The 144,179-nt window shown below is 40.9% G+C and overlaps 1 protein-coding gene across 4 annotated transcripts; it reads right to left on the bottom strand.

Moving 5' to 3' along the window:
* Window positions 1-58,627: 58,627 nt before the first annotated feature.
* On the bottom strand, window positions 58,628-143,416 carry CDK5RAP2 (CDK5 regulatory subunit associated protein 2). Of its 4 annotated transcripts, XM_072882776.1 has the most exons (38): window positions 143,258-143,416; window positions 143,002-143,069; window positions 142,254-142,321; window positions 137,529-137,639; window positions 136,033-136,109; window positions 134,556-134,679; window positions 132,021-132,172; window positions 129,792-129,954; window positions 128,359-128,412; window positions 127,816-127,935; window positions 127,107-127,199; window positions 125,162-125,380; window positions 119,464-119,634; window positions 117,907-118,080; window positions 111,254-111,351; window positions 108,160-108,290; window positions 106,438-106,553; window positions 104,814-104,942; window positions 100,013-100,108; window positions 99,279-99,326; window positions 98,453-98,640; window positions 95,774-96,239; window positions 92,286-92,553; window positions 90,739-90,855; window positions 87,936-88,536; window positions 85,699-85,931; window positions 82,930-82,978; window positions 81,968-82,152; window positions 80,698-80,823; window positions 76,286-76,402; window positions 74,254-74,443; window positions 73,917-74,038; window positions 72,251-72,499; window positions 70,118-70,377; window positions 67,651-67,797; window positions 65,481-65,619; window positions 62,008-62,054; window positions 60,058-61,126 (listed from the first exon to the last, which is right to left on the bottom strand). In XM_072882776.1, exons 1-38 carry the CDS (start codon window positions 143,308-143,310, stop codon window positions 61,067-61,069), a joined length of 5,829 nt encoding a protein of 1,942 aa, XP_072738877.1. In that variant the 5' UTR covers window positions 143,311-143,416; the 3' UTR covers window positions 60,058-61,066. The 4 variants fall into 4 exon arrangements, with proteins under 4 accessions (XP_072738879.1, XP_072738877.1, XP_072738881.1 ...); XM_072882778.1 differs by lacking the exon at window positions 76,286-76,402 and having other exon boundaries at window positions 58,628-61,126; XM_072882780.1 differs by lacking the exon at window positions 143,002-143,069 and having other exon boundaries at window positions 60,060-61,126; window positions 143,258-143,297.
* Between the last annotated feature and the right edge of the window lie 763 nt (window positions 143,417-144,179).

Raw genomic sequence — 144,179 nt, 5'->3', positions numbered from 1 at the left:
CACAGAAGAAATGGCCTCACCTTGCCCAGCAGAGCTGGCCTTGCTCAGGGTAACCCTCATCCCCAAATGCACGTAGGTGCAGAGAGCCCAAACCAGCCAGCCCAGCTGCAGTGATGGAGCTGCATCCCCATGCACAGCCCTTGAGAAGGAAGCCCTGCTCCTTTTTTGCTCATGGCATAAAATCCAGAGAAAGCATGGTGAGACTGGAAGTGCAGGAGGCCTTTAAAGCCCTAAAAAATTGCCCAAAGTAAGCAAAGCTGCTTTTCTGACTGCCTCTGCACAGGGCTGCTGCACTTAGTCGTTTCTACTGTTTTTGCCATGGGGAAGACAATCATGATCCAAAGAGGGTCCTTCAAGGCCATGTCTCCCAAGAGAAATTAGCCACGGGCATTTAAGCCCATCCATTAAATCCTGTGGGGCTGATTAAGAGTTTATATCCATTTTATTTCACTACTTTGACTTCTGTTCTTTTTCAGTTTATAAATAGTTATGACATTTACTGCTTTTAGTTTGGGAGGAAAAAAGCAGAATAGGTTTGAACCAAGCAAAGCATCAGTCTTTGCGATGCAGAGTCAAGCCAGGAGAGGAAATTTGAATGCGGTAAATTAAGAGAATGTTCCTCAGATGAAACTGTCTCCCAATCATAAGTCATGTGACGATAAATTTCAGTTGAGTGACAACAATATTAACAAACTGAAAAAAAGATTGATGTGCATCACAGGTCCATGAATGCAAAATAAAAGGGAAAGGCTTGCTAGCCTGTGATAGGCAAAGTATAAATATGTATCACTTGGTTCTAAAGTGAGTTATGATTACATTTTCCTACTTGTACCTGAAATCTGTAGAGGTTATTCATCTTATCCCTATATCAGCCATGACAGTTATAGCCATGCGGTGCATACGGTATAGATACCTGTTCAGCAGATAAATCAGCAGGCATGAAGGGACCTGTTGTTATCAATTTGATCTTCAGAATAAATATACAAATATGTGTACAGCATTGTTGTCACCGAGAACAATTTCCCTTCTTCTTACCGATACATTTTTAAGAGGTTGTTCCAAGAGCCACTTTCCGACAATGCCAGAGGGAGATGGAGGGAAGCAATGATCAGGCAGGAGAACTAGATTTATGGACTGTTGTCTATTTTCTTTAAAAAAAAAAAAAAAATCTTCCTTCTAGCATCACTTGTCCTCAGAGTACAATGCTGGCTGGATGCAGCGAGTGAGGGTAGGGAAGAGAGGCGACGGGGACAGTTACGGTCAGTGAACATTTGTAAAAGGAAACCATTCCTGATGAGGCTGAGCGCGGTATTGCCTCTCAACTGGTGCTAAAGAGCTAAAGGTTTTATGGTGCAGCAGAGACTGTAGTTTAATCCTGATTTACCACGGCAGTTCAGCAAGGAGGAGAGACTCACACAGGACTCAGCCAGGCAACTCGAATGCCGCCAGGACCTGCTCGCTCTACGCAGAGCAGAGAAGCTGGGGAGGGGAAGCCAGGGGAGATTTCTTCTCCTTCACTTGCAAGTCAGATCACAGCGACAGGCACAAGGATGTGGAAATGCCGGGACCATGCCACTGCATCACACCGAGCAGCACCTGAGCAGGGGGGACATCAGGTCACGTTCGGATCTGAGTGCAGGAATTAGAGGAACGCTTCCCTGGAGGAGTCCTCCCTCACCAGGCACCATTTTGGCCGGGCCACTCATCTCAATCGTTCCAGGTGCCAGTCCTGAGGATGGGGCGGGAGGCAGCGCTTCACAGCCCCAGCTGCTGTCAGCTGGAACATCCTTGCAGAGGTACCGAGTGAGGCAGTATGGTAGCAGAGACAGCAGCTTCTCCCAGCATGGAGGTACTGGAAGATCCCAGCAAAATGGGAAGGCAGTGAGAGTGACTCCAGTGCTATAAAGGCATCTGCATGTGTGCATTGAACTGACTCCTATGGCCCAGGCTATAAAGGCTCGCCCAGCTAGAAATACTGATGGGTACTAAAATTAAGATGTAGAATTCACTCTCTGCCTCCCTTGTGATGATCTCTGTGTGCATCACTCCAGTTTTACAGATGAGGAAATGGAGGCTCTCCATGTTCACCTCCTCAAAAGCTCAGCAAGATGCAAGCAGCAGCAGCCACACAGCCAGTCCCTTGCCCTCGTTTCGTACATGGTACCAAATATCCATGAAGATGATGACAATATTAAATAGTTACCATCCTTGACAGCTACATTCTGCTCTCTTATTTTTTGTAAGTCTGGAGGGAAAGGAGAGTTACTCTCTATAGTTACAATTTCCAGGTAAGGCTGGAATGCAATCTCCTGGTGACGTATGCCTTGGTAGCCCGGGGAAAAGGCTTATGTCTGAACTGTTTTGTTTTTTAAATGCTGTCTCTTCTGGGGAGGCTTTTGTTACTTAATTAGTACCATTCATTTAGCTCGCATCACAACTGTGCTCAAGGTCCCCAGCAAGGATAGAGTCCCAGATTTGCCAAGAGGTAAAAAATATTGTTTCCAAATAAAGTATTACTTGGATAGGTCTTTGATAGTTACAAATCATAACCTTCAGGCTCCATCCTATCTTACAGAACTTATCACCTCGACTTCCCTGTCAGGCAGCCTTGTATTATAAGACTTGTATTATAAGACACTCATAGCTAGACACCAGGCTGTTACCTCAGATACACTGTGGCTTGGTACGCACCCAGGTTATAAAGTTTTCTGACCCTCTCTCCTTGAGCTACAAAACCAAGATTGCACCTTCATTTTTACCAGCTGCAAATATTTCTTCAAGTATCACAAGGCTTTGATATTTATTTCCTCAAGGAAAACTCAGGATTTACTCAGGAAAGTCAGAGGTTAATAAAAATGTGTTTGATTTGGAAATGAGAAGGCAACATGGAAGTGCTGGGGTGCCAGGAGTCTGAGAGATGAAGGAAGCAGCAAACTCGACTCTGAAGACGGCTGAGGACGTCACCTGCGAGGCATCCGAGATGCTGCATGCTGAGTGTGTTTAACGACACGTAGGGAGAGTAGATGAATTGGGTTGTTTTTCTAAACTATGATACTTTAATGAAAAACAACTTCTGTCCTTCAGCCGTAAGAGCTATTCCTATTCTTGAACTGTGAAGGAGGAGGAGTGAGCAGGAAAATGCCATATGAAATTAAGCTAAATTCAGAGACGGTACATTCTGGCCAACAAGGAAGATGTAACCATATATCACAGCATTCTGTTAATGAGGATTCATTTTTAGCCCAACTTGTCTGTAATGAAAAACCCTAACATTTAATTTCCATAAAGCTAGAATTAAAGCTGACTTTAACCTCGGTGTTCTCTACACATTAGCCTTTTGCTATGGTGTAAATCTCTCTGCTCATATAGCAATATAGAAGCCACCCCCCTACCATAATAAGTGGGTAATGCTGACTCATAACTCATTATACTGCGTAATTCCAGACCGCAAATGTGCAGCTTCCATTGTTGGGAATACTGTCGTTAAAAAGGTACCGTTGCTTTAGTAAAAGATCTGTGAAAAGCGACAATTTGTCACAAATCAAGACTTCTACATTTGTAGTAAAGTGCTGATAAAAAGGATGTAGGTAGATACACTTGTTTTGTATCCATAAAAATTGGAAAAATTCTATTTTCCCTTGAATTTATTTCCAACTATATTAGAGACTTACATTGCCATGGCAATTTAGGCACCTATTTTGTGTTCTCCAGTACCAAAATACCTTTGAAAATTTGGACCTTGGACACTACAGTGATCGTTTTGCAGATAAAGCTAAAGCAATCCACTACCAAGTGAGATACAAAGGACAAATCTTGAGTCCCTGCGACACTCAAGCATACTCTAAATCGCCACTTTCACTCACCTACAGAGTCCTTTTGCATCAGTGTAAAAACAGGACTCAAAACGATTGCAAATGAAAAGGGCAGAAGCTGACATGCACATTGATATAAATGAGTGAAAGCTGCAGAACAACACGTTATTAGATGTGTCTCCATTTCATCCCCTGCCAAATGAAGTCACTGTCTCCTTCAAAGGAGGGCTGTGGGGTTTACCTCCTGAACGTCTGGGAAGTGCTCAGAGGGTCCTGGACAGAAAATGCAGAGGAATCATAAAGTATGATTGCACTAGGGATGCCTGGAGAAATTAGGAATCCTAATGTTAATTAGAGCTGTGTGAATAATTCATAACAGATCGTTTATTAAAAGAATGCTGCTACTTTTTTCTGTTTGCAAATTGTCCATAAGCAGATGGTGATTTTTCTGGATTGCGTTCATTATTCAAACCTATTTGCTAAATTATTTGGGGGAGTAAGCTCTGCTATGTGTCTCGTCCAGGAGGAGTTAGCTGGGCGTATTTAATGGTCAGAATTCACCATGATAGTGTTAGTTTTCATTGGACATATTGATCACCCGGTGTGTTTCTGTTCCTGACTGGATGTATGAACATTTAGAAGAGGGACTCCAGCACGAATACTTATACACTGTATTACGGCTCCTTGCGCTCCCCCATCTGTATGCCACATCAACCCGCTGTCTCTCTGTTCAGAACTTGCCTTTGCATAGAATTATTCAGAAATGTTTAAATCAGAATAATTATTCCTGAATAGCTCTCTCTGTGAGCACTTATTCTATAATAAGAGTGCTGTGTACCAGTTTAGTTTAATCTGCTTGAAAGTGAGCTAAAGTAAACGGGGATAAGGCATGCCAACTGCAAAAGAAGAGGTGCCACAGAATTTAAATTCACAGCCTATCTATCTCTTGCTTTTAAACACAAAATACCTTTTCTGGGTCAAAGAGGCCCCTGAGCAGCGAAGCTGTAGAAGCTGGAGGGTTGCAGCAGGGGAGGGAGTGCTCTGTAAATACCCTGTGCAATGCACCCACTGTTAGAGAGGAGATGCTCAAAGGGACCTTGAGTCTGATGGCAAACAGTTGGTCTTTGGTTATTCAAATTAATTCCCGTGTGTATACAAACACTTTGGCTCAAGTGCTCTCTGTTTTGGGGGTGTGCAGCTCCTGGTACAACAGTGCCCGGTCCCTGATGCGCGGTGGGGTTAATGAGTCAGCTAGCATCACTAGCAAGGGCAGAATTAGGATTAGACACCAGCATCCCACGACCACCTCCAAACCTCCATTTCTAACCTCTGAATAATATTAGCCCTCAGTGGAAGCAAACAGAAAGAAACAGAAAGACTACCAAAACATTGGTGGACAAATATTCCTTCTGCACTACAAACTGTTGCTTACAGCTAGTATTTTTTGGGTAGTGATCTGCTTTTAGATTTTCTCTGAGATGTATATTCCATCTCTTTGACACTATCTCGGCCTTATCTCTGCTCATTTTTTTTCCGTTCCTTAAATCTCTTTCTTTACCTTTAAAATGCTCTTTCCCCAAGCAGTTACAGACACATCATTGCCGTTGTGCTCTTAGCATGCAGCTGAACAACCTGGGAAGCAGAGGGAGGCTGCTCACAGCGCACTCCGCACCCTGGATGCAGCTGAAAAAGGGGCTGCAGCTGAGCCTCTACCTTAAGGACCACTAAGTGCGGTGGCACCGCATCCACCCACAGTGGAGGCAGAATTAGAACAGAAACTAGCAGCAGGGCGCTACTTTTTTAAAGGAGCTTAAAAATAATAATAATAAATTTTAAGAAAGAGGAAACTTATCCAAAAAGGTCTTTAACGTCAAAAGTATGGATTTAATTTTCTCAGACTCGGGAGGAAGGCTCCCTGTGCAATCCCAGATGAGATTTTCACAAGTGCTTAAAGCAGTTGCATTTCAGTAAGAGCCAGGCATCTGACTGCCACAGTGATATTGGGTGGGGTATTTCTTGCCAAACTTTAGCTGCTTAAGTTTGGGACCTAGCTTTACCTGGTGAGCCAAGGTTTGTTTACAGCCAAAGGAAGGAGAGAGGCATTACCAGGTGGACACCTCAGCTACAAGAGATTCGTTGCCCTCTGCTGCAACAACAAATCTGCATTAGATTCCCCAGTGAGGCTAAGAGGAAAGATGTGATGAAAACCAGAAAGGCTGCCTGGAAATGTGTAGAAAAAGTGCTGGATATACACGTACATAACAGGAGACTAATTTAGTGCATTAAGAGCAGTCCATCCCTTCTGAGCTTCCCACGGGCTGCAAGGCGGGGGAGCAATTAAGAAGAGTATGGAAAGCACAGAGTAACTCACCAATGCTTCTGTATCAGTCTTTACTGGAGACAAAATTGTGTAGATACTGGAGGGCTTTGCAGGAGGTGTAAAATAAAAGATGATCTTAGAGATAAGACGTCATAAGTGATGTTTGAACTAACAAACTTGAGAGCAACAAATTGCCAAGATACTAGGGGGACACTGGCAATGGGAGAACGTGCATTTTAATGTGTGACAGGGCAGAGATATTAAGTGCAAAACAAGCCATGCTGCTCTCACTGACAGCTCGGTCAAGGGCTGCACTCCACCGCTGGCATCTGACCCTTTCCCATCCCATCGCTGGCATATTCTTCCCTTACTCCACACCATCCTTCTTCATCCTTTAGTCATGCCTCTGCACAGGCTTGGCATAACTTCCCCTAGCACCCGTTGGTTGCGTTAGTCCTTCTGACAGCTTTGCAGTCTAGCAAAGTCTTAACAAGAGTTTAATTCAAAGTCTTTGATGTGTCCCAGTGCCCTGATCCTCTTGCCTCAGTTTCCCTGGAGAGACGCTGTGCCAGGCTGGGCTTCTGCTTTGGGGCAGGAGACAGGAGCATGGTCCTCGCTCAGTGAAGAATGAGGCAGCAAGGATCCTTGGTTTGGATATACCCTCAGCATCCTGTTCCCCCCATTCCTCCAAGGTGCTCACCCTGTCCCTTTCTGTGCAGTGGGTGACTGACGCCAACACGCCCCGTGAAGGTGTCGGTGTAAAGCATCATCGTGATGGAAAGCTTCGTGCCGACTCTCCAGACAGAGAGGAAATATTCCACCCAGAGGCACTGCGCACAGTTGAGAAAACGCCTCCCCAGAGACAACTTCAAGCCGAGCAGAGCCATGGCTCTCCCCGTCCGCGTATTTTCATCAAGATGTTTCCAGACTGCAACAGGGAGTTAAAAATGAAGTTGTGCAGGTCACTTGCCAACCTTCCCACAACCAAGTCTATAAAGAATAGCAGCTAATGTTTCTTCTGTGCTTGTGTTTCCCAGGAAGGGTATGTTAATATAGCCTGTCTTTATTATCCTATCTGAAAAGATATTTCATTTTACCAGTTTTTACTACACAATCTCAATAACTGGAACTTGTTTAAAGGCTCACTGCTCCAGGAAAATGCATTACATCTTGGCTTTTAAATCCGCCAGCTCCCATTTATTGGTATTAATAATGCATTGGGAAAGCTGTTCTTTTTATTTTATTTTGGTCCTCTGAATATTTTTTTTGGGGGGTAGCTCTAAAAATATTTAAAAAAGAAAATGTTTTCAAACAGCATTTCTGTATCCTAGAGGTAACCACACTCTACATGCCATTAAGGAGTCATTTGCAGTGCTTAGGAAGGGGGAAAGGCGAAGGAAATTAAAAAAAAAAAAAAAAAAAAAAAAGAGAAAGTAGCAAAACTGTTTCATAATCATTTATGAGCCCAAAGTGTCCAGGGAAAAAATTTTTAATAATAAACAAAATACCTAAATTAGTTTCCATTTAAAGTTTAGGCGTCTTTAATTTATAAACGCTATTTAAGCAGAGAAATGTTGATGAGGGCTAGAGTAATTATTCGCATAAGTGGAAATGCAAAACTTTGGTGCTTCTACACAGTTCATTCTACTTCTGCTAACTCCACTGAGCTTTTTTTAAGCTCGGCTCACCCGGGGAATTGCTGCCTGCATGTTTATGTATTTACTGTAGAAGATACTTTTTTTTTTTTTTTTTTTTGCCAAGCTAGCATAGGCTTTTTAATCTTTCAGTCGTTTCAGCATTACTATTGTGAAGCAGGATATTAATGGTCAGGCACTTCTCTCAGGAACACTGGTGTAAAATCAGAGTAAATGGGCTGAAGTCAGTGGAATTTCTCCACTTCTTAAGCATAGCCACACCCGAATACAACCCCCAGTGCTCGAAGGATCTGGTAACCTAGGATCACCTCGTGTTTACCTTCATCGCTCTCCTACTGTGCTAATCAAAATGGGAGAGAGGAAGTTTGGCCAATAACATTTTTTTTTCCTATGCTGTGTGCTGTATAAATGCAATCCATGCATTATTATATTGAAACTGGGAACCTCTAAGCAATTACTTCCCAGCACATTAGTGTCCATGTACTAAATGCTAAAGTGTTTATTCAGTGCATTGCAGGATCAGGTTATTGCTGAGTCTGTCCATCATGCCAAGAAATTATTGCTATAAGTGCTTTAAGAGCATGGCCAGTACAATGGAGATATAACCAAGCTGAAGGACTGTGGTACTCCTGCTTGATGTAGGGAGGTCAGGCATGTCTTTATTTAGAGGGGGGGAAAAAAAAAAAAAGCCTGCAAAAGTGTTCAGATGCACAAAATCTCATCACCAAACACATTGCTGTAGGAACCAAAAAAAAAAAAAAAGACACAAACAACTTTATACTGAAATTGAGTGGAAATTGGAATAGTGAAGGAAATGTGCTTTCTTTTTCAATTCCAGATGCTCATGCAGTCTTTTGCCTGGGATTAAGAGGTCACTTATTGCAGCCTTAAAGGATAAGGACTGGGCTAGATAGGAGAATCAGCAGCTGTTTATTCTGTAAATGTTTGAATATGAATCAGGTCTTCCTTTTCAGAGCTTCACTTATTACTTTTATTTACCAGGATAATATCAGAAATCTAATTAATTCTTCCCACCTCTTTCAATGCTCAGTGTCTCAGTGCTTCAGCAAAGCTGGAACCCTTTAGAGCTTTCTATCTATTGAATGAAATATCCTTGTTTATAAGGATGGCTATGTCTTTATCTTTTCAGCTGAGATTGCCTTAAAACGTACTGGTGCAGAGCACACAGATAATGCTGGGGGAATAAACATCTCTCTTTTTTTGCATTTGGTTATCAACTGGTGGTTTATTTCTGTAATCGTCTTTATCAGAGTCCTTGCTACATAGTGGTTAATATTCAGGAATGATTCTTCTTTCTTTCAAAAGTTAGAAATATCAGCCTCAGTGAGACAAACTGAGGTCCAGGGCTATTAAGGGACTTCTCCAAAATCACACAGGGAAGATTTTTAAGGCTGGGATTCAACAGACCTAAATGTGATGTTCAAAAACCGGTGTCTAGTCCTCAAGTACTTCTGCAGACAGTTTCTGGGGTGAATTGCCACTCTGGAGGTATTTCTGGAGACAACTCTTAGACTAAATGCAGCCCTAAAAGGACTAAACTTGGGCGTAATAAGTCCCAGTCTACATATCTGGGCTTCTGCTGCAGTGACTAAGCCAGAGGACTTGATCTGGGCTAAAACACAGGCCTGCACTAACAGGCCTTCGTAATTGCCTTATTTTGCCCTGTTTCAGCCCGTTTCCAATCACCACCTTCCAGAGACAAGATGGGAGGAGGGCAGTTTCCTAGGGCAAAGATGACAACCAGCATTTCACCAAGCCTGCAGCAGACACCGGTGACTCCTGTGCCACATTGGGATGGTGCCAAGGGTCACCCTGGGGCTCTGCGCATCCCCAGAGGAGGAGGACGGTGCGGTTGGTGCTCATGGTGATGCACCCCGCTTTCCCGGATCAGGTACTGGGTGCCACCGTAACCTTGAGCTTCCGGTGCTGAGATGACAGCCCCTCCTCTAAAGCCTTGTCTGTTTTGACTGTAAGCTCTTTAAGTTGGGTCTCTCTTGTAATACTCGCACATCCCATCCTAGAAAGCTGCCACAGGAACAGCCCTTATCTTGATGAAGGACTCAGTGTGCTGCTCTAGTGCATTGTAATAATAATATCATTAGAAAAGTTCCTTCATATCATCCAGCCCAAGGACAAATGAGATCTCCCTCTGTGCCAATTCAACAAGGATTTTGTTTATTCTTGATTATTTCTGTTGGTGATGCTTGTATTACTGGAGTTTGTTCTGTTTGCTCACAGCACTCTCTCTGCTGCTAAAGCCTTTCTTTTTGCATTTCACCTAAATGTTTCCAGTTTTTAAAATGTTTAGGTAATTCCTAGTGACTCCTCTTAGCTTTTAAGCAAAGCTTCTTCCTTGTTATGTCCCTGGTACTCCCAAAATAGTTGTTCAGTAAAAATAGCTTGTAACAACATGCGGCCATTGCGGCATGAGGGGACCAGCCATTTCCTAAACATATCACAAGAAGTTATGTGTTGATTATGCATTTGTTATTGATAATTATTAATTATATGCTGGTTATTACAGCACTCTCTTGTTTTATTGGCGTGCTATGCATTTTACAGAGGCAAAAGCCATTCTAAGAGAAATGGGTGACATTAGCTCAGCACAATGATTAATAACTTTATGATAATGATGTATATCTACTTATCATTGAGCTCTGAAACACACAAGAAAGTCCTGTGCAAGCTCGTTCACACCCTGCTTGGTACATGAAGGGGTGACTTTGTCACTGAGATTGGGCCACTTTTAGAGCCAAAAGAGGGAGATGATAATTAGTCCCTGTTAATTAGTGGAGGCTGGCTGGGCTTGGGCCTCTTGGAGTTTTGCAACATGATTTTACACTTGGATTTCTGAGGGACTTTAAAGACAAGCCTAAGCATACACAGCCAACTGGGCTTCCTTGAGCAGGCTTGATGTCCAAGAGACACAAAGTAGGGTAAGTCATGTCCCTTCCTTGGTGTCTAAAGGTTGACAACTGAACAGGAGTCACCTCTGAAATCTGCTGCTCCCATGTTCCTTTGAGCACTTCCGTGCTGGAAACTATGTGGGAGCACAGCCTCAGCCATCGGGGTCGTCTCACTTTCGTACAGCTTCTTCTCCATCCATCCATCCAGAGTACTGAGGGCATGGGGGTGATCCAGATGCGCTTGGGTGAACTTAGTCACTCAGGATTTACACCAGCATCCAAACCTTCCTCCTCATGTTTCTTTAACTTTGGCTCTGCTGAGCCGGTATCTGTTTTGATTTGCAACCTTGGTGTTATTTGAATGTATAGTAAGTAGCCTGTTGCTGGCAAATATGAGATGCTGATAGCTTCTGAAATCTATTTTCCATCCTTGAGATAACAAGACAACAAATTTTTTACATCTTGGGGGAAAAAAGTGACAGGCTGCTAGGGGAGGAGATCAAGATCTGTGCAAGCATGTGTCCCTGTCCCTCAACTCAGGATTCAATCGTTTCCCCAAGCAGGATGACATAACCGGGGTGATGGAAATGTCCCATTTCCCAGAGAGGGGACAGGAGGGAGGGGGGACCTCAGCATTGGGACTGGATTGATTTCCCTCTGCTAGAGCAATTACACTTCCAAAGTGGCAAAAAAATAAATAATAATAAATGAGTAATAAACACCCCATTTGAATCTTTAAATGAATATCGGATTTTAATTATAAAGGTTTAATTTTCAGAATGGAAAAGCTACTTTTGCACAATTACTGCGTGCAACTTTTAATTAACTTTCAAGAACTTTCTCTTACTTAAAAAAAAAAATCTAATTAATAATACTTAGGGAACTATTAGCATAAAATAAGTCATGGAAAGGGGGAGAGAAATATAAAACATATATTGTACAAAATTACTTAGGAGAAAGAGAATTGCTAATTCTGAAAACAAAGCCAAAGCTTCCAGCTTTCCTAATTCTGGCCTATAAGGAGCTTTTTGCTGAATGAAAGCATGAGAAAGACATGGGAATCATAGGATTTAGAACAGAAAATACTGTTATGGTAATCAGCTGTTGCAGAGACCTGTAAGACTAGGAGAGAAGATTTGTTTCACTCGCCAAAAGTTCCTTTATTTTGGGGAAATATGACACCGGTAGGTAAGACTGTTCCAGGGAGACAGTGAATGAAGGGGTAAAGAATGGGATGGGAACCCACATGATTGCTCCCCAAAGAACCCTAAACCCAGCCGCAAAGAGAGGAGAGCGAGCTGAGCCTCATCGGCTGGGCAGGAAAACACGGGCGACGAGGCAGCATGCTTGTTTTTGTAACCCGCTGGGAGCTGGGAGGATGGGGATGGAGGGGAGCTGCAAAATCATGAGCAAGAGTGGAGGAAAGGAAACCTTTCTGAGGCATTGCGCAGCCCTCCAGAAGGAAGGCTGGAGGGACTACAAGGGTCTGTATACGCAAAATGGCCCAAGCAGGGCAGGCTCGGAGCAGGAGAGGGAACACTGATATGATGCTCTGGAGCAGGAGTATATTACTGCAGGAACTAAGAGAGAAATTAAGTCGGGGTACAAGGACACAAGGAGGGCAGCCTGTGGTAAAACTTGTTGCTTCAGTAATGGAACAACAGTGAATGAGAGTCACTTCACAATAATATTTTGCCCAGGCCTTGTTCCAGCTGTGTTTAAATTAACCAGTAGATACAGCTGTCAGCATTTCTTTTATGAGATTGCTCCAACACAAGAAATCCTCCACGGTCTAAACAGCATGTTTTGAAATATCTGCGTTTGAGGGTATAAAGGAGGTTGAGTCTGTCTAATCTAGAGCTCTGCCAACGTGCCTTTGACTCAGCTAAATGTACCCTGTATGAAACTGAAACCTAAAAATCCTGGCCATAGTGTCCTTTATGTCCAGTCCAGCCAGAGCAAGCTTCCACCTCCATTCCCCTTCAGGGAGGGGAAGAAGGATGTAAAACCTAAGATTTGAAGCATTCCTTTTAACGGAGGGTGGGGGGAAACCTGATGTTTGCAGCCCCTTCTCGTAATGAGCTCTGTGGCCAATATAACAGAAAAATAAATCAGTGAGCAGGAAAAAAGTACCCACCCTCTGTGTCCACAATACACGGCTTCAGATTCATCTTGCTGACCCTTGGAAGAGCCCTGCCGTGGCTCTGTGCACAGCTCTCCAATGGCAGTGGACAGCATTCAGCTAAACCTGAAAAAGAAACAATAAACTTTGGATTGGGGACCTGCCTGAAGACCCCAAGGGCAGAAACATCCTGCTTTTTGCATGCTGCTTTTGCAGCAAGCCCATGGATTGTGCCTAGGCTGTTCCCAGACAGCATCTGGGAGCAGAGCATGGGCTGATGAATCCTCCAGCCTTCCTCTTCCTCTTTGCCTGGCCAGCAGGCAGACAGCCTCTGGGCAGACCAGTGATATGCCTGAGCAAGCCTATTGCTATCATACCAAGCTCCAGTAGACCAGGTCCTGTATCACCTAGTTGGTGGTGTCTGGGTTTTTCTGAAGGAGGACTGGCACATCTGCTGGCTGGACTAGATCATGTCGGTCACTGGGTTATATTGTTGGGACTCCATAGTCTTTGGCTGAGTTTTCTTTACTGTGATGATGTCCACTCAATGTTGCCACCCTCGCTCCCGTAATGCATCCCCCATGCATCAAGCATTTAGACGAAACATTTGTTGTAGCGTCCGGGACGCAGATTTCCCTTCTTTGTTCTTCTCTGCTCTTGTATTTTAGAGGATCTGGCTTTGATGTCCAGTAGGAGAACAGGGCTGTAGGCTCGAGGATCTGTTGTGCTACAGCCACATGGGGAGACAGGGATCCACAACGTGCCTGACACCCTGTGCTCACACCAGAGGAGCAGCATGTTCCCCAGAAAGCTAAACATGCAGCAAGCCCTAAGGCCTCACCCGCAGCCCCAATAGCTTGTCTGAACTAACTTTAAACCACTCACCTTGGGTTTTCTTGGCAGGTTTTTGGATTGTTTCACCACCTGTATTGAGGGCCATAACCCAAAGAGGATAATTTGGAGCCCCCTCAGGTATATTTGCCCCTTTCCACGCAAGCCGCAGTCAAGAGAAGTGAATGCAACATGTGGAACTAGAAAGGGGAGAAAGATAAGGGAGGCAAAGAGAGGAAAGCATCGACTTGAGCAAGTTCACATTTACATCAGTATAAAAAAATGGTGTGGTCCAGAGCCCCTGAGTACATGGGGCATGTGCTGGACCACTGTTATCTCTGCTCCTCTAGTGGACTAGGAACTAGAAGATGTGCTTTTCTCTGGAGCTATGAAAACACGTCACAAAATCTGCTACTTTTGTATGCCAAGTAATTTTACTTTGCAAGAAAAAACCACCCTGAGCTCTTGAAAAACAACCGCCACAACAACAACAACAAGAAAAGAAAAGAAAAAAAAAAAAGAATAACACCCAAACGAGTTTAGATTCTCACATCCCTGCTAGGATGTTCCAAATATAACCACAAAACACAGTTCTTAAGCCCATATTTATTACTATACAAATCTAGTTTAAAAACAGCTCTACAGGGGTTTGTGTTTAGCTGTAGCTCTAGATCAGAGTAAAAAGGACATCTTGTTCCAGGCAGAACTGTAGTGCTGCACTGACCTCCAGTGGAATTTGAAGAAATACTCCAGTTGCGGAGGCTTCTTTGCAGCCCTCTGGAGCCAAAACTTGCCTTGTTTTGGAGCTTCATGGGGGCATCACATTCATAGGGGGGTCAGGGAATTTATTGCAGATTACTGTATACTTAGGATAAATATGTTAAAATACTATAAGGGGATTTGTTCGGAATAACGTTTCCAGTCTAAGTCTAGCCTCATCAAATTTGAAATTAAATATGCAAGTATTAAATAAAGCTTTCAAAAATCAATCAGCTTGAGGGGTTTTTAATTGATGGAGGTGCAATTTTCCATTGCAGAGAATTTTTAAAGATGATAAATTTCAGTTTTCCCATCAGAAAACCTCTTCTTTTGGTTTGGTCACCTAACCAAGAAATTCTAATGATAGTCACTACATGGTATTTCCTCTCAGCACTTAGTGGGAGATTTTCAAGGTCAGAAAAAGGTGATCAAACAACAGAGTGACACTTCTCAATCTGTATGTGAATGATTGATTGCCCTAATCAGATGTTAGAGCAGCACCGCTTGACATTGTCTCCTTTGATGTCCTGATCAAAGAAAAAGTACGTAGTACACCCACGATAGTCTCCAGAGTACCCACCCTAATTCAACAATCCCGAGGCCACCTGAAGGAAAATGTGGCATCTTTTTTTCTGGCAATCTCTAGCCGCGGTGGCTCCACATCTGTTGTGCTAGGAGCTGTACGTACGCAGAATAAAAAGGCTGTCGCTTTCTCAAATAGCTCATAGTCTGAATATTAGAAAAACAGTTCAGCTTCAGTTTTAAAGACAACCTTTTCTGAAGAAAGTCCCTTTCCCCCGAAACAGCTAGAGGGCCCTTCCAGGTTGTTCACGAGTTTTCTCTGAAGAGCAATTAGAGAACTATTGTTCAAAGTGTGCTCAACAAGGAGGCAATGAGGACTTCAAAGAAAAGAGGCAGAGATTGATAAAGCCACTCTAGAAACAAGCAGGAGGGAGTCAAACAGGCAAGGGGACCTGAAAGGAGAAGGAGAACAAGAGAAAGGAAGGCAGTGCTCTGGGGTTTTTTTTGTTGTTGCTTTTTTTTAAAAAAGATAAAAATATTTCCACCCAAAATATTCAAATTAATTGAAATTAAATGTTTTGGCTTTGGGTTGTTTAACCTTATTTAACCTTTTTCTAAGTCCTTCGCTCCAACCATCCTTTAATCTTAGGACAAGTTTTAAATTAAAATTGCAGTTGGACAAGTTGAAGAGTTTTATTTCCTTAATAGCCTCCCAGGTCCTTCACGGTATTTGCTCTGCACCCGTCTACGTACCCTATGCGTAATGAGAAGTAAGAAGCAGGCATGGAAGGGGCAGGAAGACAGTGTATCAGTCACTGTCTTACACCCTACCATACCAGGAAGATCTTGTTTTGACTCAGAACCATGTAACTTAGCACTTGTGCTCCCAGGACACAAGTATTTTTAAAAACCCCACTCATTTCGCATGCCCTGCTTAGACTATAATTCACCTGAAGCAAGTACTGCTGTGGTAGGTGTTTATATGCTGCCTGTTACAGTGGGATCCTGCTCCATGGCTTGGGCCCTTGGTTACTGCTCTACCATTACCATACAGATCCTCAGGGTGTACGTACACATGATCACACGAGTCCACACACACAAGGAAAACCCAAAATTTCCTTGCTGTGGTGGCAGAAGCAGACGTATAGTTCCTTGGTTTAGATTTTGGAAGTGTATTTTCTGATATTTTAAAGCAAAGCAATTGGATACAAACCTGTCTCAGGAAGACTGACAGCAAGGAAAATTTCAGCCCAAATTTTGCCAAAGTTTGGTAAAATTATAATAAATCGACAACAGTGTTTTTATAATGAGAGGTTTCAGGCAATTTCAATAAGTAGAAATGCCACTCCCCCGTATAACATATTGTGAATACAATTTAAGATGTGTGCCAAACTATTTAAATACATAGTGACTTTGGTTTTGCTGAAGACTCTGATCCACCTATAACAGAGTCTACAAGGGATTTTCTTTTCCGCCCCCACTGGTATTACACAAGCAATAAAAAATTTCACATGAGATTTCTTGATATTAGTAATATCACAGAGCAAAAGCGTAATGCACAGCAGGTGGAGAGATGCTGCGTATGTAATATACTGCATGCTTACTGGGATTTTTTTGTTCAACGGGCAGTTTTTGTTATTGCAATAGGGTCAGTCCAGCTGTGACTTTTCACAGAAATCATCCCCGTATGGCTAGAGCAGTCTAAAACACCTTTTCTTTCACTGTGGACATAAAACCAGCTGCACTAGAAAGGCCCCATCGCTGGGTGAAGTTCCACTGAATGTTGTAAAAGGGAGGTACTTGTGAATGTCTTTGGAAGCTGCCAAGTTTTAATGCCTGTGGTGTATTATTTCCTTAGGAATGCATGAAAAATGTCAGTTAGTGAAGCAAAGAAACAGGATCTTTAAAAAAGAAAAGATTTAAAAACGGAAGAAAAAGACTTAGTTTCCCTTCTAATGATGATTCTCTGTGAAGATGCAGGGATCCACAATTTCTAATTGAAGGTAGAAATGCATAAACAGCGTCATTAGGGGTAAAATTTACCTCTGCTTAGAGCTGTGGTGTAAGGTAGAGGCAATCTTTCTGTTTTGAGCACCGGCATGGGTTTCAGGAGACCCAAGTGCCGAGTGCGGTGGGTCCCTCGCGTGACTTTGTTCAGGGCGCTGCTTCTCCCACCTGCTGCACGTACAGCCCCTGACACGCCAGGGCTGCTAGTCTTGGGAGGGAGCTCGATTCAAAGACATCGCCTCGACTTCTACTCGCTTCTCAGAAAGGAAAATGTTTCTGTGTTTAATCTGTTGCCACTCTTTTAGCTTCTACTTGCATACTAATTGTAATGCAGTAAGGGTAGCAGGTTTATATAATCTATCATATCTTAATTAAAAGGGCTGCAGCTTTCGCTTGGACTTTATTTATTTTGGTTTAGCATTACCAAACTGAAGTGATTGGACATTATTGAAAAAACATGTCTTGATGGCACTGAACCAAGACTCCTGACAAAAACGTTGGCAGAAAACTTCACAAGTGTGACTGTTCATCATGCTTTGCAATAGTTATTTATTTCAAAATGTCAGAATTTTCCACAGACCAGAAATTCCCATTCCTGTCTGTCTCTATTACAAAGTACCTCAGCCTACACTCCCCTACACCCAAACACTCAGGCGCTGAGTCTGTAGGAATGCATAGATCAGCAAGATGTGCCAAGAGCTACTGAAAGGATAAACAAAGTTACTCAAATTATTCTTACAAAGCAGAAAAATATGGATGTAATTTTGTAAAATTATTTGCTGAGTGTTGAACAATGAGACGAGCCCTCCAGCCCAAGTATATAACATCTCAATTATGCAAACCCTGGATTCATTATTCCCACTTTGATGTCATACTGCATACAAGTATATTGCTGTAATTCCTCCTATCACACGGCATTACTTTTTAGTTCATTATGGAAAACAGTATTTTTGGAGTAGAAATTTAACCTGTCAATTAGTAGGACGTGTATGTTGCGAAAATGTGGTGGAAGACTAAGTTGAGGAAATATTTTCTCCCTCTCAAAAGGTATGTGAATTTTTTATTTAAATATTTCTTCATCTGCTTTACTACTTTAAAATCCAAACTACGTTTATTTCCAGGGCCCCAGTTACCACTATCAGATTGGGTAATAGAATACAATGTGTTCTCCACCAGTTCTTCAAATCCAAGGGTGGACTTTTTTTAAGAAACCTCTTGTTAAAGTGTTGGCGTTGATGCAGAGCTAGCTGCGTGGTATTGCGATGGTCTACGTTACGTGGTCAGACTGGACTATCAAGACAGCCCTTTGCAGTTTTAAGAGCAGTTCTGGGAACTGGCAGGAGTGTTCACAGCTGCAGTGACCTATAGGCAAACAGCAAAGACTATTTGTAGGAAACAAATTTCACTTGCATTCACATCAGAAATCTAATTCAAAGGATTAGATCACCCCGTCAGAGAGCTAAAACAATATCCTGCCATGTATGTCCAATCAAGAGCAATCAACACAGCTCTGAATTTTGTGACTGCTTATAACAAACTGCCCATAAACAACCTGCAGACCCAGGCAGGAACGTCAGATAACAAATGAATTTGAGCAAATCTCAGCAACAGCTCCTGGACAACTTGTGAACAGAGAGGAAACTAAATTAATCAGATAAATGATTTGCTCAGCTCTGGTAGAAAATGTCAAACACTTCAAAACTAACCTTTTGGCAGCAGGATTGCTCTTCCCGTATCTATTTAAGATTTCTGCCTTTTGCATTTGTCAACAGAGCTAGGAAGCAAGTGTATTTCATAAGGGTAATGTGCCATTCTTAACACGTAGGCACAGACCCTCTGACTACCTGCAGCAAGCATGCAAACTCCACCGCACAGACGGCACTGGCTAGAAAGCCAAATGCTGTTTCCTGGGCTAAGGGGAAACACTTCTGAGCAGCTTGTAGCTAAGCCTGAGCAGAATATTTCTATCAGAACTGATTTTTCTCCAAAAAGCTTTGACTGCTGTTTTTCTAAGGGATATTTCAATGAGATTTATCTGTTCTATGGAAATATTAATTTTGTATTTAGAAATTAGGCACAAAATTAATTTTTCTTGCTGGAAGTTAGAGTATTTTTATTCTGAAAGATTGTTGCAGTGCCAAGAAGAGCGATAACCCAGCTGGCTTGTATTACCTTTTCCTTTGGTAGCAGGGCTCCCCAGCTAAGCCGTGGCTTCCACGCTGGTGCGTGCTGGACCCCCAGTGCCCTGTAGGGCTGGTTGCCCATCCAGAAAGTTTTTCTCTTGGTGGTTGCTATTTTCTTCCAGAGCCCAAACCACACTTGCTGTAAAGCAGCCTAGCAACATTTTCACCTGGAATGATTGTGGCTTCATGTGGCTTCAAAAAAAAACCACCACCCAAAAAATCCCACCAGAAAACCTTTCAGTATTGACACAGACACTATGAAAAAAAAAAAGTTTTACAAAAGAGAAGCATTTATTAGTACGGCATAGTTGCACATCTTGCTTCATTTCAAACCTAATCGCCAGGAGCAATACTCCCCTTCTTGCAAAGGATCAGAATAAGGTCCCTGGAGCAGCCAAATCCCCTTCCTCCCCTGTGCCCGGGGTGAGCAAAGGACGGGAGTGCATGCTGTATTTTACGCGCGTGCTTAAGTTGCATTGAAGCGAGCGCTTTGCTGAATCGGAGCATCGATTCTCGCCCACGTGGTACGTAGCCTTGTACTGCTCTAGGTGGATTCCCCACGACCACAGGTGAGGAGACCTTGTAATACACCGCGCACTGCCAGGTCTGCGGCGTATTGATTAGTCGTGGGTGCGTTCGGAGTGGAGTTGTCTCTTTACTAGTTGAAGTACAGGGTGTTCAATGTTTATTGTGTTCTTAACAAAGTCTGTTATCAGCAAGTTTGAAGTTTGTTGCTATCTTCTAGCGTCTTAGACTAATCACAGTAATGAAGGCATTGAACAGAGCCCTTCTCAGGTGGCATTTACCATTGTTTGCTGCAGATAACATAAAGCTTTCTGATTACAGTCAGCTTTTATCACTTCAGAGCAAATCTACTCCACTGAAATGTGCTAATAAAACCCACGGAAGCAACAAACTGGAAAGAAGTGGTACAGCAATAAAGGAACATGAGGGAAAATGTACAGCTTTTGCCGCTGTTATCATTTTCAATTTATTAAGATCTAACCATTTTTGTAATATGGAGCTATTGCTGGGGGTTAATTTAATCTTCTCTAATACCAGGCTCAGGTCAGTTTTCAGTGTCAATTTAGATGTAATGCATATTTCTGTGTTAGAATCAGAGAAACACCCTCCGTGGCCCCATGACCATATGCTCTCAACAATCCAAGTGTAAACGTCCAGCACTTTACACGTCCATTTTATGAGATTAGCTCCAGCCTTTAAACACGCAAATCCCAATAAAAACGTTTGGCGTCGTGGCTCCAAGGACAGAGTGGGCTACTGGCTGCAATAGAGAAGCACTGAGTTATGACCTGCAGCAACCCATCCACCTGCCACCTGTGCTCCACTCAGCCAACCCGTATTCATCTACTGCCTTTCACTGTAAAGGGTCCCAGAAGCAGATTAGAAAACTGCTGGGCTAAATCCTGAGGTCTTCATTCAATCTTTGCTGAAGACAGCCGTTGTTTAGTGTGTGTAAGGGTAATGTAAAATCCAGTAAAGAATTTATGCTGCCACTGGGGAGGCTAAAGACAGCAGCCAGGGCAGCAACCTGCATAAAACATAGAGAGGGGAAAACTGGATCCAAGTATTTGGGCCAACGCAGGAGAAGGACAATCAATGTCCTCCATATCTGCACGTAGGAGACGGGATATTAACTATTAAGACCTCAACTCTATAATTGCTTAAAATAAATAGCATCAAACTTTGTTCCTGCTTTGTATGAGATAGACACACTAAACTGGCTAAGATTTCAATACGTGTCTTTGTGTTCAAATTATCTCTTGTAAATCAAGGATATCAAACCTCTTCCATATCCCACCTCCCCAATGGATGCCTGGTTCAATTTCAGTCCTGCTGTCCTATGATCTCTTTTGTTGTTGTCTTTTCTGAAAGTTTCAGCTCCTGCGTTTTCTCTTTTGATATGCTGCCGTGCAGTTAATGTATTCATCTCACAATAGGAGCTGGAGTGGAAAGGCAAGTTACTAGAATGCCCTTCCCTTCTTTGGAGTCTTTTAGGCCTCTAGATTTCATTGAACACTGTTCAGCCTCTGTGGATAGAGACTGCACGTGCTTGGACCCGTTAACATCTACATGCCCATCGTGGGGGACGTGTTTCACAACCTACATCCTGATTCATTATAGCCTCCCGGCTGTTTTTCCAGCCTTCGTTTTGTTCCCTTAGAGGGGAGGCTTTTAAGTAGGGAGAAGGAATGGGGATTAAAGAGGAGGCAACAGATCTCATACAGGTATGGGACCATCTGAGAGACCAAGTCTCTTGAGACATACAGGAGGCTTACAAAGAGGGCTGAGCAAGAAATGCCATGTAGAAGACAACACCAAGCCCAGAGAATTGATCTGTCGCAGTGCTGCCCCGCATGCCTGCAGATGTTCAAAGGACAGAGTGGTCACACTGTTCCAGTCCTTATTCGACCCCCACCCTGCCTGTGTCCAAGTAACTCATAAGCTCTGGTACGCTCAGCCTGACATAACTGGTTCCCTCTCCTCTCATGGAGCAGATGGAGAAACTGAATCTTCAAAGGATCTAGTGACTTAACAAGGTTACGTAAGACAGAAGGGGCAGAGATTGAATTTAAGTCTAAAGAACTCACGTTCTTCTCGTCCTCTTTCTGGACTCTAATGAGAGCCCCAAATGTGGAGCCAGGGATGACGGAGTTACTAAACGGAAAGGCAACGTATATGCAATATTTTGTTAAAACTCTTGCACAGACTTCATATATCGTTCCAGTACCTCTGAGAGAGGCCATGCAAGATCTAGCAGGCAATTAATGAGACTTTCAAGTCAGTGGGTAAATTAGGTGCCAGCAGGGAGGCTTCAAGCTTCATAGAGGACTTGGGGTGAATGGGAAGGGTGGATGCAGAATTGCAACACAGCAGGGAGGGATGAAAGGTATGCTACCCCCTCTCTGACCACCACAGCTCCTGGTACAAGCATCTATGTCTCGGTGCTATTTAATCCCAGGAAATGCTGCAAAATGCTGTTTGTGTGGCTGGTGTGATAACGAACGATGCACTGTGCGGGGCTGAACTGAGTTACATTGGATTGTATTACACTGAAGTAGAGTGAGGAAAATACCAATCATCTATGAATCTCAATGATTGAGGCTGGGAGAGAGCGTGGAATGGCAGAGCCTTTGAATGCTCTGCCTGTGAGGTTGTGTGTCTTGTTTAGAGCATGCTAAAAGGCATTGCTTGTTGCTGAATCAAGATTTCCTCTTAAACTCACTCCAGTAGCTTTCCTGTGTTTGCCTCAAGCCACCAGGCAGAGATCAGGGGTTGTTCCTGACAGAACAACGTCATCCTCCCTGTTGCAAGTGCCTCAGTACTGAGGATGAGACTGTGTGGGGTGGGAAGGGCTGCCTGGGGGGCTGAAAATGGTCGAGCAGTCCCACAAGAGGAACCCCAGGTACAGACCAAGTGCAGGCAAAAAGCCAGAGATGGACTTAATTAACTCATCCTCCACTCTGTGTTACGAAACACAAAGCCCAGGAAGGTGCGTGAGGAGCGGGCACAGAGGGCAGAGCAGGTAGGACAGACGTGTCCCTTCGCTTCTGCACCCTCCCAGTTCGCCAGCAAGCAGCAGTTCAGGAGTTGCATTGTGAGCAACTAATGAGATTAATGCAAATGCGTATACTGGGTTATACAACATATAGATGCCCTTCACACAATGACGGACACCTTCTGCTACAGTTTATTTTTCTAGCAATCATCAGTAGCACTAATAATAATTAAATCTCAGAGGCTGTAATGAATAATACATAGCAGCATTCTGTTAGCAAAACAAAAACACTTTTAAAGATTTTCTCCTAAGCTAACATCAGTGCTTATTTCTTGCAATGTTTTTTTTTTTTTAATGTGTTAAGCACCTTTAAAGTTTGCAGTATTGAAACATAGATAGTATTGAGTCACTGATGCACAAAAAAAATCCTGGAAACAATTTAAAGAAAAGCAGATGCCACTAAGCTGATCATTCTTATTTGTGTGGAACTGGCAGAGACGAGCAGCAGCCACAGCTCAAGCTGGAGCAACGGACAGGAATGTAGGGGGCTGGGGGGAGACCGAGGTAGCAGGGTTTGAATCCTTCTGTCTGACCTTGGACACATTGATTAGGGATGAAATTCATCTCTTCCCGAAGTTAGGCATCCAGCTGAGGCTAATCAGTGAGCCTTCTCAAAGCCAAGGAGAGGACAGCACCGCAGAGAGCAGCCCCTTCCAGGAGAGTTTCAGTGGCTTTTGGTGGCAGAGGTTAGATGAAGTGATTTGGGCCAGTGTTATCTGTGTAGGTATCCAAAGGCATCAGTCAGGCACAAACATCTGCTGCTCGGCATGAACCCTGCTGTAGCTGGAGTCCCACAAGCGAATAAAAGTCCTTTTGCCAAGAGAGCATCGCCTGTTCCTGGAACTGCAAATGGCAGCGTGTTCCCTCTTACTGCTGCGTTTGCAGGGCTGGAGGAGAAAAACGACCATGTCGAATGCCCCTACTTATAGCAGCTTGTAATGATTTGATCACTCTCAGAGAGGCCTCCAAAGGATCATCACTTACAAAGCGGGCCTGTAACACAGTCATTACTCAAGGAGTAGAGTGTCTGAAGGTTGAAAATATGGTAGATCTGGCCCTGAAGGGGTAAGAACATCTGCCCCCAGCTGCATTGGACACTCAGGCACTGCAAAATTGCATTACAATGTGCATGTTACTGCTGGCCTCACTCAGATTTAAATATCTCATCTCTAATATGCAATATAAGTAGGCAATATGGGATGTAAGACACCTGGTAAATGAAGGGGTGAAAAGTTCTGGCCATATTTTCTTTTCAAGTACTGAAGGGGCATCGCATACCTCAGTTGCATGTGGATGTCCTGCTACTTTGTAAGTTGAAATTATTCAACTTACAAAGTAGCAACTAAGTGACCATTGGATTCAAGTCCTACAAGGGCAACAAGTCTGGTTCTGTGCAGTGCACTGTACCAGTCACCAAAAGGCTGACCAGCAAGATCCAGGAGTGGCTGGTTTACCCATTGGACTTTATCAAAGGAGTAAACCAACTGCAGAAGACAGCAACGCCATTCAGATCAAGAGGGATGGATTTGGAGCTGTCAGCAAATGAATTGCAAAAATAGATGACCTTATATAGTATATTCAGAAATTTCTGAGAAGAGAACGGCTTGCAGAAGTCCTGATGCCAAAGAACAGCAGAATGAAGGCAAATCTGATGCAGGACTCAAGAAAATGATCAGAGTTCTTTGTCCAGATATCAGTGAGACCGAGCTCATAACGTCCATCACGCTGCTATAGAAATGCCAGTTCGGAGATGGAGCTGGTACAAGAGAGGGCAGCCTCGGCAGCGCTAACACATCTTCACTGCTTGTGCACCCACTTAGGGACTCTACATCCAAGTTCTCTGGTGGAGTTACACTGCCAGGAGGTTTCACAGAGAGTCAACCAAAAGAAAACATTAATGTGAACCTGATCTGAAGAGCAGAGAAGGGACGATTTTCCTCTCTGATACTAGATCAGACAATGGAATAGCCTACCAAAAGGAGCAACGTGTTTAATCAGTATAATCAGATATCACAGGGATAAGCACAAGATAAATAACCCAATACCACAGCCACGAGCACGGCATGAATAACACAATACCCTAGCAATGAGCTCAACATAAATAACCCAATACCACAGCAGTGAGCTCAGTATAAATAATCCAATACCATGGTGATTAGCTTAGCATGAACACTGCGATACCACAGCAATTAGCCTGGCATAAATAACCCAAAATCCCAGCAATCAGCATGGCATGAATAATCGTGTCCCATACCAACAACCACAGCACAACTAAGGCAGAAAGGAGACAGGTAGAAGAGCACTGATATGTGTTCACTAATACAGTTAGAGGTTTATACAGCAGTATCAGCTTTGGAGCACTCCCGGTTCTTTGCCATGCAGCCAGCAAAGTTAACCCCTGCAGCCACCCACAAAATCAGATTTGTGGGTTGTGCACACAGTATTTCTGGAGGGGACAAAACCAGTGGAGGAAATGAGGTGGGTTTGGGGTATTTTTAAGCAGGTGGGATGAACCCAGGCCTGCAGACAGTATTCTCAAAAGCACTCACTATTTCTCTAATTCTGCTCCCAACAAAGGCAGTGCAACTGAAAAACTCCTGAGAGAGCAACTGCGCCAGAGCCGAGCATCCTCCGGATATCCCCAGCAGCCCACGACCACCAGCGCTGCTCCCTGAAGTGCGGAGGACACGGCGGCCAGCAGCCCGTGTGCAGGATGCAGGCGGAGGGGAAGGATGGGTGCAGTGGGCCGAAGCTCAGGTTTTCCTTCTGGGGGTCCCTACTGCTGTACTGCCACGAATCCTGCTCCCCGGCCCTGCCCGCTCTCCCAAGTCCTCCTCCGATTATGAATTTTGCAGTGATACCACCTGGAGTCCACTTAACGTATGAACACTGAATTTATATGTGAGTCACAAATACATCTTTTTATGCACTCTTAAAAACCCGAAGCATAATTACTAAGGTCAATATATAATGTTTATTTCCTTTATAATAGACATTATAATTTCACTTTAGGGAAAAGAAACTGTATGCATAAAAATAATGACAAATATTAAAGTCACCAAAATAATGGAACCAGATCACTCTACTAATCCTAAATTTAAATGCATTAACGATCCCTGTAACATTAAAGGTCTGATAAGCCAAATTAGGTTTCTTGTAAGCATAATTAATCTTCTTTTTCAATGAAGATATTACAAGGGAGTTAATTTGAATCCCAAAGGCATTTCTAAAATTGAATTATATAGATAAAGCAAATATTTGACCTTTTACTGATAATTACTATAAAAAATCAACATGCAAATGAAGCTTATGAAAACCTCTCCTGAAAATGGTATTATTGGGGTAATAAAATCCTCTATAACCAAAATGCAATAATTTTATTACTTAAAAGACAGGTAGCCCCTACCTTCATCTATAATTTGGGAGTATTAAATTACAATAGTGGGGTCTGCATTTATTAACAAATAATTGAATAGAATAAAACATGCATGATTTTGTCAAATGCACAGATTATCTGGTTTCATTCGTAGGTCATTAAATTTAAAAGACTGCTAGTTTTGGTTCACCTTCTCTTCTGAAATGATTTTTTTAGTGTCATTAAATGATGGTAATATTTATTGATCTAAATTGCCCTCTGATTGGAAGGTGCTTTTTCATGGCACTGAATCAGGATATTTTTTAAGAAAATTTCCATTCAATTCAATGGAAACAGCATTCACTCCTTTATCACAAACTGAAGCTCCTAAAATCTTACACAGGTGGAGACTCCTTGCTGGATGAGTTTAAGAAGGATTCGGGCTCTGCCAAGGTGCCAGAAGGTCTCTGATGGTGAGCATGGTACCCACAGGCTGGTGGGATTTGCAGAGTAAGACAGACTGGTGAGGATCTGCAGGATTAAACCACAAGTCATCAAACAAGTAACAAGATCACCCAGGGAAAGCCTTTTTTGCCAAGGTTTTGAGTTAAAATGGAGGTTGCTAATGACCGGGACAACGTTTCCATGTGTTTGCACAGCACCTTGCACAGGGGGACTGGCTGCCAGGTGTTGCTTGTAATCACACATGCCTGCATGGACTCTGTAGTGCGATAGGATAAATCTGGGGCAGTTTCTTTGAAATCTCTGATATTGTCTAAAATCTCATCCATCGTCTAAATTCTTGTCCCTTTTTTTTCATCATCTTGGATGGTTTTTACCATCCTCTAAATTCTTGTCCCTTTTTTTCAATTTTAGAGTCTAGCTGCTACTTGCCAAAAGGAGCGTTTTCACGCAAGGACCAAGTTCTCATCGCGTGAGCCATCTAAACACTTCAACTTGACTGTCATCATACAGGCATGATGGCTTCACCCTTTCGTCCTTGCAGTTGCCTGGGCGAGATAGTCTTCCCTGTTGAGGTTCCCCAGCCTTAGTGCTTGGTGAGCAAGCAGCTGTGAGCAAGGCTACACCAAGAGAAGCAGTAAGAGCGCTTTGTTTTGTAGGAGCAGAGGAAAAGCACTGAACTTCTCACATCTGGGTCACTATTGTTGGCCAGGGGTTTTATTAGCTGGAAAAAGAAAGTACAAGAATAGATCCTTGTCACTAAAGCCTCAGCTGATATAACAACTAGGTTGAAATCAAACCTCAGTGTCACCCATAAAAACAGCAAGCTTCCTATTAGCCAACCTTTTGGCATGTGGATAGGCCAAGAAGTAAAGGAAAAATTTTCTCATACTTAGTGTTGCTCCATTCAGCCCAAATTTGAGGCCCAACAAAACACTAGAACAGAACTAAAGCTCATATTGTAACCATTCTGCCCCTGCTTTCCTGCTCAATTAAGGACTTCAGTCTCCTGATCTGTCAATCAAGAATCTCTCACCAGCAGAAAATTCACTTTAAAAATGTATAAAGAAAAAGAAATGCTCTGCTGACCCTGGCTGCACACCAGCTCAAGACAATGCATATTGTTATGAGTGTGGAAGTATTTCCAGTCGACGCCGAGGTGTATTGTGATGAGACTGCTCTGAAGCGATGCCGGCCCATTGGGGCTGAATGTGCAGTGAGTAAATGAGCTGCTGTTTCCGAGGCCAGCGAAAGGAATTTTACAGCTCTGACAGTAAGCGGTGTCACATCAAGGGAAGAGTGGTTGTACAGCCATGACTCCTAGAGTTTATTTCCAGCTGTGCCACTGATTCATCAGCCAACTCTGAGTCACTTAAATGTTGAGTTTCTCTAACATGATCTTGTAATTTGGCCCCTCCTTGATTTTTATTGTTGTTGAGTCAAGCACAAGTACCCCATGAGACACTCCAACAGCTCTCAACATAGATGCTGCTCTGCTGACATGGTGCTTGGTGAGAATTTCTTTCTAGGCGAGCTAGACCAAACAGGTTGCTTTTGTGAAATTTTACCTCCAGATATATCCTCCTTATGCTTGTGTGGCTCCAAGGGCCCTGATCCCTGCTTAGAAACTCCAGGCATTACTGTAATACCAACAGTAACATTTCCAAAAAGCTCAGTATGCTTTGAATGTCCATCTTCAAACTTATTGAACTGCTCAGTGTTAGGACTGAGTTACCAAGAAAGTCAAAGGAGCAAGTGAAGCTTATGTAGATAGACCTAAGCTCATTTTAAACCAGCTAGCTCAGGTGTCTGCAGCAGTCTAGCAGCACAGCTTGGGTCTCAGTTCAAAGTACAAAAGCTGCCGATGATACAGCAAGCCAAGAGGTGGTGCAGTCACTCTGGGGCTGCTGGTCGGCCGTGCTGTCAAGCACTTCAGAGCCTGGGAGCCAACGAGGCTCCTCAGTCCTTTAGGCTCTCTTGAAATATCTACCTAGGAACACATAATAACCTGCTTTTGTTCAGATCTGGTTTTGACTTAAATAGTGCTGATGGAAGACGCTCTCCACTACCAATTTTAATCTGTTCAAGGTCATCGGAAGCCTGCAGAGAAGCATCGTTCCTTTATCAAGAGACTTTTCCGAGACAACATTAGCCAGTCTATTCTATCTCAAGCCCCTAGCCTTTAGATATAATTGCTTTATTAAATGTCACAAATGCTCATTTGACTTAGATGGTGTCTCTCTCTCTCTCTCAAAAAGAGAGAATGTTAATTTAGACACAGAAAATGGCCCATTTGCTGTTGAATTCAAAGCAAATACCCTGTCTCTGACTCTAAACACAGCCTCTTCTGTTGTAGTGTTTGCAGTAAGGGACATTTAAATGGCCTGAAACAAAGTCATTTTCTTTGTCATTATTACACTGGAGTTTTCTATCTCTCTGATTAGATTAGAATTGAATCTGGTTGAAAGAAATTGAATTTGTACATTTCCCTAATCATACAATCTTCAAACACTGAACTTTCTAGTACCAATTAGTCTGTCCTGATCGGAACGAACCTTCAGAGATGTCCCTATTGATGGGAACAAGGAATGAAAAGCTGTTGATGAAAGTGATGATTGATTGATAAACTGCCACCTGCATAAACACTCTCATGCTCTTTTCAGGTGATTGCATTCATGGCTTCTTCAGAGCTTTTCTGAAGGTGGTGACTACTGGAAAACATGCTGTTCTGCTCTGTATTTGTAGAAAATTCACATCCTTCATTCTCGTGGTCATGATCAGGGTGGACCTTCTGTGTCATGATATCCCTGACTTGCACTTGGTTGAGTTCTGGTATTTTCACCTGGCCGGGCTGGGCAGTAGGAAGCTGGTTTAGCATGCTGGGTCTTGTAAATCCCTTCTGCAAGCAGCTAACTGTCCTTGTGCCTTGTGTGCCTCTATAAACTTCATCCAGGATTCTCTTGGACACTCATATTTAAGCACTGCAATACACATTTGTTGCAACACTTTATTTTCTGGACGTAGAACGGTTTCCAAACTGAAAAAAACAACATTTTGTACCCCCATGCATGCCAATTGCCTGTCTTTTTGCAATAGGGACCATCTCTAACTTCAGACTTAAACAACCCAGCTAAAGATGGCAAAGGGCAACTCAGTGATAGATCCTCCAGCAAGAAGCAGTGGTTAGGTATGCGTGCACGGGTGAGCATGTCAGCAGCACACACGATAAAAAATTACCTTGAAAGATCAGTGCCACTTCTCAGTCTGTAGCCCCTGTCAGCTGTGACCCCACTATGGTGGGCATCACTGAGAGCAGGAGAAGGGACCGGGGAGGGCTGATGAAAGGAGCAGAGGGAAAAAGCGCAGGATTGTTACAGATTAGAGAGTTATCAATGGGAAGTTAATGGCAAGTATTCAAGGCAAAGGAGATGGTTTCTGACAGCCAACCAGAGTTAAGTGATTGCTGAAGTGACATTAAATTAAGCTGGTTTTGACACAGATGTATTTACCTCTATGTAAGCAGAGAATCACCTCGCTGGGGCTGGGGTTTTTCTTCAAGTGAAGAGTGGAGACATTAAGACAGTTACAGTGACTGCTCAAATGGAATGTGTTTTTATATTGAGAAGGGTTGTTTCATGGAAACCTCTATCAAAAGGGAAAAAAAGATTTTGGCAAGCAGAAGCACTGTTAGATCAGAACCCAAGAGATGAAGTGCAGGATCATTGTTAGTGGAAGAGTGAAAATAAAATAGGAGAACTCCAACTTTGAAACATTTGGCTTCATTACTCTTCATTTCTCAAACAATCAGAAGTGCCTCAGGTCATCTTCGCACAGGTTTTTTTCCCCGTTTTGAGCATTATTCCACAGGGGCACTCTCTGCACTAACTCACGTTTGTGCTGACTTGTAAACGGACATACTGTGGGAAAGGCTCTCCTTTCCCCAGAGATGAGATGAGCCCTGTCTGGCCTGGCTCTTTGGCAATGTATAGTACAGCAGTAGTATTTAAAAAAAAAAAAAAAAAGATTTAACTGTCCTACATAAAATGAGCAGCTAGGCTCCATCTATAATCAACAGAGAGAGGGAAAGGTATTTCAAGGGGGTGACTCACCATGAGTTATGTCTTAGATAAGAGTGCTCAACTGACTTGTCCTCATCTCCACAGACTACAGAGGAGCGTAGATGAGTGGCATAGTGGTAGATGGCAATAATCAGATAAAATTAATCCATTCAAAGTGGCTAATCCTTTCCAGATGGCTTGAGGGATGAACAGAAGTCCACAAAATTGGAGTTTGAGCAAGAAATCAGTGAGACTGCTGAACACCCTTTAGCTTTACAGATCACGGAGGAACAGGGGCACTTCTAGCAAAGCAATGTGATGTGGTCTTTGCAATGCCTCAGAGGGCAGGACACATCTCTGACCCTCCGGGAAGCCCAAGCACAGACTGTGACAGCTCAGGTCTCACAGGAGACTGCTAAAGCAAGCAGCACCAGAGCATCTAGTGGCAAAGCTCCTAGTTTCCATTTGTATATTCAGGCTTGCCACCGCCCCAACAGTTCATCCCATGGACTCTGCACAGAGGATCAAAGTTTGGAGCCTATGCTCTGCCTGATGCAGCAACCCAATTTTCTGCAGGCACCAAGAGCAAATTCTGCTCGGCTTTCTGCATGGTGGCTTCTAGCACTCCTTCTCCATCTGGTCCCTCTTGGAGGGACTGCAACAGTGCCCTTCAGAGGGAAGTCAAGGACAGCTTGTCCCACATCGTACCTCAGCGACATGGATCAACTGATCTTCGTGAACAATGACTCCCTCTCATGAGAGGATTACAGTGACACTCATTTTTAGCATAACAGTGGCTTTGCAGAGGGTCCAGCTCAGAAGCTAATGAATGGTTGCTCAAGGAAATTTTTTTTTGCCAGCTGTTGGCAGTAGTTATTTTGCCTTTAATTGTGCGTTCACATGCCTGGGTCTGATAACAGTGGCTGCTGTGGAAAAATGTAGTTTCATGAATAATAAACAGTCCCTTAAAAAAACCCCACTCTGTTTTAGATACCAGGAACCCCCTGATCCACTGTTGTCAGCTTTGCAAAGTCTGGTATTCACCAACACATTCAGCATCCTCCTGAATAATGATAATTCATCTGTGTTCACTTCACTAAACTATCATATTTTATGTAAGAAGTTAATTAAATGGTGATTTGCACTTCCGCTGAACATTAAACATTTAATGCAGATGCTCCAGTCATTGCCTGAGCTCTAAAGTGGGAAATGGCTTCAAAACTTCATATTTCCTTAAGAGGTTTAATGATGCTAGATCAGGCTATTTGCATACATACATATACGGGCATATTTTATACCAGCATTTATTGCAAACAAACCCAGCTTTCTTCTTACCATGTTCTCAAGAATATGAGGTGGGATATACAGATTGCAACTGAAGGGTTCTCTCTGGATGATTTGCCCCTGCCACCATTAAATTAATGGGCTCATTAATGAAAGATTTTCTAGGAAGGCATTAGAAAGGAACAGTTATCTACAGCAGGTCGCCTCTCCTATAATTTAGAAGAAATTAATTGGTAATAAATTAAGAATTCTAAAAATTAATTCTTGTACAGCAGGAGTGGAGCTTATACACATTGCCTTCAGCTGAAGTGTCACAGTAAATCCTTTGCAAAGTAAATAATTGTTGGGATGGGAGAGGAAGAAGAAATTAATATTAATGTGCGTTGGAGGGGATGACACAGAGGTGAAATGTAAGGCAGCCTTTGGATGGTGTGCAATGAGTGTTCTTGCTTTCTGAAATATGAATCTTCGTAGGAGGTAGTAACATAAAACACGAGATACTGCTGGGTGTCTTCCATCCTTCATGCTCTGGGTGGCCCTGATAAATTACACCACTCTTGCCCAAATGGTCCTGTCTGCGTAGCAGGTCACATTGACGGTCAGGCTTTCACTTGCTAAGCAAATGGATGGCTTTCAAACCTTACCTGGGTCTGTTTTTGCAGGACTGCAATGATTGTTTTTGTGTGGAAGGGGTGTAGAAGTGGGCTCTCACTTTTACAAAACTTAGCATTTTTTTCCCTATTATCCTTAAAAAAAAAATGGAAATGCTTCATTTTTGGAATGCAACGCGTAAAAGTGGAATAATTTCTTTGGTTTTTTTTTAAGTCGCATGCTTTCAAGTGAGGGAGAGATGGGGAGAGAGTGGAGATGTTTCAATATATCTTCAAAAGCAAAGAATTTTCATTCTCTCCACCCCCAGTAACCATGTAAAAAACAAAAAGTCAAACTTTTTCTTTAAGTTGTTCCATTAATAACACTGCATCTTCTAGTGACAAATTGCTTGGGCCTTTCCCTCCTCCCAAATTTGCACAACCTCAGTTTGAAATACAAGAAGCTCTGATTTGTCGTTCTACCCGAGGATTTTCAGATCTAAACTTCTTTTAGCTGTTACACAATAATCTCTTTTTCAAAAAAAGGGCTTAAAGCAGTTATTGTTGCACATAACAAATGCACTTAGAGCACCAGTTATGCTTTAATGTACATTAATTTTAGATTTGCTGGCCCTTTTCCAGCTAAGCCTGTGCCTAGAATTTTTTTTAGACTATGAAAAATTATTCACAGATATGCCATGCATTAAGTTAGTAAATGAATATAGGTTTGAATTAAATTTGTTTTAGCAAACTACTGTTATAAAGAGTCTAGTGTAGCGTGAATTATTATCCAGATTTATGCTTAGCATCTGACAAAATGTTAAGCTAGTTTTTCAAGTATCCACTAATTCTAAATAAAGGCGGAACCATGCCATTCCTGCGTGGCGGTTCCCAATGCCAGCTTCATGCTCCATCACATTTTTAACTTGATGCTGTTCCTGCCATTGATATCTTCCATTTCCAGGTGCTTCAGCACAGGATTTATTCAGAGCCTGATCCATGCTGGCTAGCCCATTTGGACAGAGGTATGTAAATTTTCAGTATCAAATCAACGCAGAAGTGTGTTTTCCCCTGCTCCTCCCATGTCCTACACGCGCTTCAGGCAAAGGGCCTGATCCTGGGTGATTCTGGGCACACAAACATAACTCTAAAGGCTCAGTATTTCTCAGCATAAAAAGCTCTGCAGCATTTTTGGTTGGGGGAGTAGAGCAGTTCCCGCTGTGTGATAGCCCACAGTGATCGTATCAGACTGGACCAAGAGCCATTTCCCCTAAAAGACACAGGGAGAAGCAAAGGAACAAATGGGTACTCCTAGGCATGTAGGGAAGGAAGGTGAGGGGGATACAACAGCTACCTCCCCTTCAGGGACGTTATCCAGTGTAAGAAGTGTTGTGCCTTACCAGAGCCTTCCTCCTCAGCAGGCAACAAAAGGAAAATGTGGGAAGACAGTCCCTTCTCAGCAACGGAGGATGCTTCTGCCTCCTAGCCTCAGTCTGGTATCAGTCTAAATCCAGGGGGGGTTAGGTGAGCTTTGCTTTGAAAGTAGATTTTTTTACCCCAACACACGGTGTGTCTGCACTATCTCTTTCCACACTATCGATGAATGTGAACTTTAAGCTTGCCAAAATTGGGATGGGATGTGATGTGTCAGATGCAGGGCTAGGGGATGGGGACAGAGTTGCTGTCCATCACAGGCTTGGGAGGAGTGACAAGACTCTAACACTTCATTGGTACATGAAGAGAAGGCAGCTGACGGAAGGTGTCCAAAGGACTTTAAAAAATGACGGCTAAGGTCTATACCCTCTTCCAGAGGTCGTTATATGAGCAAAGCTGGCTTACTTTCCTACCAGTCATGGCAGCTCAGGCGGCAGAAGACAGTCCTCATGGTTAGCAGCTTCAGTCCCTGCCTGAGACCTATAAGGAGGAAAATGGTGGATTTACAATAGAGTTGTACTCAGGGCCTATGCACAGGGCCGTATCTTCATCTCCAGAAGGGAGCCAGGCTGCAGCTAACACAACCCACGCACCATTCACAGCATTAAACTGCTCTTATAGTGGGCCTGAACATCTGATTAAACATTCACCAGGCTGAGCTCCAGCCTCACCCTGGAAAGAAGCCACCCGCACATCACACCAGCATTGCAAGATTTACAAGGAGCAGATGAAGTCGAGTCCTACAATAGTTCATTATAATTAACAAAGCTGGAATTGCACTGGGCTTTGAGCTGTATATCAATGCTAAATATCTCATTACCAGCGTAAAATATTTATGTCTCATGGTCTTTATCACAAATGCAGGCTCGCAGTTAGTGCATCCTGGTCCAGAAGATGAATTCCAAGGAGAAAATGAACTGCTTGGATTAAAAGGCTGGCAGCCCCACAGGATAAAATTCCTTACTGCACATGACCCCAGTGATGGAGGGAGAAAAGACGGCAATGAATGCACAGCCTGGGGCTGCAGAATTATGGTCCATGTAAGCTAACACTCTCCACTTTTCCCCCTCGCTGTCTCCGTAGGGCCAGATCAATCCCTGGACTGTCACAGCTGACGGCAGTTTGTGCTTTTACTTCATCAAAGGCTGACAGGCGCTTCTGGGTCCAGCTTGAGCAGCGGTGGCAATTGCTGGTGCACACGTGTCCACAAGTCTGAAGACTTTCTCCGTAGCACAGCCTGCTCTCCCTCCACCCTGAGTGTCTTGGGGGATTTCCAAGCATTGAGGGGGGAAATAGGACTGATTTCCTTTTTTCCTTGATCAGAGTGCACCCCAGAGGGGTCAGGGGCTGCTGCACCCGGGAGCTTTGGTGAGCTCCCTTTGGGTCTCCTTTTCTCTCTCCACTGGGAAGGATGCACCTCTGCGAGCACAGCCTTCCTCTGGTCACATCAGCACCCCGCGCGCTCATCCCCAGCTAGGGCAAGTCCTCAGAGCCACTGCGGCCACATGTAAAGGAGAAGTAAAAGTTAATCTTTTTTACTCTTTTTAATCTTTTCTCTGGAGAACAAGGGTCAAGTCCTGGGCAAAGGCTGTAACTCGTTTTTGTTGGCTCAGCAGTGCTTCACTGAGGACTTGAATAATTTGGAGGTGTGAATACTGTGCTGGGACTTGGAAGAGCTGCTTCCCTCCCTCCCACAGGCTATCTGCACATCTAGGCAAGTCTCGTCGGCTTGACTCCCTTCCTCTTCTGCAAATGGAGGCAAATGAACGTCCTCATTCCTTGCCTTTGCCTGGCCTGTTGGTGTGGGGCTGAGCAGGTACTGCCTTGTACTCTGCACATGTTCAGCGGCAGGAGCAGGCAAGCCCTCATCTCCACTGGGACCTCTGGGCTCCACTCTGGTATGAATAAACTATTTTCCCCTCTACTGCCTGTTACTCTAAATTTGTAAATAATTCCTAGACTCACTACGAAGCTCAGGCATGAAGGCTGAGCCACCCCAGAGACCCAGCAGAAATGCAGCATGCTGGCAAGGGTCTTAATACAGGCAATGAGCAGAGGAGCCCTTGTGCCTCCAGTTGCCCATCCACCCAGCAGGGAGAGATGTTCCAGGCTGGTGTCCCACTGTCTCCAGTCCCCTCCAGCCTGCAGGTCCCCCTGCACCTTGCACAGTTAATGGCTAAACCCATGGCCTTGCAGGGAACTGTGCTGGCTGGCAGAGGGTGCATGCCGGGAGTCGGCCAAGGAGGGAAGAAAGAGGATTGTCAGTGGTTTGTAGCCATATTGACTCCCATTAGTGGGAGTAGCGGTGCTAGGGTTCCCGACCAGGCTGGAGGAGGATTGCTTTGCACCCGCCAGCTTTCACAAGTGAGGTGCTAAACTGTTCACTTCAGCAACATTTAGTTTCCAAAAGCTGGTATAGCTGTTGCCAACATACCCCAAAAAATGGAGCAATTTTTTAAATTCCAATTAACTGGTGAACAGTTTTTGACAGAGGGAAGCTGGGAGCATGGAGGCACATTTTGTATGCTTAGGACATTTATTTGGGAGATTAGCACCTCCTAGTAAATAGGTATTAACTAAAATCTGTCTGAATTATGCTTCTAATTACTATTTCATTTGCAGTGGTGTTGTATTTATTACAATAAGCTTCTTGTGTATTTATTGTATTATGTATTGGAGTGAGACTCTGGATGCTGAATGTATGTGCTAAATGCGAGGGCTAATAAGCATTACAGTCCGTATAACTGCAAAACCCTTGATAGGAGCCAAATCATTTTATTCTAACCTTGGAACCTTTCTCTTGCATTAAATGCAAGAAATATTCCAGGTCCTCACCTTCATTCCCAACTTTACATGGTATTGCTCAGTCATCTTTGTTTATTATTTCTCTCTAATTTTTTAGTATATTGCCCAAAATACCAATCCTAACTTTTTCCCAATAATCTCTCTCTCTGTTGGAGGTACCGTTAGTAGTTAGATCACCCTGTGCTTTTGCTGGAAGTCCTGGAGGTATTGCTTTGCTGCTGTTTTTTGAGGTGGACATTCCCCTCCATTTTTGGCAGGCTCAGCTAGGCTGCATCAATCCACGTTTCTGGGCTTGGTTGCTGTTTTTTGCGGTGATGGCAACCTCCAAAGTGACCTAAGAAACAGCTGTGGATGGAGATCTCGCTCTAAGGAGCCCATTCCAGATTTCATCCTATAATATATTGAGTCTTTACGCAAACTCCACAGAGCCAGGTCGGCTATAAATTGTAGTTAGACAATTGTGCATTTAATGTTTCTCATAAACGTATAAAGTTTGTCTCCAGAAAGCTATAATGAAGGAAAGCAGATTGAAGCCAGGAAGTGTCTCGTTAGCATGTGATGGAAATGTTAATCAGGAGTCTTTAAGGAGGATGTAATTAATTCCCCACACACTGCTGTGTGAGGTTCTTGGGGCCAATCAGGAAGCAAAGGGCAAATCAGTTGGAGGGGGAGGTGGGGAAAAGTTATTCTGCTGTGGGAGAGGGGCTGCTTGGGCTTGCTCTGGGTGCTGTTCCCCATTTTATGGGTGTTGTGGTTGGCCTGGAGCAAGGACCTACCTGAAACTTGGCCTCAGTTCAGGTAAGTCATGTCATTGCTTTCTGCTTCATCAGAGAGGTGAAGGTATTCATATGCACTCAGCAAAACTGTGTGACAGATACTGATAAAACAAGTAAATCATTTGAAAGCTCTTACTAAGCCAGGTTCTGCTGAATACCTGGTCCTCCCTCTTCTCTTTTCTTCTCTGTTCGTCTCCCTACTGCTCTTACACCTGTATTTTGTTTTGCTTGTGTGTTCTGCCCTATCTTGACTAGAGTCTCTCTGCATCAGACAGAGTCTCTGACCTTGTTTCCGAAATGCAAACTAAACTTGTGGTGCTATAGAAATGTCTTATAATAATAATAATTCTCTGTGGCGTTGACTCCTGTTCTTACGGTGCATTCTCTAAGCTCTGATCACAACGAACGCCAAGCTCCCTGTGCTACAGGCAGTGTGGTGCCTCTGGTGCGTAACAGTGGCCAAGTGCTGTGCGTGCCTGTGCCTCTGCAGCGATACCCATACCTGCCTCGGGAAAGCAGCTCCGCTACCCGCACAGAAAGCGGAATGAGGATTTTGTTCCTCCCTGGGAACGGGCAGAGTAGCACTGCCTGGTGTCAGCGTGATCCTGGAGGAAAGCTGCAAGTGCAAGCAGCTGCTCCAGAGTCTCTCAGCTAGAGCTTGTCTTGGTCTGAGCAGCCTCTTTCAGAGTCTGAGTTAAAAGGTTGCTGTGTTTTTTCTCCAAATGAGCTTCATTTGTTTCTATTTCTACTCCAATCAAAGCAGAGCTTCAACTTTTATGCTGAAAATACAGCCGCTGTGTTCCTCTGTATGGAACCTCTTGCATTTTTCCAGTGCAAAGGGCTTTCCGTCTGAATGGAATTAAAAGTTTGAGTTTATTCCCGTGGACTTAAGCACTTCTGTTAGTTATCACTTCTGGTTTGGATCCAAATTTCATCCTTGTTATTGCACTCTTCACACTCTGCCCGAGGCCTCAGCATTATAATAGAACAAAAATTCCCAGTCCCTGGGGATTTCTATTGACTACAACTCTTCCAGCATCTGGGACTCTCCCACTCCAACAGATTTGCAAGTACAGAGAGACTTTATTTTACTGGCTAATATTGCAGAAAAGAATAAAATGTGCAAACCAGTGAGACTGTAAACCAAACCCATTAAACCTGATTATTGTCAATTTGTGCCTAGTACCTGCAGCTTGTAGAAAGTTCTTGCCTGTGGTTAACTAGCAGTTGTTGTTTATGTATTTATTAGCTTGTACCCAACATATGCTTAATGGCTCTTCAGCTCATTTTTTTAGCTGTGGTTTTTAATCTCTGTTTTTGTAAGGCATTGTGGCCACAGCAGTTGCAAACTGTCTCTTCGCTGCAAGGTCTACTGACCTTTTTGTAAGAGGTCCCTTTTGTGACAGGCTTTGAACTTTTGTTCTCCCCTATAGCACTGCTTTTGGCTGATGAACTGCAAGGAAGAATACAACAGTGAGGAAAATGGCTATGACAAGAAGTCCTGACTCAGGGCCGGCCAAGGTGGGATCAAGGCCAGACCCATTAGAGAGGGCTGCTAGATCCAAGCATGATCTGGGCAACAGGGGAAAATATTCCAGCTACTCGAGAGCGAGCTGAGAGGTTACTGCTCTCCCCATGGGAGAAGACAAATTTGGGTTTGTTTTTAAACTGTATCTTCTAGCACCTGAAATGATTTGTATGATGACTCTGGATGTAGGACCCCACACAGGAAGACATGCCCTTCAAGGATGATGTGGGAGGACTTCAGATACCGTTTCCTCAAGGTGATTGCCTGAAACCCCTTGGTTTGGGGCGCTGGTGTTTCCAGAGATCTCTTTCAGTAGAGAAATACTTCTGTGCTTACTCTTTCTCTACACCCAATTATACCCAGAAACTAAGGCTTTATTTAAGTCTCTGAGGAGGCTGGCATTTTTGTTGCATGCATAATGAGACTGGGAAAAATTGGTATTCCCACAAAATGCTGTCTCTGTAGTCAGAGGAAAAGTCAGATCACAGTATGGCTCTCCTGGGAGAATCGGTGTCCTAGTACAAGGAAGGAGTCCAGGATTCCTCGTGCAAAGAGACCAAAGGACCTGGTGGCGTATGAACCAGACCTGGGCACTCAGGCCTAAGGGTTTGCCAGTAGCTGTCTGATTTCTGACAACTCTGATATTGGGAATACCCTAATTTCAGCACATGGGCTGTCTCTCAACCCTGCTCTTCAGTCAGGGATCAGTGGTCCTCTCCTGGCCTGCTCAGCCAAACCTGGGAGATCCTAAACCTCTCCTGTAGCAAGCCTTTCGTGGCAATTGCAATAGCTGCTCTCTTCTTAACTAGAAAACAAGTGTTTCTGCTCATGTTTTAAACTGAGTCAGTAAGAAATGCAAACTATTACTTCAGTGCCTGCGTTTCTCTAACTGTGCTGGAGGAGTGCTACCTTTGCTTAGCTGGTAGAATAGATATATTCCGTAACTTTTCAGGGAATTAATATTCATGTTATTAACTTTAATATATTGCTCTCAGTTCCACATCTTTTTGGTTTAACAAGCAATTGCAGACTCAAAATGATGAGCTTGGTTGAAAATGCTGCACCTCTCTTTGGGGTCTGGGGACTGAGTTTTACCAATTAAAGTGGAAATATGTTTGAACTGCACAGTGGAAAAATCAACATTAAAATTAGTAGCATGTAAGATTAAAATACTACAGTAGGAGGACCTCACCGGAGACCAGGGTAACCCCCCACCTCAACGAGGCTGTCTGGGGGAGCTGGTTTTGCTCCCTTTGCATAACGTTTGGCCTTGGGGAAGCTCATGGCGCTGACGGGGCCAGAGCATCATCCCTGGTCAGTGCTGCAGCCAGTGTAAGTCTGGAGGAGAAACCCTTCTATGGGCTCAGTGCCGTGGGACCACAGTGGGTTCTCTGCAGAGGGTCGGGTACAGCATCTCTTGCCAATATCTGCAGCCAACCCTCACTTTAGGGGTTTGGTTGATATTTTTTTTCCAAGCAAGAATGTCTTGGGAGAGAGGTCCCACAGATGTGAGTCCCATGGCTCTGGGAGGCCTAAAGGTCCAGCTCCTCACTTTGCTATGGGGTAGCTGAAGGTTTCTGCCAAAGGCATTCCCAAAAAACCCACTTCTGGGCTTTCTTTCTAGCCTTCCAATTTAATAGGTGTCTTCATGCCTCCTATCCACTGTGGAAATACAATGTGTGACATGCTGGGAATAGTCTTTAAACCAATGAAGCGGTGATTAGAAAAATCTCTCCCGCACTTATGTTGGAAGATACCACAATTCAGGTGCTCCTTTACTGCCAGTTCAACTCCTCCTCCCTCCCCAGGAATGATTGCCTCTTTGGAAGGCTGTTCTACCCAGCAGGATAGAAAAATATACCTCTATCACCTTCCTTCTCTGAGGTTATTTTCTAATGTGTTTACATTTTTCAGCCCTCTGTCCCTGTACAGAGTTCTTTTCATGAATGCAGTACAAAGGTAAGCTCATCAGCGAAAGCTGCAGCAACATCAGGTTATTTATTAGAATGGGCAGCAATAATCAATAATAGATTATTTGGAAGAAGTTTAAGGCTTTTTAATGAGCAGCTGATCAGGAACCTGCTTCTGGAACATATTTGTTGGGATTTTTTGACCTTAAACCCAAGCAGTGGCTGATTTTTTTTTTTTCTAATCTCTAGAAAGTACTCAGATTGATTTGAATGTGGTATGAACACCGGAGAGACTTTTTTATTTCAATTTAAAAAAAGAAAACTGAACATTTGAATGAAGCACCCTGTTAGCCTTTGTAGTAAAGGTGGGTTTGCTTTGCCTTGTGTTACTGTGTGGCGCTGAATTTCACAGCTAAAGTCCACGTTGCATTTCTAAACTGCTCTCCCATCTGTGAGTATGGAGTTGTTACTCCTTCAGTGTCTGGGTGTCAGTGCTGCTGTGAGCTCTTCTGTCCTGCTTTTGCTAACCTTGAACGACTTTCACTTCTGAAGCTCTGATACTCGGTCTCTTCCATCTCACCACCCATATGTATGCAACTGCATAAAAAAAGAAATAATAAACATCCACACCATTAAATTCAGGGAACTGATGCATTTCAAATGCAGAAAACAGAAGCAACTGAAAGTCTTGCTAATTTTTACACTAATTTACACCAGAGGGAATAAGAAGTCTCTTAAATCAGATGCTAATTTTGTTTACTTAACTTCCGAGTCAGCACAATGACCTTTCATCCACGAGTGGGAACAAATTAGTGCAGAAGTTCTTTGTGGGAGACAGGCGAACTTGCCTCAACCTGATACTGAATAATACCCAATTAAATGTACTTCTAAACAACTCTGCCTTCCCTCCTAGAAGGAAGTTTCAGATAAAAGAACAAAATGATACGCCTTTTATTTGCCACTTTACAAAATCTCTTCATGTAATGCAAACAACCCTAACCCTAGTGTGTCTGATACAGGATTTGCAACGCTCACGGTTATTGGTAAGAGGATAAGAAGCTTATTTACTGTTTATTTGGGGGAGGATAAAAGATCCCCTGCTCCCCTTGCTAGGAGGGGAATGGATTTCCATGTTTATCAACAATCGGGGAAGGATGGGTAGGAGGGAGATATTTGGGTAACAAAGCTGTAAACACACACACAAAAAAAATCTTTCCGGTAGGTGGGAGAATGGGAGTTCTTCATATTTGGTAATGGGATAAGAGACATTGAGCACACTCTTTGGTGAGATAAGGAGCTTACACTGAAGTGGAAATGCTTTTTGGTATCAATACAGTGATCCAGAGGCCTCCTGATGATTAGGAGGCAACTAAGCGGCTACCTGGGGATTTGCGAAGGGAACAGAGCGACTCTTGATGTGGCAACAGCTCTGGAGTGTGTGCGGCCACGGTGGAGAGTGACCGGCCACCTGCAGCTCTTTGTGCTTGGACAGCTGTTTCCCCACAGGTTGTGGATGGGGAACGAGCCCGTGAGTCACGGCTATAGGAAAGCAAATGAGATGGCAGATGCCAGTCGTGCCTTGGGTCACCACGGATGTGACAGTGCTGGACGGGGACGGCGCCTTCGATCTCAGGGCATACAGGGCTTGAAAAATATTTGAGATGGAGGCATCTCTAGCATCATCCCTTCTGCCACCTCATGCTCTGTCCAGACCACAAGGTCTCTCCTCCGAGGAAAATTAAGCTGATTGTGCTCAGCCTGGGAGATGGCAATGAGGCAGGAGGAAAAGCAGAAATCCAGACCTGCACCATGCATTCAAAGGGATGCCTGTCCCTTCCTCACTCTGGAGGCAATGTTTCATTTCCCTTGCCATGCTCTCGTTGTCGGGTTGATGTAAATTTAATATCCTTGAGTTATAATGACAGAAAACCAAACAATTTCCAGGCATTTGTCACACAGTAAATGAAAGAGACAGTGCAGTAGTGGGCAGAACGCTTGATTCACTGAGCTGTAAAGGCAGCTGCCCGCAACACCACGTTCAAGCGCTCGTGGGGAAGGAAATTGTGCGAAGCAGCTGGTGGGAGGAGGCGAGTGCCACGGTGGGCCCTGACACTGCTCGGTGCATCAGGTGCTGAGACGCCGCAGGGGCTGGGCAGGCATCAGAGGAGGTTAAAAGTCAAACATATCTAAATGTTAAATCTGTGGCACCAGTCTTGTCTAAAATGGGCTCCTACAGCTGGAGGCTGGCAGTGTATTTTAGATATAAATGGCTTTCTGCTGCAGCTGGAGTGGCGGAGGGGTGACCTCTAAGTCAGCACCTGTGCTGTGTTGGTGGCATGCAATGTCTTGAACGTCTCTGGTACCGGCTCTCCTGCTGCAGCCGCTGTTTCCCACGCAAGTTGTGACATGCGCCCGGTTCCCAAGGAGCCGTGAAAGGGCGACAGGGCACCTGCGAGCAAGCCTGCCTGCTGCACTGGGGTCAGCAGGAAGAATTTGGTTTTTCTTCCCCAAATGCAGACTGGGACACGTTGCTCAGGCTGGGCTAAGTGTGGGATCAGCAGGGTCTGCTCTGCTTGGCTGTGGCCCGTGTTTCTGTGTTGAGGCACAGCTGGAGCAGAACCCTGTCAAACCGCTCTTCCCTCCTGTCTTGCATGTAGCAGTGAAATAGGAACTGCTGGCACTGGCTAGAAGAAATAATTTCTAGATATTTTTTTTCTTTCAAAGAAACTGAGGATATTAGCTACACAGTCCTAGGGTGTCCTGGTTTCAGCTGAGATAATTTTCTTTGTGGTGGCTGGTATGGGGCTATGTTTTGGATTTGTGCTGAGAACAGTGTTGATACTACAGAGATGTTTTAGTTGTTGCTGCACCAGTCAAGGACTTTCCAGCTCCCCATGCTCTGCCGGGTGCACAAGAAGCTGGGAGGGGGCACAGCCAGGACAGTTGATCCAAACTGACCAAAGGGCTATTCCGTACCATATGGCGTCATACTCGGCGTATAAAGCTGGGGGAGAAGGAGGAAGGGGGGACATTCGGAGTGATGGCGTTTGTCTTCCCAAGTCACCGTTACCCGTGATGGAGCCCTGCTGTCCTGGAGATGGCTGAACCCCTGCCTGCCCATGGGAAGGAGTGAATGAATTCCTTGCTTTGCTTGCATGCGGGGTTTTTGCTTTCCCTATTAAACTGTCTTTATCTCAGCCCACGAGTTTTCTCACTTTTACTCTTCCCATTCTCTCCCCCATCCCATCAGGGGGGAGTGAGCGAGCGGCTGGGGGGGGGCTCAGTTGCTGGCTGGAGTTAAACCATTACATAGGGACATTTAACGAGAGCAGAGACCTAATTCCTTTCTTTCCTCTTTTGTAAATCTCCACCAAGGAGTCACAGCTGCTGTTACATCTGTCTCTGACAAGTGAAGCATCTCCGGTGGGTCTCCTCTCCTCCCAGGAGCCATGAGGGGACCAAGGTCGCAGCAGCAGCCTGGGCTTGTGAGGACCCCACGCACCCACCCAATGGTCAGGACAGCTCCTACCTTCCCTTCAGAGTGACTTCATCCATAGCATGGGTATCATTATAGCAGTATAATTCCTGTGTATCGTTATACAGGAATTCCAGCTATAGCCACAGTACAGTTCCTGTAGCTGTGGTTTTCTAAAGACAGAAATGGGAAAAGTCTTGTGAGGAAGTGGTTTTTTAACCTGCTAATGCCACTGAGGGAAAGGAAAAGAAGCTATCCAGCATACAAAACTTTGTTCAAACATGTAGTGCTATGCAGACGAGACTGTGCCACCTACCCCCAAAACTTCCCGGTCTTAGTGCTTTGTATCAGTCTTGCACTCTCACCAGTCTGTGCCAATGTGTCTGCCTCCAGCTAAAACATCCCAGGAAAATTCAGAGAAAAACAGTGAGAGAAGAGAGATCCTTTCTTTACTTTGTTTTTTAATCAGCTGTTTAACCTATTAACTCTAATATTTCTTTTTTTTTGGTTTGAGCAAGGACTTTCAAGGTAGCAATGGCTCTCTGTGAAAGGGAAAAAAAGAAAAATAGCCAGACTGCCATAAATTTTTTTTTAAAAGTCAGTTTTCATATGCTTGTTCATTTTTGGCAGCTTCACAGTCTGTCACTTAAATTAATTTTTCAGAGGTAGCCACTAATTGTCTTTATTTTCTGGAGACCCTGGGTGCAGTGCTCAGAGCTGAGCACTCTGCAGCTGGAAGGAACTCGCATTTTCCAACAAAGTAGGTTTAGACTGACTTGTGACTTAAGAAAAAGGAACCACAGACATAAGTGCAGCATGGGGGTCGGTTTCAGCTTTTGGGTAGTCCCGTCAGTTCCTGCAAAACAAAAGGGGACTTAAATGCACCATGTTGAGGAGGGGTGAACTCGCCCTTAAGCTTGTGGCAGAGAAGTGTGAGCAAAACGTGGGATCTTGTACCAAGCATATTTTACTATAGGTGTCATGCTGCGCAGCCCCTTTTTGGTCCCAGACGTGAAGTCCCATTGCCAGGTGATCCGTTGTCCTCTCCAGAAGCTGCTTCTCCCATTAGGACCTGGGGACCCTGAGTTAAGATACAGAGGGGGATTATTTTGCAACCAGCGCTAGCTAATCCTATTGTATTTCTGTCTCCTTCCTCTGGTGTCTGGATGAAGAGCTTGAGAGCCGTCACTGCACTGCACAGGTCACTAGGCTTCTTCCCTGGAGAAATGTCCACTTAATCCTTTCTATTGCAGTAGGGCCAAGAAGCCAGCCCAGCCCAGGACCGTGGCTGCCATGTGGTGTGTGGCAGTCCTCGGCCCAAAGGGTTCAGACTGGAGAGTTAAATCCATATTCATGGCTCGCTCTCCCACCACGCTGCAGATCCGGGACTTGGGCTGCCTCCCTTGCAGATGGGAAGGCCAGCAGGATGCTCCTCGGATCCAGAGCTCAGGTCTTTTCAGATAAGGATTTAGGCTTGGGCTTCTCTCCAGTTGGGTACAGGCAACGGATTCATGCCTTGCTTATCCTCCCCTTGACAAAACCTCCAGCTCAGAGAATAAGCTCCAAGCCTAACTAGTTATCAAAGGGATCCAGATGCCAGCTAGCCGAGTGTGCTTTCTGGCAAGGACCGGCGTTGCGCTTTGGCCTCTCCAAAGGATTGCAGAGTGGAGTGGCAGTTGTGAAACTGCTCCGGGGGGGCTGGCAGCAGACCAGGCTGCCAGTGCATTTATTTCTCGGCGGTGGAAACTCATGCACTAAGTCTATTGGGGTGCACAAGTTATTTTCTTCATGGATATTGCTCTGTGAATTGGGTGGGGTTGTTTATTTTTTAGAGCTGCGAAATCTGTCTGTTGGCTTTAGGTAGGAGCAGAGAAAGAGGATGGAAATGCGTCCCCTCTAAGCTCAGTTCCCTGCATGCCAAAGTTTTATGGTAAAACTCCCCCCGATCTCTAGGTTTTTGGCCTCCGCGCTAGAGCCTGAGGACCTGTGGCGGGATGTGTGCTGGTCTGGCAGGAGCTCAGTGAAGGGTGAAACAAGATGGGGAGACCTGCTGCCCCAACCAAGAGTGGGAGAGGGGAAGCACGTTGTATTGCTTTTCACAAGAAATAAGAGCGATGTTTTGTGTGTTATTTATTTTCCCCACCCACAAATCCCTGCAAGGGCCATGGTTCAGCCTCGTCTCTGTGCTTGCAGCCTCTTCACCACCCACTCGGGAGCATGACCAGCTGCAGGTCCAAGCCCTGCTCACCCAGGGCACCCAGGCACACGTTGCCCACCCAAAAATAAATCACTGAGAACCCCTTAGGCAGCTGCTGTCCCGACCACACGCCCTGCGGCTGCTGGCGTGGCTCTCCCTGCCCTTGTGCCCGCGGACGGCAGGGGAGTTCTCGAATCCCCTTTCCAGATGAATCTTTCTCTCTGGAGCTTAACTCCAGCAAAGGAATGATTTGCTCTTACAGCCTGTTAATGAATTTTTGAAATAAGGAATTAATTACCGTCTGTCTAAATTAGAGTTGTCCTATCCTTTGAGATCCATCTTTTTGATTCTAATTAATTTTAAAAATTACTTTTAGAGTCTTCAGTAGAGATTCTAATTTATTTTAGTCTAATATTATTTCTCTGATAAGCAATTTAATTTTTAGATCGGAATCCACCTAATCTCAAATTTGTCACACAAATTCTGCTCTCTAAGATACTGTTTACAGCTTTTTGGAGATGATAGATCATGATGCACAAATCGTTCTTTCTTCTTTTTCCTTTTTAAACACCTGAATGTGTGTGTTCAAAGGAGATTAATCGAAACCCTTCACTGTGCTATGTTTAGGAAAGATTCTTAATACTTTAGAACCAAAAACAAATATTAGTTATAAAGCTTTTCTAATTGCACTTTTTCATGGAGAAAAATGCGTGTCTAATTTGCTTTTTTAAAAGAACATTTGCTTTATGGGTATTTGCTAGAGTTTGACAGTTATTTAACTGGCTGTTTTTATTAACTCGTGTTCTCAGCATCAAGTGCAATGGCAGCTGGGGAAAATTCAAATATCAATTTTATGTTCTTATCAAAGCTGCCATCCCGCAGGCTGCAATAAGCCGCGTAGCAAACTTCATTCTGACTCCTGAATTTGTCCTGCTTGAGTTTTGGACTTCAGATCATTATTTTTATTTATTGTGGGGATTGCAACACCTCAGCCGAGACTGCAGCTCCCAACGTACCAAGTGCTTCCTCCCCCGACTCCTCAGGCCAACTAGGAAAGGCTGTGAAGGGCGAGCGCTCAGCCAGACGGTGCTGCTTGTCCTCTGCTGGTGGCAGGGCTGGCACGGGGCCATGGCGAGGACAAGGCTGTCCTCTGTATTTGTGAGGCTTGGAGACCAGCGAAGGGCAGCTGGTTTAAAAGTCTGGGTCTCCATCACGACGGGTGGTGTGTAGGCACGCAGCCCTCTCCTCAGCAGAGCAAAGGATGAACCGGAGCAAAGGGTTGAGCAGACACTGCAGCCTTTCCTTCACTACGGGCATTTCTTTTGTTTCTCTTTTGCTTTTTCTGTTTTTATTTTTCTGTCAAACATGCTTGAAATTTGGTAGAAGGTTTAAAAATACAATAGCAAGGGAGAGAGACATAACCTGAAGTCTTACATTGTCTACCAAAATTATAGCAAGCAAATCCCTAGAGAGCCCTGGAAGGCCTTCTGGTGACCTCAGGGGAACTTGGATTCTCTTGGTATGTCTCATTTGTGGAGACCACCACTGCCGCTGAGTACCCTGCTTGGCTGCTGCTCCGCAGTCCCTCCATGCCCCACCTTGGGCTATGCTACAGACCATTTTTTGGCCTTGGGATGCGTTGAAGAGCACTAGTGCATGAAGTGGATGCAGTTGCTTGGCTGTGCATCTGCTCGGTGTGTAGGGCGTCCTGTAAGAACCCAACTTCCTACATTTGTATGCAAGCTAGGAAAGAAACTCCTTAGTCATTTTGGACAATTTTATATTATAGTTTGTTTGGGTTCTTAAGCTCCTTCTATTTGTATTTTTTAATTCCCACCTGTGTGTGGTATGGATCTTGGATTCTAAGAATCCCAGATGCTTAGCAGATGGTTAGCTTGAAAAAATAATCAAAGAGGCAGCAAAATTCTGTGTTCATGAGCTCCTATTTATTTCAATCTGGTGTTTTGCCTCACAACAAGACTAATAAGCAATTACTCTAGCATCTCAAATGCTTATGCAGTGTAAATGCATCTGTCAACCAGATTCAACATCATCAATAAAGCTGCCAAAGCTGTTCATAACTCAATGATATATGCTTTGAGCATCTTTTTTGAATATAATTTAAAGATTGCAGTCCTATGATTCCGACATTATTTTCTAGGTGTTTAAAATACCTCCAGCTGGAAAGATCCACGTATGCATCACATAATCACCTCTGCCGGTGTGGACCACTAGAAACTGTGCCATTTGGCTTGCGTGCCGGTCTTACTTTCTGGCTAGTCTCTGGCAGGGCTCCCACAGCGCTGCTGGGGCTGCGAGAGCCTTTCTGGGATTTGCAGTATTTCGCTCCTCCCTTCTCTTCTGGTGAAATCCACCCCTGTGCAGAACTTCATCAAAGTGCTCTAAACCTTACGTGCTGCACATGAAGGGAACTTGTTAACAGGGAATATTCTGCAATACCCTGGGGGAATTTCTTTTTTAAATATCTTTTACAGCCAGATGTCATTAGGGAACATGTTGACGTGATCAGTCTCTACATACGTACACACATCTTAATTGCTTTTCTGGATTTCAACCTAATTTGACAGAGGTGTCCCAAATATGTTTTCATTAATGCATATGAACAAATCACGGTGCATCTCTGCAAACTGGTACCTTGCCTTAGTTTTAAAATTACTTAGCGCTAGAATCCTGCACAGGCATTGAGAGTCCCCCATACTGCTCTCCCACCACCTTATACCTCCCTCTTCTCCCCTCTCCCTACCACTGCAACCTCCTTCCTTTGCTCTGCACCTTGCTGTGCAAACATTGTGTGGTGTTATATCTTACCAATGCTTGTGGAAACAGAGTCATGCTGCAGAAAGACATAATATTCATGCCTCAGCTGAAGAAAGAGCAGCCTCACGAGCTCAGCCGTTCACTAGATCCCAACGTGTCCATGTGGGAAAGGTGTTTATGAATGTCCCAGATGTGGGAAAAGCTTCAAACAGATCTTGCAGATTGCCCGAAGACACAAATCCATGGGAGATGGTCCTTTATTAGTGTCAGTGCTGCTGGGGTGACGCTTTCAACCTAGAGCATCACCTTGAGAAAATAAGGAGTATTTTGCATGGCAAATGTGAGGACCAACTGACAGGTCTCTGGTCTGGTGGAGGGGGACCAGGACCTGCCTGGGGTCCCAGCTTTAACGCCCATCTGCTGCCACAGCAGGTCAACTTGTAATTAACCACTGGCTGGGCCCAGAGACCTCGGCGATGCTGAGCTCCCGTTGTGCCAAGCACCGTGCGGACCCATGCTAAGATAAGCATCGTCCTCCTCTGCGCTAATGCTTGTACCAACGTGAACTAACAGGTGGAGAAAGGCAGGGGGTGGAGGGGCCCTCTGCTGCCGGCAGGCTTTCAGGAGGGCTGGCTGTGCACACAACCGGTAGCTGTACCCAGCCAAATCATCAGCAGTTGTCCTGGTTTGCCACCTGCCTACCTGTTATTTTCTGATCGTGCTTATCCAGCTGGGGGGTTTCAGCATCCGGAGGATGGTAGCCTCTCGTTCATGGATGAAAGGAGGAGGGGGCATCAATTTAGCTTTGCCCAAGGCCTCCCTGGGAAGCGCCGTGCTCTGCTTGCTGCGTGAAGGATTTTGCACGCCGCCTGTGCCACGTCCGGCGGAGCTGGAGAGCCGCAGTTTAACAACCGCCCCGTCCCAGCAGTGCTGCGTGCCCGCTGCTGGGCGTGATGCCCAGAGGCTCTCGGGGGCCGGTGCCAGCGAGGCCGGTAATTACCGCTGAGCAGGGTTTGTCACGCTCATGTCTTGCTCCCGGTGCTAAGCTTTCCAGCCCCCATAACCGGAGCCACCGGGGAGCCGGCGTCTCGCCAGGTCTGGATGGACCCAGCTCCGCATTCCACGTAGGTCTTCCCTCTGAGGGACAGAAGCAAACTTTTTGTCACTGTATAATGGGATTATTGTCACTTTCTTGTTTACCAGCTTTCCTTCAGATGTCTGTGCATGGTGGTTTGCTGTCACAGGGTGCTCTCGACTCTTATTTTTCCAAGTGTGATGCACATGTTTTCCAGCTTCAAGTAGAGCAGCTAATCAATTGCAAGAAAGTGATGCTCACTGGAGTTTGGCTCCTTCTTATCTCTGCTACCAAATTCACAGAGACCCTCTTGGCCATAGGCTTTTATTGCAGCTCCGAGGAGGGATTGACTGTTCCTCCCATCAGGATCATTTTATATGAGCCGAAGTCCTCTGTTCGCTTTGCACACTGAGTATGCTAATTTACTCTGCCTCTGTTTTCTAGCTACCCACTGGTATGAGTTTCTCTTTCTTTTGGTTTGCATTGTGCCTTATGCCAGAGTTAATGGAATACAGATTTCTGAGCAAAGAGAGATCCCAATGATTTTTTTTTTTTTTTAAAGTCTCTGTGTGAATAAGAATCTGAGTCTATCAATGCAGGAGGCAATCCTGCACAGTTTAATTTCTCTGCTCTCTCAACTGTGTCAGTTCCTGAAGGGACCAAAAAAAAAAAAAGATAGTTACAGCAACGTGTTAGGAGCAGTAGTCCAAGGTTAGAAAAAGGAAGTGTTTTGAAATTGTTTCTTTGGAAAAGATACGTCCTAACTTCAGGCAAGACAGACCAGGGAGGGTGTGAAGATCCGAAGGGGGAAAGCTTGGTGCAGGACACCTGCATCGCTCACGTCTGCAGACGATGGTCTGTGCAGCCCTGGTCGTGTTGCACGTGCGCTGCAGGACATGATAGGTGTCCGTGTGTCCGTCTTCCTGACCAGAAACCTCGGTCAAGGGCTGAGCCTGTTTGACTCTAGTCCCTGATCTGTGTACTCAAAAGCCTTCTGGGGCTGACCACGTCTCCCCTTGGCCTTCTGTCACGCCAAAAGCCTGCAGGCAAAGAAGGCGAGGAGGTCAGGGCAGGTTGTCACGTCAGCACCGCTGCAGAGGTGGTTGTGGGGTTTACCCAGGAATAATAGGGGCTAATGCACAGCTGCATTGCCCGCCCTGTAAAGTTTCCCTTTTTGAGAGATTTTGGAGTAACCACATGCTAATCTTTTCCCATGTCAACAGAAAAACAACCTGGCCGAGGTTTATGCTAAAGTGAACATATTTTGTCCTGATGTTAATTCCTTCATTGGCCCTCAGGAACAAGCCAGATTGCTTTGACTGACCTCAGGTTGGGTTTTGGGTTTTTCATTCCTAGATTCTCCAAAAATGAAGTGCTCATCTGATGAATGCTGGGAAGAGGTCAGCCGGATTGTGTGCACCTCAGCACTGAGCTGGGTGTTCGGGGTGTTTTTTTGGTCTGTTTCCCTGACGTTTTGTAAATAGTTCCCATCACTGCTGGAGATGTGTCCTCCTGTTTCTACATGCACACAAGTTCGAATTGGTCCTTTGGAGTCTTCAGCAAAAATAGACTTAAAATTCAAGTTTGCCAGGAGCATCCTCTGCCTCACTCCGTAAAACCAGTGAAGTCGAAGGCTTGCCAAAACACCAGCCATAAACTGTGAATCTAGACTTTTACTATCAGGCTCACGAGGAATTACAGGATCACTTTGGATTGCATATTTTTACACAGGAGATCACATTGCATAATTTTACTCCATTTCATGCTTTCGCAGCTAAGAATTTTTTTAAGACCATGGAGTAAGTGAAAAAGTGAAGGTGGCTTCCCCCTCCCAGCAAGCCCTGTTCAGCTGAGCTCTCAGCTGTTAAACCCAGCCTGGTTTTATAGCCAAGAGGTACAAGGAAAAAAGACGACAGAAAAATTTAAAACACTTTATGAAGTATTTTACAGAAGAGCGATGTGGCATATATAGGCTGGTTAATAGTGTGGTATGAGTGTTTTACTGGCAGTTGTAAGCGATGCAATCGCCACACAAGTTCACGCTAATAAAACCTTTAATCGACACCATGTTACTGTGGTGTCTGGAGCCAAGTCCTGTTGCCATCGCTCATGCGACTGATCCCCAGGGAGCTGGTGGGGCTCCCAGGGGAGGGAGCCGAGCCAAGGTCCCGAGAGGCTTCCACAGCTACGCCCTAGCGCCGTGCAAGCTCACGGGCACGGTGGGCTGAGCAGGTCCCCACCCCATAACTGGTGCAGCTGTAAAGCTTCATTGTTCCCCAGGCTGGGACATGCTCTTGCTCTCTTTCACAAGACGGTGGTTCTTTGCTCTTCGCATTGAGGCAAAGGGCATGGTTTCTGTAGGAATATCAAGTCAAGTAGGCTTGAAGGCTGCAGTCTCTGGTGGAGAAGCTGTGGCCAGGGTGATGGCCATGCGATGCCTAGGGTGGCCACCCCCTGCAGCACGGGATGGCCCAGGCCTTTGAAGGGCAGAGGGTGCATTTAGACTAGAGAAGCTCCAGGGTTCACCTCTCCATGCAGGGGAGCGTGGAGGTGGCTGGTGAGACTCCACTCTTGGTCTCACTGAGGTTGCTGCTGGGAGGTCTCCCAAGGGACACATCAGCAGGTAAAGCACTGCTGACAAACTCCGGCAGGAGCTGCAAAATCACTCCTGAAAAGTGGAGCCTGGAGGGAAAAACGAGCACAATGCAAGAGACCTTGAGGGTCCACAGAGAGCAGATCATTACAAAGCTTCTCTGGCTGCATAAAATTTTCATGGTGTTTCTCAGTTTCCCCTGTGTCAAGTCTCAGTGTAAATTCGGCACTGTTTGTGGAGGTTACCAGGCCAACTCACTTCATATTGATCGTTCTCTCTGCATTATCATCAGATGTAACTAAAAACAATCAAGGAGCGGGTGCATGCAAGCCTGCATTCAAGCGGACATAAATACAAATATCCTTCCTGTTCTGCAGGCTGAATTCCATCAAACAAATTGGTTTTGGGGTGGATGTTAGCCCTGCTTCTGCTTAAAGTCACATTTTTTTCCAGCAGAAGAGGTAGCAATGTCAGGTTTCAGCACCATATGCATCTCTGCCTTTATACCAACAAAAAACAATCAGGCTCCAATCAAAACTTGTCCCCTGTTATCTTGACAGTTGCTGACGATGATGGATGGAGACAGGTTTAGAAGATCAAATGCGAGACAATCTGTACTGCATTTCAAACCACCTTAGGCTTTTAAGTGCCAATATGACATCTGGTGGACTCAGTAACACAAACTGCACTTTAAAACACCTCCACTGTCCCCATCAACCCTTATTTACCGTTGTTATAAATTAATAGCTTTCTCCAAGATATTTTAACTTATTATCCCACATGTGCATTGTGTGTGTTGCTCTGTTAGGGATAGGCCATTGAATGAAATTATAACTGCATGGTTCTTTTTTTTCCTTAACCACCAGTGGCTTGCTATTTTTTATTATCTTTTCTGCCTGGAGGAGTTTTAGAACAAAGTAACTTTTAAAATCACAGTATTTCTTTAATGCAATGTCTGGAGATAAGTTTATTGTGCTTTTATGGGATATAAGTAAATGCATTTCTTAAATATGTTCCTATCTACAAAAAAAAACCAATCCTGCCGTGGCTTTAGGCAAGGACAATACTGGTGGAGACTGTCAGAGCACCAGCGTGTACCACAGGCAAGACTGGTACGGGTTGGTGGGATGGTACAATCTCTTTCTCCATTTTTTCAGGCCTTGAGGGCAGGAGAATACAGGGAGGGCTGTGGGACCTGAGAGTTTAACTGAGCTGCAAGGGGATGCTGTTCTACCTGTTTGCCAAATGGTACATTGGGATGACAATGTGGATTTCACAGCAAGCGACACTGGAGGGAAATCGTGAGCAAATGGGCTCAAATTGTGCTCAGGGGAAGCGGAGAACTTGCCTCTCCCATTCACAGCAAGATCGGCGCACAATGGAGTTATTTAATTTCATATTACATGACTGCTGGAGAATGCATAATTTGCTCTGATGACTTGAGGCAAAGCAGGTTGGTTTTTCACAGCTCTGACACCATTTTTTCAAGGCTGCTGACATCACTCGCTGCCTTGAGGGCTAGCTGGGTTCAGAGCTGAGCACTCAGATACCTGCCCGTGCCCCGGCCGCATCTCGCAGGGGCTGTGGGGTGCTCACGCCAGGCCAGACCGCAGCCGGGGCAGGAGGAGAGGGGCAGAGGGTGGACATGGCACCCCTACGATTGGTGCGGAATCAGGCAAAGTGTCAGGGTGTGATTCCTCCGAGTCGTGCTGGCCCTGTGCAGTGCGGATATCTTAATGAAGTCTTAACGAACTGCTGCTTCAGTGTTTTTTTGCTTTTGCCATTCCTGTTTGAGAATGCACACAGTAGAGTGCAAAAATAAAGATTGCATCTCATGCATAATGCATGCCCCAGCAACCCGCTTCAACAAATTACCCAAGTAGATTCTTCCGATGGGGCTGGGGGGAAGGAGGGGGGGAAAAAAAAATATTGTAACAAGAATCTTTCTAAAGAAATTACAGGATAAACACATTAAAAAATAGGCATGAAGAGCTTTTCTCCAGAGGGGTCAATTCAAAAATTAAAGATAAAGGTTATGTGGTTGCCGTGTGGAGCAGCAGGTCTGAACACAGGGCGGGGCGGGGGCAGCAGCGGGTCCTGCAGTCCCTGGATGGACGGGGAGAGCCCAGAGCTGCCTGCGGAGGTGTCGTGTCGGAGGGCTTGGTTTTGTGTTGTTGGGCACTTATTAGAGGATTGATTTCCCGGGTAGATAGGTAGGAAAAGGGGTTACTTGTTGGTTTATTTATCGCTTTCGATTTGCTGGTTTGCAAAGACGTGTTGCAACACTGATGCTCAAAGCTAGATTTTTGTGCTGCTTCTCTGGAGACAGGAGCGAGCCGTGCAAAATATAGACTTTATATGTGGGAGGATAGCAAGGAGGGGGACAGAAAGGTGGGAACAGGCCACTAAAGTGACTTGAAATCTTTCTTGTCACCAGCCCCAGAGCAACCTTGGTTTCCCCCGCTGTTGCCCGTTGCCGCTTTGCAGCCTGGAGAAGCTGGAGGATGCAGCCTCTCCTCCCTGCAAAGGGTATTTTCTGCAAAGAGATGCTACAGCCTTTCCCTCTGCAAAAAGGCGCAAAGTGACCAAGCTCCTTCCCCGTGCATGCATGCTTCGTCCCCTGCTAGATCTGAATTATTCACTGCAGGATGGCAGGGGAGGCAGCAGCCCCTGCCCTTCTCCGAGAGCGCTTCCCTCCGGAGCGACGCGCTGTGGTCGGCGCAGTGTGAAACCCGGAGGCTGAGCTGTGGGTTCAGCGTCAAACTTTGTGGTGGAGAAAAATGGCATTTTAGGAGCAGGCGGGGTTTGGTTTGCTTTTGCTTCACCCTGGAAGGCGAGGGGTCGGCCCATCAGCCCAGCGGGGTTGCTGAAGCAAGCGGAGGCAGAGGGCTTGGTGCTGGGCTGCCCGCGGCACCCTGCAACGCGTGGGGCACCCCGCAACGCGTGGGGCACCCCGCAACGCGTGGGGCACCCCAAGCGCTTCCTCCTCTGGAAGCCGAAGCCCCTGAGCAGGGCCTGGGGGCTTTGCCTCGAGGGGAGCGTGGCTGCAGGTAAAGGGCAGCACCAAAACTTCAGCAAGCACTAAACGTGCTGATAATTGCACCTCGATGATAACGCCGGTGGCTTCTGGATCGGTACGATTCGATGCAGGGCTGTTTGGGATTGGGGTTTTTTTCATCTGAGTAATAAAGAGTCAGTAAGCCCTGGTTCCACATCTCATCTTTTTAACGTCATTCACAGTAATGAGCCCAGGCCTGATCCAGCAAGGTGTCTTTGGGTTTATTTCAGCTTCCTGCAAGCAGGAGATGGGCAGGGGCACAGAGCCGGAGCGCGGCTCCGGGCTGGAGGAGCCGCGGCCGCAGGGAGGTGCCGGGCTCTGCACGGCCTCGCCCCGCGCCAGCTCCGCAGGCTGCGCCCCGCTCCTCCGCCGGCACAACCTGCTTTTGCCATCTAGTGGCTGGCCCAGAAAGGCTCAAAAATGGACCTGGGGAGCCAAGGTGGAGATGGAAGAGGTCAGGAAACGAAAGGGCGGGGGGAGAAGTGTAGGGGAGGGTATCTGCGCTATTCCTGCGTTGTTACAGGCGTGGAGATGAGACCAGCGTGCCCGGCTCCGCAGAGTGCGGTGCTGATACATAAAGGTTAACGCCGGGGTTTATCAGCCTGCGAGGCCCGGCCAGGGCACGGCATCCCCGGCGCACGCTGCCTGCGACACGGCTGTGGCCGCGCGTGTTTGCAACGTCCAGAGGCCAAATGCCCTCCACCAGCAGCAGAACCCGCGCCCAGAGGGGCGAATCGCTGTGCGCAGGCACCCAGCAGCAGTTGCTGGGGTGCATCAAAGGGCTTTAACGCGTGTAGTAGCGTGGGCGCGTTTGCACTTGAGTGCTTTGACCTTGCAGGGGATCTCGCTCACAGCAAAGCCATGCAGCTGCTTCCAGGGTCGTGCTTTAACCCACAGCCCACACCTGCCCGGGTGGAAAAGCTCTGGGTACCCACGGCTTCATGCAGCTTGTGTCTGCGGGTGACCAGGGGTCGGGTTTTGGCTGCTTTTAAATCAGGATTTTGGTGTCAATAGAATTACGAAGAGTGTTGCCGCTTTCTTTTTATATCTTTTCCTTCCCATATTGTGATTTCTGTTGGATTTGGAAGTGATGACAGGATTTGCTTTCCGTCTAGTTCGGGAGTGTTTAAAATAAACCCAAAATGTAAGGAGGGTGCGTTCCCCTCTGCTCGGCTTTTCAGGACGCAGCTGGTGGCGAGGGCTCTGCCCCGTCCCCCCCATAACCCTGTCCCCCTCCCCGGAGCCCCGAGAGGACCTCACTCTCTCCGCCCCGGCAGACGGCATCCGCAAAGCCTCACCGGCTCCCTCGCAAAAACGGAACTGGCAGCTTTTGTCGAGATTAAAATACCACACAGAGCTGCTGCGCTTTTGTTTTCAAACGCTTGAATGCATTAGCATTGATTTATTTTTAATACAACCAGCCACCTGTGATTTTGAATATTATTTCTATTTGTTCTCTTTGGCAGAGGTAATTATAATGGTGTTCTTAAGCTGCGACCGCAGCTTCCCAGCTGTGCTGCCCTGGAGGGGTGGCTCGGGGCTGGCCGGCAGCACCAGGTACGGGTGCGTATCTGTAATGTCACCAATGGTACTAAATATTTCCTTTATTCACTGCTCATACGTAGCCGCACATATTGTAGGGGGCCTAAAGAGAAGGAAAAAGCCTTTTCTTTTCTTTTATCCCCCTTAATCTCAACAGGCCTTCAGCGTCCTGTAAGAACGACCACAGCCTGGCTCCTGCCTGCAGGCCTGGGAAAGAGCGGAGAGGTTCGGGGTCACGGGTGACGACACCAGCCCCGCGGGTCTCCCCTCACCTACTCGAACGCTCGCTCCTGAACTACTCTCTCAGTAATGTTTCAAATCACCTTGCCCATATAATGAAAGTACAGGCAGAATTCACTAAGCAAATGAGCCCCTCCTTTAATTCCATTTGCTTACACTGCTTATTTTTCTCCCGCATAATTATTTTTAAAGGAAAATTTAATTTCGTTTAATGGGAACAAAGTTTAACACTCCATAAGCTTTGTCTTCTGCAGCCCTCCATCTGGTAAGCGTCTTTTTTTTTTTTAATTATTTTTAAACCAGCCCAGTAAATTGTGTGTGTTTAAGAGGCACTTCTCATTAAGATGAAATACTTTGATCTCGCAGGATCATCTGTTTTTAAAGAAGTAATGATATACTACATTCCCCCCCCCCCCCAGGTAACCAGATCTCAGCAGTGACTACGTCCCCTTGGCCTGCCCAGCGCCCGCGCGGCTGGGAACTGGATGCAGCAATCGGAGCTGATCGGAAGGAAAAAGGGGTGAGGAGAAGAGCCCCGAGAGGGCACAGCAGGGACTATTAAGTAAGTGGCAACTCACCTCAGGAAAGGGAAACATTTTATTTATTTATTTTTAAGTACAGATGGTGTGGGGGGGAAAAAGGCTGTGAGAAGACCAAGAGAGGCGGGTGTACTATATATAGACGTACAGCTGTTTCCTTCAGGTGTTATAACTCAAAAACGTAGGATGATTAATTTTGAAAGTTGAAATGTATAGCAGATTCTGATTACATCTGAGTGTCTATAATTTAGCTACTTAGTAAAATTAACTTGACGTTTTTAGTGAGCTGTGAGGACAATAATGTGTGAAGAGACTGAAGAACAAGTTTGACTGCATGCTCTTCCCTTACCTCCCCCTTTTTCAATTTGCAAAGTTTATTTTTAACTTTTCCAATTTTTCTGGCGTCTTTCCTCTAATCCAGACAAATGAGTTTGCCTCCCTCTGCTGTCAGCTAAAGACAACGACGTTTTGGTATTGAGCTTTCATTTGCCTCGATGGCCTAGAGGTGCCCAGCAGCCGTAACTTGAGATGGAGGTTCAGGCCAGCTCAGGTGAGGGCTGTAGGTTGGGATCTCCAAGGCACGAAACGTTTCGCAGAGCAGGACACCTCCGGGGAGGCTGGGGGACTGCCCATTAAATCCACTTTCATACTTCAGAGAAAGCCCATTGCTGTGAACTTGCAAAAAAAAGCAGGTTATACCAGAGACCACGGAAATGGGCACCCTGAAAGTGCATGGCTTTATGTCGTTTTTCTTAAATAAAAACTCACATGCACAATGGTTGTGTGGGAGTGCAGAATGTGACAGACCACCCCACTAACCAGATTATCTGCAACGCCTAGCTACCGTACTGGCAACCACCCAGAACTTAGGGGTGCGGGTCTGCCCCAAGGGAGGATGCAACAGCTCCGACCATTTAATACCAGGCTGCAATTTAGAAGCAGAGTGATTTAAAGCATCTTTGTGGTATTTGGAGTTAGCTGAAGATCATCCAACTGTTGGGAAACTAATTTGAACAATTGAAGGGAGCTATTTGGACTTGTCTTGGCCTCTACATGTTGTGCACGTACGACCAGACCAGTCAGAATGGCCCCCGGCTCTTCACCAGCGCAGGGGGTTAACAGCTGCCTATCTCCACAGCCATGTTTCAGCAAGCACAAATCCATATTTTGGTGACAGCCTAGTAGATGTTGGTTATTCTCTAGAGTGCAATATCTAAGGACCCAATATAACCACAACTCTGTGCTGAGATTTCCCAGACCTGGTGCTAACCTTCTTGGACGACGAGGGCAAGTTATCTTGTATAATGGGGACATCATCAACTTGGGGAGGGGGGGGGAATCACACTTTGTGTGAAACTTGTTTAGTTTGATAAAGCCATGATTGCACCGTAAAGTCTACTTTTGTAACCAACAATCACTTTAAATTATGGTCTTGTTAGGGTTAAACTAAACTATCTTCCCAGGTCCCTTGGTGCCACTGAGGCGGTTGCGGGTAGCCAGCTCTGCTGTGAAACCGAGTGCTGGGGCAGCTCAACCTGAAGGCAAAATGGGAAAGGCAGCGGGCAGGATGGGTGGAGCACAAGGGGAGCGCAACGAGGCGTGTTTTGTGCTGCTGTTCTCTGGCCTGGCCGAAACATCACTATTATATGTATCAACACGGGAGAGAAATCTTTTACTAGGGGTTTTTATTTAAATTTAAGAAATATTTTCCAGAGTTTGGATTTCAAAATGGATTTCAAAAATGGATTTCAAAATTGTTCGGCCGTGTCCCTCCCGTGGCCTTCTGCCCTCTCTGTACAGATCCCAGGGCGGGTGAGGGAGGACGACATTAATGTTTTGCCAACAGCAAGATGTCTTTCGACTATGGCTTCTTGAAAGCAAGTTTCCAACACCCCCACTTAGCCAGGGCCAGTGCTTCTACCATACCTTACAAACACTGCCGCTAAGGACTGGATTAATTTTAGCTGAACTCAGGAAACGAACACTCTAATGTGGCTTCTTTGTTTAATAAGAAGTGCTCAAAGTCTGTTGTTTCAAACAAAATAACTCAGACACCTTTGTGACTATTTTTCATTTTAATTGTCTGATTCTAAGTAATATTTTCAGATGTAACATCAATCTAAGTTTCTAATAGGGCAATAAGAAAGCTCAGCGTCAGGCAGCTTCCAGAAGAATCTTCCAGATATGTTTAAAATGCTTTAAAATATTGAACATTTCTCATTGCTACAAAACAATGACAACTGGCAGATTTATTTTTTTTTTTAACCTACATTCTTTTAGCAGTAGAGAACCGGTGTGGAAGGTGATTCTTGATTCTTTCTGGACCTGTTTGACTATAACAACAAATAGTTTTATAACATGACAAGTACAAATATAAAATTTCAAATGAGCCAACTTTAAAAAAATCTGGATTTTTCTTCAATACCTCCAGTACCTTGCTTCTGTAATAAATATTAAAAACCATCTTTTACATTACAGAAAATGTTAAATAAGTTATTTACCAAAAGATTTCTTTTTCTTTTTTTTTTTTGTGTCAAAGGCTGATTCCACTAAAAGAGCTGAACAAACATTTTTACATCAATAAATAGTAAGGCATAAAGAAGCAAACAACCATCACAGGACCAGTCTTTATTAGTGGAACTTTCTCCTTCAGAGAATCCTTTTTTTGCTGGTATACGAAGGTGATTTTTGATTCTCAGCTGGTGGGACCTGGTTAGAAAAACAGTAATTATTACCATGTAGCAGTACTCGAAATGCACACAATTTGTCCCTACCCCGGGGCCACAATGCTGCAAAAGGATCTGCAAATAGGAGCTTTTGTGTTCAGCAAATCTTCAAATTAAAGTGGTAAGACTTCCGTAAGCAGAAAGACTTTTTTATGTCATCACTTTCTAACTCGGGTAGGGCTGAGACAACAGTACAGCAGCTGCATAGGGAAGTGTTCTAGAGGGCAAGGGAGAAGAGATTCATGGAAAAGGTTAGAGAAAAATTTAAGGAGGGGCTGGGAAATGTACAATCATTCAGAGTGGTGTGAGGAGAAGGATGGGATTTAGGAGTCAAGAAGTATATTACATCCTTCTGGGACAAAAGCCTGAACCTTCTGGGAGAAATCAAATCTGAACAGTGATTACTTAAACACTCAAACTAATTTAATACACTGCATTAGCAAATAGCTGTTTGCAAAAGCTTTGCCTGTTGGGTCTATATTTTTAAAAAAGCACCACGAGTTATTAACACATACACAAGCTTTAAATAAGGGTGCCTTTTGTGAACTTATTCAGTAGACAGGTTATTGGACTGTGATCTGCTGAAAATAAACTTCTGGAAGAAGATGACAGACATGAATATTAATCTAGGGAAAGCATCAGAAAGGAGAGGGTTTAGCTGTTTATGTGGTCAGTCATAAAACTCTAATTTAACCATCAAACATTGCAGAATATTTATCATACTAAACTGCTGTCACCCAGACTTGATTAGGTAGCAAACCTAAAGCAAGTCAGACTAATTCTGCAAAATACTACTGACACAGCAATGCATATTTCTAATGAGTATATACCAAGGAATTAAATGCAAGCAAAAATTTTACTTACTTCCAGGTTTCCTCTAGCCTTCTTCAAAACATCGTGAGTTAAAACCACTGGAAAGAAAGAGGAGATTAAAAAGAATACTGCACAATCTTTCTATATACTCTGTATTCAAGTCATAAGACCAAATATTAAATAATGTATGAACTCGCATCTACACGATGGGCTGCGACCAGGCAATCACACACAGCCCCCTACCACCACTCCAACTTTCTTACTCGCCAAAATCCAGAACTGTTAGTTCTTCCCGAGCCCTCTTCAGAAGCTCAGGCTGATGTTCAAGCAACAGTTGCAACAACCCCACGTTAAGGGGGCAATGCTGCACAAGCAGAGGGAGTTCAGGAGGAGCAGGAGGAGTCACTCGCCTACAGGGCAGGGCTGAATCAGGGCCATCACTAGAACGCCGCTTCCTACCCCCGGCCTATGTTCCATCCAGCACATAATCTGCCTTGCAAATCTAAACATCAGGGAAGTGTTTTTAAAGTTTTTCTACCGTACCAACAACAATACATGTGAAAACACGCATAGCTCATTACTACATTTAACACCACAGATATGAACAGCCCCCTGCAATACCGATGACCTGGTTCCCTCGATCTAAGTTATCAAAGGAAGACTTTCTGTTAATTTTAAGAGGAGATGGTGCATGAGCTAACTCCAAGTTGATCTATTAGGTAGAGCCTACTTGGGCTGGGGGCAGAGGGGTGGTTAGCAGGAGCAGGAGAAAAATGGTGCAGTGGAGAGGTTATGGGGGACGATGGGCTGGGAAGAGGACAGATGGCAAAAGATGTCAGCCAGCTCCCCCAGCAGTTCAAGGACAAAGCAACCTATATATGCTTAGGGGAAATCATGTCAGTGGCTTGCTCTGAAGGGTTCCAAGTTTTCTCTGTTCATCCAGCTAGTTTGCCTCTGTGGGGACAGCACGAGACCTGCGAATGGAGGAGGGGATGCTTCTAAACAAAACTGGTATTTAGAAATGTCAGGTTAAATTTGTGATTCTCTAATCTGTGTCAGCTCCATAACTGCTGAAAACTACCATTCACAAGTACCAATTTAATATTCCAGTCTCAAAAATAAACAATTTAGCCATAATAAAGATTTTTCATTACAATAATAAGAACCCAGCAACTCCAAGGGTATAGCTGTCATGAGATAATTATACCCTTGGCAGATTACTGCAATTTGGCACTGCATTGTTACATGTTCGGAGGTTCAGATGAGGTTTATAAGCAACGCGTTTTCTTGCCAGAGAAAGCACACAGAAGACTCCGAGCCACAAGAATGTTCCAGTCTCTGCCTCTAAATATATTTAGGAATGCTCAACTAAATAACAGAGGGAACTTGAATATCCTCAGTGGAGTGGCCAGCTAACAGGATGTTTGGAGAATGAAGGAAGGCAAGGTCACTTACTGCGATGCCTTTGCTTTCTTACTAGCAAAAGGAGAAAGGAAGAAATAACAAAAACAAGTGCAAGCATCCTAACAAAATCCAGCAGCTTCATATGATCCACCAGTTTGGTTGTATGCTTGGTCAGGAATTTGTGTACAGATGCAATTTAGAAACATTTCTGAAATTGCTCTTTAAGGCAAAGGTAACTTGACATCCATAATTCCCATAATCAATGAAACTTACAGAAAATCGTATCTAGGTCTTTCTGTGTAACAGAGTGCTCTCTGCTCATAAAGAACTCTGCTAGTAAATGCATTTCACCTGGCAAACTAGATTTTTTCTAAATCAAAAATATTAAATTCAGTACATGAAGAGAATTTAGAGGATGTGACACTAATAGCGAAGCTGCTGCTAGCCAGGCAGTACTTTGCATTAAGGAGACTTCAGAAAATGCAGGCTTCATTTTATTAGGACCTGGTTCAGATGAGGTTGAATGCCCTGAAAAGGAGTGAGCAAAATAAGGGGGAGATGTACTGTTTCCTTTTTGAAAGTGTGGGTGGGTGGAGTGGCTGTGGGGATAACATTTTGGCCATAAGGGTAGAACCTCTGCTGATTTACACTCTGCCCAGCCCTACTGAAATCACCCAGTATGTCCGAGATGTCACTGGCACTAGGAACTGACCAAACTAAACCAGTAAATCTACCACAGGGATATTATTTGGACAGACATAATAGAATAGCTTTGATTTTTATATGACAACCCCAAACTGAGCTATTTAACTTTAAAACCTGAACGAAACATAATTTTGGATTTAATATAAGTAACTTGTACATAATTTAATGCAACAATTCTGAAAGAAGTGACCAAAGCCCAGCCCATAAATGTTTAAAAAAAAAATAAAATCTGCAGGCAGAAGATACATGTACCTTAGGTATAAAAATTACAGGCTATGGAGCAAAAGAACATTTATTCCTCTACATTGCATTTAAATGACTTGAGTAACTTATAGTATTATGGCCATTTTCATAACTTTGTATGATGTGTACCATTGTACAGTCTAGATGAATTACTGATAATACGAGTGCCATTCCAGCACAGACTAATGAGTCATTTAGTCCCACCCCTTAAGAGAAGGTAACGATAGATTATTTTTTTTTCCAAGAAGAAAATTACATCCTCCTCCCACAATACACATATTGCCATAGCAGGAAGGTAGGAAAGAAGTTAGCTCCATGCAAATCTCTTCTGATGAGTGATTAAACTCTAAAGCAGAAGAGATGGATCTCTTAAAACAGACACCTGGCTTAACACAGCTACAGTATAGCCCATGTCCCACTTGTTTTCATGTTTCCACATAATTTTCTAGATATGGCTGCTGAGGGTAAAATACCATTTCACAGCATGTCCTAATTTTTCTTTAAAAAATGACTCATAGTAAGCTTTTGTCTCCCTTGTTCCGAGCCTTCTGTTCTCTTGCACTCCTCACTCTGGCGTAGAGCGTTGACAAATCTCCTTTGCTGCTGCTTTGGCTTTTCCCAGTATTCAGCTACCATCTAGTGCGATACATGCAACAGACAGGCACCTCAGAAAATCTAAAAGCCTAATTCCACAGTTATCAAGACTGAAGCAAAATCACAATTTTGAGAAGGACAACATCAAAAACTGGCTGGAATGGTCTACAGCAACAGTAACTTTGCTTCTGTCAGGAACTGTTGTAGGATAGAAAACTATAATGGAATGGCAATATCTGAAATGGAATAACTCAAGTAATTATTGGCAATTAGTGGCAGCTGCATGGATTGACACATCAGTGGGTTGTGTAAAACTATGAACTGCTGCTCACGTTATTCTATGCAGCCTTTTGTAGTTGGACAATTTCTTTCCATTTGACTGAGGCTCCATCAGTTCCGTACAGTCTGAACCTCACAAATCATTTGTCAGTGACAACTGAGTGTGCACAAGGAAACGCCAGCCAGAGCAACTGCAAAAGAACAGGTGCCTATATTCATTTTGTTCTTTCTCCAATTTTAGAGGTAGCCACAGACTACAAAAATTAAAAAAAAGAACCAGTAATAAAGCATACACTTACACTGGTCAATGATGACTTTCTCCATGTTTTCCTTCAGCTGGTTTGTGGAGTGCAAGCGTTTCACTGTGCTATGTAACTTCTTCTCTTGCTCAGACAGTTTCTTACGTAATCTAAGTATTTCTGCTTTCATTCCTTCATCCTAAATTGAGAGAAGAAAATATTGTATTAAAGCATTATATAAAAGTACTTTGTACATTGTTAGTTGCTAAATACGTTTGTACAAAAGCCCTCAAGCTTCCTTAGAGTATGAACCACTTAAAGGAGTGAAACATCACTGAGTGCCTGTCCTTCCACATTCACATCCCCAGTGACATACGATTCTATGACATCTGCCAAGAGACAACTACAATTCTTAGCTGGCTTTTAGGGCAATTACTTTTTCTGCTAGTCTGAGAAAAGTCTTAACACCAGCGCCTATTTTTGTTTTTAAACTTCCATTCCTCTCTTCTTTTTTTTTTTTCCCCTCAACCAGAAAACATAATGAAGGCCAGCGCTATGGGATCAGCAAGTATCCTGTCTGCCAGGTTCGGAACTTCCAGCTTCCTTTTCCAGTCTTCTGTTAATAGTTGACGCTGCCTATCAAAGGGCTGAAAGGCATTGTACAAATGACCGGGACACTTTTACTGCAAAATTATTTGACAGTATCATTATTCAAGGTTCAGTTTTCACCACCAATTCCAACTAAGTTATAGTTAGTATCTTTTACAACAGGACTACGAGTAGCTCTGACATAGTCTGCCGGTATGACTGATATGGATCCTCGTGCAAACTTAAGCTTGTACATTTTTCTTCTTGTTGTGCCACTTCTTAAATAATAGTATCTTCTGGAATTTGCCCCTAGCATTTAGCTCTTCAGAAGAACTGATTACTCACAGCTCCTGTGGGGCTGAAGGCAGTGAATGCTCAGTATCTTTTAGAATCAAGTTTCAAGAGATACTCTTTCATATACTGCATTTAAGACATCAGAAGCAAGCTAATGTCCTCAAGATCTCAGGATGTTTGATAACAAACTCTAGAAAATATTCTATTAGACTCTAATTAGGTGCAGTCCTGGGAAGTCAGACCCCCCACACAAAGGTCAGATTTTGACAAGTGACTGATCCAGATCAAGAAGGTTTAGATCAGTATGACAGTAAAGCATTAGATGCATCACACACACTGTGTGTGTGTATGGTATGTTCACATACTGCAGTCCAGGCCAACATATAGCTGTCTATGTAGAATATACACATAAGGATAAAAATGGAAGTATACACATTTGTCAAGACATCCCAAATAGGGAGCTGAAACATCAGTGAAGTATATTAAACAGCACAGTTCATTCTTACTGCTTTTGTGATTTTACACATTTAAGGATGCTAGAAAATAACAAAAATGTTATTAAAATTACATATAAAATGTTTACTTTCCTAAAGTTGTTTTTTTTCCAGCAATATCCTGCCTCCCTTAAGAAATACATACAAAAACCGCAGTAAAAACACTTTAGATTTATTTCAAAGCCAGAGTTTGAAACAGTTTCATTACTGAGTGGTGGTATTATGACAGTATAGATAATTCATTCCTCATTCAGTTTACTTCCATTCATTTGCATAGTGCAATCCTTTTTAGTTAAAATGTTATAAAACTTGTCTCGGGGTTTTGTCACACTTTTAAAAAAGCATCCTATTTTACAGCTTAGGCATCAAAAACGTGAAAGGAAAATGTAGCTCAGATTACATCAAAGTTGCTGAAGTTTCTGTTGTTACTAGTATATACCTAATCAAATTGAATTTGGTTCTATAGCAGGGAGTCCAACCCTTTTCTTGTTGAAATGGAATGTCTGCCACCTGCCTAGGTTTCCTGAATATCATGTAACAGGGTTACAGATTACATCTTTAATATAAAGAATTTTGTAAATAAACCCCCCGGTATATAATATGATCAGGATAGAAAGCCAGCACACATTCAGCCTTGGCCTTCACTGATGAGAGCTAACTAAATCCATGTGCCCGGAGACTAGGCATCCCGGGTTCATGATTTTCAAAAGAGTTTCCCAAATGACATGTTCCTAATGGGTGCATCTTCCTTGACACATTACAACAGTTAAAAAAAAACAACCAACCAACCAAACACCACACACACACACACAGAAAAAAAAAACAAAACAAAACAAAATGAAACATGATAGTACCTGAGTGCCATGAGTAGTACCATGTACAGCTTTCAGTGGAAGGGAAACTCTCCAGAGAAGTTTCAGTAAACGTGCAGCCTCTTCTAAAATCTGCTGTACTGTGTGAATATTTGTGGAAAAGCTATGCAGTGATGCCTGGTCTGGTACCTATATCATAGGATTAGAGACATGCTATATTTTATGCTTAAAACATTATGAAAATGTAATCTTAATTAATGGTTTAAATCCAGTTAGTATAATTTCATATTTAAGATGATGTACACAGATATTGTGTGCCACAAAAGCTAACTTGTTAGTTTACAAAGACTGCTGAATTATGCATTATCTGAGAGTTTCAGAAAGGGAGGGGATTTATCCTAATCAATAACCATGATTAATAATGGATTATATTTACTCGATTTGCTATGCCACGTGGTAATAGTTGGCAACTCTCTTCTTTCTCCATTTGCATTTCGTGTCACGTTATTTGAAAGTCAAATGATTACAGACATCAATTTAAGCAATATAGATGTTTCTTCCTTAGCAGACCCTTTAAACTGTTCCATTTAATGCTAAAATAACTATCAGGACACACATAAAATGTTTTCCTCTGCTGACAGATGAGAAAGCCAAATTGAAGAAATTGCATAAATGTGAAATAAAGGAGGGGAAGAATGCAAGGGGAGCAAATGAATTACCAAAGCAATGGTGATACAGAAGGAGGAAGGGTAATGAAAGAAAAGCACTCACAGTTCCTGCCCCATGCAGCATATCATTTGAATACTTACTTAGCATTGTTATCTAACCAGAATCCTCCTGTCACATAAAACATCCCATTTGCTAAGTAGTTTGAAACTTCAGTGATGTAAAGCTTGATAGGAAACTGCAAATTGTGAAACTTACTGCTTTTATCTTTACACCAACAAAACAAGTTAAAAACTTACAGAGAGATTACTTTTTCAGTCATTATCAGTATCTTAACTAGGTCATTTGAAAATATATGATACTTCAGAGAGTCTTAAGTGTCATTCAGACATCATTTTACTGTGTGAGCACACATGTGATACCACAAAAAGAATTTCAGAATTGTTGAAGACTGCATCTTCAATAGCTTTACTAATTATAACTAGAAAAATAAGTAGCGTGAATTTATCCATGCAGTTAAGACCTTCTGGTTTTGGAAGAGCACTGAGCGTGTTTTTTATAACATTTACATTATCATAAAATCATAGGGGTGAAAAGGCCCTTCATTAGTCACCTAGTTTACTTTCCCACTCCAAGGCAGGAAAGCATTACATGTAATTTTGCAAACATTCACGTAATCTGGTCTTAAAAGCGCCTCCAGGAACAGTGTCTCTGAACAGCCTCCATTCCAGTGTTTCACTATTTTTACCACTGGCGTGTTGTTTTAAATGCCTGATCCAAGCCTTTCCTGTTGCGGTTTAAGTTTCTTAGCTCCTTATTAGCTGCCATGGACATGTACAGATTGTTCCTTCCCTTTTGTTGAAGCTTCTAGGTAGATTTGTCTTATTCAATCCACCCCAAATATGCTATCATTAACTGCATCCAGAAATTAGCAGTATTAAATAAGAAAAAATTAGCATAAGTAAACACTAGTTATTCTCCTGATTCTAGAGGAAAAGGACTGACATTATTCAATACAAGCCAAGTATTTTATTGGTTTAAGAATTATAATATTTAAGACTACAGCAAGAGCACCATGAATTGATATCACTGTGTCACACGTGGTGCAGAAAGGACGATACGCTATGTCTTAGAAGACATTATTTGATCATTAATGAGATATTCAAGTTTCTAGACTAGCTACTAATATTGCTAAAGTGTTCAATTGATACTAGGAAGTGGAAAAATATTAAAAAGTTTCCCTAATATGAAACAACCTTCATTAGCATACATCAATCATTAATGTACAGTTATCACCTGGTGTTTCTAAAGGACTGAATACAAGTGGGGAACTTTGTCAGCTGTATATTAGATTTCTTTTAACTGTCTCATATTTCCTGGGTTTATCCCAAGCCTTAATTACAAGAAAATCTCCTTAATTATTTTTATCCTTAGGTTACTGATATATACCCCTAGTTTAAGCCCTTTCTAAAGCATTTTATAGTTTCATCTGGGGTTTTTTGTTGTAGTTTTTGTTTGGCTTTTTTATCGTTTCCAGTGTAACAATCACCAATTTCCATAGCAAAAGCAAGTAGTTTCACCTCATTTCAAGTTGCAAGTAAAAGTGAGATTGCTTATTAAAGGACCAGAATTAACAAATTTATCCGTAGCCACATTAACCCAGAATCACAAATAGGTGCCTGCATCTAGATGAGACTTGGACTGTCAAGGTTGAGGAGTCCTGACAGAGTTATTCAGTTAATGGTGCCTGCTGCACCATTAACCTAGTTCTTTGCTTTTGTAACCTACACATTTTGCACCTCTAGGTAAAATTCACCATCCTCTAACAGCTTTCACTGTTTACCTTTATTCCAGACTCCTGCAGTTTCGTACCAGTGACCTCTCTTAAAGAAACCTCCATTTCTGCTAAAACCTGTTGCCCTTCTGAAATCTGTTTCCGCAGAGCATTATAATCCTCAATCAAGCCAAGAACGTGGCGCCCGTTTTTGTCTGCCCACATACGATGTCCAGGGACAAGACGAGGGGTACATGCCGTACTGGAAGATGAAGTACTACTGCAATGTGAAGTGCTGTCTAAATCGTCTTTAGAGGCTGAGTGCGTACCTGGGACAGAAAAATAGTTTCATTTTTTTTATCCTTACATGTAGAACTAATTGACACTAGACTTCCCTTAAACAGCAAGTCTGGGATACTGATAACACACACGTTTAAGATACTTTGGGATGTACCTGTTTTCACTAGCAAATACAATGTCCACGTTTCTGCAGCTCATAAATGCTTCTGCTGGTAGCAGGGCATTTGCAAAGATACATAAAAACAGGACAATGAAGAGTATATCAGCAGAAGTTAACATGCATTAAAAAAAACTTCCTAGCTCTACTTCTGTTCCTTTTTTTTTTGCTGATGCTGCACTTGGACTCAGGAAGCAGGGAAACACAGCTAATTTTCTAGTACCACGCCATGTATCTTCCAGTATTTACCTACATTAATCTGTTTAGCATCTATCCACAGTTCTAGATATCTCCCAAAATCAAGTCATAGTCAGAAAATCTAAGATACGTCCCGATGAAGATATTTTAATCAACCAGCGTAAGCTTCCCATAAACTCCACAAGAAGTATGACACTCTCCACAGCTATACCATACTTAAATCGTATCTATATCCCTCCTCTTCAGACCTTCCAAATTCCCTAAGTACCTATGAGTAAAGACTAATCACAGTACATCTAGAAAGCTAACAAATTCAGCTGTTAACATTCCAAGGAGTCTTTCTGGTTCATATCAAACCAAGCTATTATAACTCCATTCACCATTTTCTTAAAGAAATAATGAGCTTCTCCAGCTCCTATCTACTCTACCTGATGCAGGTCAAAAGCAACATCTAGGATTCTATCAAGAAACTAACCAGGAACCAATGCAATGTGGGGACACTGGTGGTACAGGTTCCCCACCATAGCTGTTCCACACCTACTTGATCATGACTGGCCCTAAGGAACCATCCCCAGATGAAGCACATGACCCTAACAGTGTTCAAGTATAAAGTGCACAGAGAATGGTAGCAACCCGTAAATATTATCTGCTACATTCCGCATCTTTCTTACTTGTACAGAGTAGTGCAGAGTTATGCTCATTATGTATTTCATCTAAAGCATGATTCTGATTGGACACGATGGACCCACAAAAGAAGCAGGGTGGTAAAAAACCCTTTTGTGTCTCACGAGCTCTCACACTAATCCTCTGACTGGTGCTCTTGCTCTGTGTGGTGCATAAGATTTAGGTAGGCATGTTCAGGTGAAGCGTATGGACCCAAAAAGCCCCATTATTATTGCTTCCCATAACACAATGTATCCTGTACAGGCAGTAGGAGAGGTGGCTTTATGCTGGACGTATGGAAAGCTGCTATTATGCAGAGTACTTTAGCAGCAAGGAAGAACATTCTTGTGCCCTCTGTATGCCATGTACATCTATTTTGGGACCATAATCTAACCCTGTGTGTAAACACTACATTTTTCCTGATTTGCTAAAACAGTATCACTTAACAGTGATTGAAATAAAGGTAAAATATTCCTCAAGGGCAAAAAGGGGACAACTGATTTATACAAAGACCATTTAGTGCACTTATCGATCATTCTTGAGTAATACATAGTCACCTTAGCAAACACTATAGAGCTCTGCATTAAAAAAAAGAACCCCCAGGTAAGCAAAACTTATGGCAATTTAATGTAGGCATCCTTCCATCCCAGAGACCGTCTGCAAATGCTTTTCTTGAATGAAAAGGAAGTGACAGTTGGAGGCTATAAGACAGTGCAGTGTGCATTTCACCTCCCCATGCACTAATAGCTCTAACAGGAAAGGGATTTGAAAGGCCAATGGGCAGCTCCCAAACGTACAGCTCATGTTGTATAAGGCTCTCAGAGCATCTTTAAAGAACAAGGCACAGGTTCTACAGTATAACAAAAGCATGTATGGCACAGTACCATTCACTCCTGCATAATGCCGAGATTCTTCTTTGAAAAGATAGTTGATATTCACAGCTGACATTGATCCCACTTCCTCTCTCTTTTCTTTTGAAAGCTGCTCCTCTAACTTTTCATGCAAAGACTTGTTTGTCTCTATGCTTCTTTCAAGCTGCACTCGCAAACTCTGTATTTCAGTCAATAGTTCATGCAAGTCAAGTGGATTATTCTGATCTTTTCGCAATTCTTCTGATGCATCACATCTGGGATCTGAGACAATTTCAAAAGAAACACTTAACATCTTTAACAATTAAAATAATATTAGCCATTATCAGAATGCTGAGCAAGTAAATTATAGCCAGCTTTATCCTCAATATTAAGAATTAACTACAAACAGCATTAAGATAATGGTTTGACAAAAAAGCATGTCTTAATTGCTTCTACCCTCAAAAGATTTAAAGAGCCAAAAATTATTTTTCACTTTGTCCATAAAAGCTAATAAGTCTCATGCCAAAAGTAAAAAAAAAAAAATATAATAAAAAGAGAATGAAGAGGATTTACAAAATCTGAAGTGCATTAATGCACAGTCTGGGGAAAGTAAAAGGAATGGGTAATCTCGGAGTGCGGAGGAGGGATGGAGTAGAATTGGGAGTTTAATTTTATACACAGAAGAAAAAAGAAAATAGTGATCACCTGGCAACCAGAGGAACAAATCTGAACCTGAAAAAAGCAAGGGCTGTGTTCGTCTTTTCACAGAAGGAGGTCAGTACACAAACAATTCCATGTATTCTTTCACGCTGAAATCAAATTGTTCTCCAGACAGTGGGAAGGGGCTCAACTGCATGAGGAGGGTGCTGCTACTCTCTAATTACATTACCAGTTCTGCAAGGAGACTTGCTTCCATCCCTGAGCCAACTTTGGCTTAAAGCCTTATGCCAACAAGGCTCTTCTGCTGCAGCTAGACATGAAATACAGTGATGGCAGGGCATATTACTTAAAGTAGCAGGAAGAAAAAAAATCAACTTTTACAAGAACTTCCAATGGGAAATTTGCTGGATCCTGTAATGAGTATGCAGCAATGAACAGCATTCCACTTCTATACCCAACCACACCAACAGCTATGTGGTGGTACAGCTTCTTTAAAAGGGGTAGGAAGAAGTCATGCAAGTCTCGTTCCTATCCCTCACCTTTTTCTGTCACTAGACAGAAAAGCGGACAGGAAATTATTAAACATCTCGTTCAGAAAACAGTGCCAGCACTTCTCCGCGGCCCTAGGGAGAAGACAGTACCCTCATATTCAGACAAGAGAAAGCACAAGCTACCTAAGTAAGCACTACCTGTGAGGATGCAGCAGCATGTATTTAGATGACAAGTAAATATCTAAGAGTCCCATGAAGCTTATACAGCCTGAGCCACTGAATCTTCAATATTTCTTTTTAGCTTAGCTAAAAAGATAAAGGAAACTTGGGTGTGCCTAGTCAGAACATATCACGCATCTCAACCTCGCAGTTACACTCCTAAGTAAAAAGCAGCATTTTATCATCAAGTTGTCAGTTTTACTTTGCATAGCAGACACAAGTAGAAACAAAGAAATAGTGACCTAGCCCTGCTGTCCTTTGACAAGGTCATATTCAGAGAGGGAAGTGTTGCAAGGGCTAAGGGTATAGAAACAATTGTGCATTTATACCTGTCCTCTTCTTTCTTGCTTCTTCCAACTTTTCATAAACCTTCATCTCAGTTCGGAGTGACTGCAGTAACTTCTCATTCTCAGAGAGCTGACGTTGCTTTACATTAATTTCTGTTTGCAACCTGTGAAGTCCCAATAAACAGCAAAGTTAGGTCTTAAATTCTTACCTTTTGTTTCAAAATCTAAAATCCTTTCCCCTTTCCTCCGTAATTCTTCCCTTGCCTTTTGAATATATCTGTGCACCTCATTAATGTTAATGGCTATGGCTAAACACATGCTTGTCACATTGACAATATTCTTCTCCAAATGAATGTCTAAATGTGGACAGAATCAATACCTGTTTAATTCATTACGACTGCTGTAAATCTGACATGTCAGATATCTGGTTTCATCCTCCTTTTGGCCAATTTGTTTTTGCAACCTTTCATTTTCTTTCTTGATGCATTCATAATCCTCATGAAGATGCTCAATAATTGCATTCTTTTTAGAAAGAGATTCTCTTAACTTTTCATTTTCCTTTTGTTTATCTGAAACAAGAAGAAATACAAGGTATTTGCAATGCCCACAACCCACTAAAGCTGTGCTTTTTAACAAAACCAGCTTTTTTAGAGACTGTCAGAAAACAACAGCTGCTCTTGTGAGTTTTAGGATTTCAGTATTTCAATTTTCTATCAACTTTTGCTAGATACATTTCCTGTAACATGCAACATTTAACCCCCAGGACTCACAAAGGCTCCATAAAAACCTGTGTACAGCTTTATATGCCAAATGCCCGCAACACCTTGGAATTTGGTCAGAAGGATAGTATTCAACAACTAGGGTCAGCATGGTCCCAAAGCAGGCACATGAATTTTGCTAATCCTCACAAAATAATGGATTTGACTTCTCTTTAGAAAGGAAAGAACTCAGTAGGATTGTTCCAGGGCATGTTGCACCCACGTTCCTCTTTGTCTCTCAGAAATCCCTCTGTCCTCTCCTTCCCAGCCCTATTCATCTGCCAAACGTATCATATCAGTCCTTCTTTCCTTTCCCCAAACTGGTTCTGTGACAAAGAATTGCTGATAGGGGCAACTGAGCATTCTGAGACAGCTGCAATCAGAGAGGCTTATGGGGACCCTGTTTTTTGTGACCCTACATTTAGTGTTGGAAAAGAAGGCAGCAACCTTAGCAAAGAAACAGCAGGGAGGAATTGTTCCATCTCCCAACAATCAGAAAATTACTCCCTCATCTTCAGTAGTCCTGTTGAAAGCGTATGACAATGGTAATCCCCACACGCGGTTAAAAATGTGCATCATTTCAGTAGTTTCACTACTGAAAACCTAAGCTGAGACTAGACAGAAAGCACCTGAGACCAAAACATGCAGGAGGTATCTAAGAGGCTTTTCTTTCTCTAGTGCATCCAGGAATAAAAGGAAAAGAAGATCACAAACTCCAGAGATACTGACATTATTCTAAAACACAAGGGCAACAATGCTCTATTCATCATGGTTCTTATAAAAAAGAAACCCTGATATTATCAGGTCATATTGTCAAACGTGGAAACAAACAAAAGCAGGGAAATATTAATTAAAAAAGTAGAACTTGAACAAACTGATAAGCACCAAGAGGCACTAAAACAGATGAGAGAATGCATTACTCTGAAAGAAGCACCAGTGCTTTTACACAAACAGTCTGAAAATATGGAGACTTACAACCTAATTGTAGCCTAAGCTGCTTTTAAGAACCTAGTTGGTGAATTGTTGGTTTTCTTGGGGGGAAAGAAGGAAGACTTTTAATATTTTCTCTTCACAGGTGTGAAAATGAGGGAAGTTTAAAATTAATCTCAGAGATCACAAAGACCTCCAAATGGATTCCCTCAGTTCTGTTCTCTTCTAAATTGTTTCCAAGAAGAACATGACCTGGCCTGTCCAGTCAACCCTTTGCAGCAGACTTCTGAGCATTCTGAATTCCTCTGTACTGAATGGTTTCATTTGCAGCAATAATGCTATTCTATGTCTTTTTTTTTTTTTTTTTTTTTTTAAGAAAGCTTCAGAATGGAAGCATGGGGAAAAAGGAGCAAGAAACTGGTAATAAAAGGCATGGGGGGAAGGATAAAGAATGTATAAAAAGAAAGGAATGCAAAAAGAAGAATGGAGAAATGAAAGTGAATATCATATGGAAAATGCTACAAATAAACAGAAAGAAGGAAGTTTACTGCTACTCCTTTATCATTGTTAGCCCCAGTTTTAATGCTTATGGTTGAGCACGGAATTTCAAGGGTGGAAAGAATGGTTAAGTCAGTTTAACAAATGGACTGTTAATATTTTATAGTTTTCTGATCTGAAATGAGTTGCAGTCTACTCCCATAAAGCACAGTTTTACATTTTTACCTCTGGATCCTTTTGCTAGCATTGCATTCAGAACTTGATTTTGCTTCCTCAGGAAATGTATTTCAGAAGTCAGGGAATTATGCTGCTCTGAGCCATGGATAAAAATGTTTGCAGAACCTATAAATATATGCATAAAAGATGATTTATGAGTCATCTCTAGGTCATTAAAGATTAAACTTTCCAGACAAGAACAATTTAAAGAATTGCAGAAAAACATGTTATGAAAGGTATTTCTCCCCTATATATTTTGAAGGTTATCCCTACAGACTGAGAGGCAGTTCAGGCCAATGCCAAGTAATCCAAAGCCCTGCATCACAAGTACCTCTCATTGCTGGGCAACCATTACCAAAATTGCAAAATTATCCCTGGCAGTCTTTACCTATCAGCTAAAATTCCAACAGAACAAAATACAGGAGTATTTTGTGACTTTGCTAGTCTTTGAAAATAATGCAAACGGTATGAAGGTTTACCATCTATTTCAATCTTGCTCTATTCATACTCTGTTGTATTTAATGACACCATTGCAGAGGACCACTAGATTCTACAAACTAATCCACAGTGGGTAATGCTGGAAGTAAGGTAAATAGTCTGGTAATACGTTTGTTACCACACCATTCTAGAGCATAAGGCTGGAGTCACTGTCTTTGCCTCTGCTTACAAACTGAGAACCCATTTACGATCACAGGCATGAAGACTCATCCTCTTAAATTCGTGTTTTTAACATTTAGATATCTGAGCCAGTGTTGATCAACCTATGGCTTCCATCAATAGTCATGGGGAGAAACAGGCACCTCCAGAGAGCGACTTGTCCGATGTATCCTCTACACACCTCTCTGCAGATGAGACGCCCTGTCCTCTGAAGAGACATTCTTCTCTCCAGTACCTCCATGAGAAGCTCTGGGTAACTGGCACAGATTTAGGTGTCCAACTTTTAGAAACCTTAAGGCTGATGAATCCTACTCTGAGGATCTTATTGCACTAGTCATATAAGTGTTAAATCGTGTATCCAGTCAGTCAAATTCCAGCCTAGGTAATCCTCAATGTACTGTACTTATGCTGCTCATCTCACAGTGATGTATAATGTTACAGTACAGTCTGGAAAGTGCCACATTCCACTTTCAAGGTGGCTACCTCTGAAATGCAAGTCAAGTAATTGCTATGGCCCTTTATAACCTGCTTATAGTCAGTAAAACACTTCACGACCCACCAGAATTAACATTACTATTAAAAGTATTTTTCAGTTGATTGGTTATCGCAGCATCTCCTACGCTTTAAAGCTTGAGATAACTACACGAGTGTCAACTATTTGGTTAATAGAGAAATAACCAGCTGGCAAAAAAATTAGCTGAATGTATGAGGAGGATGCCTTTCAGCTCTGGCAGTTCAATTCAATTTGATGTGCTGCACTTCCTCTGAGTAATCTCATTTTATTGTAATCCCAATTGAAGCTTTTACCCACTACCTAACTGGGCTGTAGTGTGCCATGATATGCACCTCTTGTCGTTACTGAAAGACTCAAAGGCTCTAGAAGCCTGGCACTAATGGCATTTTACTATCTATATGTTAAAGAGTTGAGGTAGCTATGTGAACTCAAAAGGCTTTTTCCTTTCAGATTTTAACAAAGCAATTCAACTTGAAGTGGCAAGGCTTGATGGTCTCATCTTGATTCTAATTTAATTTATTGCCCATCACCCAGCTTTATCCTATTTGAAAAGTTATGCTATCACAGTTCTACTGAAAGCCTTTAGAATATAACTATTAGTTATCTTACATAATAAGGGATAATGTAGAGCCAGTGGTAATAAGGCCACAATCCTGCAATTTGACCCACTACTGAGACTACTACTTCTGTGCAGAGCCCTGCTGACATCAATTACACTCTCCATAGATGCAAAGGTCCATCTAACCAGAGTAAAGTGGAGCATCAGGGCCTACAATTGCGATACACTTGAGTTTTCATTATGTTTTGTGCTGAAAAAGTGAATGCTAAGGAAGCGTACCTTGAAGGTTTCAAAGGAAACACTGACTGAAAGACAGGCACTATTGAAAGTCACAGAAAAGAGGAAGGAAATACTCATTCCCGGGTAAAGCAAAATAAAGGCATACTGAAGCTGAAGATAGGTCTGAATAGATACATTAGTTACTTATGGGTTAAAAAAAAGCAAACAAAAGCCCTTTTTAATATTAACTGCCGTTAATAACATTTGAAACCTAGGAAATTCAAAATTAAACCTTTGATTTTATTTTGAAGCCTAACATTTGAAATGATTGAAGCAATTATTTTAGCTCTACTTGCACTGCAAACCTCAGCTCTATAGTAACGATGTAGTCATTACCAGCACTTGAGTCATTTATAGAATACTAGAAGCCCAGAGGCATTTAAATACTTAGAAAACCTAAATATTAAAAATAGCACAGCAAAAATAGTGGGCAGATGTGTGTATATACATCCATATAATATTTATCAGAGAAGAATAATTCTATGCATTAACTTTGGTTGAACAAACAATATGACATGAATTTAACAGGCTTTCATCAACAATTAAGTATGTTACAACTTGGTTTTGTTTTTTAAAGGAAAACAAACTAACGATATTTAGTTAAAAGTAAAAAATTGTTTTGAATTATTACGTCCCAAAGCTAAAATCTGCTTCAACTTCACTTAGGAACTTCTTCTCACACTGAAAGTCAAAAAAAGCCCATCTATTAGGAAAAAAAGTAGCATCATTACTAGAAGAGAGAATACACATATCTGATAACATGAAAGAGAGCTTCCATACAGAGAGAAACGGGACACACCGAAAGAACATAGTAACAAAAAGGAGCTGTCTAACAGGTAGTTGCTTTTTTCCTTTTCTTTTTCGAATTTCTCCGCCATACATTGGTAGATCCACGAAGGCAACAAGAAGACAGATGGAAGGCATAAGACAGTTTATAAAGAAAATATACTTTCACTGCATTAATGGATGCCCTTGCCAGAATCTTTATGAAGCTGTAAATGTTTCAGTGTGGTTATTTCACGAGAACAGTATGCCTTTCCAGCAGCGTAAATACTTCATGAATGAAATGGATGCTTTTTACACACCTTTCCATCACTGTAAATTATTCCTGAAAGCAAACTGCCATTTGCAGGTAGTCTCCATTTAAACAACAACAGAAATGGATCATGGGGATGATGTAAAACATAATGAATCTAATGTCAATATTAGTGAAACTGAGTAAAAGGAAAGCATGTACGTATTTATTGCCTGCTTCCAACTCTGAGTAATATTGCATATTAATCAATTGTCCTATGGGGGGAAATGTGGGAAGGAGAGCAAGAACAGAGTAAAGTGTAGGAAAGTATGTCTGGTACAGTGTGCTTGAAAAGGTGCTACAAAAGCATCCTTAGTGAAAGCCTGGCTACGGTCTTGTTGAAAAGCTTTAAACGCACCACAGAGCTTGGCTTTCAAAGACGCTGAACGCTAGCAACAGAGAGTAGTGACTCTGAATTTGCATACCTGTTTTTACCATTTTTCATCCACTGCTTTATATTAGAGTTTGGAATGAAAACCAACCCTCTGTTAAAATTTCCATCAATTTCTGTCAGGTATTTTTCATTAAAAACTTCTCTGTATATAAACACAAGCTGACTTTAAAGCAGTCAGAAAATTCCAGAGAAGGCATCTTCAACAGTGCTGTTAGCAGTGGTGCTGTGCTGACCACCCTGGTACACACAGTGGGGACAGGAAAGCTAATTCCCCAGCATTCCTACTTTGGATCGATAGCAGCAATGTAATTTAGAGCAAAGCACCCCCTCCTCTATTCAGACTGGGCCCAGGACCCAGTGAAACTATGTTGATAAAATGGGCTTCCTCTCCTGCAACTGCCCCTGGCTGGACATGGCAGAGAATCAAAAGAGGATGACATCCTAAAATCCAAGACCATTACAACAGTAATGATATCCCAATGGCACAAAAAACCAAACAAACCAGCACGCTGTTTGCTGATAACAGAACTAGAAGGGTCTTTCAATTTTCTGTATGAAATTCAAGCACAGCATCATCAAATGTCATAAAACTACCTGGTAGCTCTGTTCTCTTAGCAATACGTGCAATTGTAGGTTGGAGGCTGTGTGGTGTACCTGCATCCCATAAAGGTTTGTGCATCGGTACTGGATATGCTTCAAGCAATGGACTCAAGGAAGAGGCACATTAGATCTGTCTTTATGCCACTCTACAGGCAGCATGGAAAAGCTGTGACTGCTGATGGAGCTCAAGATGCAGCAGTACTCAGAGAAAGGCACATCATTTTCCAGCTGTAAAGGGGTGGGGTTTATTCAAAAAAGCACACAAAACATTTCCAGCAGCATTTGATCCCTCAGGCTTTAAGCAGGAAAGGCGGATTTAGTTTGTCATGAAATAAATTCTTACCTCTATCTAGTTCCTTGTCTGTTACTTGTCTCTCAAGCTGCTTCCTCAGTCTCTCATTAGTTTTTATGGAGTATTCTAAACGTTGTCTCAGGATTCGAATTTCTTGCAGATGCTCCATTAATAACTCTAAATAAACCAAGAGACCACTTCTTATTTAGAGTAAATTATTGTATTCCTTTACACTATGTACCACTGTCAAATCTAATGGGTGTTAATACTAAAAAATGATACAGAGCTGTTCAAAATGGCAGACATCAAATCTCTGGCTCCACAACAGTCTTTTTCCATAGAGTGCCCAAACCATGCATTTAGTGAAAACTCCTACTCTACATTTTAACTTAAACAATGGTCCAGTTTTAAGGCTCTTTAAATTTCCTCTTCCTACAAAACTGTAGTAGATAACAATTTTATCTAGTTAAAACGTCCCCCGTACTGAGAAATTAATCCAAAGCTCTGCAATGCAGCTTCACATTCAGGCTCAATGCACCAATAGTATACATTTTTCCTTATAACAATAGGAAGCTTACCGGAGTAACTCAGATATAAATTTTACTTTGACTTACACAATGCATACCATAATAAATAAATCTGTTCTATCAAGTTTCATTACCGTACCTTTTCCTTCTTGCTTTGCCATTCTACAATTTTTCTTCCATTGGCTGTAAGTTTCAGCTTTACTCAGGAACTTATCTGTTCTAACTGTCACTATCTTATTTGTCAGTTTATCCATGTCATACACTTCTGGTTTACTCTGCAATATTTTTCTCCTGAACAGTACGTGCTATCTCAGCTATTAAATTTTCATCGCTGCCTATAACAAACTACTGCAAGCATCACTTGTGCTTAGTGAAACTATCCAGGTCAAACATGACACCACTTATTAATTATGCAGCACTTACAATTCTCAAGGAAACACAACACTGGCTTTTATAAAATTAGAAAATCTCTCTTTTTCAATGTAATAATCTCTTGACAATTGTCTATTTTCCCCTTATAACTTGTCTATTTAAAGACCGTCTGGAGTACTGTAAAAGATGATAGTCTAAAACAACAAAGACACAAAATATCATAGTTAATTTTGTTTCAAACAGGAGGTAGTTCAAATCGTTGTCATCTCTGTATGCCTTATTACTGAAATTGCAATGATTATGCAAGATACTGGAAAGCAGAAGCAAACAAACATTCTTTATTATTTCTTAATTAGTTCCCTTGTGTCTTATTTATCACATTTTTCCAATAACTAGCGAATCTTCAGTGGGAAAAAAATCACCTGGGGGAAACTTGTTCGGCAGAAGCGCCAGTGTGCCGTGCTGTCCTTCTAGGTCATGCCTGTGCTCAGGTGATCCAAGAGACGACTTCTCTGACAAATCAAAGTCAGACAAGCTATGAAGAGCAGATGGTACAGGTGATTCATCCTTCAGTTGCTGGTACATTGTGGCGTTCTTCTCATTATCGCTTTTGTGCCAAAGTTTTAAAATATAAGAATTATTTTATTACTTTGGAAGCATGACAGAGAGCATGGTGTCAAATTTACAGGACACAGTTAAAGCATGTGAATTTATGCGACAGAACATGACAACACACTACACATCAGAGGTATATATCAAGACTGAAATTCAGACCTCCCTGAAGTCAGCAGGAATAATCAATGGACCTCCAGCCTAGTGTTCACGTTCCAGCGCTAGGTAGTCACCTTCACATTAAGGGGACCTCAAGCTGCCTTGAACAGGCAGCTGAGGATTTCTGTAGCACAGAAGAACCCCAAGCTGGCATAAAACCACCATATGCAGCATAACACCACCTGCTCTCTTCACCTTCAGCATAAGGGTGTTTTGAGAATGAAGCTCAACAGCACTGTACCTTTGGTGATCCTGAGCCAGCCCCCAAGGTCACGGAAGCAGAAAGTTAGCTGACTATCCCTCCTAGCACTGCAATTAGGATAATATCTGAATGTGCACAACAGTGTATTATGGCACGTTTTGTTTGTTCATGAAAGGAACAATCCTGGTAGCATGATGCTTCCTCTCAGTGTTTCAGCAGTTTGCCGAGAAGTGGGGAAAAAAGCCTTTCCTATGGCTATTTTATTAACAAAATGGATATTAATGAAACAGGCAACATTAGCAAAGCCCTCCCAAAAAGCAGAACAGTGAAAGTTGTGCTACAAAGCATGGAGCATCCTTATCAACTTATCAAACAACCATGTGTTTGATAACCATTCAGTTGCACTCTTACCTTTGAGCTAATTCATAAAGTATAGTAACTTCTGTACCTATTGATTCTCCTGCAAAGCAGAAATATCTGATTAAAAACAGATATTGAGAATTATACTTTTTTCCCCTCCATCTTAAACTATTTAAATATAGAATGGTAAATTAATGAGAATTTAGAGAAGTCAACAGATACTCAACACACTGTGTGTTAATGTCAAATGGTGTACATGAGCAAAACTATTTATAGCCCAGCAACAAAGCAATAGCTTTCTCTGGAGTTCAAAAAAAAATTACTAGGTACCACAGGTGCCAGATTTTACAGCCTTGGTGTTTTAGTTAGCATACAGATGTAAAATACTGTGCTATAAGCCAAAAGGAAGAGGGGTACACACCACTATTTCTTCAATAAAAATTATATAAAAACAACTCCATCTCACTTGGATTTTGTCCATACAGGGTCAGGCTAACCAGTTATCCTTAATAAAGGGGCATACACAGGATTTTGGCTGCAATACTCTTTGGCTGCAGTGGTATAGTGTGTGAGCACAAGCACAATTCAGTGCAAGACACCTGGACTTAGACACTAATTTGAATAAGGAAATAAAGAGTTTCATGGTGTCACCTTGGCTCCCCATATTTTAAAATTTTTGTGCAATTAAGCAAAAGTGGCAGGCAAGAGTTGCACAGCTGAAATTTCAGGGGAATGAACTGAAGGTCAGGATGGAAATGCAGAGACAGACGGTTGTTTATGCTTCTTCTTTACAGTCAATTCTTAGTACGCTGGATGTTCTTTATAACCCTACAAACATCATTTTATTTTAATGTGTGATTCAATGCAACACCATTGTGTTAGATATATTGAATTGTCTCGGTTGTCAGTGACTTTTCATAGTATATAGGATACCATCTGTTGGTTTGGGGATTTTTTTAAAGGCATTTAATGTTTATTCACTACACAGTCTTCTCATTTGTAACGCAAGGAATCTCTGTAGCCACTGAAATCATTGAATACGCTCAATCTTTTATTACACTGCTATGACACACTAGCCATAATACCTTTTTCTCATATACAACTCCTTTATATGAGCAATCAAAACTGCAACATGCTGCCACTATCTTTAATGAAAGGCAGGATACAGATCATTGTATGGCTGGGCCCTGAATGCTTCTGAACAAAGCGATCTTCTAGAGCCAATTTCAGGAAGACGTAGGGGTCAGGGTCCCTACTGCAGGCCACCCAGCGTCTCGCTGAAAATGACAGTTTTGCAGCTGACATCTGTGGAAGTATTGCTAGTTGCTGGGTCAGAAAGAGCAACACTTGTGAGGATAGGAAAAGGTCTTTCTTGCTCTCACTCATGTTAGCATCCCTTTGCCGCTCACTTTCTTCAAACTACAGACTGAAGGCAATATGCATGATATACCCTTCCTTCAGGTGACAAATGTCGATCTTGATGCTCATTTTACAAAACATGGTTGCATTTTAGCTCTCTATTATGAAAGACAGCATGCTTTTCTTAACCAGCTAGACTATTCGGCAGCAAGATGCAGGTCTCTTAGGAAAATAATTAGAAATGTCAGGAATAATACATCTCCTGATATGGTCTCACTTCTTAAGACGTTTAAGGCTTTGACTTTCCAACTTAATGATTTGCCAAACAACAGGTGGGGGAACTGGGATAAACAGTCAAAGGACAAGAGCATTTTCAGATGTGTAAGCTCCCATTTTTCAATATGCCGATTCTCACTGATAATTAAAAGGGCTTTGCTTACTGGTACACATTACAAAGTCCTTTCCTGGGTATACACCAGGACAGCACTTCTCTGGTTGACTCCTCCTAGGACCCCTGCTCCGGAGGCTCTTGTTCTACTATTATGCCCTACAGAAACCCTCAAATACACACTGATCTGCAATACCACAGTATCTTAAATTCATGAGCTACTCAAAATTCTGAAAGGAATTATTTGCCTCTGCTGTCTAACCAAATAGATTTTCCCTCTCTCCCCCCTTATTTTAATTTTCTATGTGCACCATTTGGGTGGGTTTCTCCATAAAGTCTATGGCTCTTTTTCTTGGTGCATCCAGTGACAGATGATTTTACACCTGCATACAATTTAACTTGTGTTATTTCTACAGGAATATCAATAATGTGCAAATCAGCATGGTATTACCTTCCAGCTGTCCAATGCACGATTCCTTGCAGTTTCTTTAAAGGCACTGGCCATAGAAAATTGCCTAGATGGACTACTATATGATAATTTCTCCTTTCACTCTAAAAGCACAGCCGAGATCTCTGCACTGCATTTACCCTTCTTGCAAGCGGCTGCACTTTAGGGGAAAAACTTCAGGAACCTGTAATTTTTTCTTTTTAGTTAAACATAGATTGTGTTAAAAACCAACTGTGAACCATGCCCATGACAACCCTTCAATAGAGATATCCGGTGCTTAGGCTCAACAAAGTCAGCTGGGCTGTTTCCTGAAATAAAAAATCCTGAAGCCTACTTGTAACTAAACTTTTACTAAACTACAACCACTATATTTTGAACAGTTAAAATATGCATGTGCTAAGATAAACAACTCAAAGCGGAAAGTGTCAATACAAAGGACAACTACAAAAGTAACATCCAGTCTTGTTGGAGCACTAAAATTTTATCTTCCAAGACAGTCCTAATAAAACATTTAAAAGCAACCAAGAGGAAGTAAGGCTTTCTTTTCACTAAAAAGAAAAAAAAAAATCAAATTTCAAGAACGTTAATATATCTCAGACAATAAGCACAAAATACAGCTACTTACCATACAGGAATTTCCTTTCTAGCTTCTCAAACAATAGTACACTTTGATTCAGTTGTTCACGGAAGCCTTCAGCAACATAATAATCTACATCACTGGCTTGAAGCAGTTCCTCAAAAGCTTTAATAAGGCTCATCAGATGTTGATGGTAAGCAACACAACCACTGCGGATCTCTTTAATTTGTTGGCGTTGAAAGGAGAGTTCTCGAGCTTGTGAATGAACTAATGAATCATATCTGAGAAAATGAAATTATCTTTAAAGTAATTTTCTGACCATAAATAACATTTAAATATAAAGTGAATTAAACTTATATTCCAAAGCTATAATTTTATGTGACTCAATTTTCTTTTAAAACGCTTTTACAGCCACAATGAGAAATGTATTGTCTCTAACTGTTGAGTTTGTATTTTTGGGCATAACTTGTGGGTTATTATCCTTCACTTAACTGCTTCATTTATAAGATGGGCAGAAACTAAAGTGATGACTTGTTTGTCTGCTTGGAAATAACCCAGACGGCATGCAAAGGTGCCAAATTAAAGTAAATAAGAGTGAATACAGGAAAAGAATTTTTAAGAATACACATATTTTTCCTGACTGGTTGGGTTTTTGTTGGTTTTTTTTTTTTAATTCACTACGGAAGAACAGATGGAGCTGTCCCTTCTTCTGAAACTTCATGCATTTCCTGCCAGGAGCACAATATTGGACTTTCTGAGCTGATGGTTTCACCCAGTCTGAAAATTCTGCACGTCTCTGTATGTTTATTACCAGAGACATGACCATGACAACCACTGTAGTGTCCAAACTCTTGTACTCCACAAGCCAGGATATAAATTTCAACTCAGATCAATTGAATTTATTCTGCACTTGCAAATATAGACATCCTCTTTATACTGCCACTGTCTGTATCACAGATAGACTTCTTTCTAGAGACTCGTACATTAGCGGAGAGAGAAAGGGAGAAGATCTAAAAAGACGCAGGGAATCAAACAAAAGATGGGGCATAAACAAAATCTATGATGGTGTGGGTTGTTACAGAATTTTTGTTGTCATTTGTATAGGAAGAGAAGCATAACTCATTTTTGGGTCTGTCACTTGTGACTCATGTAGTTGTCCTAGACAGTGGCCATAAAAACTTTACAGTGATCCATACTGTCTCATTCCTTAATTTACACAGTGAGATCTTCCTTTGTAAAATGGATGAGGTGTATTTTCAAGGTATGTAAATTTATATGTACTATATAGCATGATTGTATTTTATGATAGTAATACTAAGAGATACACAATAGTCCATGTTGGCAATTGCTCAGTGTCTCCAAATATTTCTACTGAAGCATTCTGAAGAAAGCCAACAGGCCGAATACCTTTCTTTGTTATAGTTCCTGCTGTTCTATAGGCCCTCAGGACAGTAACAATATTAGAGGGTGGAAAAAAGGCAGGGGGGGGTGTGGGTTAAAAAAGGTTTGGTCTTATGGCACCCCATTTTATGTCTGTGATTTGTATATATGCTAGCCAAAATGCTGCCCCCAGTCTTATCATACAAAAAACCAAGACTGATACTTTCCAGCCCCCCATAAATGGTTTTCCAGCTTATGAGCTTATGCTATAAAATTTCATTCATTAATTTCTCTATATATATATACTTTCACATCCTTCAAAGGAAGGCATTACGGCACTCAACTGCAAAATAAATTATAACTAGAGCGTAAACTTCTTATTTTATACATAAAGTATGGTGACACAAACAGAAGGGCTAGCATGAATCTGTCAGCCAACTGCCCACGGAAGCATTTCTATCTTAAATGGGATGTTCCATTTTCTTACACTTGTCACCTGAAAAAAACCTGAGTGATGCAAAACTGTAATACTTTGATTACAGAGGTCAGCCCGTCTCACAGAGTAACCTGAGGAGATCTGACTTTGCTCAAGAGAGGATATCTTGCAGCAAAGAGAGTTGTGGACCTGAGGTGTGGGGAGAGACACAGGTGTCTGGCATAGAATCATTGCAGAGGATGATATGAGCTTATCAGGAGCAGTTCTGTTGTAAGAGAAATTCTTTTTTGTACTTCAAGGCATCTTTTAACTAAACATTTCAGTTGCTTTATGTTAATGTTAGTGAAATTTAGCCTTTACTATAACAACACACTCCTATGTGAATAAAATTCTCTTCATATTACCTCCCTATGTTATTTGGTATTGCTGTTTACAAAAAGGAACCTGAAACAATAATAGCTTTACTCACTTGGATGGTGATATTTCTCTCAGTTTGTTCTGAAGATGATACACTTCATCAAGATGCATATTTGCAATTTGCTCTTTTTCAAGTTCTGCCTCATTTGCTGATAGTAGTTCCTTAAAGTTTTGTGCTGTCCATGTATCAGGTGCTTTTGAAGACTCTGAATTCCTGTTTTCGGTGTGGATCTCATAATCCATCAGCTGATGTACACTAGAAAATGTTTTGATTTCTTGCATAGCTGTATCTTGCACTTGCGTAACATGTCCTTCCACGGGCAAGGCTGTGTCGCTCAAAACTATATTGGAAATACCACTCGATAAAAGCTGGTCAGAGGTCTGTAAATGATACACGAACATTTTGTACTCTTCAAGCTCAGACTTCATCTTCTTAATCCTTTGTTTCAATTCTTCTATATCATCTACGACTTCACAGTCATCAAGTGCATCTGTACTTGTTACACTCAATTTGAGAGAACGCAGGCACTTGGAACCTGAATATGTGGTGGCTGAGTCAATGTCCTCATGTTCCATGGAATAAAACTCTTCATTTATCTCTTTTAATGAACGCTGGATATTCACGTTGCTAATGTTATGATGATTTTCCATTTCTGAAAAACAGGAGGCTTGCGTGTGAATATTAATATTCCTTTATCTGACATTCTGTTCTTAACAGCATTAGAATGAATTCATTTACTTCTGTAATAACAGAATAAAAATGCAGAATAATTATGAACTATGCACTATTAGTTTTGGACCTTTGACCTCTTTCTATGATTTGCCCATTAATTCAACTTGTACATCAAATATTTCAAACCCCTTATCACCTTTCAAATAAACAATACTCAAAATACACTCGCTTTCTTTTCCCAAATGATTAAACAATACTTTTGCTATATGCAATCCTGAATCAGACAGCGATGAAGCCCAGTCCTTTCCAGCCACAAAGATGACAACCTCAAACATAAGGTACTGAGACTGGAAAGGAGACTCTATGACTTTAAATGGTTTTTCCTAAATCTCTAATTAAATATTCTTTTTCTCCTCACTTCAAAAATCTATACAAAACCAAGTGGAGCATAAAGTCAGTTGAATTTTAAACAGATTATCAACAAAATAGTAAAATTTGAAAAAGGGGCTTTAATAACTTATTTTCAAAATGCGTTCTAAACAAAATCCATAAAAATGTTCGGTGTTAAAGGTTTTACTGGCACTCAATTGGCATGCACAGCACATTCCTTAGTTGACTTTGCCATTCGTAAGTAATGCAATCACCCCAGACTCAGACCAATAAAAGTTATATATTCCTACATATATTCTATGTTTATAGTTCTATGTATGTTGAGGGCTGTGTGTGCAAGTATCTAAGAAAATGGTTATTTTCTGGTTACCAGTAAATTAAATTTTCCCCTTCTATTAGTTCTGCAAAAGATCACTACGAATTAGAACCCCCCTTTTGGGAGTCATTCATTGATCTTGCAGAGGTCTTAATACTTTCAAATTGGTTTCCATGGAGAATTTGAATGCCCAGGTTCAAGCTCTAAATCAGTACAAAATCTCGAGGCGGGGGGGGGGGGGGGGGGGGAAGGGGCAGCTGTATATGAAGGCCCAAGTCAAGCCCAAGCACAAGAGAATAAAAACAAATATAACCTAAAAGCCGGAAAAAATTGAAGCTGCGATACTGGGATATCAATATATTTGAAATTAAGGCTAGACAATGTTCCCTGCAGCATACAGATTGCTGCAAACCATTATGTATGTCATTCCAAAGGGGACAGAACCACAGGACAGAAATGCTCCCAGGAAAATGCCCGGGTATGAATTCAAGAAGACACACTGAATAAGAAAATGCAACACTTAAGTTCATTAGCTTCTCCTCCTTCTCTACCAGTCGGTTGCTGCAGTAACACAGATGTCAAAGAAGGTTGTGCACTGAGATGGAAAAAACCCAGATACGAGATGAACTCTTAAACTCCGCAATCCTGATTTCATGCAAATGTTCCAGATAACAAAAACAGGAAATAAAAGCAGATATTAGGGAAGAAATATTTCTGATGAGAATACTGACTATAGTTTTTAATGAAACACTGCCCTTTCATTAAAGGAGAGCTAATAAGCTCTCTGTGCATATACGTGTCCACACACACAAAGGGCGCACATAGAGCACGGTCCTGCAAACCAGCTGACTGGCTTCAATGAAAGTACCTATACAAATAAAATTAATTATGTGACAAAGGATTACAAAATTGGCCATATCCTCTGCACTCTATACACACCATGTTAACCAGGTTATTCGAGCCCTCTCAAAAAAGACTAATGGATGATGCAGAAACACGTAATACACAGTATTAAGCCTATTTACATTTTCATTAAACGATTCCATTAGGTTTCAACCTAGTTGAATGCCTTCAAATAATTCAGATAAGCAAAATTCTATCATTCAATTGCTTCATTCCAATAGTTCATAACTAGATGCAGAAGCAATATGTAACAAATATTTAATTCAGAGAAGAGTTCAGAAGCGAGGACATTAGCAAGAGAGATCAGAGTTGGGCATACAATTCATTATTTTTACTGGAAACCAGACTCATAAATCCCTGTGGCCCTTCTGAAAGCATAACCCTTAAAAGACCAACTTGGATTCTTAGTGCAATTAATCCATATTAGCTAAGAAAACGAGATTTAAAACCCACAAATAATGGCAAGGGAGACAATTACCTGCAGTAATTTACAATTCTGCACAATTCAGAAGAAACTAGAGTTTTAAAATTTCTTTTTTTTTTTTTTAATACTATGCCATATAAATGCTTTACCTTGATAGTTTTGCTGGTTTTTGTCCATTGCACATTCACTCTTGCCCTCTGTACCCAGATCAACACCTTGCAACTCCATCTGGACCTCACTATTATCCAGTTTGAGCAACGAGTCAACTGGTGAATAGTGGGGGAAGGTAAAACAGAAGTCAGTAAGTGACTGAAAAAAAATTAGGTGGGGATAGTTAAAAAAAACCCAACAACAAACACACAAACAAAAAACCCATGAATCCAAACCTGGTTCTCTGACAATTTGGAACAGGAAAATCATCTAAGGCAGAACAACAATTGAAAATGTAATACAAACATTACTGGTCATATGAAACAGTGTTTGCACATATTTTTAAAATACTTGAACTACTAATTATAAGGATAGCTACTAAGAATGTGAATTGCAAAGGCTTCCTACCAATAACCGAAGATAAACATTTGCGAGTCCCCTTTGTAATGTAACAGTTAATCACTTTTTAGCGCATTTTTAAATGTTTTATGTTACGCTTAGAGAAAAGGCTAAAAAGTTTCTCCAATATGAGCATTGATCATAAACTAATCTTCTGCAATCTCCCTCTGCGTCAAGCCTCAGAATTACTCAGTGTGCAATACAACTGTTATCCAGGGTAAAGAAATCAGTGTGGAAAGGAAATCACAGGACTGCAGTCCTAACAGGTTCTGATTCATTTCAGGATCCAATTCAAAAGTACTTCCCTTCTCAGAATTCCCCATGGATTTTGCACCTACCAAAACTAATTGCTATAGTCCTATCAACTTGAGTATTTACAATAAAGTTGTGTCCTATCTGTCCCTTACCACAGTAACGTTATCATTAACAAGAAAGCCTCTGCAACCTCTGCGTTTGATAGTGGCTCACTTGCTACTTGATTGACTCTTATTTCTTATATTTGCACCTCCTCTCTCCCCCACCTATCCTTTACATCTCTACTCAGTTTTTAATCTAACTGCTAAGTGCATTTTTATTTTTTTTACCACTCCAAATCTTTATATAATATCCATTGTTCTCAGCCTTACAATTTGTCATACTTTGCCAATCCAGATACTTTGTCAACAACTGAGTTTAAATTAACCCAGCCACACTAGAAACGGACAGGGATGACTTGACTGATCAGTGGAATATTGGAAAAACTTATTTATGCAGCATAAACAAATACAGTATTTTTATACTCTCCTGTCTCCATTACAGACAGTTTTCATTAGACGTGGCATCATATAAAGGAAATTTTTCATTTACTTAAACATTGACATATATGTGTGCATGTGTGGGCACCCTGTGAAACTGTCATTTATTATATACTTTATGCCATGTATACAAAGCACTTTCTATTCCATACAAAGCTGTTTTACATTCTAGTGGCAAAGATAAAAGCAAAAAAGGTGTTTTTCAAGATCTATATATATTTGCCTACCCAAGAAAATCGTAAGATTAAGCAGCATTGCACACATGTAAAAATGATGTTTTTACTGTCTACTACAAGAAAAGAAGCCACTATTTCAAGCAGCATTACAAGTCATTATGTCTGCTCTTTATTTACCTCTCACTGATGTGCTTTCCTGTGCAGGCTCTTCTTGAAGGTTTTCAGTTACAGACTCATTCAATAATAACTCTCCATTTGTTTGTGGCTGAAATTGTTTGTTTCGTACTTCACATGCTTTCAGACCTTCGTAAGGTACCCTGGTATGATGCTGTAGTTTTGAATCTGACTTCTGCATACAGGAGTTCAAAGACACATTTCCTGATGGTCTGGATGATCTTAAGAGAACGGGCAGACGGGATTTCTTGGGCAGGCAAGCAGAATCAGTCTGAAAAAGGCATGGAATAAAATGGGGAGTTGGTAGCTCATATGTAACAGTCAAGTAAAGGAAGTATAAACAAATATTCCAGGGAAAATAAAAATTTTCCAGTAAGATCAGTAAGCTGTCACACTAAACAGTTTTGAAAATAAGATTGCAATACCTCCTTGCAATGTGGAAAACAAACATTCAGAGAGGAAAAAAAACCTATCAATTTTCTGTAAGTGCATCCACAGCCACACAGGGAATGGCTTCCAGTTCATGAAGCAAGACAGCAAATTCACCATTGACTAGCAAAGGCTTTTAATCAGTAGGCATATTAGTTAACCCTGAATTTGTGTGCGCCCTAGGAAAATAGTTTCTCACCCAAACTGACCTCTCTAACTGCTACTTCCCAGTCTCTGATTTATATCATAAATGTCTGACAGCCCAGTAACTGTTTCCCTCAAATCTTTTTTTTTTTTTTTAAAATTGAGGATCCTCCTACTTTTTCACAAATTCCTGAACATATTTTCCTTTCTTCATTTTGCCTCTGTCCAACAGGCCTTACTTCTTACCAGCCTTCTTTCATACCTTTGAGCAAATCAACACAGCTTTGCATCAGTCACAGAGGAAATTTATGCTGCCATAGAGAAATTCTTTATGAACAAGAATAGCTTCTTCACCCATACGCTCTATAAATTGCTTCCACAGGATTCCCATTTCCTACTCTAACAGACATTCCATCATTGGAGTTGGGGGGACAAGTTAAATTTCTTAAGTCACTACATTTTAGCCTCTCACCTTTTGAAGACTGCATAAAATGTTTCTTTCTTTAAACCACGGAGCATCAAATAGTGCTATCTCCAAAAAGATAAAAACATGCTATATGTTGATGAGAGATATGGAATTGTGTGTAATAATAATAAAAACCAATAATGGCATGTTCAGACAGATTTAGTTTATTTTTTTGCTGTTCATTTGCTCCACCAGTGTCATAAGTCCCGTAATTTCTTTTACCACCCAACGTATTCTGAAATACCTTTCCACATTCATTTCTTAGCAATTATAGTCCTTACACAATTTAAAATAATAAAAAGCAAGTTCCATTTTCCTAATGACATACTCAATTCCTTTTGTACATACATGAATACAATATCGTTTGGAGGCTGAAAAATAAATCCAGGAGGGATGAACTTCCTCCTAGTTCTACTAAACTGCACTAATAACGTCAAACAATTTCCAGCTGTCTCAGGGCTGTTGTACAGACATATACGTCAGCCAGATTACCCGAAGTCCAGTTCAGCTGGCTACATGAAATTATTTATAAAAGCTGTTCAGAAGCAAAAGATACACTGCATTAGTCCAAACAAGCAAGCTTTTAAAGCAACAGACTCAGGGATTGCATTGAGGTTGCACCTGATTAAACTAGAGAGGAATCTGGAAAACGATGAATCAAAACAGTGTACTGAAACTCAATGAAAACAGAACTTGAAAAAAAGAGAATTGCAGAAAGAACTCTAGGTATTCCCTGTGGAGGGCAGACAGACCTTTACTTGCCTTCAGAGAGACTGTCCTTTATTCCTGAGAAGTAAAACCAGCAACTCAAAGACATCATTAGTGTTCTTAAAGCGAGCCATCACAAGCAGATCTTCATTAATAGACAGCTAGGTCCTCAAACCCCTTCCCCCTCTACTACCCATCTTTACTCTTCCTGCCTTCCACCTGCCCTCATCTCTTCGTGTGTTCCTGAAGTCAGCTGCCCTGGATAGCACCAACACAGATGAGAAAGCCCATCCACTCCTTTCTGTCTCAGACTAGCCAAGGCATCCCAAAGGTGCAGGAACGGCTATCACAGCAGCCAACGTGCCAAACACAACTGACCGAATGCCAGGCAGACTAAGAACATTAACAATAGCCCAAGAACATTTCCATTATTAGCCTCTTTCCTCCCCAAATGTAATTTTTTTTTAAAGGTAGAAAGTTCACCACCAATAAGGAAAGCTTAAAAGACTAGGAACGTACCTGAAGATACTCCAATAGATTTTGACTACATGTATTTGTTTGGTGAAACAAGACACAGTTTTTGCGAGTTATTTAGGTTTTGATTTTTCAGGGGTATCATAACTTATTGCTAAGACTGGCATGAATTTTCTAGGGTGTTTGCCAGGGACCAACTGTGCATGCCAAAATCTTCTCCTTAGAATCCCAAACTATACTGAAATGTTTATGCCTGTACAGAAGTAAGTCTTATCACCGTCTCTTGGTTTACAAGCCCCTTCCTTCAGTGAAATTAATCCAATGAGAACAAGCCAGAATAAAAATGAGTTGCTCCCAATTGCCAGCTCACAGAAATCTCTTGATCACTAAAGTCATGGAAACCATTCTTTGCAGAAGGTGCTACAACATTCTCTATTAGCAGTATTAGCAGTGCACAAAATCAAAAGCAATACTCTCCTTTGTCTGCTCTGCAAGAGCTAAGATCTTCAAAGAGTTTTCAGCTTGGCTTCTATAACTGCTACTGAAACAATACACATGAACTCTTTAGTAGACACTGTTTTCCCACCTCTTTCTTTGCAATCACAGACTGCCTGCATACAAAAGACTTGAAAACTCATCTGGCACAAGCAAATTACATCTGTGCTCACAAAACAGATTCTGTGCGCTTAGGTTCCAAACAAATGGAATGAAGAACTGCCCCCACAATTTTATAGAGTACTACTGGTCATACTTCTCTAAAAGCAAGACACAATGATAAGATGTTAATAAAAGCCTAAAATTAAGACTTGAGTTTGTTGAAATCTACCATTAACTGTTCACCACCATGCTCTCAGACATTATGCAAGTCTTCAATTTTCTAGAACCCATTTGCCATTTAGACGTAATAAGTTATCAGTTCAGAATGCTCTGGCTCTGCACATTATGAACATCTATGCAGAGATATAAGGTAGTACAGAATCAGGCCATTATGCTATAAACTATCTCTTTTTCCAAAAGCTGTAATATTTACTAGTATCTGGTCCCAGTGAGGATTGAAATCCAATTAATTAATGTGCTAAAGCACACTGAAGTATGCAATGAAAAGCTCTGAACATTAAGAACAATTATCTAAAATATATTTGGCTTACATCTCTTTTTCTAATTTTAAAAATTACACAAAAGCAAGATTTAATATTAGAAATGAAACATATTTTTCTCTTTTACGCATCTATTCCCTAAGCACCAAAAAGAGAATCTTAAATAAACTTACTTCATTTGTTCTCCCTGTAAAAAAGAGTCTTTCATGCTGTTCACCCTTCTTATACACATTTTCTTGCTGATGTTCTCTTTCTGCATTTAATCTTGAATATTTTGGTTTTTCTTCTGAGGGTCCTTTTTTGCCTTCATGTTTGAATCTCATGACATTACTCTCTGAAGTCATTGTTTGTGTAGCTGCATCTTTCAATTCCACTTTCAACAACTCAATATCCTTATTAATCTGTGGCATTGCATCTGGATAAACCTTCTCTTTCCCATCAAAAGTTGATTTCAATTCTACTTGCTGCTTTAAGAATTTATTGACCTGATTGAAATGTTTGAGTTCAGCTCTTAGTTGAATAATCATTTGCCTAAGATCTTTTTCATCCTTTTTCTCTATATCTTCACTTGAACATTCTTCCTCAGTTGTGTTCAGATGATCTAACAGTTCATTTACAATTTTCATTTGTTCTTCTCTGCTATACTCAGGAAAGAGGAAAGAAAAGGCATGAATTTTGATTTTTATTTAAGCAAACAAGAATATCTTCTAAGAAACTCTTTTGCACTGTCTCTAACATATTTGAAATTCCCAGGAGATTCCGTTTTACTCACTAATGAATTACTCACTAACAAAGAGAGTTTTTGAAACCTTTTCACAACATGAGTTATATCATAAATTATCTCATAATGTTTTTCTCCTAGTTATGACCATAGATGCTCTACTGCCCCTTCCTCCATTCATGAGCAGATAGTAAACCTCTGGTAACTAAATCAATTACTTACGTAACACAGCAATGTAAGAAATATGAATGAATTTTCAAAAGAGTTTACTCTCTGGTTTAACTACGTTAAAAATAAAATTCTACCAAAACCACAGGCGACTCTAGATGTTGAGTTTTTCTGAAAATCTATCCCTTCATGTATTTCTAACGTAACAGGAAAGATGGAAGCTCAGAAAACAGCCAAAAGCCTGCAAAAACAGCTCACTACAGACCACCACAGACCACCAAACTGCCCCACAGATAACTAATGGTCCATGGACAACAGTTTGGAAAGCAATGTTTTCAGTGAAACTGAAGCCAAATAAGAGACATTTAAAGCATAAGCAAGCCCTCAAATTCTACAGATGATTTCATGCATCCAATAGAGAGCTGTTTGTGCCACTAAATATATAAACCAGCATTTAAAACAACTGCATTTGTATAGTTAGCATTTGAAATGGTAGAAGCTAACTAGGCTTTTTATGTCTTTCTCTGGCATCTAATGTCATTAGTGAGAATTAAGTTATCCAAAGTACAGGCTCATCACCAGTCAATCTGGTCATTTATACTTGAACATAGAAAAGATTACACACCAGAGCGGTAAAGACGATGGTGCTGGAATCACTCATTAGCAGACTTTTAAGCAAAGTTAACAAATAAAACAAAGTTGTCTATTCATCTTCTAAGAGAGTAGTATCTCCTCATTTACCACTAACTAATGCTTTGACAACTAAGACCATTTATGGGTGTTGGAGAGCTTTGAATAGTAATGTAAAAATATAGAATTGCTTAAGTAAAGTGAAGTGCAGTGCATGCTGAACGCAGAAAACAGGATTTGACTTGTGTAATTCCACAGGATATTCTGCTACCAGCATTGCCAAGCACAACGTACATGGAAAGTCATTCCTGTTACTCTCCAGAAACCACTGCAGCTAGCTGAAGGAACAGCACTGATGGGCACTGGAGAAAGTCCCATAACGCTGTACATAGTCATTACAGCACGGAGAGAACTAGGAAGGGAAAACAAGAATGATCTCCAGCAAAGCTCTAATTCAGTTTCCAACCAGGAGATTAAGTAGTGTAAGCATGAAACTGGGGGAAACAAAACTAGTCAGGGTATGGTTTTTGTATACACTCTTTTCTGCTTGGTATTGTCCAGTTTCTATGGAAATGAGCATTTCAGCTGGGAATCCAACTATAGTGTACCACACACACTTGAAAAACATTGGTAACACTAGGGCTTATACAGATTTAGTTACACAAGTATTTTCTCCTGCATGAAAACTGACCTAAGTACTTACAACACGGTTCATCTCAGCACAGTCCTACTAGTAATTACACTGGAATAACCAATCAGTCAACTGCAGGACGTGGGCACAGGCTCCCTAAACTGCTGACTGCTGAGAAACCTCTGTCCAAGCAGTTCAGGTGCTATGGCAAAGGCCACAAAGTGTACGGTAATGTCCATTCAAAATTAACCCTGTAAAAGTCATTGTAACTCCATTTCCTCCATCCTCAGCTCCTTACACATACAATTTTTACAGCAGTAGTGTCATCCCCTCCACCACACCACCTTTCACTGCTCTCAGGCACACTTTTTAAAAAAAAAAAAAAAGTACCACCTATTGTCATCTGAGCCCTTTAACACTGCTAGACCCCATCCTGAAAACAATCAGTCCCTACAGTAAAGCTCCGTATATCAGTAACTCTGGAGTTTTTTTCTTGTAATGGGTTTTTCATAAGGATTTCTACTGATAGTATGTTTCCTAATTACTTAATTGCATGATAGACTAAAATGGCTCTGAAGGCGCCTTGCCAATCTCTCAGGTAAATTAGACAGTGCCATTATCTAAATTCACTTTAGCAAAATTACTTTATTCTTGTCTCACATATAAATACTGTCAAAAGCAGTGCATATCCCACATACTTACGTAGATTCCAGTACAGATGTTCTTTTTTCTCTTAAAAGAGATGTGAGCAAGTTCTCTTGTGTTTCATGTTCACTCATTCCTATTCTGCCAAAGCATTCACCAGTTGTATCATGTTCAAACTGAGGCTTATTTGGACTCCTATAATGTCTATCTTTGCAGAAACTCTCTGAATAGCCTGATGGAGTTATCTGTTAAAAAATTGCAAACACTTTCTTATTACACAGGTATGCAATGTTCTACTAAATTCAGGGCTGTAATCTTTTTGTAATTGTGTTTTCCTGATGCTCCTGTAATTCCTGATGCTCTTTATCTACATTAAGAAGCATCCACAGACATTTCACTTACTATTTATTAATAGAAAAACTAATTAACATCTATTTCATATGATTACTTCATAGTGATCAGTTGTTTAGTACTAAGTAGATTTCCCTGAAGGTCTTTATGAAGAGGTATGAAACTTCAGGAATGTCACCTGCAGATTGCAGCTAACTTTTTATTAGTTCACCTTTGAATCATCTGTCTTTACAGTACCAAATTCTGTCCTGGGGTCTCCAGATGTACGCCCTGATGGCCAGGACAGGATGTAACTACAAGTATTTACAAACTGCCAACTTTTTGTATGCAACACCGTAGACATGTCCTAGGAAGTTTCTACGTGGGTTCTCTGCAGTAATTCAACCCCCATTTAAATCAGTGAAAGTCTTCTGTATCACTTACATGAGAATTTACACTGGGCTCATTTGGATACTGTTTCCATCAGTAGACATCAGCAGTGAGAGATTAAGATGTTTAAGAGTCAAGAGGACCTTTACAATACATCACTTACCGCTTTATCCAGCTCAGAAGGAAAATCCAGAGACACTTGAAGGCATACCTAGTAAACAAAGAAAACACAGAAATTACAAATTTCAAAGAACAGAACATCATTATTCTTCAACACTACTAATCAAAATGTGTCATATTTTTGTGTCATATTTTAGCATGTTTGTGTCATATTTTAGCATGTTATAATTTTTAAACCAGAAAGGTTCAACTTTAAATGCACTCTATGATCCTCTAAGGTCCCTTGCAACCTGAATTATTTTATGATTCCATGATACTTTATATTACATCACTTTTGAGTGACAGAATAAGAGGACAGTAGATTCCTCTATGTATGAAAATGCAGTCAACAAGTTACCAAAACATCAAGTATTTCAGCCCTGAAGAAGGATCTACAGTATTTTTTCCTCAATCATAGCAGCAAGTGAATCTTACACAATTTGTACTATAGGCCTAACTGCAATGGAGGCTGAAGATCAGTGTGTGTGTATGTAAAGAAACACAATTTCAAGGGACTTTGTGTCATACCCATTAAGGAAGATTATGAGTACTCAAACAAGGGACAACAAGGACCAGAACGAAGCTATCCTGACTGCAAAATTAGTTGAAAGCAAAATCAGATACCAAGAAAAGTATGCTTTGTTTGCAAGAGACTTTGTGTTCTAAGAAAACAAGAATTTTTAAAGGCATGCAGAGAAGAGAGTACTGTAACATAATGTACCCAGAGCAGAGTCCTACCTGACTGACCCTCTCAGGAAGTTGACTGTTCCGCATCTTCCTGTCATTGTCACCATCTTCAGTCGGCATCACAGGCTCCTCTGTTATTTCAAGACACTACACAAAGTATGGAATGATGTGAAAATGTAGCACAAAAAAAAAATACTGTGATATGAAACATGCATAAGTAAGTCAGTGACATGTCTTAAAAGAAAAATAAAAAAAGCCTGTAATACAAAGTAACAAACACTGAATTAGACTTCTTCAACAAGATCAAAGGAAATTAATATAAAAACCAGGAATGACTCATATTAAATACAGTGAAACTTTATCTTATACATTCCTTCATCTCTATTTAACCCTTTCTCCTCAGAATTTACAAAAAAAATAAAAATCACTTAACCTCTTCTGCAAAAGGACCTCTATTATCTTCGGTCATGTTCTCATTGTGCCTATTTTATTTTCCAATTTCCAGAATTTATTTTCATTTGCTACACAATTTAGGCTCTTCTCCAGCATTCAAGAAATAGATGCTTTTAAAACAAAGCACACATAGCTTGCTATACACTAAAAAGATTCACTGTAACACTGAAGGTTACAATCTGCTTTGTCTTGCCTAAATTTGCCAATCCGTAGCAAATGGTGCCAAATCATCTTTTTCTCCCTATTTGCTGCAGAACCCAATCTATCTCCCATCACTAATATTTCCTGAGCAAAGAGGCGGAGGAAGACTCAGCTTTTTTAGTAGCAGAACCCAAGTTCCTGACATCAGCATAACTGACAGCAAGAGCAGAATCCCTCTGGTTTGCTGGATGTTACATCTCAGCAACAGATCTGCAAGCAAGGGATGAGACGCACACGTTGCTCCTCTCCCAACAGCAGCGAAGACCACTACTGAGGGAGCTTCATTTACACACAGCTCACAGAATATTTTCATCTAACTTACAACTCACCTCCCCTACTCAGTTTCCTCTGGCAACAGAGGACAGGATTTAGCCTTGCCTATGTCAGCTTAATACTGATCATAAGAAACACTCATATTTACAAAGAATTATTATATTCAGTAGCCACATTCTGGCACAGCCTGCCAGACAACAACCCGAGTACCAGCCAAGTCTTTCGTCCCACTTTGGGATCCATCATGAGTCACCTGCAGTTACCACATTCCACCGCTCCCCTCTGATAAGACCAGATTGGACATTTATATCATCTTGTTTTATAGCAACATTTCCCAATCTAATAGAAAAAGATAAATACATAAGATCTCTGCTGCTAGAATCTCATTAAATAGTAGAAATGTGCGAGTGTGGTAAATATCAATGATGCTATGCCTAATATGCCTAAACCATAGGTAGGATACAGCACAGTGGATTCAAACTTGCATTAGATAAAAATTTTAGTCTTAAAGCACTTATGGCAATAATACAGCACTGCTGTGTATAACAGTCATATTTTGGTGCAACTTGGGCTAAAGAAAAATTACCTTAAGACAAGAAAAGCAGAATCTTGAGCATAGTTACAGAAAATTGAGATTATAGGTACAAAGACTCAGAAGACAGACTGGAAGGAAAGAAACTGGTGTCTAGGGGTCGTGGATGTGATATTTATAGCTTTGATGGATATACAGCACAGTGCTGAAACTTATGGCATGAAAAGAGAAACCTGCTTCCCCAGTATCACACGCTGGAAAGTCTTGGCTCACAGCTTGTCAGTCCAATCGCACACAGGATTCTGCGGGGAGCGTTATTTTTGCTTCTTAAGAACACTGCGAATTGCACGCATCTGTGGGGTTTGATTCTTTTAATTGGGTATGTACACAATGTATGCATATATATATATACATATTTGAAATAAATGAGAAAAGCCTTTTTATCTTCTAATCCCTAGCAGTATAAGCAACTCTAATGGTTTTAAGTAAGTATGAATTTTAAAAGGTAGGAACCAGATGGCACAGCATATCAATATATTTGCCTTTTACTATTAGAAATCTATATTGAAAACTGACTTCTGAGTCATGTTTGATTTTGCTATTTTCACTCAGACTTTGTTTTCTGGGACAACACAAAGTAAAGACAATCTGAAAACTGGAGGAAGACACAGATAGATTGTGATATATAGCAAGGGCATGCATTATAAAAAAAGTATCTTTTTGTTGTAATCATGGGATGCCAAAAGTCCAATAATGTTAGCTATTATAAAAAAAAAAAACAAACCTGTTAAGGTTTAATCTTCCATGTGTAAATTCAGGTCAACCCCTGCATTTGTGTATTAAAATTAAACTTATTTGCACATATAACTTACCCACCCCAAGCAACTACCTTTTATGACTCAACATTTTTTAGTATTTGCTTTTCCCAGGCCAGTATTTGGCTTAATAAGTGATGCTTCTTAGAATGAAACTATTACATAAAACCAACGGGTTACGGCACACCATTACAACAAATGACTGCAGTCTGAGCCCAGTCCTATGGTCCTATGTCTGAGAGGCTGAAAAGAAACTTTCTGTGCTCCAAGGAATACGACCCAATGTTCAACAAAGTATTAAAAGAAAATAAGTGTCTTAAGGCCAGAAAAAAAGTCTACGAAGAATAAGCTGGCTGTTTAAAGTATTTCCTTGGAGACTGAAAACCTTGAGAATGTTTTTCCTAAATGAATCGGTGATATGCTTGGTTTGCAAAGATCCCTGGAGCCCTGAAGGCTGAAATCACTGAGGCTGCTTCTCTCAGAGAAAGCAGATGTTCAGAGGACAGTACAAAAACAACCTTTTTCTCTCCTCCTTCTCCCTCCCTTCCGAACATGAAGCCAAGAAATAGAGTACTAGGGGCTGTCAGACCTTTGGGAGATGCCCTGCAGAGGCACCAACATGCAGATTCATCTCATTTGTGCTCTGGCTTTGTGAAGGAAAAGAAAGACGGGTTCATTTTAAGAGCCTGAGAAGGATACATCTCCCTGTATCTGTCCAAATTCCTCTCATAGCGCATATGTTAGTGTCATCTCAGCACTACCTGCCAACAAATTCTAGCCCAAAATACACACAAAAAAAATAGAACTTAGGTTATTTGACAATGGTTATTAATATGCAAAACACACAGTTGTCACAACCCGTAACCTGAAATCCAGGTTGCCATTTATTGTCAAGACTGATAAAATGGTACTTTTTAAACTAAAAACTTTTAATTACAGGTCCTTTCACTTTTGAGCTCCATAGTACTATTATCATTCTGGCACAGGTTAAAATACCATCTTTTACTTTTCTATTTCCTTTACCAGAATTTTGAGGTTTATTTATATTTTACAAGCTTCACTCTTTATCATTCTGCACCTAATTGCAGGCAGACAGCTTCTCAAGTAAGTAGCCCTATATGTACTTTTCATGCCAAGACACAGGCAGGAGCACACAGTATCTTGTCATTATAATCTTAGCACAGGACACCAGTTCCTTTGGCATTAACTACGGCATCAGTGGGGGTGCAGCACCCTCTGCAGGATGATGAGGCAAATTGCTAAAATATTAATCTACAGAAAGCACATGCACTCAAACAGATTGCCCACAAGCTTTTCATGCAAACCTATTACAGTAACATGTAAATTCATTATTTTAATAAAAGCCATGACACCCCTAAAGGTCAATCTATAATTTAAAACGTATTTCAATTACAGGTAACATGACTATGTCTTAAAACTGAAAAAGCAAGAATATTTCATGACTTTTGATGATTGTTCTCAGTGCATCTGCAGCACATATGATAAAAGACATGACCCTTTTTCCAGAGTCCTGCAGAATAAACTGTCCTGCAGAAAAATCATCAATACCACAGTCACAGTTCTAGGATTAGGCAATCCCTACACATAACTGATTCAAACTATTCCTAATTTTTTGTTCGAGTTTAATTCAGAAATTCAAGACACAAAATACTAGCACCATCATTGTTCCTTTTATATTTTTACCTTCCATTTCAATATGTGGTGTACAAGAACAACGTAACTGAAAGCAAAAAACACAACACAATATAAAGAAAAGTACTACCAGCCACATTTCAAGTAATACTTTATAACAAGCTAGAAGGTTCACTAGAATCTACCAGAGCCTCCTAAACATCCTTCCTCATTCACACATAATAAGACACATGGGGACCCAGCACCCAAAATGCTTCTCAGTGGAAGTATTTTGCCAAGACCTCTTCTTCCCCACAGCTAAAAACAGTCTTAGCTTTGGGCAAAAGAATGAAACACCCACCAACGATTACTTCCTTGCACCTCTCAGCAATCTACCACAATGCTGGCCACTTCTTCATATACTTCCATATTCTATATGAAGGAACAACCATGCATTTAAGCGACCCAAAGTGCTATTCTGTCTTTTTTGGCCATGGTGAACCCTAGTTGTTTTGTAGATGCAGAGGAGATATGAACTAAGCTCTTACAGAACTAGACACAGCGTGAGAATGGCTCTTCAAGAGTAGACAAGCAGACATTCAGTAATAGCTAAAATGTTATATAAGATACTCTTTTCTTTGTAGAATTAACTATTTCCTCCCTTTTCAACTGGCAAAACAAATATATCACAGTCCCAATTAATATTTTAGTGTGTAAGTTGTTTCCTTAAAACCAACCTGACACATCACTGAACACTTGCATTGAGCTGATTCTCTGTTGTGCTAACATCTTAAAGCTGTTTACATCATTAATTTAAAAAGTTATTATAAGGAATTAGCAACATAAGCCCCAAGGGTTTTACACTCATTCTGCAGTGAAGTAAATGACTCCACAAGGTATATTAGATGTGAGAGTCAGATTCACTACTTTAACACAGAAAACCTACCTCACTGTGGTTTAATATTTTTAGTGCTTCCTTCCCTTGAGAATCTGTTGTACAAAGTCCAAGCTGTTTTTCCTTAAGTTCTTGATTAATTGACTGTAGATCCTTAACCATCAAGAGAAGGTCAGTAACCTAAATAACCGAAGGAAGAACAAGCAAAACCAGTAACATCCATACTAGTACAAAAACAAATGACGATATATAAATCTCCAGCTAAATCTAAACTGCAGAGTTGGAAACCCTGGGCTTCTACATCTGCTCATAAGGCAATCTCACTATGTATGAAAAACCTGATTATGTATTTGTGAGCTAGTGTTCAAGAAATCTTAACTTGTAAGACTGTAGTTTTCAGCCATGTTATTAAGTTGAGGTATCAAGTTTCATAACTCAGTAGCAAAAGAAACCTGAGGGCACCTCACACCAACAGGCTGATTTGAGAAGAAACATTTTAGTGCAAGGGAAACCAGCATTACAGGGAAATAGCAGCATTCAGAAACAACCCATTCTTCTATCTCAAACACCCTTTACAAGCCAATATCATTCTGAGTCGTTTCACAGATACAAAATCTGAATTGACAATCATGTTCGAGACTCTTGAACAGACACTACTGTCACAGACTCATGTAGTATATCAAGAAGGTAATGTTTGCAGAAGAAAGTGAAATCTTTTTATTAGACCAATTAATATATTTGGAAAAAACAGATCAGTTTTCAGGCCGTTTTTCAGGTAAGAAATGGTTTATAAATGTCTTTTAGTGTCCCTGAACCTACTGAAGTGAATATGTTCAGAGATAAAAGTGGTATAACCCCAGAATGGGACTGGGACACAATCTGGGGCTTTTTTTATTGACACCTGCTCAGTGTAAGGCAAACTTCTTTCCTTCAGATTACCCACCTCCAGATTTTGAACACCTGCCTACAATTCAGCTGGCCATGAGAAATATAAAACTTCACTTATGTTCACTCCCAAACGACCATATCCAAAATAATTCTGTATCATAAATTGGTGCATGGATCAGAGGTCGCTGCACAGGATAAGGAGTCAGAAGAACAAGTTCTGAACTCCAATACTGATTTATTCTATGACAGTGGCCTGCACATTTAATGTCTCTGAATTTCAGATCTCCTTACGTAGAACGGTGACAACATTAACTTACCTCAGGGTTATTATATAAAATGCCATATTTACCAAAAGATTTGCAAATCCTGGGATGGAGTGTGCTATACAGAAGTATAAATTATTGACACCACTACCACCTTCATGATTAATAAAGGTCCATGAAATACATGTTGTAGGATACTTAATGCAAAAACTTTGCTTTGGAGTTGGTATATTTCATGATGACTAAAATATGGTATCGAGTCTGAAACTTGAATCCAGGTGTCTAACTATCACAAAACCTTTGCAGCAAGCCACCTATCTTTCAGCTGATTCTGAAGCTCATGTGGTTTAACAAAGACTGAATAGTTCATAAAAGGTGGATCACAAACCACAGAGATGAGAACTTCAAATCCTTTCAGAACTACCCAACTGCACCTAAATAAACCTTTTTGTGAGAGATGCACAAACTATAAAGGAAGCTGAATTAAGCCATTAGAAACAGTAAATAATAAAAAAAATCAATACCTTTTTCTTAAGTTCTTCAAGAGACAGATGGTCTATCTGTAGGCTTAAATGATCTTGCTCCCCTAAACAGATACTCATATAAGATGTTTGATCTCCACAGAAAGATAGCGTTTCATCTGTCAATAACCAAGGACAGGAATTATTTCAGAAACTCTATTTGCAGGAAAGCACAGCATAAAATGCAAAGACAGGACTTTTCAAATAAGAACCTACTAGTAAGTCTGTGGGAGGCCAGTTAAAATGTTTCATCCCCCAAAATAAGCTTTCTGTTTAATTGAACAAATTTTGTCCTCATATTTCTTTGTGCTTCTGACACATAGACATGCTGTATTTTCTCTGGCTGTATTTTCTGTGGTTATCAGCATGAGTTGTGAATGTAATTCTGAATTATAATTTGCATATTTAGCATTACAATTAGAAATAATTTTTAGGAAGGATAAGTAAGGCATGAATAGTTATTCTGTTTTAACTATATTTTTATGAACATGAACTCAAGGTCTCAAGGCAAAAAGCCGGGTTAGACAAAGTTATTGAATTTATTTTGCTTTTGGGTCAAAAGATTGCATTAATTGAATTGAAAATAGCTACTTATTAATTTCCTCTATAACTGCAGGAATGATTTGTTACATTTCAATAAACACCTGTTCATTTACAATATAGATGACAGTTAATTCTATAAATATATCTCATTAGATAGGGAGAAAGCATATCTAAATTAGGACAAAGAAGAGACATCCAAATCCTACTCCCAGCTCTGACACTGATCCCATGGCTGCTGCAAGGACCCAAAGCTTCACAAATGATTGCTAATTTTCAGAGCCTTCATTCCTAGCAGCCTCACCCTCAACACAACTGCTCTTGAGAACCCAGGAGTATCCACAAGACTTTGGCCTACTCTGGTTGTTCATCTCTGTGCTTTTGAGGTTGGAAACTGAAACGGCAGAAGCTTAGCTTTTGTCACTTATCATAGCTGTCAAGGGAGTGATGCTAAAATTGAAAATCTAAGTTTAAAGGGGTAAGTGAACAGGCTTTATTGTTATTTATATATCTGCTATGGAATAAAACAGATACATCTGTACATATGCAGTAAACTATATTTAACAATGTCCACTTACATTATTCTTTTCTATATCTAAGTATATACTAAAAACACCTCCAAATAAATACAATAAAAAAGGTAGAATATAAGTTATATTTAAAAGCTCTACTAGTTCTGAATTACAAAACAACAAAACCTCTGGCTATTTTTTCTGTCTCTGGAAATACTACTTCTGTTAGGAGGAGTCTAGCCATTTCCTGAGACACAAGCTTTTTACCAAAGTGTTGTGAAATAATCACATTCCACGGTCAGAAAGTGATCCCATGGCCACAGATTTATTCAAAGCCAGGAATCTCTGACTTCTGCAGAAAACAGTAAATTCTATGGGTACAAAATTGTAGACAGCTTGAAATGATCACTGCAGTAGAACTGCCATAGAATTCCTAACATTTGCTGCATGGAAAGAGGAAAGCTGTCCCTCTGTATATGCCCTGATTGCTCAAAGACAATCTGTTACAAATCCCCCAAATAATTCTCAGTATAGAAAGACAAAAAGAAGTTTTTTAACACCTTTTTCTACTCTCAAACATTTCTTCTCCATCCCAGCAAACTGACTGTAATAAAACCAGTGTTCTTTTGTGCAAGATCATCAAGAAAAGGATGGGCTGCACATGTATACAGACCTTGTCGGTTTTTAATGCCCTTAATCTGATCTTCTAAGACCTTCTGCAGATTCCGATTAGCTAAAACATCTTCTTCTAGTTGTTTTCGCAACATGAAAATGTTGTTTAGTTCCGTTTGCAAGCTATTTATACTAAAAAAAGGAGAAAAAAAAATCCTCAAGATTCAATTCAAAACATTTTGTTGTGCACCTCAGCATCTTTTATACATCCGGGCTTCCACAAAGAGCCCATTTCACATTGGCCATCGCTGTTTTTCATCATACAGTTACATCGTTTTGATGCATAAGAATAAACAAATCCCTACGTAGAAAGATGAGACTCAACTTTTACATATACATCCTTTTCTTGCTGTTTTGAGCTGTGCTGCTTGTAAGTCAGCTTAAACATGACAGATATATTCTACCAGCCAACTTCTGTGTAATTCTTTTTAAGGAAAATCAAAATCACTAACTTCTGAAAAGTATGCCAGAAAAATATCATTATCACATAATACTGATGGCTCTGTGTATTCCATCATATGGTGACCATGGAAACTTTGTTCTCTTGCTACAGAACTATACTATATAATCTAATGCTCCACTTAAGAAAAAAATAAAAAATCGTGTTTCATTGCAAACATGACCCAGACACGACCAACTGTTTTATTTCTTCATTTATCTGACAGTCTGTAAAAAGACCTCTTAAGGTCTAAATTGTCTCAATTATCTCAATGGGGTGCAAATGCCAAAACTTACAAATGATAATTTGTCAACGTGAACTAATTCTTTAAGCAAGTTTCTTCCAAGGGGGCCACTGAAGCTCTCACTTTAGCATCAGTCGCTGTCCCTGAGGCCTCATGGTGTTAGCACCTCTAGCTGTCCCTTGCCAGACCTTCCCCATACCCTTCAACAATATCAACAAGACAGCTCTGATCAGTCCATAAAAAGACTTAAGTACGCTAAAAACTGAAATTTTAATAAAAGGAAATAAATTGGATTTAATAACAAATAAATAACAAGGTGTTACTGAACTCATTGTATTTACTTCACTCAGAACCTCAGTGTTTTAAGATAAATTAAGCTGCTGTAGAATTTCCAATCCACTGCACTAAATGCCAGAGAATTCAGGAATCTTTAAAAAAAAAGTAAATCCATCTTACAGGATATTATACAGGAACATACAGCACATCATACTTGCATGAGAATAACAGCATATTGTAGAAATGCAGTAATTAAAAGACAGCATGTACAAAGACTCTCAGTCTGTCTTCTGACAAGTGTGCTGTTGTCAGTGTTTCCTGCATAAGAAACTATTGCTTTAACCAATTCTCCCTTGCTCAAGAGTATCTTTGAAGAGAGAGCTCTTAAATGCTCAGCAAAAAATTAAGAATAAAAACAAACCAACACATTACTAGAAGCTAAGCAAGCACATTTTCTCCTTTTCATAAGTTAAAGGTTTTATAAGAAAAAGCATTGATTCCCTGCTTGGAGAGACAAGAAATGTCTTGGTCCTGACATCCGGTAGCTTATTTTGAAAAATAACCATCCAGGTTGCTTAAAATAAATAATGCCTAAAACAAGATATGTCAGGAAGAAAACAGATGTTTGCCTAAAATCCATGTCACTGCTGATGGCAATTATACAACTGAGGAAGCTGAATTTATCTGCAGGGCTTTATGAGAAGACCTGCCACCAACTTCCAGCTCTGTTGTTGACTCATCGTGCATCCTCTGCAAATCATTGCATAACATGCACTGCGCTGTGCATCCTATAACTCCATATCCAGAAAACAGAACTCATGATCCTGCTCCTGATCCTACAGAAGTTAATTGGGAAACTTCTATTACCCTAATGATTAGAGCTACAGTTCTAATTTTCCTCATTTGAAAGATATTCTAAGAAAAACTAGTATCAGAGCTATGTTACTTTGTTGTCATTACTACAGAGAGTGTTGACACTCACCTTACCCACAGAACATGTTTCAACAGCAGGTCACACCCTCCATATGAAGTATTAAAACAAACTGGATTCTTCCATCATTTGCTGATTGTTCAACAGGAAGGTCACAAAAGCCATTGCTCTTTTCCCAGAGAGAGAAATAATCTCCATAATCTGACTTCTACCACTACTTCTAATTAAAAAGATTCTAGTATCTAAAAGCTTCTGAGCTGTGCCCAAGCACAAGATGGCATTACTATTAATGCACTTAATTCAAATACCAGATCTCATCTACTTTAGTGCTACTCACTTTACGGTTTCCAAACTATAGTGGTCTATAAACCCACTGCAAAATACAAAAACACATTCCCACAAAGTTGGCAGGTATGAGCCATTGCCTTCAGGCAGGCAGAGTCAGGAGCTAGCTCTCAAATGCTGCCAATACCTAATTAAGATATTTGTAATTATAACAGTAAAAGTAATTTTTTTATAAAAAATGTAAATTTATTTTACCTAAAGGCTAATAATTTTCTTTATTTTATCATAACGTCTCCTCCTCAACTGCCAAGCAATAATAGGATACAAAGCAGGCCACAGATTCCTTTCTAAAATGTTGTGTTCTTTGATTTGAAAAGGGTTAAAAAACACTTGCTCCTGCCATATTTCTGAATCCTTTACATTAAAAGCATACTATGCAAACTTCAATTATTCTGTTTTGTTTAACCTTCTCCAAAATCTTACCGGCTTATATTCTCATCAAAATTCTCACAGTGCCACTTTTAAGATAAGCATTATCTGTATTTTAGGAGTAAACCATGGCAAATCATCCAGCACCCAAAAGGTCACTGTGATTTGATTCTTCCCCTATATTCCAATACAAGACACGTACCTCCTCGGAAAATCTAGCTGCTTACTTTGGAAGTCTGGCTCATACGAGATTGCAATCCAAAGAGAAATATTTTCAGAAACATTTAAGTAATTTAGATAATATAACCCCACTTACAAAAATAGTTCTCTTATAAGGAGACTACTACAGCTAGTTTATGCTAGTTTATGCCTTATGACCAACTGGCTGGTAGAAAATAATCACCACTCCAGTTAAGCTGCACCTTTTTTCACAACTTCTGACTTTTGCCCTTTGAGTTTAGATTATCCACCAAAATAGGAAAAGTACTTACCTATCCGATTCTTTGAAAGTCTTCACTAGTGTAGAATAAATATTTTGTTCCTTTCTTAAAGCAAGGATCAGCTTTTCATATTCAGCTTCTTTATTTTCCTAAATTAAAACAAGAACATACTAAGCTTACAATGTAATTTTTAAGTTTGCATGTCTACAACTATGTGTATACTTGTGTTCTGAAGAAAACAGATAGAAGTAGAAATCCAAATTTGCTGAACAGGACTACCCACCTCCAATGCCTAATATGAATCTGGAAACTATTCATGATACTTAAAAACAGCCATTATTAAAAGGGGCAAATAGTGTTTCACTATTTGCCTAAGTGAGTCACATATCTAAACAGTGGTTCATTTTTATCACAGTCTAAAAACCTTTTCGAAATAAGGATGTTGGGGGCGGGGGCAAAGTTTACAACTGAACGACCCAGGAACAACCTGGTAGGTGCCTCTTTCAGGGGAGGGGAAGGGAGAGCCGGGAAAGGGAAGTAGCGAAGCCCAAGCTCTGAGCACACATTTTAGAACATCGTCCTAACAGTCCTCCCCATATTCTGGATAAAATTGACTTTGGGGGAGGGGTTTCTGCAAATTCTGTTCCATTTCTGAACAGAAAGGACTGTATTGAGCCAACAAATAAAGGATGAACATGTCAGAGACACACTCGTTGAGTCAACTTTCTGCACACTCAGCTGGGTCACTACAAGCTGCTACTTTACTTGTGCAAAGAAAAGAAATTGTTTACCTGTAGTCTTGCTCACAGAAGGTATATTATTATTATTATAATAAATCCAGGCTCTTATGCTACATTCTCAGTAAGGATCCACTACGTTCCCAAGACTTTTTTCACTCCAAAACAACAACACAGCCACTTTTTCAGCAGGAGGCAAAAATGCAGCTATTTAAAGGAGTACTTGCTTGCACTTATTACATAAAAATATCTCAGATATCAGCCGTCTCAGAAGAGAAAAATAACTGGGCTATCTATAGCAAATTTAGATGTATTAGTGTCAGACACATATATTCTGCCTCTGTCTGAGAAGAATAGTAGGCCTTGTTGCTTCTCTCAGTTTTCTTTTTCAACTGAAAACTGAAAGGAAGAAGAAAAAACGTGCCACAGCTAAGGGGGAATGTTTATGGCTCTAGATGACAAGATAACTCTGGAGGGCAAGAATGAAAGGTAATTCTATTTTCTCCGTATTACAACTTCAAGATTGGAAACTAAACTCTCAAGAGATACTAAATCATTAGTGAACAAATCATGAACAAGGAAGAAATCTACACCCAGGAGTTTTAAGCAGCTGTTATTACTCCAATTGCAATTCCTAAGGAAGGAATTGCAACAAAAATTCAGCTACAGTAGAATCTTGTTAATTCACACTAACGATGCAAAGACTCTGTTAATTTGAAAAATTCAGTATTCTGCAAAGTAAACAGTACAAAAGCAAGGACAACTGTTGTTTACTTTTAATGATTTACACTCATACTTCACAGTATGCTAGCAAATATGTTAAATAATATTTTGCAAGTGTAATCAAGTTTTGATCAAATTACTCCCGTTAAGGTAATCTGCATGTCAGATCTTACTGCAAAAAGAGTAGCTTCCACCACCTAATGCTACAGATTCTTTGAAGAAGTGACCTTGCCTTTGTACTCATGCATCATGTTTATCTACCATCATTCCTAATGGTAGCTGTATTCTAACAAATGTTTCCAGGTTCTAGTGCAATTTATACATTAAATACCATTCTGTGTATGAAGTGCAAAATACTGAGCTTCATATCAAGTTTAGTATCTAGATGAGCAGAGGAAGAGCACACAGCAATGGCTTCTGCTGGCTGAGTACTGAGAAACACGAAGGCAAACAGATGGAGGTGGGTCATCCAGAGCCCATTAATAAAAAAACTCACAAAAAAACATGTTAAAAAAGTATATTTACAACCTGAATTAAAGAGTCTTATCAATGTGTTGGAATCTCAGCCTTTCAAGAACAGTCACTAAACATAAAATACACAGAATGCAATTTAACTTGGAAAAAGTTTGATCACAATGACACTGATCAGTGACACAGAAAGCAACCGGAAGAAAGAAATCTTTTGACTTAATTTAGTCAGTTAACAGTCTGTTAAAAGTTCTAGTGAACTCTTCCATATGTCTGATACAAGCCTTGCAATTATTACTGAAGACACTACAGAACTATATCCTAATTAAAAGCTCCTTCTGAAGCACTGGCAAAGTAATGTCACTCTGAAGAGTTTACGGTACAGAAATTAGATAACGGTTGTCACCAATTGTTCAGGGTCTATCGCTGCTGTATTAACAAAGCAGTGTTATGCACAGAACCATGCTCCGGTTTCCTATGTTTCTTTTAGAATTCACATATTAATTTAGTTCTACATCTGCACCAAAATCTGAGTAAGCTCATGAAATCCTCCCGACTTTTTTTTTTCCTGCCTAACAGACATGAGCTGTTTCTTAATTCCAAATGTCATGGACTATACACAAATTATTATGAATTCTAAATTCAATTAGCTAGGTAGAGGTTAGCAAAATCATGAAGAAGTGTTCTTGATTTTTCAGAATCTTTCATGAATAATAAGGATGAGAAGATACAGCATGAACTTTTTTTTTTTAACATTATTACTGTCATTTCTAAATAAAGCGTAGGAGTGAATTATTCCAATCAACTCCCCAACGGTACACAAAACATAAGGCAGCTCTGTAACTTAAATAGACCATAATGCTGTGGGAGTTAATGAAACATTAAACCTCTTGACACATGGTGTGAGGGAAAATGTGTTAGAGGAGATAGCTGCAAGACATCCAGGACCATATTGCAGTGAAAGATTTCTATTCCCATGAAAGGAGGCAATCTAATACATTAAAGTCTATATTTAAGTCTGAAATACTATTGCTAAGCAGCAGTGGTGGAAAACATAACTTATTTTCATTAAAGGTTTCTCAAATTGTAAGCAATGGAAGTAAAAGGTTTATAGCTCCACAATAAATAAGTTATTGGCAAAGTCACAAGAATATCCAGTTGCCTCACTGAATACTCTTGCTTACAACAACCATCGGGATCATTTCAAAATCTCTGAAGGTTAAAGGATGAATGATGGAGAGAAGGCCATAACCTACACCTCATCACTGCTTCATCCATCCATCCATCCACCAGTACCAGAATTTGGTAATTTCTTCTAACATTGCTGTAAACTTTATGTATGGTCTACCATAAATGAAGCAATCACTAATAAGATTAAAATTGTTATGGGCCACTGAGTCATATATCTAAAGATGAAAATTACTATAGCAAAAGACTTTGTTGGTGACTTTTAGAAGATGTCATCTCAACCACAGAAAATGTCACAAAGCTGATGGCTCTGAGGAACTTATGGCCCTTCTTGGTGATATGTGAGGCAAGACTACTGGACTATATACTCCAAATATCACTTCATCAGGCTAACTCCTTTAAGATGAAATTTCTGCTAGTATGGAAATGGTGAGATACACCAACCACATCCATTCCCATCACCAGGCCATGCTCAGTGTCACAAGTAAAAAGCATCATGTTTGAAGTGTGTGAAGACATGGGTATTGACAAAAAGCATTGCTGTTTTCAGCTATAAGCTAATCTCATCAAATCAGAAATTGAACTACCACCTTGTTTATGCGTTCACAACATCAATTTCAAGAGACTGAAAGCAACAACTACAATGCACTGATCGCTATTTAATAGACAGGACACTTGTATTTAAAAAAAAAAAGTCAACTACATCACTTTCCATAATCACAACTTAAACAATGTGCACACTGCATCAATTTCAACAGCTAAAACATGTCTGCAGTACTGCAACAATTGCACTGATTCCAATTCGCACGACACCCATCAACTGCAATGCTCCAGCTACATCAATAACTTCCATGCATTGACTATAATTTCTCCAGCTGCAGCAAATTAGCCATCACAACTGTATGCACACAGTATTCTTCAGTTCCCTGACTGCACAGTATTAACTCCCTAAATACAGGAGTAATTATAACCAAAGTCAAATAATGTGCTGATCATATGGGATTTAGAAAGTGCCTTGTGTCTGCAGAAACTTTGGATTTGCCTTGCAGTGTATCAGCTAACTACATTTCCTACTCTACCCTCAAGTGGTATATAAGCTCCCCCTCCCAAAAACAGGCATCACAGAAAGGCTACATTACAGCAAATCCAATAATTTTTTTTTACACTTAGAGAAATCAATTTAGAATTAAAACTCATATCACTGTGGCCCCTTACTGCAGCACACGCTGTGTGCAAGATTTCACGTGCAACACAATGAAACCCAGAAGCACAACTCAAGGACTGAACAAGAGACACTTTTCTCAATTTTGCTGCTTTTCTCAGTAATAAAATGAACCACAAAGGTCTAAAAATCTGTGTTAGAAACATATTTACCTAACAAATGCTCCAACAAAAAGAGCTTTAAGTAGGGGATTATTGGTTGTGAGAGAAGAGCATTAAGCACAAAACCAACTAAAGTTTTCAAAATTATATGGAGTTCATTGCACTTCTAAATTCCTTGGCTGTAAAATATATTTCATTCTGAGACTTCATAGATACCAGAGTCAGCAGTCGCATGACTAACCTAATTATCAGTACGCTCGCACACTCTCTCTCTAGCCCATGACAGTGGCTCAAGAATCCAAAGTCTAATTAGAAACTGTCATTTATCTTCCCTGGCCTGGCCAAGGCACCCAGCAGAGCTTTGGATGTTGGTTGCTTTAAAATTTATCATTACATTAAAATAAAGTAAAAAGGTATGATGAAAGAGAGAAAGTTCTGCATCTCTCAATTCAGTTTCTTCAACTTTAAAGATCAGTGAGGCTAGAAGAGCTTGGTTTCTGTTCTCTCTGGTGGGGAGGATCCAGCTGTGCATTTGTTGAGAGTTGGTGCAGCACTGTAAAGTCATCAAAGAGTCCAAGGCAGCCAATGAGAGCAGAGCTCTGGATAATCTGTGTCCAAAAACTTGTGATTAATATGCTGAAGTGTGTTCTTACAGGAGATCTCTTACACAGAGGTTGAGCTGAGAGGACAATGGGTTGTGATTAGGTATTGTTCACAATCACTAAGTGAACCAGCAAGAGAAAATAGATTGTGATTAGAAGGTGGGTACTGGGTCATTGCCATGCATGGCTTCACTTGCCACTGTTCTCTCTCCTGGTTATACACCTGTATTTGAAGTGGGGTGTACAGAGGAAAGTTAGTGTTTGATTTTCATTAATTCTGTATGATTTTCCATCGCTCTTAGGTCCCTTTGTGACAGAAGTTACGTGTATGCACTGCAGTTTGTTTTACAGAGGTAGAATTTCTACTCAACCTTTCACAGACTTTATTTTCTCTGCATGTATATTCATATATACTTTGATATATTCTGCACTGGTACCCTGGCAAACACTGATGCAGCTCCTTTACTCTGAGCTTGTCATATAACCCGTGACTCAACGTCTGCTTGCATCTACCTTGTTTAATGCTAGTGCCCATAACATATTAAGCATCTCATCACTAGTGTGTTCAGAATGTGACACAAGACATAGCACTCAGTTTCCTTTGCCGTTGGCTCACTTTATTTTAAACTTCCTTGAGAAAATCTCATTAATGACTGATATATTATTAAAGAAACGAAATAGCTTTCTCCATCTTTAGTACGTACTAGTCTATTTCTTTTTACTTTGCCTGATGCTTTTGGAGACCTTAACATACTAGGCTGCAAACAACACAAAAAAAGACAAGAAATGAACCTTCAAAAGCAGCTTTCTTGTTCAATAATCTGTACACGATAATAAAAAATGCAGTGATGGAGTCAGCAAGTGATTCAAAAACTTCTTAACAGCACCTGACTTTTTTTTGCTAGTACAGAAGTGGGGGGCGAAGGGGGAGGAACTAACTCTACATTTTAAGACTTTGAATTTTGACCTCTGATTTCAGGTACTAACAAGTCTTTTCAATTTATGGCATCAAATAAAATAGTGGCCATATATTGTCCACCTTTATATATATATATATATATATATATATATATATATTTCTGCACTATTTCCTTTCTTCTTTGCTTTAAAGTAGTTTTCTTCTTGCCCTAGACATATCTTCACTCCTACCCTATATTTTTTACCCTCACACTCCATTTATCTCCTGTGGTCACTAGCTCTGTGCAATCTTTCCCCTTATCTATCAGAAGTACACAAACTCTCCTCTGCACCTCTCTTCAGAAACGCAGATACCCTCCCACTCAGGGAAATATGTCTACCCTAATGACCACAAAACTCTACCTCTTTATGGCAGGCAAAACATTTTGCACGCTTTTTGAGAGTAAAGGGTTTAGTGATGCCATATAAACTCATCAGAGTACAATACTATGTACTCTTACGATGCCAGATCAATACCACCACAATCATACAAATCATATGAGACGATTATTAATAAAGCCATTGTCATCATTTTAATAATACAGAATATTTTGTTATTGTACTGATATGAAGGAAAACCAGCCCCTTGCTACATGGGTGAATTACAACATATACGAGTCCACACATTTGAAGCCAAAGTCAAAATTCGCTTCAATTTGAAGTCAAGGTATTTATCTGCAAATGAACAGAATCATGAAAAACTCACCTCTAACTCTCGGACTATCTTGATGATTGACTGTTGAGACTGTGCAACACATTTTTCCTTTACTAAGCCCTCGTTTTTCAGTTCAAGTTCTTCATTGGCTCTTAGAAGATTCTTGTACTTATTCAGGAGCTCCTGCAATTCTGCATCCTTTTCTTTAACCGTTCCATCAAGTTTCTAACAAAAGAAAACAATGAGACAGTTTTACAAAACTTACTCTAGTTTTATATTGCAGAATAGACAAACAAACAAAATTCAGGAGAATATCCAAGGATGATCCAGCACATGTTCTTTACATACCTCGCAAAAGAAGAGCTCAATTTAATATAATAGAAGCAAAAAACCCAAAAGATCGAACAGAAGCTTCCCCAGCTATCCAATCTTTTAAGTATTAAAAAAAAAAGTCAAGGCATGCATCTTGGTCTCCAGGTGTGCTGGTTTTGGCTGGGATAGAGTTAATTTTCTCCACAGTAGCTAGTATGGGGCTGTGTTTTGGATTTGTGCTGGAACCAGGGTTGATAACCCAGGGATGTTTCCGCTCCTGCTGAGCAGTGCTGACACCGAGTCAAGGCCTTTTCTGCTCCTCACCCCACCCCACCCCACCAGCGAGGGGGCTGGGGGGCACAAGGAGCTGGGAGGGGACATGGCTGGGACAGCTGACCCCAACTGACCAAAGGGACATCCCACACCACATGGCGTCATGCTCAGCGTATAAAGCTGGGGGAGAAGGAGGAAGGGGGGGGACATTCGGAGTGATGGCATTTGTCTTCCCAAGTCACCGTTACCCGTGATGGAGCCCTGCTTTCCTGGAGATGGCTGAACCCCTGCCTGCCCATGGGAAGGAGTGAATGAATTCCTTGCTTTGCTTTGCTTGAGCACGCAGCTTTTGCTTTCCCTATTAAACTGACTTTATCTCAGCCCACGAGTTTTCTCTTTTTTATTCTTCCCATTTTCTCCCCCATCCCATTGTGGGGGGGAGCGAGCGAGCGGCGGGGGGGGCTGAGTTGCCGGCTGGGGTTAAACCATGACATCAGGTATAGAGAAACCTCAACTATTACTCTTTGCATAGCTGGTTGAATACCATCTGCACTTTTCAGAGTTATACCTCCAGCTATAAAAAAAATTGAGCAGGGGTCCATTAACATTCAGGCAGCTCCCTCTCACATACATCATTTTGAATGGGCTCCAAAAAAAGAAGAAAAAATATTTCAGTATCTATACCTATCCCTCAACTTCTAGTTTCTGCACAATAAACTGAAAATCATAGGCACTTCAGAGCTTTTAAAGTATCTTACCGTAACAGTGAAAATTCTACATAAGTATTAGTAAGCCTTTCTTCCTCCTCTGTCCACATGCTTCATAAAACCCTAACAAGAAATCTTGTTGAATGTCACACACTCTATAATTATATGTCTGTTCTGCAAATACAGTATTATAAAAAGTGAAGGATTATCAGCAAAATCCACAGTAATTCCAAATACAAATGTGATTTTGTAATAATTCCTCGTACAAAATCAAATGATAACTTTCAATTTTTCATTTCAACTTAAGTCTACCTACCTGAAGCAGTAGATCCTTTTGATTGATATTGTCTGTTAGCCGCTTGATAACTAGTTCTTGGCTCTGCAACTTCTGATTGCTTTCACTCAAAAGAATATTGTAATGATGTTCAACTGCTTTTTCTTTCTCAGTCATTTCACCATGTAACTTCTCCAGTTGATTTCTAAGGTCCTACCAAAAAAATGAAACTGAATATTTAGCAAATCAACTTTAAAAAAAGTTCAAAACTAACAACCCACGTTATTAGCTTAACTTTCCATTGCTTTAAATTACATTCTCCAGACTATTCAGTCATATGAGTATTTAAGCCAGTATCTTTCTCTTGGCATCAATGAACACAATTAAAGAAAGAAAACTTTTAGATGAGGTGTCAGTATCATCTTCTAAAAATCTAGGTTGTTATCATTTAAATGCTTTTCATACAGAATGACTGGACTCCAAGGCCGTTGGGAATATCACGCACATAGATGTTGGTGCTGTCAGAATGAACACTGGCTTCCGAGTCAATTTACTCCCTTGCTAGAAACAGGCGAAAATTGGTTACGGGTGATTCAGTTTGTTGTTTGCTCTTTTTCTCATCACACCATGAAAATTCTTGCACTAACATTGTATTACGAGTTACTTTTGCATCAAACAAAAGGTCAGAAATGTTAAAACTTTTTTTTTTTAACAAGAGCAGAAACTTCAAATGATCAATCAGGTCTGTCTCGTGAATAGAAGTTGTGAACAGAACTTGATCTTGATTCTGGCTCTGTTAATTACTTCCTGCAGCTCCAAGATTAGTTGCATCATCTCCACATCTTAGTTCCCCATCAGAGAAACATAAACTTCTCATCCATTTTGCTTCTAAAATACAGAAACAATCTCTTTCAATAGCCTTATGCAGTAGCAAGTCCAAAGGACTCTGAGATCTGTTAGAATCATCATGGACTGCTGCAACGTAAAAAGCAGTATTGCCTAGTTTGCAGGCCGCACACTTGACACACATCACAATTATAGCTTTCTCCTCTGCATTCCTACAGACCACGTTCCACTTCACTTGAAAATCCACCATCTGAAGATGTAGCTATCTATGGGGTTTCAAAGTCTGACCACCTGATAAAGCCTTGGGTTCCTATTCCTTACATTTTGCTATGAACTGGGAATATCGCTAAATCAATGGAAATATACATTAAATTATTAGCCTGTAATTAATAGTCAGTTCCCAGCTACAGAGTGGAAAATATGCAAGAGCACAGGGCAGTAGAAAAATCCATAACATGGCTTCTCCATCCTTCCACCTCCTCTTCCACCACTACTGTTTATGTCACTTCAAACTTTTTTGCTGATGTGTTGGACGTTTCAACACTGTCGTTGAAGGAGGCATAAAATGAGGCTAGTGTATATGCAAGCTATAAGCTTTTACTCTGCAAGAAGATCTAGAGCATTTACTGCATGGATTGTGTGGAAAATGAGTAGAAAACTGTAACAAAGGAGCTGTTGTCTGAAATTAAACAATTAAAACTTACAGAAGACTTTATACTATCTAAACTTCTCTTCAGACCCAAAGAACCAGGTAACACAGCCTACATCTTAAAATAAATGTTTTCCATTTATTCCCAAAAAGGGCCCATTTGTGAAGTATCATAAGCCCTTTAAATAGTTTGCACATATGGTAGTCACCTAGAAACTTTACATTTACCTCCACTGGGATTTAAAATTCAATAGTTGTTTCTTATTCTAAGTACAAAGAAATAGTACTAGTGACACTTTAATTGCAATCTCTTTACAAACTGTTTTATGTCCTTTCCTTGACTTAATTACCTTGCTTCATGCAGGTTCACATCAAATCCTTAACATCCTTTTACTACTTTAGTGTTTTGCTTCTGTTTATTTTGCACATTAAATATAAATTGTCATTTACAATGCCTTTTGGTTTACTTGCTTAATTTTAGTTTCATTATCAGGATTCAGCTAAGAAATTCCTAATAGCTCCCAAAAAACCTCAAATGTTATTCAGTTTCAAAGAATGATTAAGCTTAGACGTTTAGTTCTGCAAACTAATAAAGTTAATTTTTTCAGGACCAAAAGAACTGCTTGCTTGACTAAGAAAACTGAAGAACTGAAGAATCAGAATATTTCTGCCTAACTACTAACTAGAAATATAAACTGCAGTGTAGCACGGGTCTTTTGGAAGTAGCGTAAGGTCTGATAACTGCAAAGTCTTTTGGCTTCAAGTTATGGAGCTCTTCCAGTGGGTCACATTAAGACTATTCATATACAACACGTGAATTGGAAGCAAAGGATCAACTGCAGTGTTATGATTTTCACTGTATTGCAAAGTTCACTCCTTAGCTTTCTATTTTTACATTGTTTTTATACTATTACATCACTGAGAAGCTTTAAGTGAATACATTACCTGTTAGGTAACTAAACTTCAAAGGAACACTTTTGACCTGATCTATAACTTAAGGTGACCAATACTCTGTGCCTTCTCTTTATGAAAACCATAAACAGCTTTAAGAAGAAAAGATGATAGACATGCATAGATAGAAAAGATGCTGCTGTAATAACAGTACTACACCCCCTATTATCTAATCTCAGTCATCTTGGTGTACAACGCTTGTCAGGTACAGAAATTATGCTTCTGCCTTTAAAGCAGCAAAAATATTATGGCTAGGTTTATGGAAAGAGGTGGACGGACAAGGCATACAATTGTGGAAAAAGTAAAAAAGCCTGAGAGAGACTTGCAATTTGCAGATACTTTGCCTCTGCTATTTCTACCCCCAGAGTTCCCTAAATCCTTCTCAAAACAAGCTAGAGTTGAGACTGAAAATTATCTTCTTTGCATGAGCTAGAATTCTGTAACACACAAAACCATCCATCACTACAGGAGGTTGCTTGAACTCATTGACCACTCAAATTGTCTGGGAGAAAAATCTATTGGCTTCTATACATTGAGTTGCAAGGATAATATAGTACCTACATCTCTCAGAGCATAAACTTTGCAATTCCCCCTGCCAACCTTTTTCCCCAAGAGACTCTCCTATGATTAATGATAGTTGAACTAAGAAAAATGAATGTGAAACACTATAATATAGAAGACCAGAGCAGATGCCTCCCCCTCCTTGTCAGATGGAAAACAGGTTGGTGAATAATTAAGTCGTGAGGCTCCAAAACCTCCCTCTCAGGCTAAACTACAGGTAGGAAGACTAAATAATAAATTCTGCCTAATGAGTTATTCTGCATTTCCCCAACCAACTGATCAAATATGAATACCTAGTAAATACACTCTAATTGTCCACATTTAGGCCTGGAGAGAGAATGAATACTTGAAGTGTTTAATCATGTAAATTTGAACAAACTCTTCGATCAAGAAGCAATGAATCTGCTTAGACACAGTAACCTGGTGGACACAAGCAACGTTAAGGATGAGTTGATGTCTATTCCTCATCAATCGTATGTAAGAATATATGCCCAAACTTTCTTTTTCCAAAGAGTTTAAAGTGATGCTGAGCTACGGCTTAATAGCAGCTTCTAGAAAGTACAGAGCTGCAAGAGTTTTTGCTTTTAAAGCTGACCTGGTAAAAACCCTGAGGCACAGATGTTGTTCAAGAACATCTATGCCCATTGCTCCAGAAGACTCCCAATACTGGGCACAGTCTGTGATTTGGATGATCAGCTCACATGTAGCAGTCTTAATTTAGTTTAACCTTCTTCCATTCCAGGACAGTAATGCCCAAATCATCTCCAGACAAACGGGGTTTACTTTTTCTGGATCTCTAAGGTTTTGGGGGGGTTTTGTTTTATTTTTTAAAAATAGATATATGCAAAAATTGGGATTATCCCAATTACAGTAGATGAGAAGTCATTAAAAATGTCCCTGTGAGTGAGTGAAGAGCTAAGACAGCAGTTCATTACAGATGTTGAGGGCATTTTCTACAGTTTAGCCACATTCTTGCTAGTTTTATTCTAACAAAATAGAAGCACTGATAAATAGGTATCTCTGAGCATAAACAGAACAGAATTTTTAAGGCTGTCTCATAAAAAGTTTGCATCAGATCATTGAAGTGGTTTTCTATTTGTCAAAGAGCAAAATATCACAGCATATTTTTTTACTCCCACATACCTACTACTTAATGGGCAACATTTCACAGGCAATGTTGCTATATCCAAATGTACTAGCAACTCTGAAATTGAAGCAGCTGTTCTGCAAGGAGTAGGAAATAGGTTAGGGATATAATTTCTATAAGACTGCTCATCTTTTGGCAGGAATGCTTTTCCCCAAGGACCTAGTCATTTACATGAAAAACTTGGACATAATGGAGTCAAACAGGCTTCTGTAATACAAGCAACTTTGAATCCCCTGGCAACTCCTTACTCCGTCCTATTTTTCCTGTCTTCCCTGTACAGAGTTATATTCTAGCTCCCCTGAAAGATGAAAAAAGTTCTGAATAGAGAAGACAGTTAAATATAAAACACTTTAAATCAATAAAATATGTTCTTTGTGGCTGTTTTACTGACAGGAGTGATCTGTTCTTTCTCTCCTTAACCTCAACACCCTGAAGAAATTTCAAAGCACACCAAAGATAGAGACTTTGTGACGGCAGCCTAACCACAGTTGACAATCAACCAAAAATGCAAGTTAAATTGGGGGCAGAAGAGGGAGAGAACTTATTTGTTTGTAGGTAAAGAGATCCCTCTACTGGTTTTAAGTGATATTGCAGGGACAGCAATTTCCACATATACCTGCTGTATTAAGGTCCTTATTTAATAATTGAACCAAAACATCCACTGAATAAATACAAGCTCATTTAATCTTTTATGTAATTTAATATAGCAGGAGACTAATCCCTAACTGAAGAGGACCAGATTTTGCATGCAGGCAGGACTCTAGGTGAGAAGACTTTAGAAAAATCCACATGACAAGACACACAGGTGAGAAGTACGTTTTATGTCAAACACTCAGCAGAAGGTGTGTCCTTTTTTCAAAGGAAGAAAAAAACCTGATCATTCACTTTGTTGCACGAGCTATGCATGTTGGAAGCAGAAGTGTTTATCTAAACACCTACAGCACGGTAAAAAACCCTAAACAGAATATGAAGCAAGTAAAATCAATGAATAGATGCAGCACATGATTTTGATGTTAAATTGTGATCAACTAATCCTCTGTTTTGGGAATTTTACAAGCAGAAATTATTAAATAGACAGTCTTCACAGTGACCCTGCTATGATAGCAAAAAGCAAGCTGAAGTTTGGCTTTATGTTGCAACAACTGGCTACTTACTCCTGTTCTGCATTAGAACTTAGAAGAAAGTTTAATTTAAGTAGTGTAATTTAAGATAATGTATAGACATGTAACAAGACAAATACAGCAGAAACATAAAATGTACATTGTTGTACATGTTCAGACTCTCCCATCAGAAAAACTGAAACCAATCGTAACCACTTACCACTTATAAAGGCTAATGATTTTTTCTAGGACTTAACTAACACTATGAAAATGATATTTATTTTAAAATATTTTTCTGTGCAGACTACGTGCTAGAATTTTCCTCAGTCTTCTTGGCCACATTCTTTTGAACACTGGCTTTAGGCAAATGCATTTACCTTTCCAAAAAGTATTCAAATTAAAAAACTAAATTTGTTAGAAAAGGACATGCTAGAAATGCTAAATTATTTTTAAACTTTATGAAATAAAGAAAAAAGTGATAATAACATTAATGGTTTTGTCACTTCTGCTCTTCTGTAGTTGTGCTTCATCCAGCTCCTTCTCCATTTTTTCTCTTTCTAAATTCAAATCGTTTAGCTCTTGATCGGTCCTTTTAATCCTCCTTTGTAGTTTACGGTTCTCAGCATCCTTTGTAAGGTTTTCTGAACGCAGCTCTGCTAAGAGGGTCTCTTTTTCCATCAAGAGAGCTTGATAATCCTCAGCACCCTGAAACATAATGCAGCATTCAAGTTCTTTAAGGGTATTTTGTAGAGACTGGAAGTCTTTACTCCTGTTTTGTCCAAACCCCCTCCCCCGCACCTCTTTCAGTACTTCAAAATTATGGTGCAAAAATACAGTGAAGTGACAGTTACTCACACAACAGGGAAAATGTTACACTGAAAATTTTCTCAACTAATGTAACACAGCTTTCAATGACATCCAGCGCAGGATAACAAAGTCTTAGGTAACTAAGAATTAGATAAAGGTTGACCTGCAAAGGAGTCCATAGTGCAAATGAGATCATACTATTACTCTTGGTTCCCAAAGCTCTTATTACATAAAGCTCTCTACTTTTGGGTCAGTTTGAATCCAGACTAGGGCAAGTAGTTACCAAGTCATAAGCATATTTTTAATATGAAATAGCAAGTCTGATTTGTGTTCTTCCCCATCACATACTGTTACAACTGGCCTCCTTGAAGTTCACAACATAGATGACAGGAGTAGTGGGCTACGCAGCATGATCTACTCAGAGAACTGCCTTCAACTCAAGTTTGTAGCTAAGTAGCAGAGTAATGAGGAAAAAGGCTTGCTCTGTCACCCACCATGCAATATGGATTCTGTGGACAGGAGGGATTAGTTGCACACTTTTTAAACCTAGAACTTTTCAAAAGTAATCAAGCTCTCATAAAAATGAAAGGGTTAGAGTAATATTTCAAAGCAGGACTTCCATGGTATGAAAAAGCAAACGTAAGCTATAGATTCACACACAGATCAAAATGACCTGAAGAAGAAACAGGATATACTTTTCTCAATAGAGCACACTTAAAAATTTGGGCTTAAGTGAAATAAACTGCTTTTGAAGAAATGGAGGTGCTCTGCGAGAGCTAAATATTACTACTCCATTAGACTCTGAAATCAAAGAACAGTACAGTCAGTCACAAAAGCTTTAGGTGCGTGTACTTCAGAGACAAGCGTATCAACCTCTTCCATTCCTGCTAAGCTAAGAGACCAAGTGGATGAACAAACATCCTAATGGAAGATTCACCACTGCCTCTAATCAGTATTAGTTAGGTTTATCAGACTTTGTTTTAGACGAGTTGGAAAACATTACAAGGGACATTATGTTGTCTATTTTAATACCAAATTTTTACTTTCTCCCATTTTACATTTTAAGACCTTTATAATGCACAAATTATCATCATTAAGTCCTTTCTCCTCCACACGCATGAAAGCATTACTAAATCACATTTTCACAAACAACACTCCGCTATTTTATAAACAGTGGTTTCAGATTTATTATATAAATAAATCCAAACAAGTGTCTCATTCCCAGTTCAACTCTGCTAACATGAAGAGTGTGCTGTTACCACACTTTTGGAAGAACAACCAAAATATTCTTAGGTCAACAAAGAAAGCTCAATATCATCTCAACTCCACAACTATTTGTGTCTTTATTTTTAACTCATTTTGCTTTTACACATTTCTCTCTTAATTCTCAGTAGTTATAGAAGAAAAAACTCAAGAAACAAGTAATCTGACATTTTAACACTCTATCATTTAAATAATTTGATTTGGGAAATTTTTTTCAAAGTAAGAAAAATTAAACTTTTTAAACAACATTTTGAACTAATTTCCATTCCACTACTTTCAAAGATACAAAGCACTACCTGCTGTGTGGAATATGGAGAAGGGAGGAGTAGGGATGGGGAAAGCCACATTAATTGCTTCTTACCTTGAATTTTTGGATGTGTGCTTTGTGAGTTGCCTCTCTTGCCTTCACCAATGAAGCATTTAGATCTTCAATTTCAGAACCAAGCTCCTCATTCTTTAAGTAAAGTAAAATGAATACTATGTAGAAAGAGTTATTTCCAAGGGATGGTGATTCAGTAATAGCTATCCCATCTCATTATCCATTCATCCAACTACACAAAACAAATACTTTAAAGAACAAAAACACCAAATGCATCATAATAAATCTTGCATAAAGAAATTCTTGTTCTTACACAACACTCACTAGACTGCCTATCACTCAAGTTAAATATTTCCCATTCTTCTACAAAATCTGAGTTTCAGCTGACGCTGACCTCTCCTATTTTAGCTGTCTTTATGACAGCTCCACTTACTCAACAACATAACATACTTCTCATACCTTTTAAGTGGTGCTCAGAGCTGATAAAAATCAGTGTGCAACTGAAAACATTTTTCCTCAAAGTTCTTATGGGAGGAAGTATCAGTTAAGTATCTTTTTCCTCGTTCCTCCAGTCCAAGACCCAAAACTTTATCTAAACAGAACTGCTTACAGATATGACAGCAGTGATTAAGGACCCACTAGAAGTTTCCTAATGGCTACAGTGAGATGATCAACCGCTGCCACATACACAACGCACACACTCCTCTCCCAATGATAGTTCTACAAACCAGCAAGATCATAATCATCATACCTCTTTTTCCTTTGCTTTTAATGCAACAGTTAGCCCTTGAATGGTTTTATCCCTTTTCAAACCATTCTTCTTTTCAACAGCAAGCTCATTTTCTCTCTCTTGTAGCTCTTCTTGAAGTGACTAAATTAGATTATGTGAAAGTTGCATTAACTTCCCACTAAGAGATACTGTAACTGCACATTAATAAGTACATTCTCTCAGAGTTCTTATATCTTATTACTCAGATTACCAACATAAAATATAGTCCCAAAATGCGAGTCATCATCTTAAAGATGTGCCTGGAATATAGTATAAGAAGCCTAATCTCAGGGGCTGGCCGTGAGTGCGGGCTTCAATATTTGATGAGCGTGCTTATCAGCTTTACTGAAAATTCCTTCAAAAGCAAGGTGAGCCTTCCTGTCATCTAACATAAATGAATTTACCAGAGGACTTGCTTTGCTTCCTTTTGAGTCAAGGCCTCTCTGTATCTATGAATGCATAACAAAAAAGATCCCAACATGCGCTGTAAGTGGTCGAGGAAACAGAAACAAAACTAGAACTTACCTGAATTTTTTTTTCAAAGGTATTTCTCTCATTTTTAAGCTCCATTCTAATAGCCTATAAGAACAAAACAGTTGTTATGGTCAAGTAAATTCATTCTAAACACAAATGTAACTCATTAAACATTAAAATAAAGCAAAATGAGCTTAAAAACTTTGGAGGGGGGGGGGCAACTTAGAGTATGCCTTTTGGCGGGAATATACTGAATCAGTTGCTTCCTGGAAGTCTACAAATATACCCAGGCACAGTATGAGCCTGTCCAAATTATGAAGAAAAAAACCAAAAAAACCCACACAACATGAGACAGGACAACTGTACTTGCTGAGTTAATAAAAACGCATTTTTATGTGACATTTATCTATGTCAGCAAGATGCTTTTATCAAGGGGGATTTTAATTAGCACTTTTCCTTGGAAAGGTTACAGAATATTTTTTTTTAAAAAGCAATCATATATAAAAACAGTTGTGCAAAGGTATTAATCAGATTTTTTTCTCTAATACTGCATCCCAAAATGATCATACAGTCTGTCCACCTCCTATGAAATGATTAAAGATGACCCTGTTTTCACCTTGACACACAAATACTCTTGTGAAACCAGGGTAGTTTTTCCTGACACATACTGATTTGATTGCAAGAAGACCCAGAACTGAAAACTTTTAATTCCACTAATCAATCCAATCATAGAAGGTTCTCTCCTCTGTTCTTGACATAAACAAAAAAAGTGTGTAGATACTAATCAATATTAAGTTCCAAAACAAAAGGGAAGAAAATTTCTCAGAAGCATGACAGCCTCCACGCTTACCTTCTTAAATTCTGCCAGCTTTAATTTATTGTTTGAATAGCCAATGGAAAAAGAGACAACAAGCCTTCAGACCTATTCCTACATTTCAGCTTTCAGAATATCTGTCTTCCTGTTTAAGAGCCAAGTGAAATAAAAGACTGACTCTTAGCACATTTTGTAAGCTAAAGACTTTCGCTTTAATGCATGAGATTTTTTTATGCCTACCTCCCTTACCACAGTTTTTTTCCAGACCATAACAGTAGAGGTACTTCCCAAAAATAAAGTCTCAAGTCACATTCTTCACTTCTACAGAAGTTGTGTCATCTATTGAGGGATCTATTAACACCTAGCAATTTTTTTTATATATACTTCTGTAAAGCAATTGCGCAGTGTCTATAATGCAGGCATAAAGTCAATGGGAAACATGACCTCTCATTGAATGAATGGTAAGCACGGATAATAAGGATGAATATTGACCACCAAACCACAATATAACCAATGAATGCTAAGGAAATGGAGAAGGGAGTGAATAACTATGGAGAAGAATATTTTTAAGAATTGGCTTAAGTCACTCACATATTGTCATGCACAAAACCTTTAAAATTCTACATCACATAAGATTTATAACATATAACTGTTCAGTCAGTTTCCTCACCTCTATCTCACTATCTTTTTCATGCCTCAAAGCAATGGTAAGTTCTCTGATCTTTTCTGCTGATAAGTTCCCATCATAAGATCCACTCTGAGACTTTTCCTCTTCAAGATGTTGAATTATAGCTTCTTTACTTTTCAATGACAGATTCAGTTGCTCTATAAGTCTAAAATTATAAGATTTTTAATATTAATCTTGCATCATCTACCACCAATTCTCTAGTCATTGCAGTAAATCTTGCAGACAGCTTTCCTAGGTGAAGACTCCAGACAATACTTGTAAAACTTAGAGGAGTACTTTCACAACCCCTTCTCCCTCCAGAGAAACCAGAAAAGGTGCCATAACTTTAAAGCAAGCAACAAACAGGGTTGAGCTATCTGCAAAGCACTCATTCTTATTTTCCTCCAGTACCGTTTCAAATGTCAACACTTAAGCTTCAATATTTTAGTTACATTGTCCTTTATAGCACACACAAAAAGCTTATCAACCTATTCCACTTCTTAGCACATACAACACCGTATCCTTACGTGCCATCACTAAGTGTCCCTCAAGTATGTAGTTTCATTTATATTTGTACCTAAGCTGGTTCTCATTTCACATAAGCAAAAAGAAAGTTAGGTCAGCGCTACCTTCTTTGGTCAATACACATCTTGACACTTCCAGTATTCCACTGATAAAAACAACAATGCTCGAGTTTTCTGACAGACATAAGGGTTATATGTGAAAACTTTCTGGCATAAGATGCCAGCTGTGATTCTCTTAGTACTTTGTAGCCTAGATGGTGAAAGTATCTTTTTCACACAGTATGAATTCCAGATGTGCTACTCCCAGACAAGTTTAAAGCATTGCACATTAATATTTGATTCACTTCAAGAAGTCAAATATTCTCTTCTTCCATTGGCACCATGTTTTTCTGCTCCTGTGAATACTTACACTCATCTACCAGCAAGTAATTATAGAAGATCCTGCTAACACTGGATCACAAGGGAGGCAGGGAGGAGGGGGGGAAAAAGAAAGGAGGGGTAGGGGGCAGGAAGACGTTCTTTATCATTCTCCACACAGCCTTCACTTTAGTGATCCAATCCTGACAATTTGTTTCCACGCTTTAAGCACTGTTTTCACACAAGCTGTAGAGCTGGCAACTCAAGTACCTCTGAAAGGGACTGGTTTTATAACTCCTTCCCAGCTCAAGTCACTCAGGAGAGCAACTGTGTTCACGCAAATGACTAACAGACAGAAAGGGGAAGACAGGAAAGGGAAAGGGGAAAGGAGGGAGATAACTTGAGAGCCAGGTTATAATTACTGTGGTAGCACATAAGGTGCAGTATCAAAATCTATTAGAACAGTTTCATAATTTTATGCCACAGTAGATTTCAGAATTGCAGTTTTCAACCTGTATGCTTTTACAAAAACTGCCCGGAAAACACTGCAAACCTTGCTGTGGTCCTACCGTAACATAAAACCTATGAAATGTAAGCCTCAGGCCAACATAACTTTTCGTTACCAGGGTAGACCAATTATGCAGTTACTCACAGAGCAGTTACCTGCAGGGTTCAGTCACAAACAGACAGGATAGGATACTCCAAAGTATAAGGAATCATAATGACCTTTTGATCTCCACTCCAGGCTCACATTCCCAAACTAACTAAGCTTTAGTGGGAGGCTTGCCAGGCATGTATTTTACCCTACATCTCGAAAAAAAAAAAATCCTCTAAAGTATTGATATTTGAGTTTACACATTTTCCCCACTTAAAGTTGTTGAACAACTTGCACACCTTTCCAACTACTTGCCAAACAAAGCAAAGCCCGTGCTTTGCAAAGCACCATCAAAACCATGAAGCTCAAACACACTGTGTTTCTCTTCCCATTAGATTTACCAACCTCAACAGATACATCACTGGGACCAAAGAGTACATAAACACCATGAAAGTAGTAAGTGAACACAAATGGTAGAGTCAAGGTCTGTTCAGCAATGGTTTCAAGAAAGCAGAAAGCAGGAGATAAGTCAGCGAAGTTACAAAGATGCTTTAAAGCAGGACACGTTCATGTCACATGCATACTGATTCTTGGCTGTGTTCATTTAATAGCTCAATAGGAGAGATGGCCAGTAACACTCCCTCATGTATCTGAGGGTAGGATCAAACCATTAAAACCTCTATCCATGTCGACTCTTCACACTTCAAACAGTAAAGAATTCCAGTGGTTAGAAACATCACCAGCAAGAGTTCTGACCTGTCTTTCTCAGCTCCTGTAATCATATCCACATCCTTTGCAGGGGCATTCATAACTGAAGAAAGTTTCTGCTCAGTAGCTATTCTCAGAGCTTTCTCCTTCTCTGTCATTGCAATGGCTTTTTCCACATCTTCTTGGGCAGCTTTAAGATTCTGTAATTAAAACACACAATCCTGATGCCTGTAAGAACAAAATGCTCACAAAATTTTTCACATATTGAAGTTTCTTCTACCAAACATATGTTGGTATGTTTAATTTAGCAACTTTTACCAAGTAGTTCAAGTGCTTTGCAAACGCTTCTGAACTCTGTGTCTGCATTTTCAAGATTAATCCATTTTCTGTGGTACATAAAGAAGGGAAGTTTGTTTCAAAGACATAAAACAAATACCCTAACTGATAGCAGAACTAGAAACAAAAGTGGCCCTATGCTATGGCTTTAGATTTAGCTATTATAATTTGGCTTTGTCCCACTGCCCTCCCACTATCATAATAAAAAGCTAACTTAAAGAGGTTAAAGAAGGGCTTTTCTATTAAATCAGAGATGAAATTAATATTCACAGGCTCACTGTAGCTCATTGGAACTCTTCCCAACATCATTTATAATATTTTGCAAGAATTGATAGAGTGTGAACCAGACATTTTTCTCTTTAACAGCAATGGAAACAGAGATAACACCCAGACATTCCAGTCAACTTCCTCTAGTGACCCAAGTCATGGAGACGGGGAACACCAGAAAACCCACGCTTGTCATACACTACATAAAATTTGTTTCAGATCTTCATTTTTATATTGTAAGCTTCCCTGCTGTGCTCACTGAATTTTGCTTTCTACGAAATAAAAGCCTTCTTGTAGCTTAAAAAGTAATTCCCCCCTCTCCTTCAAGTCTATACTAAAAAGCATATCTCTTTGGGGGAGGGTGAAGAAGTCATCCTTCACCACTAGACTTCACCCTCTCCTGAAAAGCTGTTTGGCCAGCATTCATCTTTCAATCAAAAACTCGGAAGGAAATTAATCTTTGTTAGCATTACCTGGATCTATATAATTACAAGGTGCTACGTAAACAAGTGACTGATACTACCCTGCGGTGTTTACATTCATAAGCACAATAAAATTACTATCAGAGACTAACACTATCTTCAGGCTACAGAAAATACTGTATCACCATGAGATTAGACTATTTGCCCTTCTGCCTGTCAGATCTGGGAAACACCAGTCTGACCGGTTGTTTTGGTACAGAATAAGTAATTTAGGAACTTCTCTACCTACCCAATAGCACGAAGAATGCTTTGAGAAATCCCAATTCCACTAAACTGAAAAAAGGTCATGGAGATTCCCCCCTCCTCCTCCCTGAAGGAGCTCACTGCTTTATGAATACTGCTAAATCATCCTGATAGAAAATACCATGAGGAGATTGCTACCAATACCTTCCATGACCAATTAATTCTTTAGGGATGGGAAAGCAAGTATTGGAATATACCCACTTGTGCTATTTCTATTTACCTACAGAAAGAGCACCAGATGCCTATCCCACTCACAAACACAGCTACAAAATCCCACACCTACAGATAAGCGTATACAGTCAATGATGCAAAACAATCATGAGCTTATGTATTTCTAGAACTTGACACAAATGTTTCCAGCACAGACCATTTGATATCAAATTTGTTCTTTACAAGAAACTGAACTTCTCCTTGCTTCTGAGGAAGTGTGTTTTTCATACAGAGAAGGGGTTTTTTGCCTTTACAGTACAAAATGAGGAAAACGTGAAGCAATTCACCTGTAAAGATATCAGCAATGGCTCAACAATAAATACAGGAATAAACTATCTCAACCACAGTCAGCAAGGAATTTAAAAAGACATTAAGAATAACCCTGTGGAACAGGAGAATGTTATGCAAAAAGGTGACACAGTGACAGCAGAAGCCCATACCATTTGGCAGATAAAGGTCAATCTAAGAGTGTAAGGCATGCACATGCAGGCACAACACAGGGAAGTGCCCACTGGTTCACCTACCCAGAAGCTGCCATAAGTAGGTGGCCTCTCAGCCGATAATGAACACACAAGAGTGCAGATATAAATCTGAGATTCTGTGGCTTTCTATATTGCAATACTGAGGTCCCCTATAAAGATGGGAAATGACAGGAGTGGTTTCAGCTATTTATGAAGCTGAGATCTTACCAGTAGAAGTCTTCAAAATCCAGCCCCTCTTCCTCTAAACAGAGATTGCAGTTCTGAAAATGTAGCCTCCTCACACGGGAATTCAGGAATCAAAGGTTTGTGCTGAATGTGCCTAAATACCACCAATAGGTATGAACTGCCTGAAGAACTGCTATCCTCACATTTGACAGTTCAAGAGCAGCTAAAAACACCTTCCCTTTCATTTTTTTCTTTTTTTTTGTTTGGTTTTGCACTGGCTATTTTTCCAGGAAAGCTGAAACAATTTTGAAAATATAAGGAGATCACAGTATCAAATCTCAGACAGTAGTACAAAGACAGTACTGATTCTAACTATTCCTTCAGTTGCAGACACTCACCTCTTCCAGAAAGTTTATTCTGCTAGTCAGGATTTCTTCCATTTCTTGCATTTTCTTTTGTGCCTCTTCTTTCACACGCTGTATTTCAGCATCACCACCCTGGGCCAAGCTTTCAACTGCCTTACTGAAAGACCATAATATAGATAGAAATCCCACTGCATATCCAAGTGGAAAACATTGAAAGGGCAAGTGGCTGGTAGATTAGGCACAAGCAAGTGTCTTCCACTTTATCTGTACTTTAAGGTTCAATACAAACATCTACACACTATATAGCAATTTTGGTGGTATACTCCAAGAGTTACACACACAAGCCTTGTCACAGCGGATAAGCAAGCACTTTATATGTATGATGAAAAAGTGTAATATTTCCCTCATATTTTTAAAGCTTCCAGACACAGTATCAAGCCTTTGGTAGAGTTATATTTTCTACACAAAGCAGCACTGGAATAAACTGAAGATAAGCAGCTGCTGGGACTTCTCCAATTGCCTTTTCCATAATTGTTAATACCTTGTAAGAAAAAAAACAGCTAGTGTTTCCTTACTAAACAAAATATGACCACTTGTTTATGATTTCCCCCTAAATTTTGCTTCCTATTATGAACTCGTGCAAGATTCCATTCAAAGCCCAGCAATACCTTTTGACAGCTACCTGGAGAGACCGAACAAAACTTAATCTGGTCCTCAGGATCTACTTGAAACTAGGCCTCTCTGAACTACTGAAAAAAGGCTAACTGGTAACAATTCAATGCCATGCGAGTTAGGCCACACAAAGAAAATTCAATTGAAACTGAGGCCCATGTAGCAGTCAGTAGCTGTCAGTCATTGCCAGCTTGGATTAGTTTTGAACCAGACATCTAGAAGGAAGCAATTTAACAGGCTGTTGTCAGGCCTACATTCATCCATTCCCTGCCCAGAGCATATTCCACCTTGCCCACTCCATAAGACAATGTAGCACTATGTAATTTTTAAATAAGTAATCTTTACTTAGAAAAGAGGTTTTAACAGAAAAGCAGGAATTTTAAGTGCATTTTTATAACATTAAAAACCACAAGATTCATTCTAGATTAGTTCTGAACTGCTCTCTCAGTTTACTGAGAAGTGTTTTGTGTACTGTCTTCCCAGTCCAGTGCTGAGAAAAAGAAAACGTTCACCTGTTCAAACAATTAAGCTCTTAGCTTAACTTCTACAACAGGAATGCTAAGTCATTCCCAACTAGGGGGTCATTTATTTACCTGAAAAATACCGCAGAATGAAGGATAATATCAAATTCGCACCAGCCAGTATAACTACATTAACATAATTGTGCATTTAAGAATTCACACATGTAATTTCTGTAATGAATGAAGCAACTTCTAGATAAGTGCCTTAAAATACTACTTTGGGATGCTTATATTCCTAAAACATCAGGAAAATACAAATAGAAGCAAAATCTTGGAAATCCTAAGTAACAAACATCGAGAAATATACTGGTACTTACGAGGCTTTGATGAGTAGTTTCTCTCTCTCCTGCAGATCACGCTTCAGACTTTCTATCTCAACTTTCAGCTCAATGTTCTAGGACATAAGAATGAAAGTGTCTGGAGAGAATTCAGAGGTCAACCTACCCAGAAGTTATTGGCAACGTGCAGATTATATTTTATATTTGCTGGCCCAAGCAAAAAGTAATTGGGCTAAGAATAGCATAGAGACATTTTAGCTTTTAAAGGACATATTTTGCAAGGTTCAAGACTTTCAGAAATCTCAAAAAGCATTTAGGACCATTGTATTCAAGCAAGACAAATCCCCTACACACACACACTTAACTACTGTAACAAGGAGTAGCGCAGATCAATTTGGGAGTTTCTAGGGCTTCCATGCATGATTTTTCTTTGAGCTATATTTTCTTTTAAAAACTTGCTTGTATCAACTATTGAGGTTTTTAATAATCTTAAAATTATTTTGTTATAGCCTGAGAAAACTACTCATGACATAAGCACACATGGTACAAAGAACTACTTGGCCTGCAAGCTGACAGATACCATTTCAATACATTAGCAATTACAAGAAAGACACCAGTGTAGATGACCAGGCCAGAAGACCAATGAGCAATATTCAGCTGAACCCATGACCCAGCAAAACATCAATGTACTTAACTACCACAACAAGCATCAAGAGGGATTTAAGTTTCCATCCTCTTACAGAACAGAGGCCTGATGCAAGCATCAGTTATAAATAACATGCTACTGCATTACCAAAATGACTTATTTTCCTTTCTAGAATGCAGACACCACCAAAGTGCCTAAGAAATGCTTCCTATCATCTGTAAACCTGAAATAACAAGGATGCAAGACATACTACTCAACTCAAATCCTTCTTCCAACTTAAAAAGATACCAGTTTTTTCTACAAACTGACATAGGAATCAAACAGATTTCCTGAATCCTGTACAAATATGCATTCTTTCAATTTAGAGCAATAAAACTAGAAGCTATACACAACCCTAATACAACTTTATCTACACACTTCAAAGGAAGCAACTTTGAGCTGGAGTACCCAAAACACCTCCAAGTCGCTGTACTGACATCTGATAAGCCCAGGGAAGAATTCAGGGGTGAAATGAACTGCTCGATAGTAGAACGCAGAATAACTGCATATCAAATTCAGGGGAAGCGTGCTGCTGCTTCTATTCCCCATTCAGTACGTGATTTCAGTAGCACAACTACCGAAGATCCATAACCACTTACTGTAAACTTAACATCTCTTAGTCTGCCCCATAACTACAGACACTCACGCATTTGAAACTAGTTTTTCCACAACTTATAAAGGTGATTTTAATTTGTTTTTTACTGAAAAGGATTAGGCCAGAATAAAGTTATCATACTAAAATTTCCAACAATAAAAAAAGACTCAAAAGTTGAGTAAAACAGGTAACCTCCCCACAAAGCAAACTCTTCAAAAAGATATATATTTCTATTAAATTATTCTAAATGCATACGATTTTGTATATTTCCTCAGTGGGACCATCAAACTTCTGCTGCATTCGCTCCTCCAGAAAGTATATACGAAGCTTCAGGTTGAAGTTCTCTTTTTTCAGATCAGTGATTTGCTGTGAAATAAGAAGGAAAATGAGCAAATTATGTCATGTGTTTCAAACCAAGTAGAATAAAGAGTGAAAACTACCATCATTTGGGTTTGCTCTCCACAGTGCAAGATTAGAATTCAACCCCACTGGACCTGGTTAAACACGTACATATGTGTGGGTGATATACGCACACACACATTCAAATTGTGAAGGTGTTAATAACAGCATGATACCCAAGTCAAAATGAAACATCCTTCCCTCCAAGATAGTGTCACCAGGGAGCTGCAAATACTCCAAGCCCTTCAACAGGTTTCTATCTTCACCAGCTTCAGCACATATCACAGAAGATATTTTTCTCCCACCATCCCATCCCAGCCACAACATTTTTTTTCCCCCATCTCCATTCCTCACATGAACAAGAAGTCGTCCCACTCCAGCCTACCCCTTCTGAATGTTTCGGGGTTTGTTTTTTGGTTTTGTTTAAGATGTATAGGCACACTGGCACACACATAAACTTTGCGTGTTTGTGTAAGATGTTATCATTTAGCTTGTGTTTATTTTTAGCCCTGCATAACTGTGAGACACTAGCACTAAGCAAATAACAATTATGAAATAGGATTGTTTAAAAGTTTATAATACATGCTGTTGTGCAGACAGTACTCTTTAGAATATTCCTTCTTTAAGTACTAAAACATTGTCTGATTTTACACAAAAAAATCCAAGAGAGTTTTTTAAAATCTAAAAATATTAAGTAGTTCTTTCTTCTATAAAATAGAACTTGAACAAAATACAAGACATCACATTGAAACAAAAGTATTTTCTTGGTAAAAGCTTGGGATGGTAGCCTTATTCACAGGAAGAAAAGTCACAAGCACACAAGGCATGTGAGCCCAATCGAACACCAGTAAAACCTTTATCCCATCCTGCATTTCTTAGTGCAATTCTTTGTGAAAAAAATTGCTTATGATTTTTAACCTTCCTAGTAGGAGCAGTAACATAGTTGATGGTTTCATTAAAGAAAAGAGTCTCCCTCTAAATTTTTTTGAGACTAAGCATAAAACATTCATTCAAATAAGACTTGTGTCCCCTGCCAGATGCTTTCAGCAAAAGGAAATCAAATATGTTACAAAGCTACTAATAAAATATTTATGTAGGCTTTTCCAGAACAGTATAGTACCACTTGTAAAAATTATTAGCAATACAATTCTTAAAATATTTGGCTTGTGAAACCTAAGATTATTTTCTGTAACTGCACTCAGAACCTGCATCTGCAAACAATTCATCAGTTTAATAATCTTTACCCAGCAAGATGCCTCGTCATTATTCACACAAATAAATATCAGCCAAGCAACTGAAAATATGCCTGACTACACAAACTTTGTGGCCCATTCACACATCCTGAAGAAACCTGTCTTTAGAAGCAGTAGCAATACATATATTTAATTATCTTTGTTTCCCTACAATTCCAACTGGATGACCTCAAAGTAGTGTATATAAACTTGAACTATGCAAGTTGTAACTGTTTAAAGCACGATACCTCATGAGCATCACCGAGTATCTTGAGTAACTGGAATGACTATTTTGGAACATTCAAATAGATGTAAGCATGAAAACGATGCAACTTTGTACTTCAATGCAAGTCAGAAACCAATGCAGAATATTGCTCAAAACTGAAATCCTTATTCAGAGTAAGCAAAGAAATTAAAAATTTCTTAAATTAAGCAAGGCTGCAGAACTAGGCTAGATTCCGCACGTCTTGCTGGCAAATTCAGCACTATGTTCAACTAGTGAGAGCAGACCTTATAGTGTTTGGTTTGCTTTGCAGGTTTTTTTAAGCTGTCAGTAGATCATTCCTAACAGTTAGTCTCTGTTTGTTCATTCAGAACAAGTCCAAGTGCCAAAGACACCCTGAAATTGTATCAGTTGAACTTCTAGTTAGTTTTAACACATTCAATACATTTCTGAATCAAAAGGAAAAAACAATTTCAAAAGAACTCAGCATTCCTTAATTCTACTCACATGTATTTCAGTGGCAATAGAATTAAACCAGAGAGCTTAAGGATACTATTTTCAAAAGGCAAACAAAACAGACTATGCAATCATAAACCAAGAGGTAAAACAAATGTCATATCTGACATTCAGTTTCTCAGAGGAAAGTTAATTCAGGCAGACTACAATTAAAAAGTTACAGCTTAATAAAAGACAACGTGTAAAATGTGAACAAGTTCACACTACAAAGGGATTTTAATGGCAATCCTCTCGACTTACACATTTAAAGATGCAGTCTTAATGCCTTTATGCATTTTGATTTCTGTATTAAAAAAGGAATGGAAGAAGAGAAATAGCAGACACTTCTTGAAAAAACAGGACAATGCAATACACTCTACACAGAATATTCCACACCACGGACAGCATGGTAGCAAATACCACTTGCCTAACTCGGTTTAGCTCCTTTCCAAGTCTGCATAGGGCCACTTTTATGCAAAATGGCATCTGTCAGCAGAGGCTGTGGTTTCACAGCGCAACACAGTTTTTGCCAGCAGAGGCCATTTTACAAGACAGCAAAACTCTAACTAAGTGGGTCTGAGGAGACAAAAAAAATTCCACAAATATTATTACTTATTTCCCTAACTTGATACCAATCATCCTTTCTATTCATGAACATCTAATAAACCATAATGAGGTCCTCAGTTAAAGATGCCTTTCATTTTGCCCACGCACTCACATATTCTATCACAAGGTGGTTCCCCCCCATATTGTAAGAAAGTGGAACACACCATAAATACTAAAAAAAAAAAATCTACACCTCTAATATTATCTAGCTCAGGGTCTTCTCCAGGTCTAAACATAAAAGAACCTTTTCTACATGGATCCACCCTTTAGCCCATTCAAGGGTCATTACATCCATCCTGTTCTCTCCGAGCTGCAAGGCAAGGAGCCCACTCTTTTCAGTACTTCCTTCTCATATCCTGTATAAATAACATAGCCTCAAAGATCAGCAAATTCATGCAGTAATATATACATACACACACACAAACCATCTCCAAGCAGGAGATATCAGGAACTTTACCCGCTAATTCAGATTTGTTTTAAAGTGGGATAAGAACAGCCTTACAATGTCAGTCCAAAAGCGCATCTAAACGCAGCTATTACTGGATGCTAGGTTAATAGCAAAAGGACAATAAAAGTAAATGCTCCCCTTGTCAAGTTTAGCCTTACAGCTACCAGCAATCTTAAGCCTCAAAAACAGAAGTTATAGAAATATCTGTGTTTAATGGATTCTTCTTTCTTTACTTGAATGGATTTTTGAGCTTCATTATACTGTTGGCATCCATAAAAGCCTATGAGAAGTTTTACAGCTCAGTTTAACATAAGGGGTCTGTACGTACCAGGAAGCCAGAGGTCTGTGGGGAGACTCTTTCTCCTCCACATGACACAAAACAAACAACAACAGATTTTTCCTCCCTTCTACAACTTTTTCCCCGGTGCAAACAAACACTACAGATAATAAACCACTTGCAGAACGTATGTTCTAGACTGACGTCTTTGGCACATATCACAGTAAAAGATTTTAAGCACATACTAATGCCAAGGCAGTGTCTTCTACCCCAGCCAATACACAAAAACAAAAAGAGAAAGTGAAATAGATACAGACTATAAAAAACATCCTTCCCCAAGGCTTTCCAAAACAAGCTTTAAATTCTAAACAAAGAGGATAGCTTTCTTCTCAGAGGGATATAAGGCCACAAGAAACTGAAGGAGTTTAGAAGAAACACTCATTTCAAACATAACAATGCTACAAAAGGTAACAGCAGTTACAGAAGCACACTGAAAACTGCAGATACTTGAACACACCCTAAAGATAGCAAGCCACAGCCGTTACCTGTAGCAGTCATCTCAGGGATTTTTGATTGCTTTCCCCTCTACAGTTCTTCACACAATCATAAGAACTTGAGTTAAACAATTTAAAACCTTTTACGGGGGAGTTGTCCTGCAACACAGCTATTTCCCAACCAAATCATCATTCAGCAGTTATATTGGCTTATTCAAACAATTGGCTTATTCAACTTAAATAATCAATACAATCAATAGATTTTTAAAAAGATCTAATGGTTTCCTTTATATTCTAGTAAGTGCCAAAACCAGTTTTATCTACAGAGCTGTCACAATAATACTAGACCTTTACAACAGAAGTATTCCAAGCACACTTGTACATAAATATAAAGGTAAAAGGTATTATACAGCAGTCAATGAATTAAAAAGCCAAATCCTGTACTAGTCTAAATGAAAATAAGCTTGATGCTTCCCTGAAATAAGTCAGTTGCAGACTTTCAAACCAAGTTCTTATGCTTCTGGTGATTCCATGAACTTTTGAGCAGAGGGTGCCAACTTTTGTTTCACAATTTAAGAGCAGCAGTTGGCTAGTCTCGACAACAAATTTTTGCCTCTGTTTTTGAGAGCAATACTTAAGAAACAGAGGTTCAAAGCACAGATAACCAGGTGGTCACACCTCCAAGAGGTCCGTGTCGATTGACACAAACTAAGAACCTGACTTAGAGAGTCAACACTTTAGCCAGCATGTTAGAAATATCTTGGCCATAAATCTGTCACCTATTCTGATCTTAAAAATCTGCTTACATTTTCGTAGTCCTTCATGGTCCGAGCTCTAGTTGGTGAGACTGTATCGTCTGCCACATCCGGTAACGCTAGACATTTAAGAAGACAGAACAAGTTCAGACAGCGGAATTTCTAGGCCGCATTTCAGATTCAGAAAACATACTGAATTACAGCTTCTGTTCAACAGGAACTAGATAGGAAGGCTTCTTAATGCATGAACAGATAAAAGCTAAGATACTGCATCTAGATCAGGTCTTCAGGCAGGAAGTAACTCTGAATAGCTGAAGTGGAAAACCTAACGATAGGCAGCATGCAACTTCCCTAAAACTAAGCAGAAGATGAAACAGCAGCATTGCCTTGCTGGATGTTCTCAGTGTTTTAAGTACCCGCTCTACAAAACCGCTGATGATCTTCTGTAAGACTCAGAGCCACAGTGACCACAGGCAACAGAGCAGACAGCAGTAACGGCAGCAGTCACCGACGTTTATAGTCTTAAAAAGACATAACTTACAAAAAGCTGCATCACTTAAAAACACCTTCTGCCTTTTTTTTCTTCCTCAGGCACAAGGTGTTTTCCTCAGGTTTCGAGACCCGCACGAAGCACCGAGCCCCGGGCAGCGGCGGGCGGGGCTCCTCCGCCAGCCGGGACGGCGCGGTGAGGGGCTCGGCCCCCCCGAGCCAGGCGGGTGCCAGGCTGCCGGTGCCGCGGGGCCCTGGCCGCCGCCTCCCTGCGCCGCACGGGGGGCTGCCGCTCGCCACCCGGCCTTACCTCCGCCGCCGGCCGGGCCGGGCTGGGGGCCCCCGCAGGAGACGTCTGGCAGCTGGGAGACGCTGACGCTGAGGAAGGAGGAGAGCACCACTGAGGAGGCGGACGCCCCGCGGGGCGCCGACCCCCCGACACCCGCTCGGGGCCGGCAGGCCCAGCCCCGCCACACGCACCGGCGGGGAGGGGGGCGGCGGGCCCGGCGCCTCAGTCCCGCGCCCGCCGTGGGGCCAGCGCCCGCCCAACGGCCCCGCCCGCCTACCTGCCCTCAAACGCCACCGGCAGCGTCAGGTCCTCCCCCGGCAGCGAGTCCATGGCGCCGCGGGTCCCGCCGGCGGCCAGAGCTCAGCTCCTTTGTGCGCGGCTTTGGCGGCTTCGCTGGAATTCAAACGGCCGCAAGCGCTTCCGCCATCTTTGCGTCGACGGAGGTGAAGCCGCTGAAGCCACCGTGGGAGAATGTACGCGGCGGGCACAATGGAAACTGAAGGGAAGCCGCCATGTTTGCTGCGGGCGGTGGCTGAAGTGGGGCGGGCAGGCGCCATGTTGGCTGAGGGCAGAGTGGGGCGGGGGATGATGGCGACTGCCAGCTGGGCAAAGGGAGAGAAAGCTGTCGGGCGCCATCTTGAATAAGGGAAGCAACAGAGTCGTCCGCCAGCCGCCATCTTTTTCAAAGCAGGACCGGCCACGATGTTAAGCTGTCATCTTTACTGATGACAGCGGGGCGTTCCCGGGCACAGCTGCCATGTTTGCTGAGGGCAGCCTGGGCGCGCCTTTCCAGCCTGAGGAGAGGCGCCTGAAGCGCCCGGCCGGGGCGGGAGCTGGGGCGCTGCGAGCGCGGGGGCCGGCGGCGGGGAGCGGCCCTCGCCTCTCCCCGGGAGCCTTCGGGCCCCGCTCCAACAAACGCGCGCTTGGAAGAGGCTTCTGCTGGGGTGCGCCGGGACCCCGGGCTCCTGCCAGGCCTGGCAGAGCCGCTGGAGCGGATTGTTCCCATGTCCTCCCCGGCGCCAAACCGCCATCAGACTTGGAGAAAAAATAATTACGCTTTAGTTGCAAATTCTAGTCACTATTCTTTGTAACTGGCAGGGGTGAAAATCCGGGAAGCCAGCTGCTATCATAATGTTCATCCTGCATTGAAGCAGGCTGATTTTGAAACAATCGGGGTTTTTTTGTAAAACAAAGACATA

The sequence above is a fragment of the Ciconia boyciana genome, chromosome 18, assembly GCF_034638445.1.
Source record: "Ciconia boyciana chromosome 18, ASM3463844v1, whole genome shotgun sequence".
In the NCBI taxonomy this organism is placed as follows: Eukaryota; Metazoa; Chordata; class Aves; order Ciconiiformes; family Ciconiidae; genus Ciconia; species Ciconia boyciana.
The sequence above is the reverse complement of the archived record's forward strand: the minus strand, read 5'-3'. Positions and strand labels throughout refer to the sequence as shown.

What these genes read in the sequence shown, in the direction of transcription:
- CDK5RAP2 (XM_072882776.1), bottom strand. Translation starts at nt 143,310, where the DNA reads ATGGACTCGCTGCCGGGGGAGGACCTGACGCTGCCGGTGGCGTTTGAG. An exon ending in AAACTACTCATCAAAGCCTC is followed by an intron (nt 134,680 to 136,032) that starts GTAAGTACCAGT and finishes ATGGTCTTTCAG; the next exon opens with TAAGGCAGTTGAAAGCTTGG. An exon ending in AGATAGTCCGAGAGTTAGAG is followed by an intron (nt 111,352 to 117,906) that starts GTGAGTTTTTCA and finishes GTTTTAATTTAG; the next exon opens with GAAAATAAAGAAGCTGAATA.